Here is a 143,492-nt window from a genome sequence, read left to right on the forward strand (position 1 = left end):
AGAAAAAGAAGCTAAACATCAGAAAAAGATGTAACTACATTTAACTTTTTTTTGTCCATACAGGACAGAAACTAATAATGTACAGGAAATGTGTTTAATTTCAATGTGTGTTGTTTTCTTTTTTAAATTTCAGCATGTACAAGCCAAAAGGAAATTCTACTTATATTTCAATTAATGAAAACAGTCTGGAAATATGTATCTGTCATCGTATCTATTCATTTACACTACAAATCACATTTTGCTTAATTTACATATGTGCATATATAAAGAGATTTTATGCCCTTCTGTGCAGAGAGACTCATGACTTTAATCTCAAAGCTGAACTTTTACCACATATAAAATTCAAAACTCTGTTTCTTATTTGTGTCAATTTAAATCCATACATGAGGGGATTAATAATTGGTGGGATGAGGAGAATTTCCATTGCCATGAAATTCTCAAAACTTTGTGGTATTTCTTTTGAGCCAAATCGCATGTATAACATATCAAAAAGAAAAGACAGAATAACAACTGTTAAAGAGAATAAATGTGGTACACATGTCTGCATAAATTTGTTCCAGTTTTCTTTGGATGACTGACATGTTTTGATCAGATGAACATAAGACCAGAAAATAAAAACGGCATGACCAAAATAAAAGGTGTAATTAAAAGCGGGAATAATAATTGTAGCTACAGAGGCAGAGCAAGCTAGATTAGAAATTAACCAGTTTATACAGTAGATCCTTGGTATGTGTGAGCCACATAACCTCGATGTTGCTGTTGTTATCGTGCTCATTAAGATCAGGGAAAAGGGAATAAGCCAAGCAAAAAATACAAAAATACAAACTTTTTGTGTAGTCATCAAAGAGTGGTACACAAGAGGTCGACATATAGCCACGTATCTGTCATAGGCCATGAGAGCTAGAAGAGAGAAGTCAGCAGCAACTGAGGAGTGCACTACAAAACCCTGTAAAAGGCATCCTGCATAAGAGATGACATGAGTGGTGGACAGAAGATCGTAGAGAAACTTGGGATAAAATGCAGCTGTCCCACAGAGTCCATTGAAACACAGATTGCAGAGGAAGATGTACATGGGTTCATGAAGGCTTTTATCCACAATGACTGTCACAATTATCATCAAATTTACCAGCCAAATCACACAGTAACACAGTAAAGTGAGAACAAAGAGAATGACCTTGTAGTTTGTAATGTCACTTAAACCTGAAAGAGTAAAAACAGTAACCACTGAAACATTATCCATAACAACCTTAGTAGGTGACATTTCAAACTGAGAGCAAATGACATTTTTAGAAGTTAAAGTCAGGGTGAAATGAAGTCTGTGTACTGTCTCCCTGACAGAGTATGTCACTAGAGGTTTATATACTCTTCTTGTCAGCCACAATTACGTGGTTAGTATGATGTAAGTGGTGCTTTCACTTCTTGAGTTGAATATTTTTAAAAAAAAATTAAATTTACTTTTAAGAATAAAGTTCTTTGTATCTTATATAACTACTGAGATCGGGGAAATGACTACAAACAGGTGTGAGCAAATGATGAGCAGTAAGATGAATGAATGCATTTAGTTTAAGAAGAACTTCAGCAGCATCCTGAGGAATTTTGAGGGGTGATTCATGGGTATGGAGTGTCAAGCTTGTTGTTACAATCAATTCAAGCTCTCTATAGAGCTTGAATTGATTGTCTATTAAGACCTTTGTTTTCAGTGTAAAACAGCAGCACAGTGACTAAGGCTATTATATGTTTGATAAGCAACATACTTTTCCCTTAATTCAAAAATACATAATATAGCTGTGTTATAATGAGTCTTCCTTTACTTTTTAGATTGTAAAAGAAAAGAATATTTACAAAGAATATTTACATATTTTGTAAATGAGAATGTATTTCACATTTAACCCTGAAAAGAAGCAGAAAAAACTGACTTACTCCCTGAAATTTTCAACAATAACCTAAAAAAAATGTGCAGGAAATGTCCTTAGTTTCACTCTTTTTTTATTTTAATGTGTAAAAACCAGAAGAACGCACTGATGCATATGCTTATTTAGACTGATGGCTCTATGATTTTAAGTGTTTATAGTTTAACATACGTAACTAATTTATGCAAACTAATGAAAGGTAACACTTTATAACACAACCTGCCACTATGGTGCAAGTACCCTGTATTTAAGTGCAATTTGAGGACATCAAGTCAGGTTTTTGCAAGAAACAACGAAACAAGTACACTGTAAGTAGCCTGTACTTTTCTGGGGTGCAGGTCTTGTTATGGAGTGACTAAGGTGCAGTACCCTGTACTTACACGCAATTTGCAGGCAACAAGTCAGGTTTTTGCAATAAACAATAAAACAGGTGCACTGTAAAGATTTTGTTCAGAAGGTGGAAGAGTGATGTGTGAGCAGCAGTATGACTTCAGTATGGCTTCATGACAAGAAAGAGCACTTTAGATGTGATGTATAGTATGCATATTTATAGAATGTATAGAATACATGTGTGTGAGATAGATATACAGGGTGGGCCATTTATATGGATACACCGTAATAAAATGGGAATGGTTGGTGATATTAAAGTCCTGTTTGTGGCACATTAGTATATGTGAGGGGGCAAACTCCTCAAGATGGCTGGTGACCATGGTGGCCATTTAGAAGTCGGCCATCTTGGATACAACTTTTGTTTTTTCAATAGGAAGAGGGCCATGTGACACATCAAACTTATTGGTAATGTCACAAGAAAACCAATGGTGTGCTTGGTTTCAACATAACTTTATTCTTTCATGAGTTTTTACAAGTTTCTCTTTGTTCACAGCCATTGACATGTCGAAGAGGTTAACACGTGAGGAGCGGATCGAAATTGTGTTGATATCTGGTGAACGCAGTAACCGGGTCATTGCAGCAGATTTCAGTGCAAGACACCCTAGGAGACCACCCATCTCCCATGCTACAGTTAGCAAACTGCTTGCTAAGTTTCGTGAAACTGGTTCAGTGTTGGATTTGCCAAAATGTGGACGCAAGAATGAAGAAACATCAGTGGCTGTCCTAGCTTCATTCAGCAAGAGCCCACAGAGTAGCACTCGCCGCATGTCACTGGAGAGTGGCATTAGTCGAACATCCCTTTGGCGGATAGTAGCTACTCACAAATGGCACCCTTACAAACTCCGGCTACTGCAGCATCATGCTGGCATTTCTCCTGCGGTGTTGCTATCAGTGTGTGAAGAGTGGGAGAAGAGGGTTGCATTGACAATCCAACACAATGGGCAGCACATTGAACACATTTTATAAGTAGTCAGAAACTTGTAAATAACTCATGAAAGAATAAAGTTACGTTGAAACCAAGCACACCATTGTTTTTCTTGTGACATTACCAATAAGTTCGATGTGTCACATGGCCCTCTTCCTATTGAAAAAACAAAAGTTGTATCCAAGATGGCCGACTTCTAAATGGCCACCATGGTCACCACCCATCTTGAGGAGTTTGCCCCCTCACATATACTAATGTGCCACAAACAGGACTTTAATATCACCAACCATTCCCATTTTATTATGGTGTATCCATATAAATGGCCCACCCTGTAGATAGATATGACAGTGAAGATGCAAGGAGTAGAGGTAGTGATGGTAGATCACTTTCAATACATAGAGGGAACCATTCAAAGCAAGAAAGTCCAAAAGAGATGTGAAGTTACAGTATACGTCACAGCTGGGGGGCCAACTCAGGTAAACGGTCTCAATTGCAGACCACACTCGGAGGCTCTGGCGGTAGGTGAAAATGCTTTACTTACAAACAGTGAAATGTGTAACAGAAAGACAAAACCCACATGGCAGACAGGTCTGGCCCAGATCTGGTGTCAAGTCGGCACTGCTGGCTGACTTCTGGCATGTTAAGTGGTATGTCATCCAGATATGGGCCAGGCCTGCCGTAGATCGCACTGTTTATGTGATGGCATGCCATATCTGGCCCGATTGTGGTTTGGTTTATGTGGCCCAGGCTCATAGAAAACAGGCCTTCCCCGGATTCGGCATCAAGCTAGAACTTCTGACTGACTGGTGTCATGTCAGGGTGTATGTCAACCAGATGTGGGCCAGGTCTGACAATGATGGCACTATTTATGTTCCTATTTTCCTATTTTAGTTAGAAGACCCAAATTCCATGTTGCAATACTATACTGCTATGGTAGCCAAAGTTTCAAATGCAGGTTTGACAGGTTTGTGAGTGTACACTTTATCCAAAATCTAGTGAGGGTTTACTCATGTTTACAACTGGGTGGCTGTAGCTCAGGAGGTAGAGCAGGTCACCTATTGATCGGAAGGTTGGTGGTTAGATCCGGAGAAAGACAGACAGACTGTGTGTCTGTCTGGCACACAGTCTGTCTGTGTCACTTTTGTATATAGCACTATTCCCTGCACTGTTTGTACATACACCTGGAACGTATAATAAATTCCACTGTGTTCTTCTTAAATTGGAGAGTCTTGCGTGTGAGTCCTCAGTGAACCGTAACACATAGAGCACGTTGTGCTCTCTGAGCAGTTGTGACACAAGAGCCTGGTTCTGCCAGAGGTCTCCTCTTGTTTAAACAGAGTTTGTCCTTCCACTCACATTCATGTTATACTAAACTTATTGTTTAACACACATCTGAAAATGTGGATTTTCAGTGTTAAATGCGTACAAAAAAAGGATGCTTCATTCATTTTGAGGGAAGTTTTTAATTTTAAGTGTTTTAATTTTTCAAAATGATTAAAGTTATTACATTTTTTAATTAAAAATATATTATATATTGTAGTTTATATTTATAATGAATAGGCCCTTGATGATCTGGTTTGACCTCTGATTTATCTTTGAACCAAACAGTTTGGAAATAGTATAATACAGCAGGTTAGATGCATGGATCATATCAGATCTTTATCCTTGTAGAAGCTTGATTTAGCTTATTAATTGTTTTTAAGGTATTTCCTGGATTATCGCCCTGGTACCTTTCTGATATTTTTAATTTTTACACTTCTTCAAGATCACTGAGGTCTGCAGACCAGATGCTCCTAGATTTCCTGAGGTCCAGATTAAGGCACATAGGAGATCGGGCCTTTGCTGTGGCTGCTCCTAAACTGTGGAACAAAATTCCGTTTCACATCAGGACCACCCCAACATGAGACATTTTTAAAACCCATTTGAAAACCCACTTTTATTTTCTGTCTTTTAAATCAGAAGTTTTGATTACTTTTTTGTGGTATTTCATACTGAGGTTTTCTCTTTTTATGTTTCCTTTCTTAAATTCTGTCATCTTGTCCTGTGTTTTTTTGTCATTTGATTATTATTACATGATAGCACCTTGGTCAACAGCAATTTTTTAAACGTGCTTTAGAAATATATTTTACTTTGAATTTAGAGGGTGTGCCATTAGAAAGAAGATATCATAGAGCTGAGGGTTGGTTGGAAGGATAAGCACAGGAAGGAGTAGAAGAGAAAAGAGTTACTGTTAAAATACTATTATTGCATTGGTTGTTTGTTTGTTTTTTTGGAATTTTATGCTATGGGATTCAAATACTTTAAAAAAAGGAAAAAACACAATTTTATGCTTGATATGCTAAACAAAACTCATATCTTTAAAGTAGTAAATACTACAGTATGTTAAGAAATGAGGGTATGTGATCAGATTTCAAACTTATGGTGTTATTAATTAATGTATAGAGGGAAGTTTACATACAAATTTAAAAACAAAAAATGTCTGAAAAAAGTTCGTAACAATTCAATTCCATTCAGTTTTATTTATATAATGCTGGATCACAACAGCAGTCACCTCAAGGCTTAACAGGAGATGATCTTTCAACAGGATAATAATCCATAACAACTGCATATTGATATTTGCGCCAGTAAAAAGTTTTACTGACAGAAACAATCAGTAATGAAAAAATACAAAAATACAAAAAAGCCCCAAAACTAATAACACTGATCCTTATATTTATACTTTGTCATAAACTAAGGAGTAACACACAGTGAGGCCTGCACTAACCATTTAGAAAAGAACATTTCATACAATATTTTGTTTACTTTAAACCTAAGGCACTTGTTTAATCATCTGTTTAATCAACTTTCACATATATTAGCTAATATACCTTGAATATCAGGACACTGCAAGGCAATGAAATCAAATGTTAATTTGTGATGATTTCTGAATGATGTATAGATGAATTTTACAACACTATTCAAAAAAATCATGCAGAATCCTTTTAACAATGAAATTCTTAGTCAAAAACATGAAAAAAACTACAATTGTCATTCAACATTCATGCTGGATTGAGCAAATATAACATGTATAACATGTACTGCAAAACAAAAAAATATTAGCAAAATTAGTCTAAACCAAATATATGTTTGCCTTAGACAACTGGTTGTCTAAATGTTTCTGAATCAAGTGCCTTCAGAAAGAATTGTATTTATATTGCTGCAACTGTTTTGCATATTTTTGAATTATTTTAAATAAGGAACTCTAACATTAACAGAAATCATTTCCTTTTCAAATAAATTAAACTCAAGATTCTGTTTCGTATTTTGGTGAGTTTAAATCCATACATGAGAGGATTCATAACTGGAGGGATGATGAGAAATTCAAGAGTGATGAAGTTTTGGAGGCTTTGGGGTAAATCTCTGGAGCCATATCGCAAGTACATCGAGTCAAAAGACATTACAGTGAGAAATATGATCAAAGAGATCAGATGTGGCACACAGGTCTGCGTAAACTTTACCCTGTCCTCGCTGGACCTCGCACATGTTTTAATAAGATATATGTAAGTCCAAATTATGAAAAGCGAGTGAGACAGATAAAAGACAACTATTACATATGCACTGATGTTGTTTGAAAGGGTGTCAGCTTCAGGACAAGCAAGTTTAACAATTACCCAGTTTATACATAAGACCCTCTGTATGTTTATACCACATAACTTGATTCTTGATGTTAATATGATATTGATGGAGAACATGCATAAAGGTGTTAGCCAGGAGAAACACACCAGCTGAGAGAGCCTCCTCTTAGTCATGAAAGAGTGGTAGTGCAGAGGTCGACATATAGCCAGATACCTGTCAAAGGCCATGACGGTTAAAATGGACAATTCACAGCAGCCGAATGAGTACATGATAAAAGCTTGTAGTATGCATCCTTCATATGAGATGTTATAAGTAGATGACAGTAAGTCTGAAAGGAATTTGGGGTAGAAACCTGTGGTCCCATAAAGTGCATTAACGCAAAAGCTGCTCAGTAAAATGTACATAGGTTCATGCAGGTTTGCATCGAAGAAAATGAGGAGCACAAGAGAAATATTGACAAATAAAATCACACAATAATAGAGTAAAGTGATTGAGAACAGGGGTACGCTGAAATTCATTGTCTCATTAAATCCTGACAGAACAAAACGTATTACATTAGACACATTATCCATGATCAGAGAACTCAAATGCCTTATTAGAAAAAACATATGCGTGTGTGAGTATATGTGAGTGTACAGAGCTGCATCTACATCTCTAACATTGTCTGCTGTGCCTCTACACCTCCTCTTAATTAATGCCTTTTGTTTAACAACAACTTACAAACACTTGGGAATTCAACCTGTCTTGATCTATTAAACAAACAATCAGCCGAAAAACAACAAAACAAAACTGTGGCACCTGACTATAATAAAAATACCTTGTGAATTTATAGCAACAAATATAATATAATATAATATACTATAATATTATATAATATAATATAATATAATATAATATAATATGATATAATATAATAGATCAGCTCGTGTTTTGAAATTGAAACACCACCTTTTAGAACATTATACATGCCCTCTTCATGATTTCCTTTTTTGTATGTGTTTCTGTGTGTCACATGTTTCAGATCCTCAAACGAATATAAGTGTCATGGTCCTGGGCCACGTTGGCCCAGTATTCTGTGTTTTTGTACTTTTGTTCTTTCATTATGCCATGATTCCTAGGTTCTGTTAAGATGTCCCTTATTTTGGTTACCCCCTGTGTGCTCCTCTGTGTATCTGTGAGCCCTCGTTTCCCCTCCTTGTGTTTCATTCCATGTCTCCCCAGCCCGCTACGCCTGTGCTTTCCCCGTGCTCTCCTGTCTCTCTCTCCTCCCGTCTGCACCTCTGTACTTCCTGTTTTACTTTGACAGCCTCCCGTCAGTGTCGCGTTTTTCCTGCCATGTCTCGTTACGGTTATCTGTGTCAGCTGTGTTCCCCGTGTGTCCCCACTTCCCTCGTTAACCCTCTGTGTATTTATGTGCATGTCTCTCTCAGTTCAGTGTCGCTTCGTCAATGTCTCTTTCCCGAACCTGTGTGCCTTCCCGTGTTCCCTCTGTCTTCTGTTAGCATTCCCAGTTTAGTTCTGTTTCGTTGTAAAGCCTGCAATAAAGCAGTGATTTTGAGTTCAGTTCCTGTCTCCGTGAGTTTTGCGTTTGGGTCCTCATCTGCCTTCACACAGCCGGTTCATGACAATAAGTATTAAAAGAAGGCAACTGAAATAAACTGAAAACACAGTTTCTAAATGAAGGTCTTTATTATTACAGGTTGAAAAAATCCAAACCTTCACAGCCCTGTGTGAAATGTCATTGTCCCCCCTTCCCCCATTAAAAACATAAATTAGCTGTGGTGTATCACATCTTTGGAAAGCTGAGTTCAGTTTTTCTAGCGCCACCCAGGCCTGATTCCTGCCATACCTGTTCTCAATCAAGAAATCACTTAAATAGGACCTGCCTGACAAAGTGGAGTAGACCAAAAGATCTTCAAAAGCCAGACATTATGCCGTGATCCAAGGAAATTCAGGAACAAATGAGAAACAAGAGCAGATCGGGTGGAAGCCCGAGCTAAGTTGCTTCAAAGGCTAGATTGAACAGGTGAGTTTTTAAGCGTGATTTAAATGATTCAGTGGATTCTGACATGTGGATCAAGTAGAAGATTATTCCAAAGTTTGGGTGCGGCAATAGCAAAAGCACGGTTCCCTCTAGTCTTTATTTGAGGCCTAGTTTGCACTAAGAGCAGCTGGTTAGAGGATCTAAGCGGTCTCTTAGGGCTATACAAGTCAAGGTTGACGGTTAGGTAACTAGGCGCCATATTATTTAGAATTTTAAAAGTATACAAACGGATTTTAAAAACGATACAGTATTTGACGAGCAGCCAGTAAAGATTGGCTAGAACCGTTGTGATGTGATCATGCCTTCTGGTACCAGTTAGGAGGCGTGCTGTGGCATTTTGAACCAACTGCAATCGCTGGAGGAGAGAGAGTTGGAGGTCAAGGTCTTTATGGGGAATATGGGGCTTTGCCTTGGAAATTTGGCGCAGCTGGTGAAATCTTGTTTTCATGACTGTGGACACTTGCTTGTCTTAATTTGAGGGAGCTATCCAGAACCACGCCAAAATTTCTAACGGTGTGAGAAAGATGGCTGGTATAAAATCCCTGAGTATTAGTTAGCTGGTTCAGGGGAATTTGACTATCAAAAACAATGATATCCATTTTGTTCTCATTTAGCGTTAGAGAGTTATGTAATAGCCAATCTTTAACTTCCTGCAGACAGTTGAGCAAAGGCAGTAATGGACACTGGAAATTGTGATTCAGAGGGAAGTGATTTGCATATCATCTGCATAGCAATGAATTGAAGCGAAGAATGACGTCAGGTAAGTATGATTTAAACCATGAAAGAGCATTGCCTTTAAGTCCGGCTACATGTTCTAGTCTTGCTAGGAGAATATAGTGATCGACCATATCAAAAGCCAAGGTCAAATCTAATAAGACTAGTACCACTGAGTGCCCTGAATCAGCAGTTAAGCAGAGATCGTTAAAAACTCTTAGTAAGGCTGTCTCGGTACTGTGACGTGGCTTAAACCCAGACTGGAATTTGTCTGTGATTCTGTTAGACTCTAAATAGGTCAGTAATTGCTGGAGAACTATTTTTTCTAGGATTTTAGACATAAAAGGACGTTTAGTGATCGGCTTGTAATTTGTATTTAATTCCTTAATAACAGTTTCCACAACTGCATGTTTCAAGGCAGTCGGTACCAGTGTAGGGACTAACGCGTTATTAAGTAATGCGTTTCAGTAACTACGTTATTATTGTGGTAACGAGCACGGTAACTAGTTATTATGCCAAAATCAGGAACGCGTTAATCGTTACTGGGATTTAGATAGGGTCGTTATTCGTTACTTCATTTGGTGGCTATCGCAGAGCTTCCACAGATTCAGTAACATTAGCAAGTGGTGGAGGCCAGCAGGTGGATGAGGGAAAGGGGAGGCAGGAGGAAGAGAGACCCGAGGCGGCCGCCGGTCCGAGTGTCAGGTGAACTTAACTTCATGTAAGAAGTTATGACCTGCAGTCTATCTGGGTCAGATATAAACCAAGTTTAGGTGGAGTTTATTTTCGTTGTGCTGACTTTTTCATACTGGGTACTAGCTAGCATGACGGTGTTTCTATAAAGCTGGGTGGGTGCTATGATGTTACTGATGTTGAACTTTATTTTGTTCATAAGGTTAATTATTAGAGTTGCCAACCGTCCCCTAAAAAACGGAATCGTCTCGTATTCAGAGAAAATATTATGCGTTTCGTATTGAGGTGAAAAGGAATACAGTTTGTCCCGTACTTCGGCTACAATGAAAAAGACACAAAGCTGGAGTTATTCTGTGTCTTTGCTGCACAACTGCCTGTTCTTCTCTCATTTTTTTCCCCTCCCTCTCATGTTTCTACTTCAATCATGAAACTGATCAATGCTGATCGGCTTTTCTGTCGCAAGTCCCGTCTCTCTTGTTTGTTTATCGCCCACTTTGCGCCAGAGGGAAGAAACCAGCGGAGGTAGCGTTAAACAACAGCAGCACGTTGATCAACTGTTGTTAGAATTTATTTAATATTACCTTCTAATATCAGCTGATGTTTCCTGGAGCCACAGCCGTAAAAGCTGCTGGTCATGATATCGGTTTGGTTATCTGGTGAGAGGGAAACATGAAGATGAAACCAGGAGATGTCCTTACTGAATCATCAGAGCTGAACAAGTGATGGAGAAACAGGTTTACCTTTTAGGTGACATGAATGAGTTGAAGGGAAGTTACGAGCTGTTTCTGAGAGACAACTTAAACCAGGATGCTTTTTTTCAGTAGCTGACAGCTGGTAACTGTGCAGGGGCGGGTCTAGCAATGTTTTGCCAGGGGGGCCAGGTAGGGCATTAACAGAGATAGGGGGGCACAAAGTACTTTTCTTTCTTATTCTCATTTAAAATATCTAGCTTTTAAAAAATAATTATCTAAATCTTGCAAATGCAAATCTCTAGACCATATGACAGTACCAAATCAAGTGTGAGGTACCAACTAGGGCTGGGCCATATTATACCGTTCACGGTAATACCGGTATAATGTTGAGCAACGATAAGAAAATGAAATATCACGATAGAATATGGGTAAAACCCGCATGCGCAATGCCTTTGTTTTCATACGCACATGGCGGAAAAAGCACGACAGCGACAGAGAATGAGAACGGTGTAAGCGAATCGTTGAATGAAACAGATGAATCAGAATTGGTTTGTTAAAATGCTGGTTTAGCTTTCGTCCATCAGATACACAACAAAGCACTATTTTTGGTAGAGCATGCTAGCAGGCCGTCGTTATTACTGTGTTTTTTGGAAAATACAGCACACTTAAAATCAATCCTTTGATTTTTCTGAAAATCAACAGTGCCCCTTATAATCACGTGTGCCTTATGTATGAATTCTGGTTGTGTTTACTGACATCGAAACGATTTTATGTTGTACACGCCGCTCGAAAATCTGTCAAATGTTTTAGTACGACTTTGCTAAGCTACGAACCCGCACCGCTTGGTGGATTGCCTCACGGAGTGATACGTACTGTGCTTCAACGTAATATTACCGTATTGTGTGTGTATAACCTCTTTTTAAGTTTTGTGGATATTATACATGGTTATGCTCAGGATATGTCGGCCAATTTCCACTGGAAATGCCTTTTGGTTAAACCGTCAGCAAGGAATTTGCATTGGCAATGTTATATTTTTGTATAACTTTAATGCAAAAAACAACTGCTTGTTTAAGTGAAAATACACTGATGTGTTTTTTTTTTTTTTTTTTGCACTAATAAAGTTGTGGAGTTGTAAAGTATTTTGTCTAGTGTCAATTATATCGCCAGTTATATTGTTATCGCAACCCCCCCCACAATTTTATCCTTGATATGCTAAACAAAACTCATATCTTTAAAGTAGTAAATACTACAGAATGTTAATAAATGAGGGTATGTGATCAGATTTCAAACAGTGCAAAATTATGGTGTCATTAATTAATGTATAGAGGGAAGTTTACATACAAATTTAAAAACAAAAAATATCTGAAAAAAGTTCGTAACAATTCAATTCCATTCAGTTTGATTTATATAATGCCGGATCACAACAGCAGTCACCTCGAGGCTTAACAGGAGATGATCTTTCAACATTATAATAATCCATAACAACTGCATGTTGACATTTGCGCCAGTAAAAAGTTTTACTGACAGAAACAAATAGTAATGAAAAAATACAAAAGTACAAAAAAGCCCCCAAACTAATAACACTGATCCTTATATTTATACTTTGTCATAAACTGAGGAGTAACACACAGTGAGGCCTGCACTAACTGCATTTACAACATAATATTTCATACACTATTTTGTTTACTTTAAACCTAAGGCACTTGTTTAATCATCTGTTTAATCAACTTTCACATATATTAGCTAATATAACTTGAATATCAGGACACAGCAAGGCAATGAAATCAAATGTGAATTTGTGATGATTTCTGAATGATGTATAGATGAATTTTACAACACTATTCAAAAAATCATGCAGAATCCTTTTTAAAATGAAATTCTTAGTCATGAACATGAAAAAAAATGTTCTTTTCATTTAACTTTCATGCTGGATTGAGCAAATTTGACATGTCATACTGCAAAACAAAAAAATATTAGTAAAATTAGTCTAAACCAAATAAATGTTTGCCTTCGACAACTGCTTGTCTAAATGTTTCTGAATCAAATGCCCTCAGAAAAAGTTGTATTCATATTGTTGCATCTGTTTTGAATATTTTTGAATAATTTTGAATAAAGAACTCTAACCTTAATAGAAATCATTTTCTTTTAAAATAAATTAAGCTCAAGATTCTGTCTCGTATTTTGGTGAGTTTAAATCCATATATGAGAGGATTCATAACTGGAGGGATGATGAGAAATTCAATAGTGATGAAGTTTTGGAGGCTTTGGGGTAAATCTCTGGAGCCAAAGCGCAAGTACATCGAATCAAAAGCCATCACAGTGAGAAATATGATCAAAGAGATCAGATGTGGCACACAGGTCTGCGTAAACTTTACCCTGTCATCGCTGGACCTCGCACATGTTTTAATAAGATATATGTAAGTCCAAATTATGAAAAGCCAATGAGACAGATAAAAGACAACTATTACATATGCACTGATGTTGTTTGAAAGGGTGTCAGCTTCAGGACAAGCAAGTTTAACAATTACCCAGTTTAGACATAAAACTCTCTGAATGTTTATACCACATAACTTGATTCTTGATGTTAGCAGGACATTTATGGTGAAAATGCATAAAGGTGTTAGCCAGGAGAAACTCACCAGCTGAGAGAGCCTCCTCTTAGTCATGAAAGAGTGGTAGTGCAGAGGTCGACATATAGCCAGATACCTGTCAAAGGCCATGACAGCTAAAATGGACAAATCACAGGAGGCAAATGAGTACATGATAAAAGCTTGTAAAAGGCACCCTTCATATGAGATTGTCTGAGAAGACAACAGTAAGTCTGAAAGGAATTTGGGGTAGAAACCTGTGGTCCCATAAAGTGCATTAATGCAAGAGCTGCTCAGTAAAATGTACATAGGTTCATGGAGGTTTGCATCAAGGACAATGAGGAGCACAAGAGAAATATTGAAAAATAAAATTAGACAATAATACAGGAAGGTGCATGAGAAGAGGGGTACTCTGAAAGTCATTGTCTCATTAAATCCTGACAGAACAAAACTTATTACATTAGACACATTATCCATGATCAGAGAACTCAAATGCCTTATTAGTGTAAAAAATATGCGTGTGTGAGTATATGTGAGTGTACAGAGCTGCATCTCTAACATTGTCTGCTGTGCCTCTACACCTCCTCTTAATTATTGCCTTTTGTTTAACAACAAAAAACACTTGGGAATTCAACCTCTATTGATCTATTGAACAATCAGCCGAAAAACAACAAAGCAAAACTGTGGTACTTGACTATAATAAAAGTTATATAATAGAATAGAATAGAATAGAATAGATCAGCTCGTGTTTTGGAATTGAAACACCACCTTTTAGAACATTATACATGCCCTCTTCATTATTTCCTTTTTTTGTATGTGTTTCTGTGTGTCACATGTTTCAGATCCTCAAACAAATATAAATATTAGACAAAGATAACTGAAATAAACTCAAAACACAGTTTCTAAATGAAGGTCTTTATTATTACATTATTGGTTACCTGACCAAAGTAACCAACAAAATGGGCTCTCCTGGAGCTTCAAAATGGCGATGGTGCAGCGTTGCAGCACAACCAGAAGAATCCGAGCAGTGACAAAACTCCTTTCTGGTTAACAACAATTTCCAGATAGTTTATTTCCACCGTACAATCCGACTGAATAAAGCAACCACGCTTTCCACTTGGAAAAACTGACTTTTTTCTTCCTCTCCCTCTTTCCTGATATCCGGAGCTGCTACGCAGTGAACGGCAGGAGGCGGTACTTCCCCCTGTATACTTGAAAGACCATCAGGACATTATAGACATCTTCTATTTTATTAATTCTCAACAAAATAATTTAACTTAATAAAACTTAACAGTGAACTCAAAATACTAACATCACTCATAGCACACTAAAACCCTTAGTAACTCTCCAGGGTTACACCCTCCCCCACTGAAGGGTGGCACGTCCCCGTGCACCTTCTCTGCGGCTGTGTTGTTACTGGGTCGACAGGAGGGATGGTGGTTTGATCGTACCATAACGGTTCTGCAGCATCCATTGACCTTATTATGGCAGCACCCAGACCATGAAAAAGTGACTGAACCACCTCTATTAAAGGGTTTCCAAGTTCAGCATAATGGAGTCTCTTTGGTCGACTTCGCTGCCTGTTTGAATATCTGACGGCCTCATCTAACCCCTCTGATGGCTCTTTTATGTGGGTTAAATTAGCTATGTCATCAGTTTCAGGAACATCTTGTGTACCTTCAATGTCAAGCAGCTGAGATTCCCCAACAGGTGAAATGAGGGGCACTGAAATCTCACTATCCTTCCCAGAAGATTCACTTTCATCACCTCCAGTTCTTCCTGGCTCTTCAAGGTCAAGAAAGCTGACCTGAGGTGAGCATGTGGCTGGGGGCTCCTCCCCTGCTTCTATGGGAATTTCCACCTCAATTTCATCTGAAACTGTTCCGGGAACAACCGCTCTGCTAAGAGGGATCACACTGTCAGTAACGTGCTGCTCTGGTGGAATGTTGGATGACATGCGGTCAACCTCAGGCATTGTGGTGGAGGCAGCTGGATTCAAAAGTACAACCCTTGAAGGATACACTTCTTCATCATCTGACATGACATCATCAAAGCACTCGTTTACATAACCTGGGTTTTGGTGGGTTCTTGGCCTTTGCACTGTTGGCGGTGCTGGGGTTTCAGGAGCACTTATGGGCAGAAACCCACAGGGCAACAAGAGGTCCCTGTGTAAAGTGCGCAAAGGACCATTTGCAGCCTCAGGACACACTGTATACACAGGAAGGTCATTAGCATGTGACACAACTACATACACATCTGCCTCCCATTTGTCTGCTAGCTTGTGCTTTCCCCTCAGTCTCACATTTCGAACTAGCACTCGATCCCCTGGTTCAAGGCTAGACCCTGTAACTCTCTGGTCGAATCTAGTTTTGTTACGCTCTGCAGATTTCTTAGCATTTCTGCTCGAAAGCTCATAACTCTCTTTCAGGCGGTTCTTCAGGCCTTGAACATACTGTGAATGAGACAATGGCAGAGCATCAACAGGAAGCCCGAAAGCTAAGTCCACAGGGAGTCTTGGTTGTCTCCCGAACATAAGCTCATAAGGTGCAAATCCTGTGGCGTCATGCTTTGTGCAGTTGTATGCATGCACAAGAGGCTTAACATAGTCCCTCCAACGGGACTTGTCCTTATTATTTAGAGTGCCTAGCATCTGCAGCAGTGTTCTGTTAAAACGCTCCACAGGGTTACCCCTTGGATGGTATGGGGTTGTCCGTGTCTTCCGAATTCCTGCCATTTCACACAGCTCCTTAATGGTACGGGACTCAAAATCGGGGCCCTGATCACTATGGAGTTTTTCAGGGAACCCATAATGTGATATAAAATGTTCCCACAGACACTTAGCCACGGTAGTCACCTTTTGGTTTGGCGTTGGTATTGCGAGGGCATACTTAGTAAAATGATCCGTTATTACTAATATGTCCTTGGTATTACTTTGATCTGGTTCCACGCTCAGAAAGTCCATGCAGACTAATTCCAATGGTCTGGTGGTCGCTATTGAAACCATTGGGGCTGCTCTCTCTGGTGGAGTTTTTCTTTTTACACAGCAATCACAAGTCTTAATCTTTTCTTCAACCGCTGAGGACATTTTAGGCCAGTAAAATCTAGCTCTCACTAGATCCACGGTGCGTTCAACACCAAGATGGCCCATGTCGTCGTGAAGACTTTCAAGTACCATATCTCTCAGTTCTCTTGGTAAGACAAGTTGATGAGTCACTCCCATCACTCCCTGTCTCTTGCGAAACAAGACTCCATTTTTGAGCTCCAGCCGATTCCATTCTCTCAACAAGAGTCCATACTCAGGGAGCTCTTTTCTCACCTGAGGTGGAGGTGTCTCACCACTTTCCAACTGAGTAATTATTTCTCTGATGCTTGCGTCTGCTTGCTGTTTCTCTGAGATTTCAGCAAATGAGAAAGAGGGGATAACTGGCAACCCATGACTGTCATTCCCCTGGAAGCAAGGTGGCAGGGCTTCAGGACTGAGTGCTATGGACTCAACCAAAGCAACTGAGTGATCAGAGCTTTCAGAACCTTCACCACCAAAATAGATGTCATGCCGCTCACAGATAGCTTTGATCACCTCTGGCTGAATGACCTCTGAGGTTTCCGTTTCTGAGAGGTGGTTGGCAGTGAACTTACAGATCCTTTCCTTCTCTTTCACTGAGATATGATCATCTATGAGTCCACCATGTGGCCTTCGTGATAATGCATCTGCATCCACATTCTGTTTTCCAGCCCTATACTGCAGCTTGAATGAGTAGGTGGAGAGCGCAGACAGCCATTTATAACTAGTCGCATCAAGCTTGGCAGAGGTTAGAATGTATGTAAGGGGGTTGCTATCGGTGACCACAGTGAAACTAGCCCCATAAAGGTAGTCACTAAACTTTTCTGTGACAGCCCACTTAAGGGCTAGGAACTCCAACTTATGTGCTGGATATTTAGCTTCACTTCTAGACAACCCTCTGCTTGCAAATGCTATAGCCTTCAGCTCACCATCTTGCTCTTGGTATAAGGCTGCACCTAACCCAGTCGTACTCGCATCTGTGTGGAGCAGGTAGGGAAGTTTAGGATTAACAAAACCCAAAACAGGTGCTGAAGTGAGTCTCTCGATTATGGTGTCAAAAGCCTGTTGACAAGAAGCAGTCCAGCGCTCACCAAATGGCTCTTTAGGATTGCGGTACTTGACTTTGGCCTTTCTTTCCTTGTTCTTGCAGGTTGGAGGATATCCGGCTGTTAGCTCATTCAGCGGCTTCACAATTCTGGAGAAATCCTGAATAAATCTGCGATAGTAACCGCTGAACCCAAGGAAGGACCTCAGTTCTTTTAGGTTAGATGGCTTTGGCCAGGTTTTCAGGGCACTGGTTTTCTCTGGGTCAGTTTCAACTCCGTTCTGGGAAACAATATGGCCTAGATATCGGACAGAAGACTGAAAGAACTTACACTTCTCTGGTGAAAGTTTGAGACCATATTCCTTCACGCGATTCAGAACATGCAGAAGGCGCCTCTCGTGCTCTTCAACTGTGTCTGAAAAAATGATAAGGTCATCAATAAAAACTAACACCTCTTTCAGGTTCAGATCACCCATGCAACGCTCCATGCAGCGCTGGAAGGTGCTGGGGGCATTTGTGACTCCTTGCGGCATTCTATTAAATTCATAAAATCCCAAGGGACACACGAACACTGTCTTCTCCTTATCGGCCTCCTCCATTTCAATTTGGTAGTAGCCGGATTTCAAGTCTAAAACCGAAAACCACTTTGAGCCTGTGAGAGCTGAAAAAGCCTCTTCAAGATTGGGAAGGGCATAGGCGTCCTTGATTGTCTGTGAGTTCAATTTGCGGTAATCGATGCAGAGACGGATGGAGTCATCACGCTTCCGGACCACCACAATAGGGGATGCAAAAGGAGACTCAGATTCGCGAATCACGCCTGCATCCAACAGCTCCCTTAAATGCTTTCTCACGGCATCAACGTCCTGTGGGTGTATTGGCCGGGCTCTCTGCTTAAAAGGAGTCTGGTCGTGAAGTCTGATGTGATGCTTGACCTGACCTACATGACCAAAGTCGAGGTCATGGTGAGCAAACACTTCTGGCATTGACTTCAATGTTTGTGTTACTCTTTCCTTCCAGTCAGCTGACAAAGGAGAATCTCCAAAGTCAAACTGTAAATCTGGACTAGAATTGTTCTTGTCTTTGACAGAGTCAGGTATATTTATGTCAGACTTATGTGCTACTATTTGTTGAACAGCACTGAGTTCAGCGATCACTGTTTTTGGTGTGATCGTTACATCATGGGCAGTTTCATTTTTGACTATCACTGCCAATGTGCTTGCCCTTTTCTTAGGCAATGTGACTAAACAATTCGCTACCAGTAGGCCACCAGGCATGGAGGGTGTTGTTGGTTGCTCTATCAAGGCCCACTTTTCATTAAAGGAGCTCCCAACAAGGGCTACCCCTTCTAAAGCAACAGTCCGTCCAGCAGGAATCGTCTCCGACTTCCCCCCAGACAGTTTTACTTGGCCCAGCTTGCCATTTGGTTGCTGTCTGTGCCTAAGCTCCAAGGCTTTGAGGACTGCTCGGTAGCCATACTGGATAGGTAGGCCAAATTCATTCATATGACCAGCAACACTTGAGTACAACACATCTAGTGTATTGGTGCCAATGAGAATTTGCTCTTGTTCATTTTCTCTCATGTTTGGAACCACAAGGGCCAAAGTAGGAATCTCAATCTCCTCTCCTACAAACTCTTTGGGAAAAGTGATATCTATTTCTACATAGCCAAAGTATGGAACTTGCTGTCCATTAGCGCCATCAACCTCCAACAAATCATCTAATGATTTAATTTCTTGGTCCTTCAGGTTGCTTTCATAGAAGGACAATGGGATTGTTGTAACTTGAGATCCAGAGTCTAAAAGACAGTTTACTCTTTTCTCTGCAACACACACTTCAGCAGTGCATTTGCTTCCAACTAGCCTCTGTGGCAGCCCACATGGCTGACCTTTTGGCTGTCTTTTGCCTTTCTGCTTGGAGGTAGAGGGACTAGTGTTAGACTGAACTCCTGTCTGTCCCACAACAGGAGTTGCTGTCAGTTTAAATGGTGTGGATCCACAGAGCCATTCTGTATCTCTCACTCCTGCCGTTTTCTTTGAAATTGCTTCCTTTTTGCTGTTACTAGCACGGGGTTAGCCTCATTACTGCATCTCAAGGCTACATGGCCATCCTCTCCACACCGAAAGCAGTACCACGGGCGTGGCCTGTGAGGTGGCTGGTGCTCTGGAACAGGCACTGCCAAGGGCTGCTCAGGAGCAGGATTGGTCTGCACAGTTACCTTTGCATTTGAGTTTACTTTCTTACCCCTGCTTTTCTTGTGGAGGGTCAACTGAGCCATTTGAGCCTGTAACTCAATAACTTGTTTCTTCAGGAGATTGGTTTCTGCTACAGCCTTAGACTCAGAGCAAACACAGGCAGTTTGCAGTTGGGACCAAACATGCTGTTTGGGTGGGGCTGGCTGTTGTCTGGAAGTACCAAGGTGCTTTTTCATACGTACTGCCTTGTTAGCATGCTTGTCTTCCTCAGTACGCAGCAGGAGCAATAATTCAGCAAAACAAGGAGGGTTTTTAATTCTTTGTTCAAGCTGGAGCTCTGCTATTAAGGAGTCATCCCAGCAGCCTCTACAAAACGGCTTCAACAACTGCCTATCAAACTCATCAGCAGAGGCCCCTCCTCTCCTTGTAGCAGTGTTAAGCACAACTTGGAGTCTGTGAAGGTAGTTTGATGGTTTCTCACCAGCATTCTGAAGAGTACCCATAAACTTAGCAAACAGCTCATCTCCATCCTCCACAGCACCGTAAGCTGAGTCAAGAAGCTGCAAATATGCAGAAGGTAAAGCTTGTGAATCAAGATGCCTAATGAAATCTGAAGCAGGGGGCAACAAGCTGTCAACAATCTTCCTGGAGCGACTTAAATCAGACAATGCTGGGTCTGTTAAAAGAAGTTCCACACTAGAGTGCCAGGTCTCATAATCCGTTTCATTATTTGGCCGCGGCAATCGGCCTGAAAAGACTCGAAGGCGTGAGGCAGCATAATGGTGTGGCGGCGCCTCCTCATTTCGCACAATATGCTCCACAACCACCTTTTGTATCTCAGGGGGGTTGAGATCACTGGGGCTTAGATTTGGGCATGAACCCACCGTAGTGCAGCACCTTGAATCGTGGTATCAGGAGCAATTTTAGATTGCATTGTATCTTGTGGTAATGAGGCCGAGCTGAAATTAGGTGCCTGACTTCCCTCATGATGACTCCTGTCCACAGGAGCGTTTTCTACTGTGACTGCAACTGTAGAGCTCAACTTAGTTAGTTCATCTTGCAAAAGAAGCTGAAATGACTTCCCTGTTAACTTAGCAATGGTTTGCAACTCAGACATGTAACTCTCAGTAGCACTATGGCTAACCACAGGTGTATAGACACTAGCAAGCGCACACACGTGAAAAGTCACATCAGGCCGTGTGGGACTTTTGTATTTAAATGGCAACAAAGGAGCAAGCGTTTGCAACGCGGTACCAAAAGTGAACTCAACAATCTGTGGCGTGTCCAGCGGGGTGGCCTGGGGGGGCACAGGCCACCCCCCCAACCAGACTGGCCACCCCAGGTGCCACCCCAAAGCGAAAACAATAAAAGTCAATGAAATATCAAATATACGATTATGTTTTCACAGTGAAGCTCAGATATCCGAGTGTAAGTGAATGCAGCATCGGCTTCTGCGCTATTAGCGTCATGTTAGCAAAGGTAGGAGAGCCAAGCATGAAAGAGAGCATCGCAGAAAACAATTTTTCGGCAAAAGATTAACAGGTTAACATAGCTGGACTGGCCATCGAGCATACCGGGCATTTGCCCAGTGGGCTGATGACTTATGTTTTTTTTTGTAACGGCATGAACAATGAGAGGTGGTGGATTGGCCAGATGCTGGCCGATGAGTAAAAATAACTCAGTTGTTTGGTGGTGGCTATGGTGTAGCTTCCACAGATTCAGTAACATTAGCAAGTGGTGGAGGCCAGCTGGTGCATGACAGAAACGGGAGGCAGGAGGAGAGACCCGAGGCAGCCGCCAGTCCGAGTGTCAGGTGAACTGAACTTCAGGTAAGAAGTTATGACCTGCAGTCTATCTGGGTCAGATATAAACCAAGTTTAGATGTAGTTTATTTTCGTTGTGCTGACTTTTTACAGTCAGTTACAATAACTTGTACTGCGTGCTAGCTAGCATGACGGAGTTTCTATACAGCTGGGTGGGTGCTATGATGTTACTGATAGTGAACTTTATTTTATTCATAAGGTTAGTTAGTAGAGTTGCCAACGGCTCCTTAAAAAATAGAATGGTCCCTCATTCAGAGAAAATATTACACGTTTCGTATTGAGCTGAGAGAGACGCAGTTTGTCCCGTACTTTAGCTAGAATGAAAAAAAGACACAGCTGGAGTTATTCTGTGTCTTTACGCTGTCAGCTGCCTCTTCTCCTCTCATTCTCTCCCCCTCCCTCTCATGTTTCTACTTCAATCATGAAACTGATCAATGATCAGCTGATCGGCTTTTCTCTCTTGTTTGTTTATCGCCCACTTTGCGCCAGAAAGAGGAAACCGGCGGATGTCGCGCTAAACAACAGCAGCACGTTTAAGCTTGATCAGCTGTTGTTAGAATTTATTTAATATTAATTTCTAGTATCAGCTGATGTTTGCTGGAGACACAGCTGTAAAGCTGCTGGTCATGATGTCGGTTTGGATACGTGGTGAGAGGGAAACATGAAGATGAAACCAGGAGATGTCCTTACTGAATCATCAGAGCTGAACAGGTGATGGAGAAACAGGTTTACCTTTTAGGTGACATGAATGAGTTGAAGGGAAGTTATGAACTGTCTCTAAGAGACAAATAACACCAGGATCCTTTTTTACGTAGCTGACAGCTGGTAACTGTGCAGGGGCGGGTCTAGCAAAGTTATGCCAGGGGGCAGGTAGGGCATTAACAGGGAAAGGGGGGCACAAAGAAATACTTTTCTTACTTATTCTCATTTAAAATATCTAGCTTTTATTAAATAATTATCTGAATCTTGCGAACAAAGTTTTTATCTGACGTAAAATTTATAGAAATCATACATATACCAACAAGACTGTGTACATCACTGTCACAACAGCGTTTGTTTTCATTCAAAGGCTTTATGGCTTTAATACCTGGTTGGCCGATCTCTGGTCAAAATGCCTGATTTTTTGTCCCAGTCCAGCCCTGCAGGTTAATACTGGCAGTGTCACCATGCCAGCTGACTGTATTTCATCATCAGCCAGTGTTGTTCTTTATACATCAATATTACCAAAGTTTACCATAAGGCAGCATAGAAAGTATTTACTTGCTTTCAGGTTTTATTCAAATGTTAGTCTTTTCATTTGTTTCCCCACTTTTTTCCTGTTTCAAAATCAAACACCAGTTTGTAAGAAGATTATCTTCTTTTTTTAACAGGCAGATAGAGTTTTGCATTGGCTAATTTGCCAGTTGTATGTTAAAAATGTTCGTATTTTAATATTCAAAAATGTTTTTGCCCAAAACATATGTGCCCTATATGTCAGTAAAAATACTATGCAAATATTGCTGTCCTTGAATGCTGAATAAACACTGACAAAACACTAATTGTATCTCTTGTACTTCATCAACGCAGTATCTAAAAACTTTGCACTGTAGTGGTTAAAATCTCATTCTAATAAGAGTTAAAAGCGCATTCGGTTATTAGGTTTATAGGGTTATTGAATTATGGTTAACGGTTGGTAGAATTTTTTTTTAACATTATCTGCAAATTACATCTGCCACCCTTCTCCAAATCTGTGCCCCTACCTGGCCCCCCCCAAAGAAAATTTCTAGACACGCCACTGTCAACAATTGCATTGTTATGGAACTCTGAGTTGGGTTCATCTATACGCAGGACACGGTTAATAGAACCATGAGTCTCTAGATAGCTCTGTACTTCATTGTCCACCTCAGTCCAGGTTAACCCTTCAACCATGACAGAGTTAGGGATTTTTACCAGCTCACGTGTCACTACTTCCATGTCACCAATTTAGCAAATTACTGTTATAATGACTGAAGATAAGGATTTATTTTTTTTTTTTTGCCCAAAAAGGAGGGAAAAAATGAAAACAAAGCGTCAGTAGTCTGCCACCTGCTCCTGGCTGGCTCGCCAATTTTCTGTAACACCCCTTTCAACACTTGGGATACAGATTTAAATGGTTACCTGTGTGTTGGGCCAATAGCTGAGGTTCAACTACTGGAGCAAAGTGGATGACTAATGAAACGCTCAGAGAACTTGATTTGATCTATTTGTATTCACAATTAAAGAATCTCACATATATACAATGAAAACAATAACAGTAAATGAAAGGAAAAATTGGGCCCAAGTCATGGAAAATAATAAACAAAACACACACACACCCCCAGGGGATTTGAATCAGTCTCTCTCTCGTGTCAGCCGACACCCTTAAGTGTGAGTCCAGCAATGAAGATTCTCCTTGCAGGATGTGCAAAGGAGGAATGAGGTGCAAATCTGTCCTACCACTTAAGTAGAATTTGTACAGTTCACGGCTCGTCCAGAGAATTTAGTTCTCTTCTTAAAACAATCATCTCAAGGATCCTGGAGGGGTGGCTCGCCATCTTTGGACTGGATCATCACCGAACTGTACTCCTCCCAAAAAACCCCTGACCAAAGTAACCAACAAAATGGGCTCTCCTGGAGCTTCAAAATGGCGATGGTGCAGCGTTGCAACACAACCAGAAGAATCCGAACAGTGACAAAACTCCTTTCTGGTTAACAACAATTTCCAGATAGTTTATTTCCACCTTACAATCCGACTGAATAAAGCAACCACGCTTTCCACTTGGAAAAACGGACTTTTTTCTTCCTCTCCCTCTTTCCTGATATCCGTAGCTGCTACGCAGTGAACGGCAGGAGGCGGTACTTCCCCCTGTATACTTCAAAGACCATCAGGACATTATAGACATCTTCTATTTTATTAATTCTCAACAAAATAATTTAACTTAATAAAACTTAACAGTGAACTCAAAATACTAACATCACTCATAGCACACTAAAACCCTTAGTAACTCTCCAGGGTTACAATTAGTTAGCTGGTTCAGGGGAATTTGACTATCAAAAACAATGATATACATTTTGTTCTCATTTAGCGTTAGAGAGTTATGTAATAGCCAATCTTTAACTTCCCACAGACAGTTGAGCAAAGACAGTAATGGACACTGGACATCGTGGTTCAGAGGGAAGTAGATTTGCATATCATGTGCATAGCAATGAAAGAAGATATTATACTTTTCGAAAATGAGTCCCAAGGGCAGCATGTACAGAGAAAATAACATAGGACTTAGCACCGATCCTTGGGGCACACCGCAATGGAAAGGAGCGGAGGAGGACAAAAAATTCCCCTTTGAAGTGAAGAATGACCTCTCAGTATGATTTAAACCATGAAAGAGCATTGCCTTTAAGTCCGGCTATATGTTCTAGTCTTGCTAGGAGAATATTGTGATCGACCATATCAAAAGCTGAGGTCAAATCTAATAAGACTAGTACCACTGAGCGCCCTGAATCAGCAGTTAAGAGGAGATCGTTAAAAACTCTTAGTAAGGCTGTCTCGGTACTGTGACGTGGCTTAAACCCAGACTGGAATTTGTCTGTGATTCTGTTAGACTCTAAATAGGTCAGTAATTGCTGGAGAACTATTTTTTCTAGGATTTTAGACATAAAAGGAAGTTTAGTGATCGGCTTGTAATTTGTAATTTGTTTCTTAATAACAGGTTCCACAACTGCATGTTTCAAGGGAGTTGGTACTCAACCTGATAACAGCGCTGCGTTCATTAGAAGTAAAATACAGGGACCAACAGTGTTGAGGGCATCCTTGATAATATGCAAAGGGGAGAATGTCATGCCGGGAATTAGAGCTTTTCAATTGGTCTATTATTTTTCTTAGGAGTCAGAAGAGTCAAAGGCTCAAACTGTTGAAAGGCCATTGAGCATTCAGAAATAGGAATGTGGTTTACTGCCGGTAGAAATAAAGCCCTTAGTGCTGAGACTTAATCTATAAAATAATTTAGGAATTTTTCACAGAGAGCCGAGGAGGCCTCCGTCTGAGTGGCAGAACATGGATTAATCACTGAATTAAAAATCCTAAACAGAACTTGGGGCTTGTGGCTATTAGTCACAATAATTTCTGACAGGAAGGAAGCTTTTGCGAATTTAACAGCCTTCTGATGTTTCGATCGACAGTTGTGCATGATGTCCAGGGACATCTGTAGTTTGTCTTTTTTCCATTTCCTCTCGGCTCGGTGGCATTCACGGCTGAGAGTGTGCGTAGATTCATTCAGCCAATGTTGGCGAGACAATTAAAAACGTCTAGTCTTTAGGGGAGCCACAGTGTCCAAGATAAAGGTGCATGTAGAGATAAAGGAGTAAGTAAGTTCATTGACTGGTGTAACTGTATTACAACTGGCATCATAAAAGACAAAGTTAGTCAAGGTGGCACGGTGGTTAGCACTGTTGCCGCACAGCAAGAAGGTCCTGAGTTCAATTCCAACATCAGGCCGGGGTCTTTCTGTGTGGAGTTTGCATGTTGTCCCCGTGTTTGCGTGGGTTCCCTCCGGGTACTCCGGCTTCCTCCCACCGTCCAAAGACATGCAGCTTGTGGGGATAGGTTAATTGGATAATCCAAATTGCCACTAGGTGTGAATGTGCGAGTGAATGTGAGTGTGAATGGTTGTCTGTCCCTGTGTGTTGGCCCTGCGTCAGACTGGCGACCTGTCCAGGGTGTACCCCGCCTCTCGCCCTATGACAGCGCTCCCCTGACTACTTCCCAAAGTCTGTGCTCCGTGTTCTCCGCTCCCTTGTGTCCATGCACCCCGTGCTCACTGCCCTCTTGTTTTCCACACTTCTCCTGGGGGAAATAACAGAGACAGATGTCGGGACACTCAACTGCAGCAGGCATACACTCACTGAACTTAGCTCAACTAGAAAACTGACGTGGAGTCTCACACATCCAGCATTGGTGGGAGCTCAATCACATATTAAATAGCTCCCCCAATGAGGCTGATCAGCTGCAGGTGCGTGGCATCATCTTCAGGTGTGGCCAGCCACAAACAATGAAAACTACAAAAATGTAATATTCCTAGTCCTTATAATCACATCTTTAACATATCGCCCCAACAAGATGAAAAATTGTTACTTCTTTTAAACTTACTTTTATTTATCATGTGCAAAAGAATAATATACATTTGACATCTATTTTTATCTGTCAGTAAGAAACTATAACATATTCATTTTCTTTTTAAATAAAATAAACCCAAAATTCTGCTTCATATTTTTGTGAGTTTAAATCTGTAAATAAGAGGATTCATAACTGGAGGAATAACAAGGAACAACAAGGAATAACAAATTCAATAGCGATAACGTTTTGGAGACTTTGAGATAAACGTGTGGAGCTAAGTTGCATGTACATCGAGTCAAAGACCAGTCCAAACAGAAAAGTGATCAAAGACCTCAGATGGGGAATACAGCAGTGACGAAAAAAACATACGTAAAACACACAAACCCTTCACCATAGTAAGGTGGAAATTCCCAAAGAGGATAGATTTTTTATTTTTAAATTTGAAAAAAAAGTACAATGTCAAAAATATACATTAATCTGTTGTACATGAGTGATAAGAGCAGGCCTCATGAGATTAACTAATAATGCAGCATCTTATGGCTTTTTATTAGCATGTTGTATGTGTAAATATGCTACCTTAGATAATCTACGCTATATGCTTTGTATGTTTCATTCATTTTATTTTTCATTTTTTACTTTTTAAAATGCCATTTTTGGTCCATTTCCAGTTTGCTTTCTCCAGTTTTTTTTTTATCATGGAATTAAAAGCTTGGGTCTATTATTAATGTTAGTTTAGTTATTATAATGTAGTGGTGTTTCTCAAGGGGAAAATGTTCACAATATATGCAACAATAAAAATACAACTCTTTCTAAAGACACAGAATCTCAGTCAACAGCAATAATTTTAATTTTAATTAAATTCGACAATATTGTCAGTTATTTCAGTTCATAGTTTATTTTTTAACTATCAACAATAAACAAATATGAACATCAATACACCGTTTATGTGTCTAATGCATTTATTATAGTATTATAATCCAGGGATTTGTACATGCATAAGTTTAGTAATAAGAAAAGAAAAATCACATTTTCATTTTATATAAAATGAGAGCAATAAAACCCACACAGACACATATTATATATAGGAATATATAGATAAACCCTAGAGTAACTCTATAAACCCTGGTTTATAATACTATAAGTAATGCATTACACACATACAGAGGAAGTATGCACATGCCAGTTATTGTAATTAGTTAAAAATAACTATATGCTCAAACCAAATGTGAAAACTTATTTTGGATTATGCTAAAAAACATTATATCACCTGTCTTTACATCTTTGACAATTTGATCAAAATTGAATAAGAAACAGTCTCTGAGACTGGGTTGTCTACATGAGTGTGAATAAAGTGCCTTTAGAACGAGTTGTATTTCTATTGTTGCATCTCTCCTCTTGAAAAAACCTTTACATAATATTATTAATACAAAAGCTAACACTGAAAGTATTAACCACACTAAACCTAAGCTTTTAATATACATAACAAGTAAATTTAAACAAGCAAAGTAGAAATGCACCAAAATTTGAAATCTGAAAAAGCAAAAAGTAAAAAAACATATAACATGTTAAAAAATTCTATAAGCTGCTGCATTGTTAGCTGGTCTTGCGAGGCCCGCTCTTATCAGTCATATTCAACAAAATAATGTACATTTTGTGATTTTACCTAATTTTTATTTTTAAAACTCTTAACTTTGAAGGTGTTTCATTTTCTTTTAAAATAAACTAAACCCAAAATCTTGTTTCGTATTTTACTGAGTTTGAATCCATATATGAGAGGATTCATTGTCATGGTCCCCGTGTCTACCCAGCCGACTCCGCAAGGCTACATGTGTTTTGTGTTCTCTCTCTCTCTCTCTTTCCTTCACCGCTCTGCCTGGGCAGAGCTCACTGCGGGCTCCCGCCCTTGGCCCACACACCTGTTCGCGATCAGTGTCATTACCTGTCCACTATTTAAGGCCAGGACGCAGACCTTCTCATCGCTGGATGATTGTGTGAGACACGTTAGTGATCCTCTCAGCTCCTGTGAATCTATGCTTGAGTATTTTGTTACTTTTGAGTAATTTCCCTCTCCTGTGTGATAGGTTTCCTCCCTGGTTTCCTCCCTGGACCTGTGACCTTCCTGCTGCGTGAAGGTGTGTGAGCTTGGACATGGAGAAGAGAATGAGTGTGACAGAGCTTCCCCTTTGACCCTTGGAACCCTGCATTTCCCCCCTCATTGTATATATTCTCCATTGGTGTTGTAAATAAACTGTGTTTGGAAATGTCAGCCTGCTCTGCGCTTGAGTCCCTGCTATGGACCGTGACATTCATAATTGGAGGGATGATCACAAATTCCATAGCGATGAAGTTGTGGAGGCTTTGAGGCAAATCTGTGGAGTCGAATCGCATGCACACGAATTGAAAAAAATCTACAGACAGGAATGTGATCAAAGAGGTCAGATGTGGCACACATAAACTTTACCCTGTCCTCTCTGGACCTCACACAGGTTTTAATAAGATGCGTGTAAGTCCAAATGATAAAAAAGCCATGAGACACATAAATGATAACTGTTGCATATGCTGTGATGTTGTTTGAAAAGGTGTCAGCTTCAGGACAAGCAAGTTTAACAATTAACCAGTTTAGACACAAGACTCTCTGTATGTTTATACCACATAACTTGATTCTTGTTGTTAGCAGGACATTGATGGAGAAAACGCATAAAGGTGTTAGCCAGGAGAAACACACCAGCTGAGAGAGCCTCCTCTTAGTCATGAAAGAGTGGTAGTGCAGAGGTCGACATATAGCCAGATACCTGTCAAAGGCTATGACAGCTAAAATGGACAAATCACTACAGACAAATGAGTACATGATAAAAGCTTGTAAAAGGCACCCTTCATAGGAGATTCTGTGAGAAGACGACAGTAAATCTGAAAGGAATTTTGGGTAGAAACCTGTGGTCCCATAAAGTGCATTAATGCAGAAGCTGCTCAGGAAAATGTACATAGGTTCATGCAGGTTTTCATCCAAGACAATGAGCAGCACAAGAGAGATATTGAAAAACAAAACCACACAGTAACACAGTAAAGTCACTGAGAAGAGGGGTACTCTGAAATTGATTGTCTCATTAAATCCTGACAGAATGAAACTTCTTACATTGCACATGCACATTATCCATGATCAGAAAAAACATGTACTTTTTTAGAGTAACAACTTGTGAGTGTACAAGAGCTGCTGTAGCTACATCCTGTTAAGGGTTCGAAATTGAGGGAAGATACAAAACCAAAATAGTCCAGAAGGGTTAGGTCAGAATAATAGTTTTATTTAAACACACGTGCGGGAAGACAGTTACTGCACACATCAGCAAGCATCTTCACCCAAAATACATTTCAGATTGCTTTTATCATATCAGGGTATTATGACGCCCCCTCATGCGTTTACAAGCACATAATTTGCATCTTAAGAACATTATTTGCCTCTTTTACAGACAATGATCAATTTTAAGAGATAAATGCAGACACAGAAGTCCCCTTTCTGGCATCCATCCAAATGTGGTGATGATCTCAGGCCTTTGAGGTCTCCAGGGGCTGGTCCTTTCCACGTGTCACCTGTTGTCAAGAAAACTCTAGTGCAGCATGTTAGCTGAATACATTCAGGCCTCTGCTCAGATCTGTGTCTGGGTTATATGTGATATATATATGTGTTTTGTAAGCATGTGTGCAATCTTTCTTAAGCTCCCGGCTTCTTAACCAATGGGTCACCCAGACATCACACTGAATGAAGCTTGAGACCTTTAACTACCTGGGAAAGCTTCAACTCTTTTTATGAGCACAAAACTGCAATGTGTGTATAAAGATATAACAATGTAAAAATGATTATGACTGCACCTGTAATAAAGGTTAATATGGTGTCAGTGTGTTAAATGTCTCCATGCCATCTTAAAGCTATATGTGATATTATTAATGCGATGCTAATGCTATGAGATATATTGTAGCAGTAAAACAATTTCTTTAATTCCACACCAGATACCTGTCAAAGGCCATAACAGCTAAAATGGACAAATCAAAGGAGGCAAATGAGTACATGATAAAAGCTTGTAGCAAGCATGCTTCATATGAGATGTGATGAAAAGATGACAGTAAGTCTGAAAGGAATTTTGGGTAGAAACCTGTGGTCCCATAAAGTGCATTAATGCAGAAGATACTAAGAATAATGTACATAGGTTCATGCAGGTTTTCATCCAAGAAAATGAGCAGCACAAGAGAGATATTGAAAAACAAAATCACACAATAATGCAGTAAAGTTATTATGAAGAGGGGTACACTGAAAAAAAGGCCCTGTTGGATTTACTTGATTCAATAGTGGACATCGGTTGCACACAAATGTTTTGCTTTGGCAGAAACTTAAACAATTGAGTTCAATCAACACAACTTTTTCATATTCAATAAACCTGTGCATTTTGTGTTCATAAAACGCGATTGAAACATGTTAAGATGAAGTAAGTTGAGCTCTTGGAATATTTTAATCATTCACAATTTTGTCATTTTATTTCAACACTATTCAATAACTTTTACCCCAATACTACTTGGTCACTTAAATACTACATGTTCTCTTCATATTATATAATGTTCAACAAAGTCTAGATCCTGGTTACCATAAAAACTGAATGGATGTACAACATCTACCATCCTCCTATCTTTATCCTGGTTGCAGGGGGGCTGGGAAATAACCCTGAAGTGATAGGTTACAAGGCAGGGTACACCCTGGACAACTCATAAGTCTATCACAAACAACCATTTGCACTTACATTGACAGGTAATTTAGAATCACCAATTAACCTAACTCTAACAACTGCATGACTTTTAACTGTGGGAAGAAACCAGAACACCCAGAGAGAAACCAGTGCAAACTAGCCAGACTGTGGATTTGAACCCAGAATCTTCTTACTGTGAAGCAACAGCACTAACCACCATGCCAACAATCTAGACTTAACAGAAGTAGGAAAGCTATGATTTCAAGGCTTGATGCAGAATTTTTTTGTACGTTTTTGTCCTTGACAGGTTAAACCACAATAAATAGCAATAGCATACATGTGGTGTGTGTGTAATTGTCTGCCTCTTATAACTCCAGTGATTTTCCTGCAGTTTGACATCTCGTGCGATCTTGTGAATTTCATGAGTTCAGCAACTAACCACTCTTACTAGATTGTATCATGTCATCTCAACAAGAACAAATTAAATTGTTGGATTTCATACAGATCCTTCATGATTTAATTACGTTTATAGAAACATGATATTATTGTGTTTAAATTACAAGTTAGACTTTTTTAATGTAACAACCACCCAATTTGCTCGATTTGACTGAGATGGAGGCCTTCCTGAAACCACGATCCAAAGCGTTCCAGATTGAAAGTTATTGACTTACTTCACTCGAACATGATATGAACAATTTAATCTAGCCTCTCTGCATATCATGTAGTTTCTACACTATATAGTTACACTTAACTTTAAAGCATGAGGCACTTATGTTAAATACAAGCAAGATGCTTAAGTAAATCCAAGAGTTGGCCAATCCCTTTTTTTCAGTGTACATCTCTACCATTGTCTGCTGTGCCTCTATACCTCCTCTTAATTATCGCCTGTTGTTTAACAACAAAACACACCTGGGAATTCAACCTCTCTTGATCTATTAAAAAAATCCCCTGAAAATCAACAAAGCAAAACTCTGGTAAGTGACTATAGTAAAAGTACCTTTTGAATTTACAGAAATAAATAATAATAAATGTGTTTTGGGTGTTGTAAAGGAAAATGTAAACAGAAGGCAAGGTCCATTACAGTTTACAGGGATAGGGTACAGCTGATGCTATAAATAGCATGACATTTTTATTTTTAAATTACTTCGAAGACCCACAACTTATGCTTGGCTTGTTTTTGTTGATTTTTCTCTGTGTTTAGGACTATCCACTCTTTTTCTTTTCATTTATTTGTTTATTTTTATTCAAAAGCAAATGAAATTGAATGGAGATGTTTCAAATAAATGGTATCATTTTTACAAACAGAACTCATTGCTATTAGCTGGAACAGTATCATTAATTTTAATTGATTGAGTACCAGTGCTCCTTAAGGTCATGCCAAGCACAGGTCATGTTACTCCTTTTCACAATTTGCTTCACAAGGAAGAGGACATAACCATTTACTTTTTTAAAAAAGTGGTTTGTAGCCTGGTTAATGACAGCCACTTAATTTAGGATTTAAAGAAAACCCAAAAGCCTGTTTTCAAAGTAGAGGTGTGCAGAGGCCTAGGCCAGGGAGTTTTTCAACTCCCACCTCTCGCAGAGCTTTACTAGCATTTTGATAATTACTTGAGAATAAAATTTAAGACCCAAGGGTATTATAGTTAAGTGTAAAAAAAACTAGGTGAGAAAAAACATTTTAGTCAACCAGAAAAAAGAAGGTAGACATCAGAAAAAGATGTAACAAAATTAAACCCTTTTTAAAATATATGACAAATATGAATAATATACAGGAAATGTGTTTAATTTCAATGTGTGTGTGTGTGTGTGTGTGTGTGTGTGTGTGTGTGTGTGTTTTAAATTTCGAAACCAAAAGAAAATTCGACTAATAATTCAATGAATGAAGATGTATATTGATTAACACTGTACTGTACATATATGAACAAATTTTTTGCCCCTCTGTGCAGACACACTCATGACTTTAATCTCAAAGCTGACCTTTTACCACACATAAAATTCAAAACTCTGTTTCTTATTTGTGTCAATTTAAATCCATACATGAGGGGATTAATAATTGGTGGGATGAGGAGAATTTCCATTGCCATAAAATTCTCAAAACTTTGTGGTATTTCTTTTGAGCCAAATCGCATGTATAACATATCAAAAAGAAAAGACACAACAACGACTGCTAAAGAGAATAAATGTGGTACACATGTCTGCATGAATTTGTTCCAGTTTTCTTTGGATGACTGACATGTTTTGATCAGATGTACATAAGACCAGAAAATAAAAAGAGCATGACCAAAATAAAAGGTGTAATTAAAAGCGGGAATAATAATTGTAGCTACAGAGGCAGAGCAAGCTAGATTAGAAATTAACCAGTTTATACAGTAGATTCTTGGTATGTGTGAGCCACATAACCTCGATGTTGCTGTTGTTATCGTGCTCATGAAGAGAAGGTAAAAGGCAATAATCCAAGCAAAAAATATCAAGATACAAACTCTTTGTTTAGTCATCAGAGAGTGGTACACAAGAGGTCGGCATATAGCCACGTATCTGTCATAGGCCATGAGAGCTAGGAGAGAGAAGTCAGCAGAAACTGAAGAGTGCACTACAAAACCCTGTAAAAGGCATCCTGCATAAGAGATGACATGAGTGGTGGACAGAAGATCGTAGAGAAACTTGGGATAAAATGCAGCTGTCCCATAGAGTCCATTGAAGCACAGATTGCAGAGGAAGATGTACATGGGCTCATGAAGTTTTTTATCCACAATGACTGTCACAATTATCGTCAAATTTACCAGCCAAATCACACAGTAACACAGTAAAGTAAAAATAAAGACAGTGATCTTGTAGTTTGCTATACCACTTAAACCTGAAAGAGTAAAAACAGTAATTATTGAAACATTATCCATAATAAAATATTAGTTTACCTTACTAGGTGTCATTTTAAACTGAGAGAAAATAACATTTTTACAAGTTAAAGTCAGGGTGTAATGAAGTCTGTCTGCGTACTGTCTCCCTGACAAAGTATGTTACCAGAGGTTTATATACACTCCTTGTCAGACACATTTACGTAGTTAGTATGATGTAAGTGGTGCTTTCACTCCTTGAGTTGAGTTAAAAATTAAGTTCTTTGTATTTTATGTAACTACTGAGATCTAGGAAATGACTTCAAACAGGTTTGAGCAAATGATGTGCAGTAAGATAAATTAATGCATTTAGTTTAAGAAGAAGAGCTTGCAAGAAGAGCTTCAGCAGCACACTGAGGAATTTTGGGGGGTGATTCATGGGTTTCAAGCTTGTTGTTACAATCTATTCGAGTTCTCTATAGATGCAACAAGACCTTCGTTTTCAGTGCAAAACAGCAACACAGTGGTTATTATACATTTGATAAGCAACGCATTCTTCCCTTCCCTCAAAAATACATAAAACAGCTGTGTTATATTGAGTCTTGCTTTTCTTTTTAGTATGTAAAAGAAAAGAATCCAGTGAAACATATTTCGTAAATGAGAATGTTTTTTACCCTAACAACCAGGCCTCTTTATAATGTTTAACCCTGAAAAGAAGCAGAAAAAAAACATACTTACTGTCTGAAATTTTCAACAATACTTTTGAATACTGTTTACAAGGTGTAAAACAGCGACTTTGGACTAAGGGTATTATAGGTAACTACAAGTAAACTAGATGCAACAAAACATTTCAGTTAATCAAAAGGAGATATTAAACTACATGAAATGTTTGCATTTACAAAACAAACAAACAAACAAAAAATAATAATAATGTGCAGGAAATGTGCTTAGTTTCACTCTTTTTTTTTAAATTTAAATGTGTAAAAACCAGAAGAACGCTTTGATGCATATACTTATAGGGCTTTGGAGTTGACGTCACTGGAGGTGGGCCACGCCCCCTTTCCGCCATGACAGTAGGCCAGACACAGGATACAGCTTCAGCTATGGTTCGTACGTGTTGTGTTATCAGTTGCAACGTTTGATCACACGATCGTGAAGGCAAGAAGCTGGATAATGGGCTCTCTTTTCATCGTTTTTCAACCTGGAGGCAATGTGAGGGATCCCATGTATCCGATATTACTAAACAAAGACATCAGGCTTGCATTGCAGCGGTGAGACGAGCGGATCGAGTTCTGTGCAGTCCCAGCTTTTTGTTGGTTTGGTCTCCGCATCTTCTTTCCGGTGAGTTCTAAATTAATTCATATCACTATTAAAATGCTTTTAGTGTTATTTTCAATGTGCTGAGGTCATAGATAATGAGATAAAACATGCTAATGTGTGATGCTGCAGAACCACGTCATGTCATCATGTCGACTGAGTAGCTTATGATTTAGCATTATTGCAGGCAAACCAGCATATGAAATGGATGTAACAAATCCAGACTGGGCACCAACACTGCTCATGGGCCTCTAAAAACATACTAAATTGCTCTCATTGTACACTAATCCGCACATAACTTCCAGATGAATCACACACCTGTTAAAACTGTTAGTGTTTGGCTTTTTTTTAGTGTTTTGTTCCTGAGTAAATCGGTTTAGCTGAGATTAAAGTTACAGTTTTCACACAGCTGAATAAGCGTCAAACAGAAAACTGATTAAACAGAAGTGTGAGATGGTCGAGAATATACTCCAGTTTCCTGTTATATTTTAGATAGCAAGGAGCAGACGGCTGAGTTTATTAAACTTCACCGAGACAATCTGCAAATTTTATTAAAAATTTAATAATCTATCATCTTGTCTGTATTTTTAGTTAGCACATACCTTAAACACTTCAAGCTGTAAGCTAATGATAGTTATATAAGAGCAGACGCATGCTGATGCAATGAGCTGTACCTTTTACGTCCAATGGATGCATGATCTGATTAGTCAACTAATCGCAAAAATAATCGGTGACTAGTCGACTATCAAAATAATCGTTTGTGGCAGCCCTACTCCCTGGAGCCTCCAACAGGGAAGGATGGCTGAACGGGCCCCTCGGACCCTCCAGCCGAAGGCAGACGATGGCTGGGGCGGCTCCTTGGACCCTCCAGCGAAGACGGAAAATGGCTGGCGCAGTTCTCCAGAACCCCCAGTGGGAACAGAAGCAGAACCAGCAGCCAAGGAGTCCTCTGGAAGACACGAAGCAGAACCAGCATGTGTGGAGTCCTCTTTCAGACACGAAGCAAAACCAGCAGGTGCTGAGATCTCTGGCAGAGACAAAACAGACGCAGCGGGCACGGAGTCCTCTGGCAGAGATGAAGCAGATGACTGGAATGGTTCTCCTGAACCACCAGCAGAGACGAGGAATGGCTGGAGCGGTTCTCCTGAACTCGCAGCAGAGAAGAGAAACGGCTGGAGCAGTTCTCCAGAACCCCCAGTTGATGAGACACTCCGTGGCGTGGGAGCCGTGGAGTGCTGGAATTGCTCACCCGAGCCTCCAGCAGGAGCAGATGCAGGGCCAGGAGGTGCGGAGACCCCTGGCTGAACTGGTAGCTGACCAGGTGGTAGAGCAGATGACAAAACTAACGGCTGAGCTACAGGAAGAGCTGGTAACTGAGCTAGAGATGGAGCTAGAGACTGAACAGGAGACAAAACAGATAGCTGAGCTGGTGACCAAACAGATGGCTGAGCCGAAGACTGAACTGGCAACTGAACAGATGCTTGAGCTACGAACTGAGCTAGTGAATGAAGTATTGGTTGTAGTAGTGATTGTGGTGGTTCTCCTGAGCCTCCAGAAGATGAGGAGAATGGCCAGATGTGCTCACCTGAGCCTCCAGCGAGGACAGGAACGGGTGCAAGCACCCGCCGGACACTAGCCATTAGGGCTGCCACAAACGATTATTTTGATAGTCGACTAGTCACCGATTATTTTTGCGATTAGTCGACTAATCAGATCATGCATCGATTGGACGTAAAACTTACAGCTTGAAAATATGTTAAACGTTTATTTTGTGACCCAGAAAGAATAATAAGAGTAATATTAAAACTAACTAGCTGCCGCCATTGTTGACAACTGCGCTGGGCCGCACTATGAATTCTGGGACACAGCTTCTTCTTCTTCGGGGTTTAACGGCAGCTGGCATCCTTTACATGCACTGCTGCCATCTTCTGTTTCAGTCCGTTATTACACTTTTAAATCCTACTACTTATTCCTGCGTCTTTTGTGATCTTACAAAGCTTCAAACGACGCGTCGACTATTAAATCAGTCGTCGACGATTTTGATAGTCGACGTAATCGTGACTAGTCGACTAATCGTGGCAGCTCTACTAGCCATTGCCAACCGAGGAGTAGGTACAGGTGCGGAGGTTGGCTGGGTCCTGGCAGGCCTCACCTCAGGGACCAGCATGGGGGCCAGGACAGACCAGACACCAGTCACTCCCACCCGAGGAGTGGGTACGGGTGCAGGAGTGAGCTGGTTCAAGGCCGCACTCACCCTAGGAGCCAGGACAGGCAACGGCTGGGCAGCTGCTGTCCCCACCCGAGGAGCTGGTACGGTGTAGGAACTGGCAGAGCCTCAGCCAGCTTGGAAAATGGAGCAGGGACAAACTGGGCCCCAGCCCCCCTCACCCGGGCGCACTTTAAACTGATTTATTGTAAACACTGACATGTAACTAAACTGAAACTGAAAATACAAAATAATTAAATAAGGAAGCAGGCTGGCAAACAGAACACACAGTGAGGTATGATGGTACGATGCGACGCTTAACTACGAAGCCCCTCTGATGACATGGTCCAAAAAATAAATAAATTGTGGCCACAAAATACTACTTCGTGGGCACGAAATGGGTATAACGTGTCCACGAAATACTTATTTGTGGGCACGAAACACTTGACCGATAATTGTGATCCTTCCCAGGCCCTTGCAGTTGGTTGACAATAAAATCTGTCCCGGCATCCAGGTCGTACTTACGTCTGTAAAGCAACTGTCACGGACCCGGTTCCAGGGACTCGGGGTCCGTGAGCAGTATGGACTGTGATGATGATGATGATTATTATTATTATATTATATGGGTGTGTTCTGCTCTGCTGCTTTTCCTGCGCTCTATGTTTGTGTTTTGTCAGGTGTGTGTGTGTGTGTTTGTGGGCGCGGTCGTGACAGGCACCTTCAGGCCTGGTGGGTGTGGCCCTGCCAGTTGACCGGTCACACCCAAGGATCTCCACACACACCTGGCGCCGATCAAGCCTCGTCAGAGGAGCTACAAAACAGTGTGACTGAGAGCTCCTCGACGCTGGATCGTTGAGTACCCGTCAGTGTTTCCAGCAAAGTCAGTTCCTGCTAAGTCTATCGCTGTTGAGTTGTGGGTTAACGGCTGCCTTTGTGGTTTTCCAGCAGGAGTGCAGGAACAGGAGAGCAGCGAGCACAAGTTTCATGGGAGCGGAGACACGGAGCACGGGCACTGAGAAGGAGACACGGCACGGGAGTTGGAGACGCACGGGGAATTTATGGTGTACTGTTTACTCCACTGTAAATAAACGCACTGTTTGCATCGCAGACACACCCACGGTCTGCCACACAGACCGTGACAGCAACTGGGCTCTCAATATCCTGTTTAAATGTCTCTCCGTAATAATGGTTCCTTGCATTGCCAGGCTTTTCAAAATGCATTTGTAGCTCATTCCCAGCCTAAAATAATACCCAATTATACCCAATTCGTGCCCACAAATTAGCATTTCGTGTGCACGTTATACCTATTTCGTGCCCTCGAAATAGTATTTCGTGGCCACAAATAAGTATTTTGTGGGCACGTTATACTATTTCGAGGGCACGAAGTAGTATTTTGTGGCCACAATTTATTTATTTTTTGGACCATGTCATCAGAGGGGCTCCGTACTTAACAGATGAAAACACAGACAATAAATACAACAGGAGGGAATGAGGGAAAGAGGACCATACAGGGAACACAGGTGACATTAATTAACAGACAGGACCAGGGAGACGCAAAACTAGAAACACTAACGTAGGGCACAAACTGTCAAAGTAAAGCAGGAAGTAACGAGAAGACATACACAGATGAGACCAAGAATAACAGATTCGAAAACATAACAGAGACACGAGACACTGAAAACTTCCATCATCAGTTTTGTCTGTACAGGTGGACATCACTTGAGAAGGTGAAAGCTTTGGTGTGCTTTTCTACTAGTTGGGATGACTCTGCGAAAATATGCTGACAGTCTGAGGTTTTTGGACATTTGCTCACAAAGTAAAAAATATTTTCCAAATTGAAAAGAAAAAAAACTTGTGAATTCCATGGTGGTTCTGAGTGTAACATTTTTAAGGGTTACCCATTAAGCCACCTCCATTTTCATATGCTCCGATGATGCCTATGCTCTCCAGAGTTTGAGTGTACATATAAATATATAATTTTCAATAAGAAATGGACAAGTGGTTATCACTGTATTCATTTTATAGGTAATATATAAAGACAGCTGAATAGTGAAACTTCCATTATGCAGATTTATATAGCGCTTTTCAAGGCACCCAAAGCGCTTTACAATGCCATTATTCATTCATACACTGGTGGAGGCAAGCTACGATTGTAGCCACAGCTCCCCTGGGGCAGACTGACAGAGATAAAGAAACAATTACACTGTAAGTACCCTGCAGTTTATGGGGTGCGGGCCGTACTATGGAGTCACTCAATCTTGTCCAACTTCCTGGTATTTTTTACAGGGAAAGAGACACAAATTGTACTGTAAATAATTTTATGTATCATAGCAGCCTAAGTAATTACTAAGTAAGTACAGCTATGACTTAAGCCCCAGGGCAGCTGTGGCTACAATCGTAGCTTGCCTCCACCAGTGTATGAATGTGAGCGTGAATGAATAATGGCATTGTAAAGCGCTTTGGGTGCCTTGAAAAGCGCTATATAAATCCAATCCATTATTATTATAATTATTATTATTATTATTACTATTATTTGTTCCCTGCATCTGACTTTTTGCCTACAAATTGCAGGTAAAAACAGGGTACTTGCACCTTGTTGCCCACAAATTGTATGCATGTACAGGGTACTTTTGCCAAAGGGGCAGGTTTTACAGTGAAAATTGTTTAATTGTTTCCTGCAAGAGCCTGACTTGTTGCCCACAAAATGCGGGTAAATACAGGGTACGTGCACCTTAGTTGCTTGAAAACTTGACCCGTGCCCCAGAAAGTACAAGGTACTTACAGTGTACTTGTTGTATTGTTTCTTGCAAAAACCTTACTGATTGCCTGCAAATTGTAGGTAAGTACAGGGTGCTAGAGCCTTATTCACATGTCATGTTATAAAGTGTTACCTAATGAAAAGTATATAAAACTATTAATCCACTATAAACTAGTTTTGACTGTGCTATGATAGATGGTGAGCATCTGGTCTTGTATGCTCATGTTCTCCTGAATCTCCTCACAGAGATTCAGATCTTTTAAGATAAAAGTATAACAAATAAAGAAATAAACTTGATAAATATGTTTTGAGAAACCAAGTATAATGTGTAGTATAGAAGTCTGAAAGGCCACAAGTATGAAAATACTAGAAGTCTGATTTTAACTAAGAAACTTACTTAAAATCAGATTTAGAAATTTTAACTACGAAAAACACAAAATATTATTGTAAATTGTCTTTATTTGTGTTCCAAGTTACATAATGCATCATCTATCTAGAAAGTATAGAGGTTATGTACATGTTACTCTGTCTATTGATTAACAATGTAATTCAAATTTCTCTTAAATTACATATGTACACATATGAACAGTTTTTTTCCCTCTGTGCAGACATACCTATGACTTTAATCTAAAAGTTGAACTTTTACCACATATAAAATTCAAAACTCTTTTTCTTATTTTTGTTAGTTTCAGTCCATACATTAGGGGATTCATGATTGGTGGGATAAGGAGAAACTCCATTGCCATGAAATTCTCAACATTTTGTGGTATTTCTTTTGAGCCAAATCGCATGTATAACATATCAAAAAGCAAAGACACAACAACAACTGTTAAAGAAAATAAATGTGGTACACATGTCTGCATGAATTTGTTCCAGTTTTCATTGGATGACTGACATGTTTTGATCAGATGTACATAAGACCAGAAAACAAAAAGGACATGGCCGATATAAAAGGTGTAATTAAAAGCAGGAATAACAGTTTTAGCTACAGAGGGAGAGCAAGCTAGATTAGAAATTAACCAGTTTACACAGTAGATCCTTTGTATGTGTGAGCCACATAACCTCAACACTGCTGTTGATATCGTGCTCATGAAGAGAAGATAAAAGGGAATAAGCCAAGCAAAAAATACAAAAATACAAACTTTTTGTTTAGTCATCAGAGAGTGGTACACAAGAGGTCGACATATAGCCACGTATCTGTCATAGGCCATGAGAGCTAGAAGAGAGAAGTCAGCAGCAACTGAAGAGTGCAATGCAAAACCCTGTAAAAGGCATCCTGCATAAGAGATGACATGAATGGTGGACAGAAGATCGTAGAGAAACTTGGGATAAAATGCAGCTGTCCCATAGAGTGCATTGAAGCACAGATTGCAGAGGAAGATGTACATGGGTTCATGAAGGCTTTTATCCACAATGACTGTCAAAATTATTGTCAAATTTACCAGCCAAATCACACAGTAACACAGTAAAGTGAGAACAAAGAGAATGACCCTGTAGTTCGCAATGTCACGTAAACCTGAGAGAGTAAAAACAGTAATTACTGAAACATTATCCATAATAAAATTTTTAGTTTACCTTACTAGATGTCATTTCAGACTGAGAGCAAATGACATTTTTACAAGTTAAAGCCAGGGTGAAATGAAGTCTGTCTGTGTACTGTCTCCCTGACAAAGTATGTCACCAGAGGTTTATATACACTCCTTGTCAGCCACAATTACGTGGTTAGCATGATGTCAGCTGTGGTTTCACTCCTTGAGTCGAATAACGTATTTTTACTTTTAAAGATACAAGCTCTTTGTAGTCATTTCCCAGATCTCAGCAGTTGCATAAAATACAAACAGGTGTGAGGAAATGATGAGGAGTAAGATAAATTAATAAATTTAGTTTAAGAAGAAGGGCTTGCAAGAAGAGCTTCAGCAGCATCCCGAGGAATTTTGCGGGGTGATTCATGGGGTATTGAGCTTGTTGGTACAGTCTATTCAAACTCTCTACACATGCATAAAGACATTTTCGGTGCAAAACAGCAACACAGTGGCTAAGGTTGTTACAGTTAAGTATAAGTAAACTTTGTAGTTAAACATATGAAGGTAAGCTTCAGCAAAAAAAACTAACCGAAAACTTTTTTTCACTTACAAAACAAAATCAAGTAAAATAATATAATCGTAATGTGTTTGGTTTTAGTCTTTTTTATTCACAAATGTAAAAACCAAAAGGAAGCTCTGATACTTGTATTTCAATCAGTGCAATATCTGCAAACTAATGAAGAGCATCTAGCCATATAACATACAGGTCACAGTGTTTGTTTATCAACAACATTCTTCATATTTCTCTGTAATGAGATATGCACATACACAAAAACATTTTTTGTGTGCAGAGAAATTCATTACTTTAATCTAAAAGCTGGTTTGTCATGGTTTGGGGTCTGGTACCCAGTGTTTTTGTATTTCTGGGTTTTGTATATTCTTTGATTGAGTGTTTTCTTAGGTTCTCTTGCATTTAGTGTTTTGTTATTCCCAGGTTTTATTCATGTGCCTCCTCTTGTGTTCCATGTGTCATGTCTAGTTAAGTTTTCATGTCTGCTCTTCCCCAGTTTCAGCGTCTAAGTTAATTTGATAGTTCCCCGTCTTGTGTTCAGTTTTGCTTCCTCCTGGTATCATGTGTGTGTTTGTGTAATTAGCCCCAGCTGTGCTTCCTTCCTGGTTCTCATCCCCTTTTTATCCTTTGAGTATTTAGTCCTTTGTTTTCCGTTACCTGTTGTCATTTATCTGCGTTTCCTCCATGTTTTTCCTAAAGTTCCAAGGTTTTTCAAGTGTTCCAGGTTTTGTTTTTATTTGCTTGGTTTCCCCAGTTTAGGGATTCTCATGTTTAGTTTGAGAGCTCTTCAGTTGGAGTGGTGGTAGTTCGTAAGAGATTAAAGGATGACCCCAACCTCAGCAACAGGACCAGTCTCGGCACCGACCAAGTGTGTTTGCTTTTGTAACTGTGTCTTAATTCCACCTATTTCACATACAAGGGTCAGTACTACAGGCAGAAAGATGGGTGTGCCATGGGTTCCCCAGTTTCTCCCATTGTGGCCAATTAGATGGAAGAAGTGGAAAAGAGGGCTTTGTTATCCTACCCCGGAACACCACCAAGTCATTGGTTCAGATATGTGGATGACACCTGGGTGAAAATAAAATCTCAGGACGCACTGTGGCGGACCACCAGGTGGCTCCACTCACACCTAGGGTTAGGGGAAGTAAGGGGATGAAGGTTTTGGCGCTTTCTATGTTCAGTTGTGTAAAGCAGTGATTAAAGTTGGAATGAAATATTGGGATATCTTGTGTCGTCCTTACCTACCTCCACATTGGTGACCTCTGAGGCGAACATGCAAAAGTTCGCACACGGAGCCAGCTCCAGCCTGGAAACATCGGCGGCTGCCAGACTTCCACTTCCACCTATAGTTGCGTTTATAGTGGTGGTTAAGCTGCTGGATTTTTGGCTTTACAACCTTCCTTCATGGTCCGTGCACATCGAAGCTCAGTTAGCTCTTCGTGGCGTTTCAGCCAACGACACGAAATACCATCATGTGGTGGCCTCGCTGGATCCGCTGTCCACCCACCGCGTTATGACCCTCCTCCGGGATCCCCTCACCCAAGGGAAATACACTGCTCTCAAGGCACTGCTGCTGCGGCGCTACTCCCTCTCAGATGCAGAGCGGGTCGAGAAACTCCTCTCTCTCTCTGGCCTGGGTGATGATACTGCTCTCAAGCTCATGGAGAGCATGCTGCTAGGAACGGATGATTGAGGATTCTTCTTCACTCACCTCTTCCTCTGACAGCTGCAAGCTCCAGTGCGAGCTGCCTTTGCCAACTCCCCACTGTTGGCCATGAAGGATTACTGCTCACTCGCAGAAGAAGCAGATCGTATCCTCCTGGCTACCAGGAGCTTTGGCATCCAGGCGATTGTTCGCGACTCACTGGCGGCATCCCCTGCACCCCTACCGATTCTCCCAGGGTCCTCTGACTCTGCCAGAGCACAGCGCTGTCTGCTGCCTTGCAGTTTTAAGGCCCAGGGAAATGAGCCCGCCAGCGTTCTGTGGTGGCTGCGACCACTGGCGAACAGGAAAGGCTGCTCTTCATAGAGGACTCATGCAAAAACTTCGGTGAAAGATTAGTGACTGTTTGTTTTCATGATCGGGACTTCCAGTGGAACTTTGTAGACGCTGCTAGCTCTGTGCCTGTAATAGGCACTGATTTTCTTTGTGCTCACATACTACTGCTTAATATCGCCAACAGACGTTTGATTGATGGTGTCTTTTTCTTTATTACCCTGTTTTATTTGGGGTGCTGAGCCCATGTTGCATGCTAACTTTGTAGCTTCGGGGAATTACTTCAGTGTTTGTGTTCAGAGTTTCCTTCACTGTCCCCACCTTCTCGAACCATGTGACAAAGCACAGGGTGGAATATTACATCACTACACTAGGAGTATTACCACATTCCCGTGTGCGCTGAGGATGCCCCCCAAACTGCCGTAAATACTCTGTAAAGTAAGTAAGTAAAATTTTATTTATATAGCACCTTTCAAGATAAAAATCACAAAGTGCTTTACAGAGGCAGAAAACAGACATTAAAATCCAAAACAAAACAAAATTAACCAAAAGCGAGTTTAAACAGATAGATTTTTAACTGCTTTTTAAAAGACAAGACTGAGTCCACAGATCTCAAACTCAAAGGGAGCGAGTTCCAGAGTCTGGGAGCCACTGATACAAACGCTCTGTCACCTTTTGTTTTTAACCTTGTATGCGGGACAACCAGCAACCCCTGGTCACAGGACCTCAGGGACCTGCTGGGGTGATAAGAAAGAAGAAGATCACTTAAGTAAGTTGGAGCTACACTGTGCAGGGCCCTATAAGTCATGATTATGATCTTAAATTGGACCCTGAACTTGACAGGGAGCCAATGCAGCTGAATCAGGAGGGGAGTGGCATGGGAGTGTTTGTGATGCTTTGTCAGAAGCCTAGCAGCAGCATTCTGAACGCCCTGCAGCCGTTCCAGGGAGGCATTACTTAAGCAAGTAAACAAGGAATTACAATAGTCTAAGCGGGATGAAACAAAAGCATGAATAATCATTTCCAATTCGGAACGTGACACAATGGGACTCAGCTTAGCGATATTTTAACTATCGTAAAAACAAGAGCGAACCAAAGATTTAACATGTGTGTCCAGCGTCAGAGCTGTATCAAATGTAACACCAAGGTTCCTAATGGATGATTTAATATAAGAAGCAAGAGGGCCTAGATTTTTAACCACGTGGGGAACAAATTTCTCAGGAGCAAAGACAATGATTTCCGTTTTATCAGCATTTAGTTCAATCAATCAATCAATCAATCAAAGCTTTATTCGTCACATGCAGGTTGCCCTGCAGTGAAATGGGACTCCCCCGACCTTACACATACAACTCAGACATTACATGGGGATACAGGTCGGAGATTGGTAGCATGAGAGAAAAAACATTGAAATGTACATTACAATGGGAAAGTACAAGAGGAAAAAAAGAGACCCCTACTCATGCTGTGCTTCCATGGTAGGACAGCATGAGAACAGGAAACAAAAAAACTCCTCTGCACAAAAAAGCACATGGATGTCCACAGCACAACATTATGAAGGACATGACAAGCCACGGGGTTGGGTGGGGGGTGAGGAGTCATCCGAAGTGAACACAGCAGCCGCCCTGCACAGCGCTATCATTCCAGCGCGGCACATAGACCCGCCGTGTTCCCCCGCAGGAAACAAGCATCGAAGGCGTTTGGAAAGGGAGGGGGATCAGTGTATGCTTATCAGTGTAAGTGTATGTGTGTGCATGTCCATAGTTCAGCGGAGACAGTGTCCTTCGCCCTGCCAGGCTAAGTAAACAGTCTACCAGCCAACCCAGGTGGCCTTGCATGGGATGGGAAGGAACAGTCTCAACATAGTCGTTATCAGGGATTGTTTTGATCGGCTCCAGCCTTGAGCCCGCAGCTGGCGCCGGAGGGGTAGCCACATTATGATTGCGATTTTCTTCCAACAACTCATGAGAATTTCGAGCTGTTTCTTTTAGCACTCCGACACTGGTCCCTCCATCACCCGTTGGATAGCTGCGAGTTTTTCCATGATGTTATTTACCTTCAATTCCGTGATCTTGTCACTCTTTTGCTCACAGATCAGATTAGTTGAAGGTAGTTACCAGCCAGCCAATCTCTAACGGAATCTAATCGTTAGAGATCGTTAGAGACGGAATCTAGGATGCCCCCCAAACTGCCGTAAATACTCTGTTTGGCCTTTTCGAGTTTTTGCACATGCCTTTCAGCCTGAAAGGTGCCACCCAAACCTTGCAGCGTTTGATTAACTCGGTCTTACGCGGGCTGCCCTTTCTTTTTTTATAGCTTGATTATATACTGGTGGCCAGCAGCACACTTCCCATCTGCGTCAGGTTTTTCAGCTCTTGGCGGCGCATGGCCTGATCATTAACCCGTCTAAATGACAGTTTGGGTTGCCAGTTCTCGATTTCCTGGAGCACAGTTTTTCTGCTGAGGGAGCGGTTCCATTGCCAGACAAAGTCTGGGCTGTTTCAGATTTTCCGCGTATGACATCTGTTAAGGCACTGCAGGAATTTTGGGGGATAGTGAACTTTTACAACCGCTTTCTCCCCAGAGCAGCGCACCTACTGCACCCACTGTACAGCACATTGAAGGGTAAAAAGGCTAAAGACTCTGTTGACTGGCTCCTGGAACGTGTCCAGGCATTTTCCGATGCTAAGTATGCATTAGCTAATATTGCCCTACTGGCCCACCCATCCCCATCGGCGCAGATTGCGTTGACCACCGATGCGCCGGACATAGTGGTGGGTGCTGTGCTAGAACAGCGAATCTCAGGTTGCTGGCAACCGCTTGCCTTTTTCAGCCGCACGCTACGCGACAACAAATCAAATCAAATCAAATCACTTTTATTGTCACGTCACATGTGCAGGTACACTGGTACAGTACATGCGAGTGAAATTCTTGTGTGCGAGCTTCTCAAGCAACAGAGTTGTGCAAAAATACAACAAGCGCAAATACAGCGTTTTCGACAGGGAGCTACTTGCTCTCCACCTGGCGATGCGTCATTTTTGTTTTTTTCTCTAGGGTCATAACTTTACCACACACATTTGGCAGCCATTTCTGAGTTTACCACTGACATTCAGTATGTGGCTGGTAAGTCCAACCACGTGGTTCACTTTTTGTCCCATGCGCTGGTTTCTCCAGTTTATGCATACACTACTCCGCCATGGCTGCTGATCAGAGTGGTGACCCAGACATCCCTGCACTTAAATCTGCACAGACAGGCCTCATGCTGGAGGACAGATCCGTGCAGGATGGCGGTCCTCTCTTGGTCTGTGACGTTCCCACCAGCCACCCACGCCTGGTGTTTCCATTTTCATGGCGTTGTCGCGTTTTTGACTCGATGCATGCTCTATCTCATCCGGGGATCCGGGCCTCTGTTAAACTGGTCAGGTCCAACTTTGTTTGGCCAGGCCTTCACAAATCTGTGAAGGAATGGGCAGCAGCGTGTGTTCCATGCCAGCATGCGAAGGTCCATAGACACACTAAGGCGCCCCTTGAGCAGTTCCTCATCCCCGGCAAATGTTTTGATCATGTGCATGTATATCTGGTGGGTTCCCCTGCTGCACTCACAAGGTTTCACGCATCTTTTGACCATTGTTGACTGCACCCCACCCAGTGGCCAGAGGCGATCCCTCTGGTGTTCACGACCGCAGCAGTGGTGGCCAGAGCATTTTTGTCAATTTGGGTTTTGCATTTCGGTCCCCTGAGTTCGTTTCGGCGCTTTGGTCAACCATAGCTGATGGACTGGGGGTCAGGGTGCATTGCACCACTGCATACAAACCGCAAGCCAATGGGATGTGTGAGCTGTTCCACAGGTCGCTTAAAGCTGCACTTCATGCTTCCTCAAAGGATGACAACTGGGTTGACCGCCTCCCGTGGGTTTTGCTTGGGCTGCGCTCTGCATTTAAGAAGGATCGTGTGTCTCCAGCTGAAGTGGTCCTTGGTCAGCTCCTCCGCGTTCCCAGTGAATTGATTGATTGACTGATTGATCATACTTTATTCATCCCGAGGGAAATTGGGTTAAGGCTGCCAGCCGTGCCAGCGCCATCTTACCCTTCCGACCATACATACATTACATAAACATCACATGGGGAAGACAGGTCAGAGAGGTATAACAATGGAAAATAGACAACATGAGGAAAGACGAGGAGAAAAAAGAACTCCCCCAGACTGAGCTCCAACAGGGAGATCAGTTTGAGAACAGAAAAAAAAAATCACCTCAGTCATGAGCTTTTTGTATGCACTATCAATACACCATAAAAACACAAGACAAGCAACAGGGGCGGGTAAAGGGTAATAGAGAGCCGGTGTAGACAGCGCATCCGGTCCTGCAGCATGTCTGCGTTGGTCCAGTCGACCGCCATCTTCCCCGCTAGGGGACAAGCATCGAAGGCGTTTGGAAAGGGAGGGGGAATGAGTGTGTATCAGTGTATGTGTATGTGTGTCCAGAGTTCAGCTGAGACAGTGTCCTTCGCCCTGCCAGGCTAAGTAAGGAGTCTTCCAGCCAACCCAGGTGGCCTTGCATAGGGGAGGAACAGTCTAAGCACAGTCTGTTATCAGGGTGTTTTTGTTCAGCTCGTTAATTCTTGCTCGAGAGCCCCTCCCCTGTGCTTTGATCCATCTGTGCTGTCTCTTAACCCTCAATTGCGCTCGCTTCACGTTCCTGGTCATGTGCACCATTGCCTGCCTGACACCTTTGTCCCAAAGACTTTACAGATTGCTAAGTTTGTTTTTGTCAGGCACGATGCCCACAGGACACCACTGCATGACGGCCCGTTTATCGAACTGGTCCGGAAGCATTTTGTTTTGGACTTTAGGGGTCGTAGGGAGACTGTGTGTGTTGACAGACTTAAATACATAAAAAATGTGTAGAAAATGTGCGTAGTTTCACTCCTTTATTGTTATTAAATGTTTAAAATCCAGAAGAACGATCTGATGCATATACTTATGGAGACTGCAATGTCTATATGATCTTAAGTGGTGGCAGTTTAATATATGTTATTAATTCATGCAATATATGCAAGCTAGGGCTGACACGATTAGTCGACTAGTCACGACTACGTCGACTATCAAAATCATCGACGACTAATTTAACAGTCGACGCGTCGTTTGAAGCTTTGTAAGATCACAAAAGACGCAGGAATAAGTAGTAGGATTTAAGAGTTTAATAACGGACTGAAACAGAAGATGGCAGCACTGCATGTACAAGGATGCCAGCTGCCGTTAAACTCTGAAGAAGGAGAAGCTGTGTCCCAGAATTCATAGCGCGGCCCAGCGCAGCCCTGCTCAGTTTCCAACAATGACGGCAGCTAGTTAGTTTTAATATTACGATCGTGGCTCAAGAGTTGGGAGTTGGGAGTTCGCCTTGTAATCGGAAGGTTACCGGTTCGAGCCCCGGCTCGGACAGTCTTGGTCGTTGTGTCCTTGGGCAAGACACTCCACCCATTGCCTACTGGTGGTGGTCAGAGGGCCCGGTGGCACCAGTGTCCGGCAGCCTCGCCTCTGTCAGTGCACCCCAGGGTGGCTGTGGCTACAACGTAGCTTGCCATCACCAGTGTGTGAATGTGTGTGTGAATGGGTGAATGACTGGATATGTAAAGCGCTTTGGGGTCCTTAGGGACCATAAAAGCGCTATATAAATACAGACCATTTACCATTTACCATTACTCTTATTATTCTTTCTGGGTCACAAAATAAACGTTTAACATGTTTTCAGGCGAGAATGTAGCTGTGTAAACTTCAAGTATCTGTTCAGTTTATCAAGACACCACATATTTTCAAAAGCGCTCCAACGTTTTCGGAGACATTTGTTACCCACCAGCTCGATAGTGAGCCGGGATTCAAGGCTCACTAGAGCCGTTGAGAACACCGGACTCCGGGCAAACCATTTTCAAATCAACACCGTCTTTCGCTACTCAGGTTAAACATGATATACAAGTCATTTAGATAACTCAAAAATGTTATTGTTTGGCTTTTTTTTAGTATTGTATTTGTTCCCGAGTAAATCGGTTTGGCTGAGATTAAAGTTATAGTTTTTACACAGCTGAATAAACGTCAAGCAGACAACTGATTATCAGAAGTGTGAGATGCTCGAGAATATACTCCGGTGTCCTGTTATATTTTAAATAGGAAGGAGCAGACGGCTGCGTTTATTAAACTCCACCGAAACAATCTGCAAATTTCATTAAAATTTAATAAACTATAAACTTGTCTTTATTTTTAGTTATCACATACCTTAAACACTTAAAGCTGTAAGCTAATGATAGTTATATAAGAGCAGATGCATGCTGGTGCGATAAGCTGTATGTTTTACGTCCAATGGATGCATGATCTGATTAGTCAACTAATCGCAAAAATAATCGGTGACTAGTTGACTATCAAAATAATCGTTTGTGGCAGCCATAATGCAAGCTAATGAAAAAGATATAAAAAACTATAAATCCACTGGTAAAACAGTTTTGACACTGCTGTGACAGTTGGTGTGCATCTACCTATCAGGCATCTAGCCTTGTGTGCTCATGTTCTTCTTTATAACTCACAGAGATTCAGATCCTAAAATATAAAAAGAAATAAACTTTTGATAAATATAAGACACCAAATATAATGCATAGCATAGATGTGTGAAAGGCTACAGGTATGAAAATAGTTGAAGTCTGATTTTAACTAAGAAACGTAGTTAAAGCTAGACTTTAATTTAAACTATGAAACAAACAAATTATTATTGTAAATTTTAATTTGTTGTGTTCCAAGTTGCTTAACACATCTTCTATCTTGAGCCTAGAAATATACTTAACATTTCTCTTAAATTACATATGTACATGTATATAAAAAAGTTTCCTCTGTGCAGAAACACTTATGACTTTAGTCTCAAAGCTTTACTTTTACCACATATAAAATTCAAAACTCTGTTTCTTATTTTTGTTAATTTAAATCCATAAATAAGGGGGTTGATGATTGGTGGGATGAGGACAATTTCCATTGCCATAAAATTCTCAAAACTTTGTGGAAATTCTTTTGAGCCAAATCGCACATATAACATATCAAACAAAAAAGACACAACAACAACTATTATACAAAATAAATGTGGTACACATGTCTGCATGAATTTGTTCCAGTTTTCTTTGGATGACTGACATGTTTTGATCAGATGTACATACGTCCAGAAAACAAAAAGGATATGGCCGATATAAAAGGTGTAATTAAAAGCAGGAATAACAATTCTAGCTACAGAGGCAGTGCAAGCTAGATTATTAATTAACCAGTTTATACAGTAGATTCTTGGTATGTGTGAGCCACATAACCTCAACACTGCTGTTGTTATCGTGCTCAAGAAGAGAAGATAAAAGGGAAAAAACCAAGCAAAAAATAAAAAGATACAAACTCTTTGTTTAGTCATCAAAGAGTGGTACACAAGAGGTCGACATATAGCCACGTATCTGTCATAGGCCATGAGAGCTAGGAGAGAGAAGTCAGCACAAATTGTGGAGTGCAATGCAAAACCCTGTAAAAGGCATCCTGCATAAGAGATGACATGAGCGGTGGATAGAAGATCGTAGAGAAACTTGGGATAAAATGCAGCTGTCCCATAGAGTCCATTGAAACACAGATTGCAGAGGAAGATGTACATGGGTTCATGAAGACTTTTATCCACAATGACTGTCACAATTATTGTCAAATTTACCAGCCAAATCACACTGTAACACAGTAAAGTGAGAAAAAAGAGAATGACCCTGTAGTTTGCAATATCACTTAAACCTGAAAGAGTAAAAACAGTAATTACTGAAACATTATCCATAACAACATTTGTAGTTTGCTCTCAGTTTGGAATGACATCTAGTAAGGTAAATGACATTTTCACAAGTTAAAGTCAGTGTGAAATGAAGTCTCTCTGTATACTGTCTCCCTGACAAAGTATGTCACCAGAGGTTTATATACTCTTCTTGTCAGCAACGATTATGTGGTTAGTATGATGTAAGTGTTGCTTTCACTCCTTGAGTTGAATAACTTAAAAAAAAATTTTAAATACCAGTTCTACAAACAAGTCTGAGCAAATGATGAGGAGTAAGATAAATTAATGCATTTAGTTTAAGAAGAAGAGCTTGCAAGAAGAGCTTCAGCAGCATCCCGAGTAATTTTGGGGGGTGTTTCATGGGTATCAAGCTTGTTGTTATGTAGTCAAGCTCTCTATTGATGCATTAAGACAGTGTAAAACAGCAACACAGTGGCTAAGGTTATTACAGTTAACTATAACAAAATATTGTACTTAAACATAAAAAAGGTAAATTTCAGGAAAAAAAACTAAAGTAATTGAAACCTAATTATGTCACTTAAAAAACAAAGTCAAGTAAACTAATATAATGGAGATGGGTTTAGTTTTAGTCTTTTTTTATTCAGACATGTAAACACCAAAAGGAAGCTCTGATACTTGTATTTCAATCAGTGTAATATATGCAAACTAGTGAAAAGCACCAAGCTATCTAACGTACATGTCACACTGTTAGTAATGGCATTTCCGGCTCTTTTTAGAGAACCGGCTCTTTCAGCTCCCAACCAGCTCTTCAGGTTGTTTTGTTGCTTTAATTTATTATTAACAACAACATAAAATTATGCACAAAAGGAATTACTTATGTAAAAAAAACTAACGTGGTTTTATTTATATATGTTTATATATAAATATATACGGTGGCCCCTAGAGACAAAGCATGTACAAACTTCAAAACACTTTACTAGCGTTAACTCAACTTCCAAAACAGAGCTACCTAGATCACTTAAATTACACAATTGAAAGCATATGTGTATTGTTTGTGTTTATACACAAGCACTCATATATATTCAAATAATTTTAAAAGATGTTTATTTACCTGTTACTACCACACATCAAATCCGGTCGTTGGTACTTCCTGGCTTGTGTAGCCACTAGGTAACAAAAGCTCAACACTGCCCCTAGCATCCTGGAGTACTTCTGTTGTGTGTTGTACGTGTTTTGGAGTTCGTACGTGTTTTGGAGTTTATACGTGCTTTGTCTCTAGGGGCCACCGTTAATATACTTTTATTTATTCACTGCACATAAAATGTAATAAATAAATCATATAATACAAAAACCAACTATTTTGACTTTTAACTATTTACATCTTCAGCTTTTTCCTTTTAAACAAATTTAAAGTGAAACAAAACACTGCACAATTAAATATAAATATGAAAAAATATGAAAACAAAAAGAAGATGCACATTCTCTGTCATATGGGCCTGCATGAATAAACTTTCTGAATCGTTTATCATCTGCAACTGAAAATAGTTGTGGATGATTACTATAACTTTCTAATGTGATGTTGTTGTCCCTGGCTCTCTTTCTCTCTTTCCCTCCGGCTCTGTTCCTGTGCTACTGCGAGTGTAACTACCGCCCCTCCCCCCTCTTCCCAGCGCAAAGTACAAGGCTTGCGTGCGGAGTGAAGCGAAAAAAGTGCGAGAGAGAGGGTGAGAGAAAGAAATAAACCCCACGGCTCCCAATAAGCAGCCGGCTCGCGTCGTTCGCTTCAAACAGTCGGCTCTAAGAGCCGTTTCGTTCGCGACCAACACATCACTACACACTGTTTGTTCATCAACAACATTCTTCACATTTCTCTTTAATGAGAATGCACATACACAAAAAAAAAATTTGTGTGCAGAGAAATTCATGACCTAAATGTAAAAGCTGAACTTTTACTACATATAAGATTCAAAATTCTGTTTTGTCATCACATTGGTTCGTTATGGTACGGGGTCTGGGACCCAGTGTTTTTGTTTTTCTGGGCTTTGTATATTTTTTCATGGTTCTCATGGTGTTTTCTATGGAGCCCCGCAAGTCTTGCGAGATTTCGCAAAAGTAACTTGGGATCTTGCAAAACTTTTGCGAGAGCTCGCAAAAGTTCATTTTCATTTTTTTTCTCCCATGTCCTTTGCGGGACTCCGTCATGTCTACATAAGTTTTATGTCTGCTTTTCCCTGGTTCCAGCGTCTAGTCCTTGTTTCTGTCTTTTATCTCAGGTTCTCTTTTTTTTATTTTGATAGTTCCTCGTTTTGTGTTGAGTGTGTTCAGTTTTGCTTCCTCCCGATCTTGTGTTTGTATGTGTGTGTGTGGTGTATGTGTATGTGTCATTAGCCCCAGCTGTGTTTTCCCCCGGTTCCCATGGCATGCCTTCAATTTAAAGTCAGATTCTGTTTCCATCGTCTGCTCTTTGGTCCACATCCTCTCTCCATGCCATCTGCATCAGTAGTTGTGACAGAACACTGGTGTCACAGCGGAGGCCGCACAAGACAGGTGGATTCAGAGCAGGACTCACACAGAAACGCGGGGTAGCAAAGCTTTATTTATAAAGTGACACAATAAAGTAAGAGTAAAATTAAGTAAGACATCAAAACCATGAGCTAAGAACTAATAAAGAACCACCAGAAAAGCAGGAACTTCAGAACTATGAACTGAAAACTTAGATGGTCTATGATTTTAAACAAGAATCCACAACTACCCCCCAAAAAACCCTTCACAAGAGTATGTGCAATCATTGAGGGCTTTGGGCCAGAGACTGGGGGGGTGGGCACGAATACCAGGAAATATAGTCAGGAGTCTCGGTGCACTGCAAGGAAAAGAAAAGTGTTTTGATGACAAAATCCCAGAGGTCCAGTAAGAAGGAAAACGAGCAAGACAGAGGGTTCACAAGCTTACAGTCTTTGCAGGTGGAGGACTGACCAGAGGGGGGGCAGAGGGGTCCGTTTAGCAGCCAGAATGCCGAATGCAAAAACCGTGAAATACCGAGGTAGTGGTCGGGGGCAGGAAGGTGAGGGGTAAATAAAGCGACAGCAATAACCTGAGCCACCGCGGTAAGCCAAGCGACGAGATGATGGTGAGAATTGTCTCAGGTACTGTGTGGCAGCAAACTGGCGGCTGTGAGGAACAAAACACAAGGTCGAAAGCTTCTCCTGAATGAACTTTGATTAGGACCAAACCTGTGATGGCCAAACACTAATTAGGGTTAGCAGATCACTTGGGAAGGAGCGGTGTAGTGATGCGCGAATCATGAACGAATCGTTCAATACTCGAGAATCACTTTACTGACTCGTGAATCATGATTCACAAGCGCAACTGACTCACTGACTCATCCCTGTTGCTGTTAGCAAACTAATTTCATTAGTAGAAATATATCTAGCTTATAATTCAAATTGTGAAGAAAAACACAACATCCAGTATCTTAACAAAAACATTTCTGCTCTGAACTGGAAGAAAAAACCCTGAGTAGAAGCTCACATCAAGACAATAGCTCCTCGGTTCACAGTAGCATCGCTCTGCTAACATGCTAACAGCACATTTGAGCTACTCACCCCCTCCCTTCCTGCGCTGAATCGTAGGGGAAGCAAATCACTCATGACTCACTAACCCTCTCCCTCCTGTGCTGAATCGTAGCGTAAGCAAATCACTCAGGACTCACTAACCCCCTCCCTCCTGTGCTGAATCGTAGTGTAAGCAAATCACTCAGGACTCACTAACCCCCTCCCTCCTGTGCTGAATCATAAAGCGCGCGAATCACTCATGACTCGCTCACCCCCTCCCTCCTGTGCTGAATCATAAAGCGCGCGAATCACTCATGACTCGCTAACCCCCTCCCTCCTGTGCTGAATCATAGAGCGAACGAATCACTCACTCACTCACTCACCCCCTCCCTCCTGGATCGCAGCTACTTCTTCTTCTTCTTGGTTGGCAACCAATGTTAAGGCGCACTACCGCCCCCTGGCTCACAGCTCAGTGGACATTTAGATGAGAAAATATATATTTGACACATGTAAGGACAATACTAATAAAATAAAAATAAACAAAATAAATGTTCCCTTTAGAAATTCTTTTGCTCTTTTTTGCTATATAAAATAGTTGTTTTCTTTAAGAATCACTCATCTTAGCAGTAGGATTTACATTAAAAGAGAAACAAATTAAGTTTGAGTGAAAATGTACATTTTTTGCACTCTCTGGTCAACTGACTCAGTGACTCAAATGACTCAAAAAACCCGATTCACTTTGGTGAGTGACTCATTAAAACTCGATTCAGTAAAAAGAATCGAATTTACCATCACTAGAGCGGTGGTGAATGCTGGTCTTAAATGCAGGAGACTCAATTGCTCATAGGTGTGGAAACACAGAGCGCGATGACTCCGCCCAGGCGTGGAGACGGCAAAAAGAAAAAATGCATATTGCAGCAACCACCTGGACCATGACAGGTGGGCTTATCTAGGGTCTGGCAGAGATGCCGTGCTCCTCCACCTGCTGCCCTGCCAGCACCCATGTTTTCACAGCTTCAAGTGGAATACTCTGTATTCTTCAATCACAAACAAATTATCTCATGCAATATATGAAAGCTAATGAAAGATATAAAACTATAAATCTACTGGTAAAACAGTTTTGACACTGCTGTGATAGGATAGGTGTGGGCATCTAGCCTTGTGTGCTCATATTGTTTTTTATAACTCGCAGAGATTCAGATCTTTAAAGATAAAAAGAATAAAAAGAAACAAACTGTTTATAAATATAAGACACCAAATATAATGCATAGTATAGATGTTTGAAAGGCCACACGTGTAAAAAATATTTGAAGTCTGATTTTAAGTGAGACAGTTAAAGTTAGAATTTTGAATTTAAACTAAGAAACCACCAAATTATTATTGTAAATATTCTTTTATTGTTTTCCAAGTTACATAGTGTATCTTCTATCTTGAGCCTAGAAATATCCTTAGCATAACTCTTTAAGTCTTAAATTACATATGTACATATATATTAAAAAAAGTTTCCTCTTTGCAGACACACTTATGACTTTAATCTAAAAGTTGAACTTTTACCACATATAAAATTCAAAACTGTGTTTCTTATTTTTGTTAATTTAAATCCATACATGAGGGGATGCATGATTGGTGGGATGAGAAGAATTTCCATTGCCATGAAATTCTGAACACTTTGTGGTATTTCTTTTGAGCCAAATCGCAAATATAACATATCAAACAAAAAAGACACAACAACAACTATTATACAAAATAAATGTGGTACACATGTCTGCATGAATTTGTTCCAGTTTTCTTTGGATGACTGACATGTTTTGATCAGATGTACATAAGACCAGAAAATAAAAAGGACATGACCAACACAAAAGGTGTAATTAAAAGCAGGAATAATAATTTTAGCTACAGAGGCAGAGCAAGCTAGATTATTAATTAACCAGTTTATACAGTAGATTCTTGGTATGTGTGAGCCACATAACCTCAACACTGCTGTTGTTATCGTGCTCATGAAGAGAAGGTAAAAGGCAATAATCCAAGCAAAAAATATCAAGATACAAACTCTTTGTTTAGTCATCAGAGAGTGGTACACAAGAGGTCGACATATAGCCACGTATCTGTCATAGGCCATGAGAGCTAGAAGAGAGCAGTCAGCACAAACTGAAGAGTGCAATACAAAACCCTGTAAAAGGCATCCTGCATAAGAGATGACATGAGTAGTGGACAGAAGATCGTAGAGAAACTTGGGATAAAATGCAGCTGTCCCATAGAGTCCATTGAAGCACAGATTGCAGAGGAAGATGTACATGGGTTCATGAAGACTTTTATCCACAATGACTGTCACAATTATTGTCAAATTTACCAGCCAAATCACACAGTAACACAGTAAAGTGAGAAAAAAGAGAATGACCCTGTAGTTTGCAATGTTACTTAAACCTGAGAGAGTAAAAACAGTAATTATTGAAACATTATCCATAATAACATTTTTAGTTTACCTTATTAGGTGTCATTTCAAACTGAGAGCAAATGACATTTTTACAAGTTAAAGTCAGGGTGTAATGAAGTCTGTCTGCGTACTGTCTCCCTGACAAAGTATGTCACCAGAGGTTTATATACACTCCTTGTCAGACACATTTACATAGTTAGTATGATGTAAGTGGTGCTTTCACTCCTTGAGTTGAGTTAAAAATTAAGCAGTAAGATAAATTAATACATTTAGTTTAAGAAGAAGAGCTTGCAAGAAGAGCTTCAGCAGCACACTGAGGAATTTTGGGGGGTGATTCATGGGTTTCAAGCTTGTTGTTACAATCTATTCGAGTTCTCTATAGATGCAACAAGACCTTCGTTTTCAGTGCAAAAGAGAACACAGTGATTAAGGTTATTATACATTTGATAAGCAACGCATTCTTTCCTTCCCTCAAAAATACATAATACAGCTGTGTTATATTGAGTCTTGCTTTTCTTTTTAGATTGTAAAAGAAAAGAATCCAGTGAAACATATTTTGTAAATGAGAATGTTATTTGCCCTAACAACCAGGCCTCTTTATAATGTTTAACCCTGAAAAGGTGTTTAGAATGATGTAAGTGGTGCTTTCACCAGGTCGAATTACTTAAAAAAAAAAAAAAAGAATTACTTTTAAAAATAACAGTTCTTTGTGTTTTATGCAGTTGCTGAGTCTGGGAAATGACTACAAACAAGTCTGATCAAATGATGAGGAGTAAGATAAGTTAATGCATTTAGTTTAAGAAGAAGAGCTTGCAAGAAGAGCTTCAGCAGCATCCCGAGTAATTTTGGGGGGTGATTCATGGGTATGGGGTATCAAGCTTGTTGTTACAGTTTATTCAATCTGTCTATTGATACATTAAGACTTTTGTTTTCAGTGTAAAACAATAACATGGTAACATGTTTTCCATGGTTTAGTGTCTTGTAATTCTAGCTTCCTAAGTTCTTTTGCATTTAGTGTTTTTTTTTTTTATTCCAAGATTTTATTCCTGTGCCTCCTCCTGTGTTCAGTGTGTCATGTCTAGTTAAGTTTTCATGTCTGCTCTTCACTGGTTACAGCGTCTAGTCCACGTTTCAGTCTTTGTCTCATGTTTTCTGTTTTATTTTGATAGTTCCTCGTTTTGTGTATACAGTGGTCCCTCGTTTATCGCAGGAGTTACATTGTAAAAATAGCCCGCGATAGGTGACATCCGTATCCAACTTTATTTTTTTTACAATTATTATAGATGTTTTAAGGCTGTAAAACTCCTCATTACACACTTTATACAGTTTTATTAGACAGGCATTAACATTTTCACACTTTCACTCTTATGTTTAAACACCCTCAAAGTTCAAACCTTCGTAGAAAAATAAGCCCAGTATTATAGAATGAAACCAAAGATCAAAGCCTGTTTTCAGGTTCAGAACATGAGAATAGAGCAGCTGCCAGAGAATTCAACATTAATGAATCAATGGCACGGAAGTGGAGGAAGCAAGAAGAATGAGTTGAGTAAAGTTTGACTTATCTGACTGTTTTGTTTCGCTTAATGCACCTCATAATCTGGTGTGCCTTATGGTCCGAAAAATACGGTAACGTCTACCTTCCTTTAGCATGTCTAGAAGTCCAACTTTTTGTGCAATGGTTAGCATCTTCCTCTGCCTTTTGGGTGCTACCGCAGGTGACTTTGACAGTGCAAAACGTTCTGTTGTGTTTGTTGGGGAGAAAACTTACAAAAATACAGTGCAGCACTTCAGAGTCACACTGTTAGCAATTGAAGATTTATGTAAATTTGACAAGCTGAACACATTCTGGACTGTACAGGAGACACGGCACGGAGGAGGTTGATTGACAATGGTCTACAGCCGAGCAGGATGAAGAACACAATGCGCTGTAACCCCCCCCCCAAAAAAAATCACGAAACAGTGAGGCCACGAAAAGTGAACCGCGTTATAGCAAGGGACCACTGTAGCGTGTTCAGTTTTGCTTCCTCAAGATCTTGTGTTTGATTAGCCCCAGCTGTGTATTTAATCCTTTGTCTTCCTTTTCTTGTTGTCATCACATCTGTGTTTCCTCCGTGTTTTCCCCGATACTCCAAGGTTTTTCTAGTGTTCCGGGTTTTGTGTTTATATGCTTAGTTTAGTATCTTGTAGTTCTAGCTTCCTTAGTTCTTTTGTATTTAGTGATTTCTTGTTCCCAGGTTTTATTCCTATCCCTCCTCCTGTGTTACATGTATCATGTGTAGTTAAGTTTTCATGTCTGCTTTTACCCGGTTCCAGCATCTAGTCCAAGTTTCTGTCTTTCTCTCATCTTTACTGTTTTATTTTGATAGTTCCTTGTCTTGTATATAGTGCATTCAGTTTTTCCTCCTGGTCTCATGTGTGGATGTGTGTGTGTAAGATTAGCCCCAGCCGTGTTTCCATCCTAGTTGCCATCCCCTCGTTATCCTTTGTGTATTTAGTCCTTTATCTTCCTTTACCTGTTGTTATTGTGTTTGTAATTCCTCCATGTTTTTTCCCGAGGTTCCAAGGTTTTTCTAGTGTTCTGATTTTGGGTGTATTTCCCCAGTTCAGGCATTGCTCTGTTTAGTTTCAGATCCATGTTTTTCCCTGTTTTGTTTTTCTGCCTAAATAAATGGCATGCCTTTAGTTTAAATTCAGAAAAAATTCAGCTTCTCCTCTCTCCACACTTTGACATTGTTACCTCTCTCTCTCTCTATACACACACACACACGTATAGATCTATCTATATATATCATATACATATGTATAGATATATATATATATATATGATATACATAATAATACGTCAGTTTTTTCTGCGGTATAATAGTTGTGTTATACTGAGTCTTTTCTTTTTAGATTGCAAAAGAAAAGAATCCAGTAAAATGCATTTTGTAAATGTATTTTACTCTAACAACTTGGCCTCTGTATAAACTTTAACCCTGAAAAGAAGCGGTAAAAACTGACTCACTGCCTGAAATTTCCAACAACCTCAGGGTACATTTGAATACTGTTTACACACTGTAAAACACCAACTTTGGACTAAGGGTATTATAGGTAAATACAGGTAAACTAGTTGCAACAAAATATTTCAGTTAATCAAAGAAATTAAACTTAGATGTTTTAAATAAAATTGAAAATTGTTTTTGTATTTGCAAATCAAAAAATAAATTCATTTAAAAAATGTTCACCTTTTTTTTTATTAAATGTGGAAAAACCAGACGAACACTCTGATCCATATGCTTATTGAGAAAGTGTTATCTATATGATATGAGTGGTTGTAGTCAATATTATGTAACAAATTTATATTTTTTTTAAATTTTTTTGGCAAGATATGCAAACTAATAAGAAATGTATAAAACTATAAATCCACTGGTTAACTAGTTTTGACACTGCTGTAATAGATGGTGGACATCTGGTCTTGTATAGCTGATGGACTCGGGGTCAGGGTCCATTGCACTGCTGCATACAAACCGCAAGCCAACGGGATGTGTGAGCGGTTCCACAGGTCGCTTAAAGCTGCGCTTCGTGCTTCCTTAAAGGATGACAACTGGGTTGACTGCCTCCCGTGGATTTTGCTTGGGCTGCGCTCTGCAGTTAAGGAGGATTGCGTGTCTCCAGCTGAAGTGGTTCTTGGTCAGCTCCTCCGCGTTCCCAGTGAATTCTTGCTCGAGAGCCCCTCCCCCGTGCTTCGATCCATCTGTGCTGTCTCTTAACCCTTGTCACGAGTTCAAAATATTGGGGATGGATACAGGAGGAAAACCAAAATAACAACACTGGTCCGGCCAGGTCAATTCAAACGATGATTTTAATGCACACGTGTGGGAGATGGGACACTGTACACAGACAGCACCAGATCTCTCTCCGAAAACCACACAACAATAGTTTTTATGAAAATCAGGGTATTGGAACGCCCCCTCATGCGTAGAGTAGGTACAATACAATCAATGTTGACAACTTTTAACACGTTAAAAGAACATCTTCTTCTTCCCGAGGCCAGATCCTTCCCAGTAATCTTCTAACTCTGCTTATCCCCTGGAACAAACAGTCTCTCCTGCAAGCATAATCAAACAGCTACAAGGCCTTGCAAACTATTATTTAAATGTTTGAACTCTCCCCTCTACATGAGTTTAACTACTGCTTGTGTGTGTGCGCGTGTGTGCCTCGACCTCAGCATTCACTCTGTCTATAAGGACAGAGGCCAACTCAGCATGTGTGCTATAACCTAACTGAAACCATACATGTAATATGTTGAATAAATGTTCTAATCAAATGCCACTACTCAAAGCTTAATAAAAAGAATATAAATGAATAAAGGATAATGATGAATAACATGATATATGTGTTTTGTAAGCGTGTTCTTTCTATAGCTCAAGATCCTTAACACAATAGATTGTTCAGTCCTCGCGCCGAACAAAGTTTCCGACCCTCCACTAGTTGACCGAGCCCCCCTCATTGGCAAGCACAAAAAATACAATGCATGTATATACAAAAGAATCATCACTGCATCTGTAATAGAAAATGTTAATATGGAATCATGACAATACCTGTAATACAAGTTGTAACATAAGGCCGACAGCCTAAAGAAATTCTCTAATGAAGTAACAATTAATAATGATGGTGATACATAAATGAACTAATGAGTAATTATTGCCAATACACACTACTTAAAGGTTAACAAAAGATATATCTAAATAAAGGATCATAAAATAACATGATGTAAGTGTCTTGTAAGCATGTGCGGCCTTCTACGCTCTACGTCACTTCCCTCAATAGATCAGCCAGACATCCCGCTGACTGTAGCTTTTAACCCTTACTGACATGAGCACAACTCCATAATAAGCACCAAGCGGCAATACGTATAAAGATGATCATGGTTACACCTGTAATGAAAGATTATATGATTATAGCAACACCTGTAAATAGAAGATTAACATGAGGTTATAACAATCACTGTAATACAAACGTTAATGGAATGTCAATAGCTTCAATAAATGCTTTAATGCAATGCTTATTATATGATTCTGATGTAATGATAAAATAACAGTAAAATATCCCTTCTCACCCTCAATTACACTCGCTTCGCATTCCTGGTCATGTGCACTATTGCCTGCCTGACACCTTTGTCCCAAAGACTTTAGAGATTGCTAAGTTTGTTTTTGTCAGGCACGATGCCCACAGTACACCACTGCATCCACTGTATGACGGCCCGTTTATCGAACTGGGCCAGAAGCATTTTGTTTTGGACTTAGGGGTCGTAGGGAGACTGTGTGTGTTGACAGACTTAAATACATAAAAATTGTGTAGAAAATGTGCGTAGTTTCACTCCTTTATTGTTATTAAATGTTTAAAATCCAGAAGAACGATCTGATGCATATGCTTATGGAGACTGCAATGTCTATATGATCTTAAGTGGTTGTAGTTTAATATATGTAATTAATTCATGCAATATATGCAAGCTAATGAAAAAGATATAAAAAACTATAAATCCACTGGTAAAACAGTTTTGACACTGCTGTGACAGTTGGTGGGCATCTAGCTATCAGGCATCTAGCCTTGTGTGCTCATGTTCTTCTTTATAACTCACAGAGATTCAGATCTTAAAAGATAAAACGAAATAAACTCTTGATAAATATAAGACACCAAATATAATGCATAGCATAGATGTGTGAAAGGCTACAGGTATGAAAATAGTTGTCTGATTTTAACTAAGAAACTTAGTTAAAGTTAGACTTTCATTTAAACTATGAAACAAACAAATTATTATTGTAAATTTTATTTTATTGTGTTCCAAGTTACATAACACTTCTTCTATCTTGAGCCTAGAAATATAAACATTTCTCTTAAATTACATATATACATGTATATAAAAAAGTTTCCTCTGTGCAGAAACAGTTATGATTTTAGTCTCAAAGCTGAACTTTTACCACATATAAAATTCAAAACTCTGTTTCTTATTTTTGTTAATTTAAATCCATACATGAGGGGATTAATAATTGGTGGGATGAGGAGAATTTCCATTGCCATAAAATTCTCAAAACTTTGTGGAAATTCTTTTGAACCAAATCGCACATATAACATATCAAACAAAAAAGACACAGCAACAACTATTAAAGAGAATAAATGTGGTACACATGTCTGCATGAATTTGTTCCAGTTTTCTTTCGACGACTGACATGTTTTGATCAGATATACATAAGTCCAGAAAACAAAAAGGATATGGCCGATATAAAAGGTGTAATTAAAAGCGGGAATAACAATTCTAGCTACAGAGGCAGAGCAAGCTAGATTATTAATTAACCAGTTTATACAGTAGATTCTTGGTATGTGTGAGCCACATAACCTCAACACTGCTGTTGTTATCGTGCTCAAGAAGAGAAGAAAAATGGGAAAAAACCAAGCAAAAAATACAAAGATACAAACTCTTTGTTTAGTCATCAGAGAGTGGTACACAAGGGGTCGACATATAGCCACGTATCTGTCATAGGCCATGAGAGCTAGAAGAGAGAAGTCAGCAGAAATTGTGGAGTGCAATGCAAAACCCTGTAAAAGGCATCCAGCATAAGAGATGACATGAGTGGTGGATAGAAGATCGTAGAGAAACTTGGGATAAAATGCAGCTGTTCCATAGAGTCCATTGACACACAGATTGCAGAGGAAGATGTACATGGGTTCATGAAGACTTTTATCCACAATGACTGTCACAATTATTGTCAAATTTACCAGCCAAATCACACAGTAACACAGTAAAGTGAGAACAAAGAGAATGACCCTGTAGTTTGCAATATCACTTAAACCTGAAAGAGTAAAAACAGTAATTACTGAAACATTATCCATAACAACATTTGTAGTTTACCTTACTAGATGTCATTCCAAACTGAGTGCAAATGACATTTTCACAAGTTAAAGTCAGGGTGAAATGAAGTCTATCTGTATACTGTCTAACTGACAAAGTATGTCACCAGAGGTCTATATACTCTTCTTGTCAGCAACAATTACGTAGTTAGTATGATGTAAGTGGTGCTTTCACTCCTTGAGTTGAGTTAAAAATTAAGTTCTTTGTATTTTATGTAACTATTGAGATCTGGGAAATGACTACAAACAGGTTTGAACAAATGATGAGCAGTAAGATAAATTAATACATTTAGTTTAAGAAGAAGAGCTTGCAAGAAGAGCTTCAGCAGCACACTGAGGAATTTTGGGGGGTGATTCATGGGTTTCAAGCTTGTTGTTACAATCTATTTGAGTTCTCTATAGATGCAACAAGACCTTAATTTTCAGTGCAAAAGAGAACACAGTGATTAAGGTTATTATACATTTGATAAGCAACGCATTCTTTCCTTCCCTCATAAATACATAATACAGCTGTGTTATATTGAGTCTTGCTTTTCTTTTTACATTGTAAAAGAAAAGAATCCAGTGAAACATATTTCGTAAATGAGAATGTTTTTTACCCTAACAACCAGGCCTCTTTATAATGTTTAACCCTGAAAAGGTGTTTAGAATGATGTAAGTGGTGCTTTCACCAGGTCGAATTACTTTTTAAAAAAAAATTACTTTTAAAAATAACAGTTTTTTGTGTTTTATGCAGTTGCTGAGTCTGGGAAATGACTACAAACAAGTCTGATCAAATGATGAGGAGTAAGATAAGTTAATGCATTTAGTTTAAGAAGAAGAGCTTGCAAGAAGAGCTTCAGCAGCATCCCGAGTAATTTTGGGGGGTGATTCATGGGTATGGGGTATCAAGCTTGTTGTTACAGTTTATTCAGTCTGTCTATTGATTCAATTCAATTCAATTCAATTTTATTTATATAGCGCCAAATCACAACAAAAGTCACCTCAAGGCGCTTTATATTGTACAATAGATCGCACAATAATAAATACAGAGAAAACCCCAACAATCATATCATATGACCCCCTATGAGCAAGCACTTTGGCGACAGTGGGAAGGAAAAACTCCCTTTTAACAGGAAGAAACCTCCGGCAGAACCAGGCTCAGGGAGGGGCGGCCATCTGCTGCGACCGGTTGGGGTGAAGAAGGAAAACAGGATGAAAGACATGCTGTGGAAGAGAGACAGAGATTAATAACAGATATGATTCGATGCAGAGAGGTCTGTTAACACATAGTGAGTGGCTGGAAAGGAAAAACTCAATGCATCATGGGAATCCCCGGCAGCCTACGTCTATTGCAGCATAACTAAGGGAGGATTCAGGGTGACCTGGTCCAGCCCTAACTATATGCTTTAGCAAAAAGGAAAGTTTTAAGCCTAATCTTGAAAGTAGAGATAGTGTCTGTCTCCCGAATCCAAACTGGAAGCTGGTTCCACAGAAGAGGGGCCTGAAAACTGAAGGCTCTGCCTCCCATTCTACTTTTAAATACTCTAGGAACAACAAGTAGGCCTGCAGAGCGAGAGCGAAGTGCTCTAATAGGGTGATATGGTACCACAAGGTCATTAAGATAAGATGGGGCCTGATTATTTAAGACCTTGTATGTGAGGAGCAGGATTTTGAATTCAATTCTGGATTTAACAGGAAGCCAATGAAGGGAAGCCAAAACAGGAGAAATATGCTCTCTCTTTCTAGTCCCTGTCAGGACTCTTGCTGCAGCATTTTGGATTAGCTGAAGACTTTTCAGGGAGTTTTTAGGACATCCTGATAATAAAGAATTACAGTAGTCCAGCCTGGAAGTAATGAAGGCATGAACTAGTTTTTCAGCATCACTCTGAGACAGGATATTTCTAATTTTAGAGATGTTGCGCAAATGGAAGAAAGCAGTCTTACATATTTGTTTAATATGTGCGTTAAAGGACATGTCCTGGTCAAAAATGACTCCAAGGTTCCTCACAGTGTTACTGGAGGCCAAGGTAATGCCATCCAGAGTAAGAATCTGCTTAGATACCATATTTCTAAGATTTTCAGGGCCGAGTACAATAACCTCAGTTTTATCTGAATTAAGAAGCAGAAAGTTAGCGGCCATCCAGGACTTTATGCCTTTAAGACATTCCTGCAGTTTAACTAATTGGTGTGTGTTACCTGGCTTCATGGATAGATAGAGCTGCGTGTCATCTGCATAGCAGTGAAAATTTATGCTATGTCTTCTAATGATGCTGCCTAGGGGAAGCATGTATAATGTAAATAGAATTGGTCCTAGCACTGAACCCTGTGGAACACCATAATTGACCTTAGTGTGTGAAGAGGACTCTCCATTTACTTGAACAAATTGGAGTCTATTAGATAGATATGATACAAACCACTGCAGCGCAGTACCTGTAATACCTACCTATATCGCTCTAATAGGATATTATGATCAACAGTATCAAACGCAGCACTAAGGTCTAGCAGGACAAGCACAGAGATGAGTCCACTGTCAGAGGCCATAAGAAGATCATTTGTAACCTTCACTAAAGCTGTTTCTGTGCTGTGATGAGCTCTGAAACCTGACTGAAACTCTTCAAATAAGCCATTCCTCTGCAGATGATCTGTTAGCTGTTTGACAACTACTCTTTCAAGGATTTTTGATATAAAAGGAAGGTTGGAGATTGGCCTATAATTAGCTAAGACAGCTGGGTCTAGAGATGGCTTTTTGAGTAAAGGTTTAACTACAGCCAGCTTGAAGGCCTGTGGTACATAGCCGATTATTAGAGATAGGTTGATCATACTTAAGATCGAAGAATTAATTAATGGCAGGACTTCTTTGAGCAGTTTTGTAGGAATGGGGTCTAAAAGACACGTTGATGGTTTGGAGGAATTAATTATTGAAGTTAACTCAGAAAGATCAATTGGAGAAAAAGAGTCTAACTTAACATCGATGGTACTAAAAGTAGCTGTAGATAATATTACATCTGTGGGATGATTATTGGTAATTTTTTCTCTAATGATAAAAATTTTATTTGTGAAGAAGTTCATGAAGTCATTACTAGTTAACGTTAAAGGGATTGTTGGCTCAGTAGAGCTCTGACTTTTTGTCAGCCTGGCTACAGTGCTGAAGAGAAACCTGGGGTTGTTCTTATTTTCTTCAATCAGTGACGAATAGTAAGATGTTCTGGCTTTGCGGAGGGCTTTCTTATAAAGCAGCAAACTATTTCTCCAGGCTAAATGATGATCCTCTAAATTTGTGACACGCCATTTCCTCTCCAGCTTACGGGTTATCTGCTTTAGGCTACGTGTTTGAGAATTATACCACGGAGTCAGGTACTTCGGATTTGAGGCTTTAGTTTTCACAGGAGCTACAGTATCCAGAGTCGTACGTAGTGAGAAGGTAAAATTATTAACAAGATAATCAACCTCTGTTGGAGTAGCGTTCAGATAGCTGCTCTGCTCTATGTTGGTACAGGGCATTGAAGATGATAACAGTGGGTGGATTATATTCTTAAACTTAGTTACAGCACTTTCAGAAAGACATCTACTTTGATAAAGTCTACTCTCCATTGTAAATGTAAATGTTATCAGGAAATGATCAGACAGCAGAGGGTTTTCAGGAAACACTGTTAAATGTTCAGTTTCTATGCCATATGTTAAAATGAGATCTAGAGTGTGATTAAAGTGGTGGGTGGGTTCTTTTACATTTTGAGAGAAGCCAATTGAATCTAATAACAGATTAAATGCGATGTTGAGGCTGTCATTTTTAGCATCTACATGGATGTTAAAATCACCCACAATAATTATTTTATCTGAGCTGAGCACTAAATCAGATAAAAAGTCTGAGAAATCAGAGAGAAACTCTGTGTAAGGCCCAGGTGGACGATAGATGATAACAAGTAAGACTGGTTTCTGAGTTTTACAGCTGGGGTGGACAAGGCTAAGCATCAGGCTTTCAAATGAATTAAAAGTCTGTCTTGGTCTTTCGTTAATTAATAGGCTGGTGTGAAAATTGCTGCCACATCGCCCCCTCGGCCTGTGCTTCGAGGTTTCTGGTAGTTAGAATGACTCGGGGGTGTTGATTCATTTAAACTAACATAATCATCCTGCTGCAACCAGGTTTCTGTAAGGCAGAGTAAATCGATTTGTTGATCAATTATTAAGTCATGTACTAACAGAGACTTGGAGGAGAGAGACCTAATATTTAATAATCCACATTTCATTGTTTTACTCTTTGGTTCAGATGTGGATTCTGTATTGTTCTTTCTTTGTGATTTTCTATGTTTAAGTTGTTTGTTGCTGGTTTTTGGTTTGTTTTTTGTCATTTTGGGAGCTGACACAGTCTCAATGGAGATGGGTTTTTGGGGGGGTAGCAGGAGGAGAGAAGCTGCAGAGAGGCGTGTAAGACTGCAACTCTGCTTCCTGGTCCCAACTCTGGATAGTCATATTTTGGGGAGTTTAATAAATTGGTCCATATTTCTAGAAATGAGAGCTGCTCCATCCAAAGTGGGATGGATGCCGTCTCTCCTAACAAGACCAGGTTTCCTCCAGAAGGTTTGCCAATTATCTATGAAGCCCACATCGTTTCTGGGACACCACTCAGACAGCCAGCAATTTAAGGAGAACATGCGGCTAAACATGTCACTCCTGGTCTGATTGGGGAGGGGACCAGAGAAAACTACAGAGTCCGACATTGTTTTGGCAAAGTTACACACCGATTCAATATTGATTTTAGTGACCTCCGATTGGCGTAACCGGGTGTCATTACTGCCGACGTGAATTATGATCTTACTGTATTTACGTTTACCCTTAGCCAGCAGTTTTAAATTTATTTCAATGTCGCCTGCTCTGGCCCCTGGAAGGCAATTGACTATGGTTGTCGGTGTCTCTAGCTTCACATGTCTGAGAACAGAATCACCAATTACCAGAGTTTGACCCCTGGCGGGTGTGTCGCCGAGTGGGGAAAAACGGTTAGACACATGAACAGGTTGGTGGTGTACCTGGGGCTTCAGTTTAAGACTATGCTTCCTCCTCACCGTCACCCAGCCGCCCTCTTTCCCAGCTGCTTGGGGTCTGCCGGGGAACAGCTAGCGGGGCCTACGCTATCTTTGGCTGCACCAGCTACAGGGGCCTGGCTAGCTACGGGTGAATGAAGGGTGCGAAGCCGAGTCTCCAATTCAGTAATCCTGGCCTCCAGAGCTGCAAATATGCTACATTTGTTACAGGTATCATTACTGCTAAAGGAGGCTGAGGAGTAACTAAACATCTGACACAATGAGCAGGAAAGTGCAGGAGGGACAGGTGAAGTAGCCATGGTGCTAACGAGTCGGCTACGAGCTAAGCTAAGCTAGCGAAACAGTACAGAGACAGTGAGTGAATACTTTGGCTATAAATTAGGCAGTGAGCACACAGAAAGGGTGATTCAGATGAAGCACGTTAAGATTATACTATGAAAAAGGGATGTATCAAAAGATTTAAATTAAATTGCTAAGCAGAAAAGCTACTCAGAAACACCACTGTGTTTGAGCAGGAACAGGAAGTGATACTATACCGCAGACTTTAAGACATTAAGACTTTTGTTTTCAGTGTAAAACAGTAACTTTGGGCCAAGGTTACAAAATCAAATCAAGTAAAATAATATAATGGAAATGCTGCAACAGATTGGCTACCTGTCCAGGGTGTACCCCGCCTCTCGACTTATGACAGCTGGGATAGGCTCCACTCCAGCGCCCCCCGCAGAAGTGAATGGATGGAAATCTGTTTAGTTTTAGTCTTTTTTATTCAGACATGTAAACACCAAAAGGAAGCTCTGAAACTTGTATTTCAATTAGTGCAATATATGCAAACTATTGAAGAACACCTGATTTCTAAAATCGATTTGATTCCAATTCACAAGGTCCCGATTCGATTCGATCAACCATTTCGATTCGATTTGTTTCAATTTGAATCAGGGAAATTATGCCTTAGACAGTCAGAAATATTATAATTTTGATCATTTATCAGTACTGACACTTGTGAGACATCAGAAGTGTAAGCATCACAGCAGATTCCTTTGTGTCAAAGTAACTGAGGTGTCATTGTCGAGGTGAGTGGCTGTAAGATTCCATTTGGTGACTAAGGTTCCTGGTGTCCGCCCATGGGCTGGACCATCACCCACCTGGAGCTGATTGAGGCAATTAGGCTGGCGATTTAACCTCCTCGCTGACATTTCTTCCTCGCCAGTTTGTCAAAAACTCTAAGTTTGTAACCAGGCCTCATGTTTCATGTTTTCTCTCTCAAATGTGTTACCTACTTTGTTACTCCACGGCTCTGAACTAACTCATCTTTTGGATTCTGGTTCACCTCCTTGCTCTCCGGAAAGCTCCCTGTGCCTCACCTTCCTGACCTCCGCCGCCTCTCCTTCAACGTTTCTGTTTTCCACCACCAAAGTAAGACAAAGGAATTATTTACATACACCTCCTCTGGGACACCTTACTCGCTATTACTTGTAGAATTATAGGAATTATTTTAGGGTTACTGTTCATAACCATCATCTTTATCATTGCATTAATTATGATTTCATCCAAGCATTTATTGAAGTGCTGGCATTATGTTATAATTTGTATTACAGGGGTTATCATAATCAAATATTAACATGTTTATTACAGGTTGTTATAACCACTTCAAACTGTGGAGTTGGATCTATAATTTAAAGGTTTTCGAATGTTTTTATATTCTTACACTGAAGTCTTCAGTGGGGGAGAAGCTGACTGCAGGGACAGGAAGTTACATGCTTTTGCAGAAGTGAAACTGAAAGCAAAGAGAGCATTTAAGGGCGAGACATACACATCCAGACACGTACGCAGTACACAGCATGCACGCGCCCCTGCACGTGCACACACACACAGATATAAACTCTTACCTACTAAATGAGTTTTAGACTGCAAAGTTGTGCCTGTATGAGTGACATTTTGTACAGGAAGTGCACCTGATGTCCTAGGAGATAAGCGACAGCGAGGATGGAGACAGGAAGCATCAGCCGTCGACACGAAGATGATGTTCTATGTTAAAAGTCATTGTGGTTTAGGCTGACGTATGCTTTGTTTAAATCTGCCTAGTAACAGGAAAGGGGGCTGTACTATCTTAACCCCATAAAACAGTTGTCTGAATATGATAAAGACAGTTCAACACTGATTGGGTTGTTGAACTCACACATGTGTAATTCATTAAAATGCCGTCTAATACCACGCTGGACCGGATCTGTGGTTATTTATGGATTCTTCTCTCAACATTGAACCCTAACATTTGGGGGCTCGTCCGGTGAGAGAGGGGAATTTTGGTGTAGATGGAGAGATCCAGGGTCTGTGGTGATTGGATGGGCAGATACGAGTCAGTGGTCTGAAGTGAGAGACAAGCCGGCTTAAACAAAGGTAAGGCACATACCTGTTGAATTTTCCAAAATGTGCTAGATTGGACATGTCAAGTTAAAGTCTACTCACTGAAAATTACTGGTGAATGTCTGTTTTTAATTTTGGTGAAGTTTTCATGAAGTTTACCGGTTGAAGTAATGATAAGGAAGTATAAGTGACAGTACTGAGTAATGAGAATAAAGGAATGAAAAGAGAATTAAAGCAGTTGGACTGCTGAGTGAACTCTTAGAATGATAGGGAATTTGGTCATTGTGTGGGTTCAAGTCCCATTGGTTATGCAACCCTTAAGAACTTTCTCGGAGGTGACGCTCCCTGCTGGATAGAGAAATCTATCCTTCACCTAGCGGCGACTAGGGATAGTTTCGGGCAACATTCGAGGAGGACTCGGGAATCTCCAAAACTGTTGAGGGTTGTCCTTAATCTTAATCCTGTTTTGGGTGTAGATTGTTGTTTCAAATTATTCTAAAATTACTTTAGGACGAGGAGTCTGGGACCCTTAAGAAGCGCATTTTTCTCCTTGGTAACGCTTGCACCTGGGCAGGACGCTGACCCTTGGCCTACCCTGAAGAGCAGGGATAGTACCGTCGACAGCGGGGGAGAACTTGGGAACCTCCGAAATTGCTAGGAGTTAGAGTCTCCTATTTGCGCTTTTTGGCTACGATAAATTTGGTTAGGGTATTAGCAATCGGGCCACCGTCAGGGACGGAATACTGGCTAAAATTGGTCGCAAAAAAGTCAGGGACTTTATCGGTCGGACCGTTATGGATAAATTTGTCTAAACTTCATAGGATTTAAGAGGCCTAAAATCTGTGCAGTTGTAATTAAAGACGTCTGTAATATAAAATATGAGATCTATGAGTAGGATCAGTCTCTGTGTCAGTAATGCACAGCCGGATGTGCACTGATGGTGTGTGTAAATGCAAATGAGCAGCGGAGACGCGCAGAGAGGGTGGTTTCAGTTTTCGAGAGGACTGAGCGCTTTGCTAAATGCCTGTATATAAGGGGTTGGTTTTGCTTATTATGAGAGTATGAATACAGTTTGAATATATTAGTGTGGATGTATAGAAAATGATTAGAAAATGACTGAATTTTGATAGATGTATATTTCGTGAGCCATAAATGTTGGTGTGTTTTATTTTCAGTTATGTGTGTGTGGGGAGAAGCGGGGTGTGAGACGATGAGAGGTTTCAGTTTTCTTTTTCTTTTTTCTTTTGACTTGCTCTTTCTGATCATGGAAGGCATGTCCAAAATACTCGTATGAAAGCGTATTTTGTGTGATTTTAACTGCGTGAATGCTGCCAGTATTTGATTTGAGTGACTCTGCGTGATTTGTCTGAGTAAGTGAAAAGGGGGGAGTTTGAAAGAAAAGGCAGTGTGTGAGACGATTACTGAATGACTAAAGAGGTTAGAACCTTTAAACGTGTGTATGGAATAAAGGAGTGTGAAATATATTTCTTGTGTGATGAAAAGTAGGATGTGCTAAAGTTTGAAAGTGCTTTTAATTCAAGAAATGCATGAGTGATGGTATGAGAGGTTGAGTGTCTTTTTCTCTCAGTTCAAAAACACATAAGCATATACACTTGGTTAATTGTTTGGATGTGTGAAAGAGCTCGGTTTAAATGTGTGTGAGTGAAATGAAGGTGTATTGTTTTTAGACTAAGATTTAGTAGAATAAAAGAGGGCCTGTAGACTATAAATACAAAGAAAAAAACAAAGGAGTTAGATTAGTTTGAAGAACAGGAAATATGGCTCTGTGTACCGGGGCTGCAGCGACAGGAAATAGTGAACAGGAACTTTGCATGCCCATATATGGGAACTGAGTGTGTACAGGAAGAACACAGAGAGACAGATGAGGCCCATGAAGCAAATGAAGCCTTTAAGAAAAATTGAATATAATACTAATTATATGGTTTAGTGTGTCAATACAGGTGGGTGTCTTTCAACTTTGCAACCTTGAGTTCAGCAGCAGAAGAGCAGATTAACAGAATTGGGAGAAAATAAGCCAGTTTTTGGCTCGAAATTGTGCAGCTTGATCTCACTTTGTCCCTGAAACTGAGAAGAAACTCAAGGGACAGTCAAGGACAGTTAATCGCCTGATGAAGACTGACAGAACATCGTGGACTTGAATACAGCAGGCAAACGACAGTGCCACTGATCCATTAACACTGATGACGACTGACGACCAGCAGCAGCATGTAAGAGTAATGCAACATGTACTGTGAAAATACAGGCTGGGCAGTTGAACAGTGGGATAAAGAATTGTGGAAGAGCACTGGACATTGAGTGATATTTTGCCATGCTGGGACTTAACTTAAAAGAAAGACTGTAAAGAAAAAGAGAAGAAATAGACTGTGTTTGCTGGAGCTTTGAAGCCCGAACAGGACATTGTGCAGAGAGGACCAGTGAGAGATGAAGCTGGACGAGTTTGACTGCGAGAATATAGGATATAATTGGATTGAAAATTGAAACCTGAACTCATGAATTGTTTAGGGATGTCCACCACAGCATAACAAAGAGGTAAACATTAGAAAAGGTGAGAATAATGAAAGAAAATAATTGTTATTACCTTAATGAATAGAAAGCACACATACAAATTGTTACATGTGAGATTATTGTTGAAATGAATCAGAAGTGAGATAGTTTGAATCTAAAGCTCAGTGGTGAAATGCATAAATTAAATATGAATATATAGGATGCAATGAAGAAACAGCTGACACGTAGTGTACATTAACATGAATACATCGCAAGGCAACGAAGAACTCAATGAATTAATTCAATGAAGAAGCAGTTTACACTCAATTAACATAAAATGCAAGGAAGAACACGCTTACATACATGGCATAATTGGTATTTTTGACGAGAGAAAAGAGAAATGGGTGGTTTAGTGGGTCGTTTAGGCACCCGTGATAATAATGAAAATGTTTTAGTTTGTTATTTTCAGGAGTAAAGCAGAACCGGACCAATTCTCCACAGCAGCAGTCGGAAGAAAGTTAGAGGGTAACATCAATGGATAAGTTAAGGCAAGTTTCTGGTTGAATTGTTCACAGAATCATGTGCCCATGAACCTGGAAAAGCAAGCCCTAGCTCCTGGCTGAAGACCAGGAGGGATTTTATTTAAGGTGGGAAATCAAAAGTTTCGGTTAGTAATTCGGGGAAAAAGAAAACTGACTGTTTAACTGGAGAATTGGAAAGGTGTCTGACAGACTGCGAAGCCATAGATGCAAAATAACACATACCCATACACACACAAACAGAAAATGCATTAACCTTATAAAGACAAGCTCTTGAAGCTTAATGCATAGAGACATTGATTAAAACCTGGCTAAGAACATAAGCATATGCAATGAAGATCTGCTTGCTGCTTGTATGAGTGAGAGAATGGTGTGAATGGTTAATACAATTGATGGAAAGATTTAAAATAGATGGAAAAAACAAAAGAAAAGTGTCTATAAGGGTGACTTAGGAGTGCTCTTGCACTGATTGATCAAAGTAAGTGATTAGTATAGGAAGAAAATGAAAATAATTGAATAATGTGATAAAGTTTAAACATGTATTTCTTTTGCCAAGTTAAATTGTTGAGATATGGCTGAGTAGGGAAAAAGTTTGAGAGCTCGTGTGAATGTGGACAGAGGAGCTTGCTGTGTGTGTGTGTTTGAGGCCTTAAAGGAGGGGTAGATTGTTCAGAGGTGCAAATTTGATTAGGAGGTTTATAAATTAGTGTTGACACATTGTTGTAGGGTGTTAGGCTGAATCTGAGTATGGTAAAGTGCTTAACCGGGGTTATTGTTGTGTGCGAAACGGTGTAGCTTTTGGCGAGGTTTTTAGTGTGTTGAACGGGTGAAATTTAAGATTGTTTCAGATTTTGGAGGCTGTTGTTTTATTTCCAGAGAGGGTGTTTGATTAAGACATGGATATGTCTGAGAGGGCCCCAAAAATTTTTTGTAGTAGTAAGTGCACTCAGGAAAAAACCTGTCAGGTGATTTTGTTTTGTACTTTGATGAGCTAATAATCAGCTCTCTTTTTTCATTTTTGTTCTAAGCAGGCCTGGAAGAGAGTGAACGGACGGCGCTGACAAAATTACCAAGTACGAAAATCAGGTGGGCTTTACAGAATTATAATTGATTACAATCAGAGACTGAGTGGCGGCAAGTCTCTGTCTAAAAATGACTGCAGCGTGTCAATCCAGTCAAAAATATAGAGAACTATTCTCCTAAAAAGGAAAACGAAATAAAACAAATGATTGAGCTCATTTTGCTGATGTGGAGCATCTGATGACGTGCGCGGAAGGCTGCAGATCAGCAAAAATATCATGTGTGAATGCATGGGAGTGAATGTGAGTGATGGGACCAAGAGGGGAAATAAATAAAAGGTTGACAAACAGGACAAGTGGGAGACTTAAATCTGGGGATGCTGATTTTGGGATATTGATGTGTGCTTTGAGAAAATTATTTACTGGGGTTGGATTATGTTATTACATTATAGAATGCTAAATGCTAAAAGGGAAACATTGATGTAACTCAAGTTACCATGAACTGAGGTGACACATGATTAATAACTGTTCTGGGTAAGTTTATTTTGGGTTATAACACAGGTTGGATCATAAGTGGGGAAATTGAGTATGAAATGTGAAGTTCTGGTTAACACACAGGTTTTGTTTCCAGGAAGTTCCAAGGATCCAGACTTTCCATGGAGCAACGATTTGGAGAAGATTTGACATGATGATTAAATTGATTTTGTTCCTTAAACACAGGTTTTCAGGGCTGGAGCAAAACACCGGAGAGGAGAATTGCTGAGCTGTTCTGAGAAATGAAATGACTAACCTTTTTTCCTTTTAATTGGTTAAGCTTGGGTGAAGCATGTTGAGTTTTTTGCCACATGAGATGTGTCAAAAAAGAGAGGGATTTAAGATTTAATTTGTTTAATTTGAAATGGGTTTTAGTATGATTTTATAACTATTGGGGTTGTTTGATAATTTAGATATGGTAAAACTGAGGCAGAGATTGTTAATTCTAAAGAAAGGAGTAAAATGAACTGAATTCTGTTTAGAAGATAAATTGCTGGTGTTAATAAGAAGTTGTACACCAAATTTAGAGGGAAATTGTGGGAATAAAGGATATGCTTTGGGGAAAATAGTGAACATTTGATGAGTAGAAAATGTGGGATTTCTTTTTGATTTTTAGGATAAGTTGTCACAGTGACATAAGGTTAGAATGTTGTTAGAATGTAGGCTTTAGAAACAGATAGTAAATAGATTTATTTCTAGGGTAGAGGAGAGCTTTTATGAGGATGTTAAAAGTCTCGCTGACTCAAATGAATAATATTGGAGATTATATATGTAGAAATGATTTTTCATACACATTGCATTTTGGTGCCTTTAACGGAGTTGTGGTTCAGAGAGTCGTCTCTTGAGGGTCATAAACTTTTGGTTAACGTTATGATTAGCCAATCTACTGTGAGAAGGACCTGAGTTTTGAAGGATTGCACACGCTTACAGACATATGGAGCTCATTAAGACACATGACAGTATTGATTCCAGGCAAAAGGCCCGAAATCCATTTAGCATTTAACTGAATAGGAGTTTCGCTGGTGACTAAACTGTGTGACATGTAAAATATTGAGATAACACAGGCAGCTCTAAATTAGTCCTCTTATATAAAATGCAGCTACAGAATAACGAACGCTTGTCGAAGTGACCGAGGTTTCTTTTTTGCTTTAAACCAGGTCCAAAGGGGGGAAAGCTTATGTACTTTGGTTAAGACTGATAAAATATAATGACTGATAAAATATAATTAGAATGTACCATTACATTAAGAGCAGTAAAATGAAATAAAATGATATATTAAAACAGGTTATAACACAGGAACTGTGAGCTTTAAAATGAAGTTAGTGTCAACACACAGAAGTTGTTCCTAGGGAGCTTTTAGCTATGATGAAAGTTATTTAGGAGTAATTGATTATATGCTTAAACTTAGTTGATTAAAATGGTTGTTTTTCTTTGATGCTTTAGTAGAATAAGCTGATATAACGATTTTCTTGATACATTTTCTGGTGATAGGTGACTTTAGATGAGAGGTAGGCCCTTGCAGCAGTGACAGTTTGTGCACAGGATGCTGATAATCAGATAAGGAACCAACAGGAAGCCTGCAGAGACGTGCAAGCAGTGCTTTTAAGAGTTTTACAAATGCTGAGTATGGTTGATTAAGATATAAAAATAAAAGTCAAAACATAATTAGGTTCAGGCTTTTGAAAGCAGAGAACAATTGAGGGACATAAGGTAGGAGAGCCGTAGTAGGGAGAAAGTGTTTTCTATCCTTTACAGGAGAAGATTTCCACAAGAGAAGGACCCAGAAAAGGGACAGACCACTAGAGATTCACAAGTGTAAGGGGTCTCTCACCGGGTATGATTGGGTTCAGGGGTGAGGGAGGAGTGCTGATTGAGCTCTGCTCGCACTCTTATTCTCTCCTGCCCCTGATCAACTTTAGGCTCACTGATACTTTGGTGTGATTAACCTCAAGCATGAGTGTTCTCAAGTGGGAGCTGGCGTTTTATTACTGGACCACCTAGATGACGGGAGGTTATTGTCTGGTTTGCTGAGTCAGGGGATGGCTAGAGAGGGTCAGAGCAAAGGCAGTAGACCTGGGAATGGTGGTTTCGGGGCCCATGATGCCATTAATGGATCTAGAGGTGACAGAGTGGGTCAAGGAGTGACGTCTCTGGAGGAGACGTCAAGAGAGGGAATTGTAGAATTATAGGAATTATTTTAGGGTTACTGTTCATAACCATCATCTTTATCATTGCATTAATTATGATTTCATCCAAGCATTTATTGAAGTGCTGGCATTATGTTATAATTTGTATTACAGGGGTTATCATAATCAAATATTAACATGTTTATTACAGGTTGTTATAACCACTTCAAACTGTGGAGTTGGATCTATAATTTAAAGGTTTTCGAATGTTTTTATATTCTTACACTGAAGTCTTCAGTGGGGGAGAAGCTGACTGCAGGGACAGGAAGTTACATGCTTTTGCAGAAGTGAAACTGAAAGCAAAGAGAGCATTTAAGGGCGAGACATACACATCCAGACACGTACGCAGTACACAGCATGCACGCGCCCCTGCACGTGCACACACACACAGATATAAACTCTTACCTACTAAATGAGTTTTAGACTGCAAAGTTGTGCCTGTATGAGTGACATTTTGTACAGGAAGTGCACCTGATGTCCTAGGAGATAAGCGACAGCGAGGATGGAGACAGGAAGCATCAGCCGTCGACACGAAGATGATGTTCTATGTTAAAAGTCATTGTGGTTTAGGCTGACGTATGCTTTGTTTAAATCTGCCTAGTAACAGGAAAGGGGGCTGTACTATCTTAACCCCATAAAACAGTTGTCTGAATATGATAAAGACAGTTCAACACTGATTGGGTTGTTGAACTCACACATGTGTAATTCATTAAAATGCCGTCTAATTCCACGCTGGACCGGATCTGTGGTTATTTATGGATTCTTCTCTCAACATTGAACCCTAACATACTCTAACTCCACTCTTCTCTCTTCCCAGTACGTTCCTACTTACCAGTCCAGCTCCAGTTACCTCCTCGGTCCTGTCTCTCTGATTCCCCCTCCCAAGCCAATTTCCCATGCCCGCCCTGATATAATCCTTGTGTTAATAATAAACCTTTTCTATGCCTCCACACTGGGTTCACTGCTTTAATGAGATATGCACATACCCACAAAAACATTTTTTGTGTGCAGACAAATTCATGACTTTAATCTAAAAGCTGAACTTTTACTACATATAAGATTCAAAATTCTGTTTGGTTATTACATGGTCCTCGGTCAGGGACCCAGTGTTTGTGTTTTTCTGGGTTTTGTATATTCTTTGATTTAGTGTTTTCCATGGTTTAGTGTCTTGTAATTCTAGCTTCCTAAGTTCTTTTGCATTTAGTGTTGTTTTTTTTTTAATTCCAAGGTTTTATTCCTGTGCCTCCTCCTGTGTTCAGTGTGTCATGTCTAGTTAAGTTTTCATGTCTGCTCTTCCCCGGTTACAACGTCTAGTCCACGTTTCAGTCTTTGTCTCATGTTTCCTGTTTTATTTTGATAGTTTCTCATCTTGTGTATACAGTGGTCCCTCGTTTATCGCGGGAGTTACGTTCTAAAAATAACCCGCGATAGGTGAAATCCGCGAAGTAGCCAACTTTATTTTTTACAATTATTATAGATGTTTTAAGGCTTTAGAACCCCTCACTACACACTTTATACAGTTTTCTCAGACAGGCATTAACATTTTCACACTTTTCTCTCTTGTTTAAACAACCTCAAAGTTCAAACCTTTGTAGAAAAATAAGTCCAGTATTATAGAATGAAACCAAAGATCAAACCATGTTTTCAGGTCCAGAACATGAGAATAGAGTAGCTGCCAGAGAATTCAACATTAATGAATCAATGGCACGGAAGTGGAGGAAGCAAGAAGAATGAGTTGAGTAAAGTTTGACTCATCTGACTGTTTTGTTTCGCTTAATGCGCCTCATAATCTGGTGTGCCTTATGGTCCGAAAAATACGGTAACGTCTACCTTCCTTTAGCATGTCTAGAAGTCCAACTTTTTGTGCAATGGTTAGCATCTTCCTCTGCCCTTTGGGTGCTACCGCAGGTGACTTTGACAGTGCAAAACGTTCTGTTGTGTTTGTTGGGGAGAAAACTTACAAAAATACAGTGCAGCACTTCAGAGTCACACTGTTAGTGTCAGCTGGTGATCAGCTGATCACGGGGCCGGGTTTAAAAGAGAGACGCCACCCACCTGTTCGCCGCTCAGACATCGTTCTCTTCATGTCAGGAGCTCCGAAACCTTGCCGACGTCAGTCTCCGCCTGATTCAGCAACTGTGACTGTTTTTCCTCTCGATTCTTTTTCTCATCCCGGCTCCGCTCGCTCTCCGTCTGTAACGCCAGTTCCGAAGCCACGCTTCGTGCACTGATCGTTACTAGAATAACTGCGTGTCTGTTCCAACTCACTGCTAGCCTTCGCCGCGTTTGGGTCTAGCCAGCACGCCACACGGGCACGCCGAATTACTGTGTGTAATTCGCCCGATCGTGACAGGATGTCTGAGCCGCGTATAGACCCAGCGGAATTCGAACGGCTGAAAGCCAAAGTACTATATCTTCGCGGTGTGGTAGATCGGATGAGCACAAAAATGGAGTCTCTCGCCGAAACTGTCCTCCAACTTTCCACTTCCGTCACCTCGCTGCAACGTCAGCCGGCGCCGGTGAGCGCGGAGCCCCGGATCGGACTACCAGATAAGTGGAACGGAGTTGATGGCCGGCCTGATGGTTTGCTCGCCACTTTAGACATGCTGTTTGAATGTCAGCCCACTAAATACGCCACCGCCCGTACAAAAGTTGCAATGCTAACCTCTCTCCTGTCTGGCCAGGCTCAGGAATGGGCCGCGGCTCTCTATAACAATAAATCTGCAGCTTGCAATGACTATGCCCCGTTTGTGGAGGAATTAAAAAAGACATTTGTTCCCCCGAGCAGTGAAGTTGAGGTGGAGTCACAGCTGCTTCATTTACGCCAGGGCAGTCGACCCGTCTGTCACTTTGCCTCCCAATTCCGTACCCTGGCCGCTAAGCTAAAGTGGGGAGATGCTTCTCTACGCTCCATTTTTCTGGAGGACTGGCTGATTACATCCGAGATGAGATGACCGGCCGTGAGGCCCCTAAAACCCTGGATGAGGCCGTGGATCTCGCCCTGAAGATCGACCAACGAGTGATGTCGCGGCCTCGCCACACCCCTCGGGCCTTCAAACCCTTCCAGCCTCAGAGGGCCATGTCTTCGCAGCCTCCTGCCCCCTCTGAAGGAGCCGCTGCTAGCCCAAGCAGTACATCCAGCGAGGAGCCCACGCAGCTGGGCAGACTCTCCAAAGAGGAGAGAGAGAGACGCTGGCGTGAGGTCTCTGCGCCTACTGTGGATCAGCTCGACACCGTCGTCCCCAGTGCCCGCTACGTCCGGGAAACGACGATGCCAAGTAGACTGCGGGGGTGTCCCACCTGGCCTTTCGCACTCCTCTGACCCCTCTCGCTTTCTGTTACCAGTAATATTTCACCTGAAACGCCAACAGTTCTCATCTGAAGCCCTCCTGGACACCGGAGCCGCTGAGAACTTCATCGACCAAAGACTAGCCTCCCAACTTCGCATTCCGTTAACTCCTGTGGATCGATTCCTCCCGGTGACCTCAGTAGATGGGCGACCCCTCCAACCCTACCCGATCCAGTTCCAGACCCAGCCGGTTCGCGTGTCTATCGGGGATCATCAGGAGGAGATCCGGTTTCTAGTAGTCTCGGCCACTTCCTCGCCTCTCATCCTTGGATACCCCTGGTTCCGTCAACATGACCCCCACATCTCCTGGTCTTCCTGCCAAATCCTGGGTTGGGGTCCCCAGTGTCCACGCCGCTGCCTTCTCTCTCGGACCCAAAAGAACTCAAAGTCAGAAGAGGCCTCTCCCCCGGAGCCCATTGATCTGGATAAGATCCCTCCGGCTTACCACGACCTATCTGAGGTCTTTAGTAAGAGGCGAGCCTCTACTCTACCTCCTCATCGCTCCTACAACATGGCCATTGAGCTCCTCCCGGGAGCGGTCCCTCCTCGTGGTCGCCTGTTCTCTCTGTCTCCCGCAGAGAATAAGGCCATGGAGGAGTACGTTGCTGAGGCTCTCCAACAGGGCTTTATTCGCCCTTCTACCTCTCCTGCTGCTGCTGGATTCTTCTTTGTCAAGAAGAAAGACGGCGGGCTCCGCCCCTGTATAGACTATCGGGGCTTGAATAAAGTCACTATCAAGAACCGCCATCCTCTTCCTCTGCTATCCACCGCACTCGATTCCCTCTCCCAGGCCTGCATCTTCACCAAACTAGACCTACGCAGCGCCTACAATTTGGTGCGCATTAGGGAAGGGGATGAATGGAAGACGGCCTTCATCACCCCTAACGGGCACTGGGAGTACCTGGTGATGCCCTTCGGCCTCTGCAACAGCCCTGCTGTCTTCCAACATCTGATCAACGATGTCTTGATTGATTGATATACCTTTATTAGTCCCACAAGGGGGAAATTTCATAAGGCTGCCGACCTATTGCACGCAATGGCGGCGCCATCTTACCCTCCGACCATACATTACACAAACATCACATGGGGAAGACAGGTCAAAGAGGTATAACAGGGAAAAAGCACCACACGAGGAAAGATAAGGAGAAAAAAATAACTCCCCCCAGACTGAGCTCCAACAGGGAGATCAGTTTGAGAACAGAAAAAAAAAAAACACCTCTGCACATAGCACATGAAAAAAACTCTTAATACACCAAAGAAACACATGACAAGCAACAGGGGTGGGTAAGGGGTGAGAGACAGCCGATGTAGACAGTACATCCGGGCCTGCAGCCTGTGCGCTGGTCTCCGTGATCCACCGTCAGCATCGGAAGGGAATAAGCGTCGAAGGTGTTTGGAAAGGGAGGGGGGATGAGTGTGTGCATATCAGTGTATATGTATGTGTGGGCGTGTCCAGAGTTCAGCTGAGACAGTGTCCTTCGCCCTGCCAGGCTAAGTAAACAGTCTTCCAGCCAGCCCAGGTGGCCTTGCATGGAATGGGAAGGAACAGACTAAACACAGTCTGTAATCAGGGTGTTGTTGTTCAGCTCCAGCCTTGCGACCACAGCTGGCGCCGAGAAGGTATCCGCATGAAGTGATGGTGCTTTTTACTTTAGTGCGAACAGCTTATATGAATTTCAAAGCAGTTCTACAGTCCAACACTGGTCTCTCAATCTCCCGTTGGAGAGCCGCGAGCTTCGCCATACTTGCGTTCTGTGATGTTATCATTCTTGTGCTCAAGGAGCCGATTCTGAAAAACTCACGACAGTGTGCCTCCCCGAGATGTCATCCAATTTGCGCTCAGAGATGTTATTCCGAGCTAGTCCTTCCGAGATGTAATCCAGTCTGCACTCAGAGATCTTATTCTGAGTATTCACAGCAGCCGTAGCCTTTCCAAGATCTTATCCGTGCTGCACTCAATGAGCCCATTTTGAGAAACTCACGCCTCGTCCCATCGTTTCAATTCCAGCGGGCAGCCTTGTGGAGGTTTGAACAGCCGGTTCCGCTTTCTTAATTCTTCGATAAGCCAGGGCCAAGCCAGCTCCGATCAGCCAGAACCCTGTTACCATGGTTCCGAATAGGTAGAAATCTTCAGCACTCAGGCTCACCCAAGCCCAGACTTCTCGTTGAGAAAGGGGTGTCAATTGCATTCAGAGACCAGTTGATCAAATCCATAATTCCTCTTTTAGGTTTTAGAAAACAGACTGTGAGAGATTGTTCCAGGGAAAAGTAATACAAAAAACACGAGACTAGACAAGGACATAAGAGGCTAAGCAGGGAAGCTAAGGGAGAGGAGGAGGAGAGGAGAAAAATGCGACCGTCTTCATCAAGAGCGGCCTTGCGGGATATGCTAGGCCGGTGGGTGTTTGCTTATCTCGACGACATCTTGATCTACTCCCGCACCGAAGTGGACCATGTTCACCATGTGAGGGTCGTGCTGAGCAGGCTGCTCGAGTACCAGCTGTTCTGCAAACTGGAGAAGTGTGCTTTCCATCAGCGGTCCACCACCTTCCTGGGCTTCACCATCTCCTCCGATGGCCTGACCATGGACCTGCAAAAGGTCCAAGCGGTGACCCAGTGGCCTCAGCCCTCCAGCCTTAAGCAGCTACAGAGCTTCCTGGGCTTTGCCAATTTCTATCGGCGTTTTATCCGTAATTTCAGCACTGTTGTCGCCCCACTGACATCCCTCACCAAACCAGCTAACCTGCCTAAGCCCTTCTGCCTCTCCCCGGGTGCAAAACAGGCATTCCGAGACCTTATCCACCGGTTCACTACGGCCCCCGTCCTGCTCCACCCTGATCCTGCCAGAGACTTTGTGGTGGAGGTGGATGCCTCCGATGTTGGCGCTGGCGCCGTCCTTTCTCAACACGGCCCGGATGGAAAACTTCACCCATGCTGCTATTTCTCAAGGAAATTTTCTCCCACGCAGCAACGGTACGGTGTCGGAGACCGAGAACTCCTGGCCATTAAGTGGGCCTTAGAAGAGTGGCGGCATTGGCTCCTGGGAGCGAAAGACCCTTTTCTGATCTGGACTGATCATCAGAACCTGATCCATATTCGTTCTGCCAAGCAGCTCAACCCAAGGCAGGCCCGTTGGGCCTTATTCTTTGAGCCTTACAACTTCCACCTCGCCTACCGCCCTGGTTCCAAGAACGCTAAGGCAGACGCTCTCTCCAGACAGTTCGCCCAGGACGACCTCACGTCAGACGCTGGACCTATCCTACCTTCTCATTGCTTCGCTGCCCCCCTTCGGTGGCCCCTGGAGGACTCTATCCGGGATGCCCTGACCGCCGAACCACCTCCGCCTGACACCCCTGCTGGGAGACTATGTACCATCCCGGTGCCGTCAGGAGGCCTTGCTCTGGGCTCACTCCTCCCCGCTCTCTGGCCACCCGGGGTCTGACAGGACCCTCCAGCTCCTCCGTCGTGCCTTCTGGTGGCCCTCCATGACTCGGGACGTCCGTGAATTCGTTTCCGCCTGTGACACCTGTGCTCGGGCTAAGTCCTCCACTCAGCCTCCCGCTGGCGACCTTCGCCCTCTCCCTGTGCCGGGACGTCCCTGGTCCCATGTCGGCCTTGACTTTGTTACCGGCCTCCCATCCGTGGACGGTCTTGACACCATCCTCACCTTTGTAGACCGGTTTTCAAAGGCGGTGCATCTGGTCGCCCTGGCCGGCCTCCCTTCCGCCAAACGGACAGCTGAGCTCTTCTTAGACCATGTCGTCGGGCTTCACGGGTTCCCCAAGGACATAGTCTCCGACAGGGGGCCCCAGTTCACCGCCAGGTTCTGGAAAGCCTTTTGCCGCTTGATTGGAACATCTCCCAGCCTCTCGTCCGGCTATCACCCTCAGACCAATGGGCAGGTTGAACGGACCAATCAACGACTGGGGCGCTTCTTGAGGTGCTTTGTCTCCGCCCAACCATCGCTTTGGCCTCGTTACCTGTTGTGGGCTGAGCTGTCTCATAACCTTCACGTCTCTTCTGCCACCGGTCTCTCGCCCTTTGAAGTCTGTCATGGCTTTCATCCTCCTATCTTCAGCCACCAGGAGGCGGAGGTCGACGTGCCTGCTGCTGAACGGATGGTCCGCCGCTGACGTCAGGCCTGGATCAAGGCGCGGGCTGCCATTTCCCAAGCCAACGCTCTGTACGCCAAGCAGCATCGTCGCCGCCACCGCCCGGGTCATCCTCTTCAGCCGGGGGATCGCGTCTGGCTCTCCACAAGGCACCTGCGGCTCCACACCGAGTCCAAGAAGCTCACTCCCAGGTTCGTTGGCCCATACGAGGTCGCTGCCCGGCTCAACCCCGTGACTTATCGTCTCCGGCTTCCGCCCGCCATGAAGGTCCATCCGGTTTTCCACGTCTCGCAGCTTAAACGGCGCGTTACTTCCTCGCTGGCGCCCCCCTCCCCGCCAGCGGGTTTAAAAGAGAGACGCCACCCACCTGTTCGCCGCTCAGACATCGTTCTCTTCATGTCAGGAGCTCCGAAACCTTGCCGACGTCAGTCTCCGCCTGATTCAGCAACTGTGACTGTTTTTCCTCTCGATTCTTTTTCTCCGCTCGCTCTCCGTCTGTAACGCCAGTTCCGAAGCCACGCTTCGTGCACTGATCGTTACTAGAATAACTGCGTGTCTGTTCCAACCCACCGCTAGCCTTCGCCGCGTTTGGGTCTAGCCAGCACGCCACACGGGCACGCCGAATTACTGTGTGTAATTCGCCCGATCGTGACAGTTAGCAATTGAAGATTTATGTAAATTTGACAAGCTGAACACATTCTGGACTGTACAGGAGACACGGCACGGAGGAGATTGATTGACAATGGTCTACAGCCGAGCAGGATGAAGAACACAATGCGCTGTAAACCCCCCCCCCAAAAAAACTGCGAAACAGTGAGGCCACGAAAAGTGAACCGCGTTATAGCAAGGGACCACTGTAGCGTGTTCAGTTTTGCTTCCTCAAGATCTTGTGTTTGATTAGCCCCAGCTGTGTATTTAATCCTTTGTCTTCCTTTTCTTGTTGTCATCACATCTGTGTTTCCTCCGTGTTTTCCCCGGAACTCCAAGGTTTTTCTAGTGTTCCGGGTTTTGTGTTTATATGCTTAGTTTAGTATCTTGTAGTTCTAGCTTCCTTAGTTCTTTTGTATTTAGTGATTTCTTGTTCCCAGGTTTTATTCCTGTCCCTCCTCCTGTGTTACATGTATCATGTGTAGTTAAGTTTTCATGTCTGCTTTTACCCGGTTCCAGCATCTAGTCCAAGTTTCTGTCTTTCTCTCATCTTTACTGTTTTATTTTGATAGTTCCTTGTCTTGTAAATAGTGCATTCAGTTTTTCCTCCTGGTCTCATGTGTGGATGTGTGTGTGTAAGATTACCCCCAGCCGTGTTTCCCTCCTAGTTGCCATCCCCTCGTTATCCTTTGTGTATTTAGTCCTTTATCTTCCTTTACCTGTTGTTATTGTGTTTGTAATTCCTCCATGTTTTTTCCCGAGGTTCCAAGGTTTATCTAGTGTTCTGATTTTGGGTGTATTTCCCCAGTTCAGGCATTGCTCTGTTTAGTTTCAGATCCATGTTTTTCCCTGTTTTGTTTTTCTGCCTAAATAAATGGCATGCCTTTAGTTTAAATTCAGAAAAAATTCAGCTTCTCCTCTCTCCACACTTTGACATTGTTACCTCTCTCTCTCTCTCTCGCTCTCTCTACACACACACACACACACACACACACACACACACACACACATATATATCTATCTATAAATATCATATATATATATATGATATACATAATAATACGTCAGTTTTTTCTGCGGTGTAATAGTTGTGTTATACTGAGTCTTTTCTTTTTAGATTGCAAATCTAAATCTTTTTTTTATTAAATGTGGAAAAACCAGACGAACACTCTGATCCATATGCTTATTGAGAAAGTGTTATCTATATGATATGAGTGGTTGTAGTCAATATTATGTAACAAATTTATATTTTTTTAAATCTTTTTTGGCAAGATATGCAAACTAATAAGAAATGTATAAAACTATAAATCCACTGGTTAACTAGTTTTGACACTGCTGTAATAGATGGTGGACATCTGGTCTTGTATGCTCATGGTTTCCTGAATCTCTTCACAGAGATTCAGATCTTTTAAGATAAAAGCATAACAAGAAATAAACTGTTTATGAATATAGTTTTAGATACATTTGAAGAAACTAAATGTAATGTATAGTACTGATATGTGGAAAGTCACAGTTGTGACAATACTTGAAGTCTGATTTTAACTAAGAAACTTAGATAAAATTAGCATTAAAATGCAAACTAAGAAAAGCACGAAATATTATTTTAAATTGCCTTTATTTGTGTTCCAAGTTAAATAATGCATCCTATATCTCGAGACTAGAAAGATTATGTACATGTTACACTGTCTATTGATTAACAATATTGTTCACATTTCTCTTGAATTACATATATAAACAGATTTTTCCCCCTCCGTGCAGAAACACTCATGATTTAAATCTCAAAGCTGAAGTTTTACCACATATAAAATTCAAAACTCTGTTTCTTATTTTTGTTAATTTAAATCCATACATGAGGGGATTCATGATTGGTGGGATGAGGAGAAACTCCATTGCCATAAAATTCTGAACACTTTGTGGTATTTCTTTTGAGCCAAATCGCATGTATAACAAATCAAAAAGCAAAGACACAACAACAACTGTTAAAGAGAATATATGTGGTACACATGTCTGCATGAATTTGCCCATGTTTTCTTTGGATGACTGACATGTTTTGATCAGATATACATAAGACCAGAAAACAAAACAGATATTGCCAATGCAAAAGGTGTAACTAAAAGCAGGAATAACAATTTTAGCTACAGAGGCTGAGCAAGCCAGATTAGCAATTAACAAGTTTATACAGTAGATTCTTGGTATGTGTGAGCCACATAACCTCAATATTGCTGTTGTTATTGTGCTCATGAAGAGAAGATAAAAGGCAATAATCCAAGCAAAAAATATCAAGCTACAAACTCTTTCTTTAGTCATCAAAGAGTGGTACACAAGAGGTCGACATATAGCCACGTATCTGTCATAGGCCATGAGAGCTAGAAGAGAGAAGTCAGCACCAACTGAGGAGTGCAATACAAAACCCTGCAAAAAGCATCCTGCATAAGAGATGACATGAGTGGTGGACAGAAGATCGTAGAGAAACTTGGGATAAAATGCAGCTGTCCCATAGAGTCCATTGAAACACAGACTGCAGAGGAAGATGTACATGGGTTCATGAAGGCTTTTATCCAAAATGACTGTCACAATTATTGTCACATTTACCAGCCAAATCACACAGTAACACAGTAAAGTGAGAACAAAGAGAATGACCCTGTAGTTTGCAATATCTCTTAAACCTGAGAGAGTAAAAACAGTAATTATTGACACGTTATCCATAGTAAAATATTAGTTTACCTTACTAGGTGTCATTTCAGACCTGCATAAGTAAATTTAATTTTTACAAATTAATGTTAGATGGGAAAAGAAGACTGTCTTGCACATACCTTGCAGGGTATGGCACCAGGGTTGATATACTGTTTGCGGCAGGAACAGTTGCATAGTTTAACATGACGTAAGTGCTGTTTTAACTCCTTGAGTGAAATAATTAATGAGTCTAGGGGACCCTAGGGTCTAAGGTCCTCGGACTCAGTGTCACAACCCTCCTGCTGAATGCTATTGAAGCTCTGACAAAGGTGGGAATAGAAGATCTCTTGAACCAAGGACTACGGCAGATATGTCCAGTGAAGTTAAGAACATAAGAACAACCTTAGGTTTCTTGTCAGCACTGTAGCCAGGATGACAAAAAAGTCATAGCATAATATTAATTAGCAATGACTTCATGGATTTCTTCACAAATCTTTACCTTTAGAGAAAAAAATAACTGAAAGACTTATCATTATTATTATATTTCATAATATAAACATATTATATAATTATTATTTCAATGCTATTGATATTTATTTAGTCTTTCTGTCCAATTGATTTTTCCGAGTTAATGTCAGTGATTACTTCCTCCAAACCATCAACTACAAGACTACTCCAAGAAGTCCTACCAATTATTAATGCTTCAATCTTAAATACGATCAGCCTATCTTTATTAATCAGTTATGCATTAGTTATTATTAATATTATTATTTGTCTTTGACTTGTCTTACTCCCATCACCCCCAATCGGTCACAACAGTTGGCTACCCCTCCTTTAGCCTTTTCTTGGCATTTCTTCCTGTTAAAAGTTTCTCCTTCCAACTGTCACCAACTGCTTGCTCATAGGGGGTTATCTGAATGTTTGAGTTTAGTGTAGGGTTTTTACCTTACAATAAAGCACCTTGAGGGAACTGTTCTTTTAATTTGGCAGTATATACATAAAATTGAACTGAATTGAAAATTGAACTTACACTACATGTTTTAGTACATCAGGTCTGCCCACCATATGATATAATTCACCACTGGGTGGGTAATCAGGTAACAATTTAGCTCTTCTCTTCACCCAAATGTCCAGACATTCAGCCACAGATATAATAATATAATTGCAAAATCAATCATCAGCCTACAAGTTACGGTGTCCTGGTGCCACAAGCACATAACAACGCCCCTATGCTTGAACATGATTTTTGTCATGGACAACATATGGCTAGGACAGATGTCCAACAAAAGAAAACCACTCTGGTTCAGACTGGGCAAGCCATTCCTGCCAGTCACATCCCTCCAGGTCACACAATCATTGCCCAAATGAGTGTTGACATCACCCAGCAGAACAATGGAGTACCCACATGGAAGTCACCACTACCAGTACTCTGAACTATTGTTTGGTGCACTGGCACAAACAAAAGTCAGGACCTGTTCCTTGACTCGAATGCACAAGGAATTATCTGTCTTGTCCATCAAAGTAAAACCCCAATATGCAGGTAGCAAGCATGGGGGATATACTACCCCCTGACTGCTGCCTCTCAACTTGGGCCACTCTAAAGTGGAACAGACTCTCCTGTCTCCAACCAACCGGTTCCAAGGTCCGAGCTGTGAGTTGAGGTAATTCCAAATATATCTAGTTAGTATCTCTCAACCTCAGTCACCAGCTTGTGCTTCTTCTCCACCAGAGAAGTAATGTTCCATGTACCACAAGCCAATTTTAAAAGCTCAGGATCAGAGTGCCAGGACATTCAGTCCTTGACTGCTGCCTGTTCCATAAAGCATAATCCACAATGGCAAAGCCAAGCTGGGCCCCATGGATGAAGGCCTGCTGCCAGATGCTCACCCTGGGCCGTTCTTCAGGATGGGACCATAGTGGCCCTGTCCTGGGCAGGGTAGACTTGACCCTTTATCCAGCACCTGGTTGCCTTGGGAGACCCTACCATCCAGTCTAACTCCTGGGATCGCTGCAAGACACAAACCCCTCCAACACAATGAGTTGCCAAATCACAGATGGGGTTTCTGTTTTCTACCAGAAGTTCCTGAAAGGGAATATTTAGCAATCAGTTATGCAAGTGAAGAATGATCTGAAATGGCTAACATGGATTAAAAAAGAAGGAAATAAAGGCCTAAAATTAAGGTTTTGGAGTAACCTAGTCAAACTTAAATCTTGAGTTCTCTGGCATGTTCTTAAACATGCCATTTATGCTAAAAAAAAATCTCAGTTATGGCTGAATTAAGACAATTCTGCCAAGGCAAGCCGGCCCACATTCCTCCAGAGTAAAGGACTCATTTCCAGTTATTCGAAATGCTTGATTGCAGTTCTCACTGCCAAGGGTCACGCAATTAGTTATTAGGTATATAGGGCAATTACTTTTTCCACGTAGGGCCAGGAAGGTTTTGAAAGCTTTATTATCCATATTAAATTAAGGAAAAAATCGTCATTTCAAAGCTGCATTTTATATTTACTCAGGTTTTATTTATCTAATATAAAAAATCTGAAACATATAAATAAATACACATAAATAAATGCAAAAAAGAAACAAACACAGGAAGGTGGCAAACACTTTATGTTACAAAAACTGTATGTTATCATTTCTGTTCCAAACACAGCTTATCCAGCTGAAAGTAAAGACTGGTACCATCAGTACCACCATTTGTAATAAAATGTTTTCAGAAGTGTGTTTTGGGTGTCTTAAGGGAAATGTAAATAGAAGACAAGTTTCATTATACACTGAATAAAAATATAAATGAAACACTTGTTTTTACTCCCATTTTTCATGAGCTGAACTCAAAGATCTGAAACATTTTCTACATGCACAAAAGACCCATTACTCTCAAATATTGTTCACAAATATGTCTAAATCTTTGTGAGCAATATTTGTAGTTTGCAAGGATAAGGTTCAGTTGATGCTATAAATAGTACAATATTTGGTTTTAATACCCCCACAACGTATGCTTAGCTGCTTTATTTTGATTTTTATCTTGGTGTTTCATACTATCTAGCCTTTTTATTTTAATTCAAAAGCTAAAGCAAGTCTGTACACTCCTCGAATAAAGTGTGTCATTCTGTTTTAATAAAGACAACTCACTGAGTTAAAAATCAATAACACTCGGTTCCAGTTAGTTGCTTTCAACTGGTTGTGCCAGTTCATTAATCCTTTTCACAATTCATACAAATGATTGATCAACTAACTAGTCACAGACCTATATTGTTACATACTCTGATTATACTGCTATTTTAAACTGTCTTCACATGAAAGGGGATATAATCGTTTAGCATTTTGAAATACAAGGGTTTGTGGTATGGTGTGATGACAACCACTTAATTTTATATGTAAAGAAAAAGATTATTTTCAAACTTAAGGTATGGAGAGGCCTAGTTCAGGGAGTTTTTTTTTTTTTAACTTGACAGAGCTTCAGCAGCATCACAAGGGTGGCTGGGGCCATTAAGCCTGAATGGATTGTGTTTCTCACCTCTGTTGCTGAGGTAAGGAACATGTACTGATCTGTGGCCTGTGCAGTTGCAAGGCCCTGTTGTGGTGGCAACCCTGAACAGTGAACCCCAGGTGTGAAGTGAACATTTAAGCTCAAAAAGAGACTGTGTAAGAAAAAACAACACTATTAATTTAGTAAATAGATTAGTGGCGAGGATTTCAGGTAATTACCCGACAATGCAATTCTGGACCAAAGGTAGGTATGTATAACTAAAATAGGTGAAAGAAAACATCTCAGTCGACCAGAAAAAGAAGCTGGACTTCAAAGTAAGATGTAACTAAATAAAACTCATTTTTTATTAGAAAAGGAAAAAATATAACTAAATGAATGTACAGAAACAATGTACAGGAAATGTGTTTAGTTTATATGTTCAAACCAAAAGGAAGCTCTGATGCTTATATTTCAATTATGAAGACAACCTAGAAATAATATGTAGATGTCACAGTGTCTATTGATTAACAATATAGTTCACATTTCTCTTGAATTAAATATGTACAAATATAAACAGACAAACTCATGACTTTAATATAAAAGCTGAACTTTTACCACATATAAAATTCAAAACTCTGTTTCTAATTTGTGTCAGTTTGAATCCATATATGAGGGGATTAATAATTGGTGGAATGAAGAGAATCTCCATTGCCATGAAATTCTCAAAACTTTGTGGTATTTCCTTTGAGCCAAATCGCATGTATAACATATCAAAAAGAAAAGACACCACAACGACTGCTAAAGAGAATAAATGTGGTACACATGTCTGCATGAATTTGTTCCAGTTTTCTTTGGATGACTGACATGTTTTGATCAGATGTACATAAGACCAGAAAATAAAAACGGCATGGCCAAAATAAAAGGTGTAATTAAAAGCGGGAATAACAATTTTAGCTACAGAGGCAGAGCAAGCTAGATTAGCAATTAACCAGTTTATACAGTAAATTCTTTGTATGTGTGAGCCACATAACCTTGATGTTGCTGTTGTTATCGTGCTCATTAAGATCAGGGAAAAGGGAGTAAGCCAAGCAAAACATACAAAGATACAAACTCTTTGTGTAGTCATCAGAGAGTGGTACACAAGAGGTCGACATATAGCCACGTATCTGTCATAGGCCATGAGAGCTAGAAGAGAGCAGTCAGCAGAAACTGAAGAGTGCAATACAAAACCCTGTAAAAGGCATCCTGCATAAGAGATGACATGAGTAGTGGACAGAAGATCGTAGAGAAACTTGGGATAAAATGCAGCTGTCCCATAGAGTCCATTGAAACACAGATTGCAGAGGAAGATGTACATGGGTTCATGAAGGCTTTTATCCAGAATGACTGTCACAATTATCGTCAAATTTACCAGCCAAATCACACAGTAACACAGTAAAGTGAGAACAAAGAGAATGACCCTGTAGTTTGCTATACCACTTAAACCTGAAAGAGTAAAAACAGTAACCACTGACACATTATCCATAATAAAATATTAGTTTACCTTTTTAAGGTGTCATTTCACACTTGCAACAAGAGAACATTACATTTGTAGAAATTAGTGTCACAGTAAAATGAAGACTGTCTGTCGACTGTCTCCCTCAAAGAGTATGTCACCAGAGGTTTATATACGCTTTGTGTTAACGGCATTACGTAGTTAGCTTGAAGTGGTGCTTCAAGCTAGAGATGCTTTCATTTCTTGTTTTTTTAAATTTACTTTTGAAAATACAGTTTCTGCACTTTTTTCACACATACAACAGAAATTGTTTTGCCATATATGTTTCATTTTATAATATGAATGGATGGATGAGAATTTTTTTGAGGGGGCGTTCTTGCATCTTTTGCGGATTTGCACGTGCAACGACTAGCGTTCAGCGTTGGGTTACACCGCCAAACCCCGTTAGTATGTACTGTGGTTACATTTCTTTACAGAAAACAAATGTAGCCTAAACAGTAACAAGTTATCTTTAAGGTTCTTATGTTTGGCTCTCACAATTTCTAAAAGGAAGTCAGCCGGTACATCAGCCCCCTCATCAGTAACATCAAGTCACTGTTGTCACGTCTGCTTTATTTATAGCTTAGAGCACATCTGAACAACAGAAATTGTCCCAAAGTGCTATCGAAACAGGCACATTTAGATGCCAGCTCTCCATAACATACAGTTTCAAAATACACGAAAAGCTGAAAGGTGTGTTTTGTGATTTAGTGATCACAGAGATTTAGTCATCATTAAAATTTGTTCAGAACTTGCATGTTGATGATAATTCATCTCATAAATCATGAAACACTCCTTTTCACTATATAAGCCGATTTATAGGTTAAAAGTATTGGTATCTCTATTGGTATTGCCAATGCCCTCCCTCTATTTACTTGATATTGGATCAATACCAATATTTGCAGTATAGAACACCACTGGTCACCAGTTGGTGCAGAACAAACCACCAAGAATCTAACCAGGACTCAAATATCACACCTGTTGTTGCATCCCTTCACTGGCTCCCAGTGAAATTCAGAATCCACTTTAAACCCTGTTAGTAACATATAAAGCTCTACATGAACAGGCCCATACTTATATAGATGAGCTTATAAGACCTTATCACTGCAGCAGGCCTTTCCAATCCACTAACCAGATTCTCCTAACTGTCCCACACTCTAATTTTAAACCCCGAGCTGACAGTGCTTTTTCATCTTTGGCATCCCCCCAAAAAACCTGGAACAGCATTCCTTAGCTGTATTTGGGAATGTCAGACCGCATGGTTGATTATGTGTCTTTATATCTGTATGCTAAAACATGTATCTGTGGCTTTTATTCAAAATGTGAAGCACTTTGTAATTCTGTTTTGAAAATTGCTGTATAAGTAAATTCACTATTATTAATAGTTACTTACTTAACCTCTGGTTTTATTGTTGCATGTTCATATAGAATGAGTATCTAGTTAGATACCCAATTTCTAACATTTTATGGCCAAGTATAATAAGCTCAGTTTCATATCAATTTAAAATCACTAAAATATGGTGTGTGGCATTCATTGATAGATAGAGCTAGTTATAATCTTCATAGCACTGATAGTGTATGATATGCCTAAGAGAAACGTGGAATATAAAAAGAATTCGTCGTACCACAGAACCATGTGGAACTCTATAATTACCCTTAGAGTGTGAATAGGACTCCACATTTTCATGATCAAATTCCAGTCTGGTAGATAGATATGATTTAAAGCACTGCAGCCTAGTACTTGTAATACCTATGGTACTCTCAAATTGCTGTGATAAAATATTATGGTCAACATTATCAAACACTGCACTGACATCTAGAAGAACAAGCACAGAGATGATTGTCAGAGGCCATAAGAACATAATTTTCAGTCTTTACTAATGCTGTTTTTTGTACTGTGATGTTCTGAAGCTTGATTGAAACTCTTCAAAAACCATTACTCTGCAGATGATCAGTTAGCTTTCATCATCATTTACTACTACTAAACTGCTATTTCAAGAATTTTTCCGATAAAAGAAAGGTTGAAGGTTATAATTAGCTATTACCTATAATTAGCTAAGACAGGTGGGTCAAGTGATGGCTTTTTAAGTAACAGTTTAACTACTGCTAACCTGTGGTAAGCAGCCCACTAACAGAGACAGATTGAGCATATTTCAGGTTGTTTCATATATAAAGAAAACAGTGTAGGTAGGTATGATAAACACAAGTCTTTCTGTTTAAAATATAATGGGGTCATAAATCATTTATGTATGTAGAATCATAGTTTTCCAAATGATCATCATTCATACTAGAACAACCTTAAAATGTGTTTTCTAATTTCTGGTAATTTAAGGCCATACACAAGAGGATTTAAAGCTGGAGGAATCACAACAAACACCAGTGATAAAATGACAGCTATAAATGGATTAATCACTTCAAGATTATTCCGGCTCAAGGCAACATCACAAAATCCAGCGATAGAATAAATCACAAATGAAATTGTGTGTGGCAGACAGCTCTCTAATACCTTACCCTTAAATTCTGCTGAGCTTTTCCAGCAAATAACCACAATTCGTAAATAGGTGTAGAGGATATAAAAGAGGGGAAGGAATATTGTGACTGTCAAAAGCATACCTACAACATTGTTGACAGCAGTGTTAACACAAGACAATTTGACTACATTCCAGTTAGCACAGAACACTTTGTGGATCTCATTACCACATAAAGGAAGTGTGGCAGACAAACAAAGACATGCTGCAAGAGAAAATGCAGGAAGAATCCAAGCCAGTGCTGTCAACTTCACAACAGTTTTAAGAGTCATCTTTGTGTGATAGTGTAAAGGAAGGCAAACAGCTATATATCTGTCATAAGCCATAATACTGAGAACAGTCAGTTCACAGGATGCATATGAGTAAATTACATAGATCTGAGTGAAACAAGCAGGACGTGAGATCAAATGTGTGTCAGACAGAAGGTCCATGAGAAATCTGGGGAAGAAACCTGAAGACCCATACAAAGCATTAACAGATAAACATGCAATGAAATATACATGGGCTCATGTAATGTTGTTTGTTGGGATATTACCACTATCATGAGAAGATTAGTAAAGATGGTAAAGATGAAAAGCAGAAGACAAAAAATAAAGGCCATAAAGCGGTAATGTCCAATGTTTGCAAACATGGTGAAGCGAAAGTAAAATGACAGAGTGCTGTTTTCCATTTCACTTCATAGAGTCAGTGACACGGAAATCGTTTCTTAGTTTGGTATGGTCTGAGAAACAATGGTCTTAAAGACAGCATCTGTGGGAAGGAACATGGAAACAGCTGTGTTATAAAATACGATCAATATATTAATCATAACTGGTATCTCCATACCTACCAGACTATGGTTCATTCACTACTTCAGTCACTACACTACTTTCAGCTTTGTTTTGCTCATAAATTAGGTTGTTGTTCACATATGTAGACACCACACAACAACATTAGGTAATGGGAGGAGTTTTGTAACGTTGTTGACCATAACTCATCGTTGACTCCATAAATCAATATCATCTGGAGATTTCTGACACAAAAACATAGCAACCCTGTTAATGCTGATGGTGCTGCGCAAAAAAAACAAAACAATTATAGTTATATGGCATTGTTCTCTTGAGTATGCTAAAGTTTAGCATACATTTCTGTAGAGAAACTGTCATTTGAATCTTCTTCGATTCAACAATTGTGTTGAAGTCACTTCCTGAATCTCTGTTGACAGCCAGAGAGGTGTTACTGTGGAGTCTCGGCTCTCACATAACTAAATGTGAAAAAGTCACAAAATCTGTTTTTGTTCACAAACTCTCACATAAATTGTGGCCTTGTTCATCACAGTCAGCACATTTGTAAGTTATGTATTTTAATTGGGAGTATATTTGTGCCTGAAACATGTATGTTGTCCAGACAAAATGAGGAAACATCAACATGGCAACCAAGAAAACAGAACTTAAAAAAAACTGTTGCACTTTAACTAAAGTGTGATTATTTTCTAAACCTATGTACTGTATCAGTGCCAGTCCAGCATAGTACAATACTGAAATTTTCACCACACTACTGCAAACTAATGAGTTTAGTCTACACTAATGCTACCAGTATTTTCATGCATGCTCTGAATAACACAAAATTAGTATACTTTATACTAACTGTACTATACTATACTATACTATATACTTTTATAATTAATATAGCAAAACGTTTCAAAAAATATAACTCGGCAACTCATCATGTATAGATTCAATATCTGAACTAAAAAATGAATTATGACATTACATGTAAGATTTAAGTTTAGATGGACCCAGTTTTGCTCTGGGTGCGAAGCTTGGCTTTGTGTAGCTGTGAGCCACAGCAGGTGGTACTGCAGACCATCGTTGAAGTAGATAGTGTGGGGGCAGGGAGTTGGAGCGAGAGCTAACTTCAGCGCCGCTTTTCTTTAAGAGCCACCACCATTTCCAGTTGGATTAAGCTGAGTTTGGCCATTAAGTGAATGTTCATTAGCTCCCACCACGGCTAGCTACCTCGCTGGGAGCTAACGAGTCTCCGGGAGAGTTTTAGCGACCTCACTTAATGTTGCCCGTTGGTAGCCTATGTGACCCGTGGTAGGTACCTATTTAAAATAGGACAGAGCCGTAGGCGCACAGTCAGTTAAAAAGAATTTAATTTTTAATACCAAATAAAAGTAACAATGTAACAGCGGCACTTAAAAACAATTAAAAACTTTACCTTGTTTAAAAACGATAAAACTGTATGATTGCCCGTGAGACAGGACAAGCGCTGCGGGGAGCCGTTTAAGAACAAATCAACATAGCACACAGGTTAAAAAGGGACGGCAACTCACACATAACCCCCAAATGGGCAAAACACTATAGAAAAAGGCAACTCTTCAGTGCCGTCTTCACTCAGGCCACCACCGCTGTGCATGCAAAAGCGGCGAGACAAAAAAAGGATTTGTTTTCCCTGCAGCGCCTTCACCGTTCGCGACAATATATATATACAAAAGGGGTTAAAATACTAAAAGAATCAATATCTGTGGTGCCTACTGATACAGAAAAAATTAAAACAAAAAACAAAACAATAATCGACAGCCGCAGCAGTCAGTCCGTCGAATTACACCAGTTTAAAACAAATTAAAACACACTGATGTGTCGGGTCCTTTGCCCGCAGCCAGAAATCCACCTGGCAAAGCAGCAGCTCGGTACTCTGTGAATAAAAGGCAGGAGATCACTTATGCTGGACAATAAAACACAGGAATATTCCTCAACTGAATTGTTTTGTTACCTGTCCACAACTTCGTGTCACACCCTAATAAATGTGGGTCAGTGGCGATGAAGTCCACTATACCGTTCTCACGGGAGCAATGTTTCCCGTGAGAACACAAATCTGTCTAAATCTTTGTGAACAATATTTGAGAGTAATGGGTCTTTTGTGTATGTAGAAAATGTTTCAGATCTTGTAGTTCAGCTCATGAAAATGGGAGCAAAAACAAAAGTATTGCGTTTATATTTTTGTTCCGTGTAGTTTGCAAGGATAAGGTTCAGTTGATGCTATAAATAGTATAATGTTTGGTTTTAATACCGTATGCTTAGCTGCTTTATATTGATTTTATCTTGGTGTTTCATACTATCTAGCCTTTTTATTTTAATTCGAAAGCTAAAGCAAGTCTGTACACTCCTCGAATAAAGTGTGTCATTCTGTTTTAATAAAGACAACTCACTGGGTTAAAAATCCAGTTAGTTGCTTTCAACTGGTTGTGCCAGTTCATTAATCCTTTTCACAATTCATACAAATGATTGATCAACTAGTCACAGACCTATATTGTTACATACTCTGATTATACTGCTATTTAAAACTTTCTTCACCTGAAAGGGGATATAATCGTTTAGTATTTTGAAATACAAGGGTTTGTGGTATGGTGTGATGACAACCACTTAATTTTATATGTAAAGAAAAAGACTATTTTCAAACTTAAGGTATGGAGAGGCCTAGTTCAGGGAGTTTTTTTTTAACTTGACAGAGCTTCAGCAGCATCACAAGGGTGGCTGGGGCCATTAAGCCTGAATGGATTGTGTTTCTCACCTCTGTTGCTGAGGTAAGGAACATGTAGTGATCTGTGGCCTGTGCAGTTGTAAGGGCCTGTTGTGGTGGCAACCCTGAACAGTGAACCCCAGGTGTGAAGTGAACATTTAAGCTCAAAAGAGACTGTGTAAGAAAAAACAACACTATTAATTTAGTAAATAGATTAGTGGCGAGGATTTCAGGTAATTACCCGACAATGCAATTCTGGACCAAAGGTAGGTATGTATAACTAAAATAGGTGAGAGAAAACATCTCAGTCGACCAGAAAAAGAAGCTGGACTTCAAAGTAAGATGTAACTAAATAAAACTCATTTTTTATTAGAAAAGGAAAAAATATAACTAAATGAATGTACAGAAACAATGTACAGGAAATGTGTTTAGTTTATATGTTCAAACCAAAAGGAAGCTCTGATACTTATATTTCAATTATGAAGACAACCTAGAAATAATATGTAGATGTCACAGTGTCTATTGATTAACAATATAGTTCACATTTCTCTTGAATTAAATATGTACAAATATAAACAGACAAACTCATGACTTTAATATAAAAGCTGAACTTTTACCACATATAAAATTCAAAACTCTGTTTCTAATTTGTGTCAGTTTGAATCCATATATGAGGGGATTAATAATTGGTGGAATGAAGAGAATCTCCATTGCCATGAAATTCTCAAAACTTTGTGGTATTTCCTTTGAGCCAAATCGCATGTATAACATATCAAAAAGAAAAGACACAACAACGACTGCTAAAGAGAATAAATGTGGTACACATGTCTGCATGAATTTGTTCCAGTTTTCTTTGGATGACTGACATGTTTTGATCAGATGTACATAAGACCAGAAAATAAAAACGGCATGGCCAAAATAAAAGGTGTAATTAAAAGCGGGAATAATAATTGTAGCTACAGAGGCAGAGCAAGCTAGATTAGCAATTAACCAGTTTATACAGTAAATTCTTTGTATGTGTGAGCCACATAACCTCGATGTTGCTGTTGTTATCGTGCTCATTAAGATCAGGGAAAAGGGAGTAAGCCAAGCAAAACATACAAAGATACAAACTCTTTGTGTAGTCATCAGAGAGTGGTACACAAGAGGTCGACATATAGCCACGTATCTGTCATAGGCCATGAGAGCTAGAAGAGAGAAGTCTGTACCAATTGAAGAGTGCACCATTAAACCCTGTAAAAGGCATCCTGCATAAGAGATGACATGAGTGGTGGATAGAAGATCGCAGAGAAACTTGGGATAAAATGCAGCTGTCCCATAGAGTCCATTGACACACAGATTGCAGAGGAAGATGTACATGGGTTCATGAAGGCTTTTATCCACAATGACTGTCACAATTATCGTCAAATTTACCAGCCAAATCACACAGTAACACAGTAAAGTGAGAACAAAGAGAATGACCCTGTAGTTTGCTATACCACTTAAACCTGAGAGAGTAAAAACAGTAACCACTGACACATTATCCATAATAAAATATTAGTTTACCTTTTTAAGGTGTCATTTCACACTTGCAACAAGAGAACATTACATTTGTAGAAATTAGTGTCACAGTAAAATGAAGACTGTCTGTCGACTGTCTCCCTCAAAGAGTATGTCACCAGAGGTTTATATACGCTTTGTGTTAACGGCATTACGTAGTTAGCTTGAAGTGGTGCTTCAAGCTAGAGATGCTTTCATTTCTTGTTTTTTTAAATTTACTTTTGAAAATACAATTTCTGCACTTTTTTCACACATACAACAGAAATTGTTTTGCCATATATGTTTCATTTTATAATATGAATGGATGGATGAGAATTTTTTTGAGGGGGCGTTCTTGCATCTTTTGCGGATTTGCACGTGCAACGACTAGCGTTCAGCATTGGGTTACGCCGCCAAACCCCGTTAGTATGTAGTGTGTTTACATTTCTTTACAGAAAACAAATGTAGCCTAAACAGTAACAAGTTATCTTTAAGGTTCTTATGTTTGGCTCTCACAATTTCTAAAAGGAAGTCAGCCGGTACATCAGTCCCCTCATCAGTAACATCAAGTCACTGTTGTCACGTCTGCTTTATTTATAGCTTAGAGCACATCTGAACAACAGAAATTGTCCCAAAGTGCTATCGAAACAGGCACATTTAGATGCCAGCTCTCCATAACATACAGTTTCAAAATACACGAAAAGCTGAAAGGTGTGTTTTGTGATTTAGTGATCACAGAGATTTAGTCATCATTAAAATTTGTTCAGAACTTGCATGTTGATGATAATTCATCTCATAAATCATGAAACACTCCTTTTCACTATATAAGCCGATTTATAGGTTAAAAGTATTGGTATCTCTATTGGTATTGCCAATGCCCTCCCTCTATTTACTTGATATTGGATCAATACCAATATTTGCAGTATAGAACACCACTGGTCACCAGTTGGTGCAGAACAAACCACCAAGAATCTAACCAGGACTCAAATATCACACCTGTTGTTGCATCCCTTCACTGGCTCCCAGTGAAATTCAGAATCCACTTTAAACCCTGTTAGTAACATATAAAGCTCTACATGAACAGGCCCATACTTATATAGATGAGCTTATAAAACCTTATCACTGCAGCAGGCCTTTCCAATCCACTAACCAGAGTCTCCTAACTGTCCCACACTCTAATTTTAAACCCCGAGCTGACAGTGCTTTTTCATCTTTGGCATCCCCCCCAAAAAAACCTGGAACAGCATTCCTTAGCTGTATTTGGGAATGTCTGACCGCATGGTTGATTATGTGTCTTTATATCTGTATGCTAAAACATGTATCTGTGGCTTTTATTCAAAATGTGAAGCACTTTGTAATTCTGTTTTGAAAATTGCTGTATAAGTAAATTCACTATTATTAATAGTTACTTACTTAACCTCTGGTTTTATTGTTGCATCTTCGTATAGAATGAGTATCTAGTTAGATACCCAATTTCTAACATTTATGGTCAAGTATAATAAGCTCAGTTTCATATCAATTTAAAATCACTAAAATATGGTGTGTGGCATTCATTGATAGATAGAGCTAGTTATAATCTTCATAGCACTGATAGTGTATGATATGCCTAAGAGAATCGTGGAATATAAAAAGAATTCGTCGTACCACAGAACCATGTGGAACTCTATAATTACCCTTAGAGTGTGAATAGGACTCCACATTTTCATGATCAAATTCCAGTCTGGTAGATAGATATGATTTAAAGCACTGCAGCCTAGTACTTGTAATACCTATGGTACTCTCAAATTGCTGTGATAAAATATTATGGTCAACATTATCAAACACTGCACTGACATCTAGAAGAACAAGCACAGAGATGATTGTCAGAGGCCATAAGAACATAATTTTCGGTCTTTACTAATGCTGTTTTTTGTACTGTGATGTTCTGAAGCTTGATTGAAACTCTTCAAAAACCATTACTCTGCAGATGATCAGTTAGCTTTCATCATCATTACTACTACTAAACTGCTATTTCAAGAATTTTTCCGATAAAAGAAAGGTTGAAGGTTATAATTAGCTATTACCTATAATTAGCTAAGACAGGTGGGTCAAGTGATGGCTTTTTAAGTAACAGTTTAACTACTGCTAACCTGTGGTAAGCAGCCCACTAACAGAGACAGATTGAGCATATTTCAGGTAGTTTCATATATAAAGAAACAGTGTAGGTATGATAAACACAAGTCTTTCTGTTTAAAATATAATGGGGTCATAAATCATTTATGTATGTAGAATCATAGTTTTCCAAATGATCATCATTCATACTAGAACAACCTTAAAATGTGTTTTCTAATTTCTGGTAATTTAAGGCCATACACAAGAGGATTTAAAGCTGGAGGAATCACAACAAACACCAGTGATAAAATGACAGCTATAAATGGATTAATCACTTCAAGATTATTCCGGCTCAAGGCAACATCACAAAATCCAGCGATAGAATAAATCACAAATGAAATTGTGTGTGGCAGACAGCTCTCTAATACCTTACCCTTAAATTCTGCTGAGCTTTTCCAGCAAATAGCCACAATTCGTAAATAGGTGTAGAGGATATAAAAGAGGGGAAGGAATATTGTGGCTACTGTCAAAAGCATACCTACAACATTGTTGACAGCAGTGTTAACACAAGACAATTTGACTACATTCCAGTTAGCACAGAACACTTTGTGGATCTCATTACCACATAAAGGAAGTGTGGCAGACAAACAAAGACATGCTGCAAGAGAAAATGCAGGAAGAATCCAAGCCAGTGCTGTCAACTTCACAACAGTTTTAAGAGTCATCTTTGTGTGATAGTGTAAAGGAAGGCAAACAGCTATATATCTGTCATAAGCCATAATACTGAGAACAGTTAGTTCACAGGATGCATATGAGTAAATTACATAGATCTGAGTGAAACAAGCAGGACGTGAGATCAAATGTGTGTCAGACAGAAGGTCCATGAGAAATCTGGGGAAGAAACCTGAAGACCCATACAAAGCATTAACAGATAAACATGCAATGAAAATATACATGGGCTCATGTAATGTTGTTTGTTGGGATATTACCACTATCATGAGAAGATTAGTAAAGATGGTAAAGATGAAAAGCAGAAGACAAAAAATAAAGGCCATAAAGCGGTAATGTCCAATGTTTGCAAACATGGTGAAGCGAAAGTAAAATGACAGAGTGCTGTTTTCCATTTCACTTCATAGAGTCAGTGACACGGAAATCGTTTCTTAGTTTGGTATGGTCTGAGAAACAATGGTCTTAAAGACAGCATCTGTGGGAAGGAACATGGAAACAGCTGTGTTATAAAATACGATCAATATATTAATCATAACTGGTATCTCCATACCTACCAGACTATGGTTCATTCACTACTTCAGTCACTACACTACTTTCAGCTTTGTTTTGCTCATAAATTAGGTTGTTGTTCACATATGTAGACACCACACAACAACATTAGGTAATGGGAGGAGTTTTGTAACGTTGTTGACCATAACTCATCGTTGACTCCATAAATCAATATCATCTGGAGATTTCTGACACAAAAACATAGCAACCCTGTTAATGCTGATGGTGCTGCGCAAAAAAAACAAAACAATTATAGTTATATGGCATTGTTCTCTTGAGTATGCTAAAGTTTAGCATACATTTCTGTAGAGAAACTGTCATTTGAATCTTCTTGGATTCAACAATTGTGTTGAAGTCACTTCCTGAAATCTCTGTTGACAGCCAGAGAGGTGTTACTGTGGAGTCTCGGCTCTCACATAACTAAATGTGAAAAAGTCACAAAATCTGTTTTTGTTCACAAACTCTCACATAAATTGTGGCCTTGTTCATCACAGTCAGCACATTTGTTAGTTATGTATTTTAATTGGGAGTATATTTGTGCCTGAAACATGTATGTTGTCCAGACAAAATGAGGAAACATCAACATGGCAACCAAGAAAACAGAACTTAAAAAAAACTGTTGCACTTTAACTAAAGTGTGATTATTTTCTAAACCTATGTACTGTATTAGTACCAGTCCAGCATAGTACAATACTGAAATTTTCACCACACTACTGCAAACTAACGAGTTTAGTCTACACTAATGCTACCAGTATTTTCATGCATGCTCTGAATAACACAAAATTAGTATACTTTATACTAACTATACTATACTATATACTTTTATAATTAATATAGCAAAACGTTTCAAAAAATATAACTCGGCAACTCATCATGTATAGATTCAATATCTGAACTAAAAAATGAATTATGACATTACATGTAAGATTTAAGTTTAGATGGACCCAGTTTTGCTCTGGGTGCGAAGCTTGGCTTTGTGTAGCCGTGAGCCACAGCAGGTGGTACTGCAGAACATCGTTGAAGTAGATAGTGTGGGGGCAGGGAGTTGGAGCGAGAGCTAACTTCAGCGCCGCTTTTCTTTAAGAGCCACCACCATTTCCAGTTGGATTAAGCTGAGTTTGGCCATTAAGTGAATGTTCATTAGCTCCCACCACGGCTAGCTACCTCGCTGGGAGCTAACGAGTCTCCGGGAGAGTTTTAGCGACCTCACTTAATGTTGCCCGTTGGTAGCCTATGTGACCCGTGGTAGGTACCTATTTAAAATAGGACAGAGCCGTAGGCGCACAGTCAGTTAAAAAGAATTTAATTTTTAATACCAAATAAAAGTAACAATGTAACAGCGGCACTTAAAAACAATTAAAAACTTTACCTTGTTTAAAAACGATAAAACTGTATGATTGCCCGTGAGACAGGACAAGCGCTGCGGGGAGCCGTTTAAGAACAAATCAACATAGCACACAGGTTAAAAAGGGACGGCAACTCACACATAACCCCCAAATGGGCAAAACACTATAGAAAAAGGCAACTCTTCAGTGCCGTCTTCACTCAGGCCACCACCGCTGTGCATGCAAAAGCGGCGAGACAAAAAAGGATTTGTTTTCCCTGCAGCGCCTTCACCGTTCGCGACAATATATATATACAAAAGGGGTTAAAATACTAAAAGAATCAATATCTGTGGTGCCTACTGATACAGAAAAAATTAAAACAAAAAACAAAACAATAATCGACAGCCGCAGCAGTCAGTCCGTCGAATTACACCAGTTTAAAACAAATTAAAACACACTGATGTGTCGGGTCCTTTGCCCGCAGCCAGAAATCCACCTGGCAAAGCAGCAGCTCGGTACTCTGTGAATAAAAGGCAGGAGATCACTTATGCTGGACAATAAAACACAGGAATATTCCTCAACTGAATTGTTTTGTTACCTGTCCACAACTTCGTGTCACACCCTAATAAATGTGGGTCAGTGGCGATGAAGTCCACTATACCGTTCTCACGGGAGCAATGTTTCCCGTGAGAACACAAATCTGTCTAAATCTTTGTGAACAATATTTGAGAGTAATGGGTCTTTTGTGTATGTAGAAAATGTTTCAGATCTTGTAGTTCAGCTCATGAAAATGGGAGCAAAAACAAAAGTATTGCGTTTATATTTTTGTTCCGTGTAGTTTGCAAGGATAAGGTTCAGTTGATGCTATAAATAGTATAATGTTTGGTTTTAATACCGTATGCTTAGCTGCTTTATATTGATTTTATCTTGGTGTTTCATACTATCTAGCCTTTTATTTTAATTCGAAAGCTAAAGCAAGTCTGTACACTCCTCGAATAAAGTGTGTCATTCTGTTTTAATAAAGACAACTCACTGGGTTAAAAATCCAGTTAGTTGCTTTCAACTGGTTGTGCCAGTTCATTAATCCTTTTCACAATTCATACAAATGATTGATCAACTAGTCACAGACCTATATTGTTACATACTCTGATTATACTGCTATTTAAAACTTTCTTCACCTGAAAGGGGATATAATCGTTTAGTATTTTGAAATACAAGGGTTTGTGGTATGGTGTGATGACAACCACTTAATTTTATATGTAAAGAAAAAGACTATTTTCAAACTTAAGGTATGGAGAGGCCTAGTTCAGGGAGTTTTTTTTTAACTTGACAGAGCTTCAGCAGCATCACAAGGGTGGCTGGGGCCATTAAGCCTGAATGGATTGTGTTTCTCACCTCTGTTGCTGAGGTAAGGAACATGTAGTGATCTGTGGCCTGTGCAGTTGTAAGGGCCTGTTGTGGTGGCAACCCTGAACAGTGAACCCCAGGTGTGAAGTGAACATTTAAGCTCAAAAAGAGACTGTGTAAGAAAAAACAACACTATTAATTTAGTAAATAGATTAGTGGCGAGGATTTCAGGTAATTACCCGACAATGCAATTCTGGACCAAAGGTAGGTATGTATAACTAAAATAGGTGAGAGAAAACATCTCAGTCGACCAGAAAAAGAAGCTGGACTTCAAAGTAAGATGTAACTAAATAAAACTCATTTTTTATTAGAAAAGGAAAAAATATAACTAAATGAATGTACAGAAACAATGTACAGGAAATGTGTTTAGTTTATATGTTCAAACCAAAAGGAAGCTCTGATGCTTATATTTCAATTATGAAGACAACCTAGAAATAATATGTAGATGTCACAGTGTCTATTGATTAACAATATAGTTCACATTTCTCTTGAATTAAATATGTACAAATATAAACAGACAAACTCATGACTTTAATATAAAAGCTGAACTTTTACCACATATAAAATTCAAAACTCTGTTTCTTATTTGTGTCAGTTTGAATCCATACATGAGGGGATTAATAATTGGTGGAATGAAGAGAATCTCCATTGCCATGAAATTCTCAAAACTTTGTGGTATTTCCTTTGAGCCAAATCGCATGTATAACATATCAAAAAGAAAAGACACAACAACGACTGCTAAAGAGAATAAATGTGGTACACATGTCTGCATGAATTTGTTCCAGTTTTCTTTGGATGACTGACATGTTTTGATCAGATGTACATAAGACCAGAAAACAAAAACGGCATGGCCAAAATAAAAGGTGTAATTAAAAGCGGGAATAATAATTGTAGCTACAGAGGCAGAGCAAGCTAGATTAGCAATTAACCAGTTTATACAGTAAATTCTTTGTATGTGTGAGCCACATAACCTCGATGTTGCTGTTGTTATCGTGCTCATTAAGATCAGGGAAAAGGGAGTAAGCCAAGCAAAACATACAAAGATACAAACTCTTTGTGTAGTCATCAGAGAGTGGTACACAAGAGGTCGACATATAGCCACGTATCTGTCATAGGCCATGAGAGCTAGAAGAGAGAAGTCTGTACAAATTGAAGAGTGCACCATTAAACCCTGTAAAAGGCATCCTGCATAAGAGATGACATGAGTAGTGGACAGAAGATCATAGAGAAACTTGGGATAAAATGCAGCTGTCCCATAGAGTCCATTGACACACAGATTGCAGAGGAAGATGTACATGGGTTCATGAAGGCTTTTATCCACAATGACTGTCACAATTATTGTCAAATTTACCAGCCAAATCACACAGTAACACAGTAAAGTAAAAATAAAGATAGTGATCTTGTAGTTTGCTATACCACTTATACCTGAGAGAGTAAAAACAGTAACCACTGACACATTATCCATAATAAAATATTAGTTTACCTTTTTAAGGTGTCATTTCACACTTGCAACAAGAGAACATTACATTTGTAGAAATTAGTGTCACAGTAAAATGAAGACTGTCTGTCGACTGTCTCCCTCAAAGAGTATGTCACCAGAGGTTTATATACGCTTTGTGTTAATGGCATTACGTAGTTAGCTTGAAGTGGTGCTTCAAGCTAGAGATGCTTTCATTTCTTGTTTTTTTAAATTCACTTTTGAAAATACAATTTCTGCACTTTTTTCACACATACAACAGAAATTGTTTTGCCATATATGTTTCATTTTATAATATGAATGGATGGATGAGAATTTTTTTGAGGGGGCGTTCTTGCATCTTTTGCGGATTTGCACGTGCAACGACTAGCGTTCAGCATTGGGTTACGCCGCCAAACCCCGTTAGTATGTAGTGTGTTTACATTTCTTTACAGAAAACAAATGTAGCCTAAACAGTAACAAGTTATCTTTAAGGTTCTTATGTTTGGCTCTCACAATTTCTAAAAGGAAGTCAGCCGGTACATCAGCCCCCTCATCAGTAACATCAAGTCACTGTTGTCACGTCTGCTTTATTTATAGCTTAGAGCACATCTGAACAACAGAAATTGTCCCAAAGTGCTATCGAAACAGGCACATTTAGATGCCAGCTCTCCATAACATACAGTTTCAAAATACACGAAAAGCTGAAAGGTGTGTTTTGTGATTTAGTGATCACAGAGATTTAGTCATCATTAAAATTTGTTCAGAACTTGCATGTTGATGATAATTCATCTCATAAATCATGAAACACTCCTTTTCACTATATAAGCCGATTTATAGGTTAAAAGTATTGGTATCTCTATTGGTATTGCCAATGCCCTCCCTCTATTTACTTGATATTGGATCAATACCAATATTTGCAGTATAGAACACCACTGGTCACCAGTTGGTGCAGAACAAACCACCAAGAATCTAACCAGGACTCAAATATCACACCTGTTGTTGCATCCCTTCACTGGCTCCCAGTGAAATTCAGAATCCACTTTAAACCCTGTTAGTAACATATAAAGCTCTACATGAACAGGCCCATACTTATATAGATGAGCTTATAAAACCTTATCACTGCAGCAGGCCTTTCCAATCCACTAACCAGAGTCTCCTAACTGTCCCACACTCTAATTTTAAACCCCGAGCTGACAGTGCTTTTTCATCTTTGGCATCCCCCCCAAAAAAACCTGGAACAGCATTCCTTAGCTGTATTTGGGAATGTCTGACCGCATGGTTGATTATGTGTCTTTATATCTGTATGCTAAAACATGTATCTGTGGCTTTTATTCAAAATGTGAAGCACTTTGTAATTCTGTTTTGAAAATTGCTGTATAAGTAAATTCACTATTATTAATAGTTACTTACTTAACCTCTGGTTTTATTGTTGCATCTTCGTATAGAATGAGTATCTAGTTAGATACCCAATTTCTAACATTTTATGGTCAAGTATAATAAGCTCAATTTCATATCAATTTAAAATCACTAAAATATGGTGTGTGGCATTCATTGATAGATAGAGCTAGTTATAATCTTCATAGCACTGATAGTGTATGATATGCCTAAGAGAATCGTGGAATATAAAAAGAATTCGTCGTACCACAGAACCATGTGGAACTCTATAATTACCCTTAGAGTGTGAATAGGACTCCACATTTTCATGATCAAATTCCAGTCTGGTAGATAGATATGATTTAAAGCACTGCAGCCTAGTACTTGTAATACCTATGGTACTCTCAAATTGCTGTGATAAAATATTATGGTCAACATTATCAAACACTGCACTGACATCTAGAAGAACAAGCACAGAGATGATTGTCAGAGGCCATAAGAACATAATTTTCGGTCTTTACTAATGCTGTTTTTTGTACTGTGATGTCCTGAAGCTTGATTGAAACTCTTCAAAAACCATTACTCTGCAGATGATCAGTTAGCTTTCATCATCATTTACTACTACTAAACTGCTATTTCAAGAATTTTTCCGATAAAAGAAAGGTTGAAGGTTATAATTAGCTATTACCTATAATTAGCTAAGACAGGTGGGTCAAGTGATGGCTTTTTAAGTAACAGTTTAACTACTGCTAACCTGTGGTAAGCAGCCCACTAACAGAGACAGATTGAGCATATTTCAGGTAGTTTCATATATAAAGAAAACAGTGTAGGTATGATAAACACAAGTCTTTCTGTTTAAAATATAATGGGGTCATAAATCATTTATGTATGTAGAATCATAGTTTTCCAAATGATCATCATTCATACTAGAACAACCTTAAAATGTGTTTTCTAATTTCTGGTAATTTAAGGCCATACACAAGAGGATTTAAAGCTGGAGGAATCACAACAAACACCAGTGATAAAATGACAGCTATAAATGGATTAATCACTTCAAGATTATTCCGGCTCAAGGCAACATCACAAAATCCAGCGATAGAATAAATCACAAATGAAATTGTGTGTGGCAGACAGCTCTCTAATACCTTACCCTTAAATTCTGCTGAGCTTTTCCAGCAAATAGCCACAATTCGTAAATAGGTGTAGAGGATATAAAAGAGGGGAAGGAATATTGTGGCTACTGTCAAAAGCATACCTACAACATTGTTGACAGCAGTGTTAACACAAGACAATTTGACTACATTCCAGTTAGCACAGAACACTTTGTGGATCTCATTACCACATAAAGGAAGTGTGGCAGACAAACAAAGACATGCTGCAAGAGAAAATGCAGGAAGAATCCAAGCCAGTGCTGTCAACTTCACAACAGTTTTAAGAGTCATCTTTGTGTGATAGTGTAAAGGAAGGCAAACAGCTATATATCTGTCATAAGCCATAATACTGAGAACAGTTAGTTCACAGGATGCATATGAGTAAATTACATAGATCTGAGTGAAACAAGCAGGACGTGAGATCAAATGTGTGTCAGACAGAAGGTCCATGAGAAATCTGGGGAAGAAACCTGAAGACCCATACAAAGCATTAACAGATAAACATGCAATGAAAATATACATGGGCTCATGTAATGTTGTTTGTTGGGATATTACCACTATCATGAGAAGATTAGTAAAGATGGTAAAGATGAAAAGCAGAAGACAAAAAATAAAGGCCATAAAGCGGTAATGTCCAATGTTTGCAAACATGGTGAAGCGAAAGTAAAATGACAGAGTGCTGTTTTCCATTTCACTTCATAGAGTCAGTGACACGGAAATCGTTTCTTAGTTTGGTATGGTCTGAGAAACAATGGTCTTAAAGACAGCATCTGTGGGAAGGAACATGGAAACAGCTGTGTTATAAAATACGATCAATATATTAATCATAACTGGTATCTCCATACCTACCAGACTATGGTTCATTCACTACTTCAGTCACTACACTACTTTCAGCTTTGTTTTGCTCATAAATTAGGTTGTTGTTCACATATGTAGACACCACACAACAACATTAGGTAATGGGAGGAGTTTTGTAACGTTGTTGACCATAACTCATCGTTGACTCCATAAATCAATATCATCTGGAGATTTCTGACACAAAAACATAGCAACCCTGTTAATGCTGATGGTGCTGCGCAAAAAAAACAAAACAATTATAGTTATATGGCATTGTTCTCTTGAGTATGCTAAAGTTTAGCATACATTTCTGTAGAGAAACTGTCATTTGAATCTTCTTGGATTCAACAATTGTGTTGAAGTCACTTCCTGAAATCTCTGTTGACAGCCAGAGAGGTGTTACTGTGGAGTCTCGGCTCTCACATAACTAAATGTGAAAAAGTCACAAAATCTGTTTTTGTTCACAAACTCTCACATAAATTGTGGCCTTGTTCATCACAGTCAGCACATTTGTTAGTTATGTATTTTAATTGGGAGTATATTTGTGCCTGAAACATGTATGTTGTCCAGACAAAATGAGGAAACATCAACATGGCAACCAAGAAAACAGAACTTAAAAAAAACTGTTGCACTTTAACTAAAGTGTGATTATTTTCTAAACCTATGTACTGTATTAGTACCAGTCCAGCATAGTACAATACTGAAATTTTCACCACACTACTGCAAACTAACGAGTTTAGTCTACACTAATGCTACCAGTATTTTCATGCATGCTCTGAATAACACAAAATTAGTATACTTTATACTAACTATACTATACTATACTATACTATATACTTTTATAATTAATATAGCAAAACGTTTCAAAAAATATAACTCGGCAACTCATCATGTATAGATTCAATATCTGAACTAAAAAATGAATTATGACATTACATGTAAGATTTAAGTTTAGATGGACCCAGTTTTGCTCTGGGTGCGAAGCTTGGCTTTGTGTAGCCGTGAGCCACAGCAGGTGGTACTGCAGACCATCGTTGAAGTAGATAGTGTGGGGGCAGGGAGTTGGAGCGAGAGCTAACTTCAGCGCCGCTTTTCTTTAAGAGCCACCACCATTTCCAGTTGGATTAAGCTGAGTTTGGCCATTAAGTGAATGTTCATTAGCTCCCACCACGGCTAGCCACCTCGCTGGGAGCTAACGAGTCTCCGGGAGAGTTTTAGCGACCTCACTTAATGTTGCCCGTTGGTAGCCTATGTGACCCGTGGTAGGTACCTATTTAAAATAGGACAGAGCCGTAGGCGCACAGTCAGTTAAAAAGAATTTAATTTTTAATACCAAATAAAAGTAACAATGTAACAGCGGCACTTAAAAACAATTAAAAACTTTACCTTGTTTAAAAACGATAAAACTGTATGATTGCCTGTGAGACAGGACAAGCGCTGCGGGGAGCCGTTTAAGAACAAATCAACATAGCACACAGGTTAAAAAGGGACGGCAACTCACACATAACCCCCAAATGGGCAAAACACTATAGAAAAAGGCAACTCTTCAGTGCCGTCTTCACTCAGGCCACCGCTGTGCATGCAAAAGCGGCGAGACAAAAAAAGGATTTGTTTTCCCTGCAGCGCCTTCACCGTTCGCGACAATATATATATATACAAAAGGGGTTAAAATACTAAAAGAATCAATATCTGTGGTGCCTACTGATACAGAAAAAATTAAAACAAAAAACAAAACAATAATCGACAGCCGCAGCAGTCAGTCCGTCGAATTACACCAGTTTAAAACAAATTAAAACACACTGATGTGTCGGGTCCTTTGCCCGCAGCCAGAAATCCACCTGACAAAGCAGCAGCTCGGTACTCTGTGAATAAAAGGCAGGAGATCACTTATGCTGGACAATAAAACACAGGAATATTCCTCAACTGAATTGTTTTGTTACCTGTCCACAACTTCGTGTCACACCCTAATAAATGTGGGTCAGTGGCGATGAAGTCCACTATACCGTTCTCACGGGAGCAATGTTTCCCGTGAGAACACAAATCTGTCTAAATCTTTGTGAACAATATTTGAGAGTAATGGGTCTTTTGTGTATGTAGAAAATGTTTCAGATCTTGTAGTTCAGCTCATGAAAATGGGAGCAAAAACAAAAGTATTGCGTTTATATTTTTGTTCCGTGTAGTTTGCAAGGATAAGGTTCAGTTGACGCTATAAATAGTATAATGTTTGGTTTTAATACCCCCACAACGTATGCTTAGCTGCTTTATATTGATTTTATCTTGGTGTTTCATACTATCTAGCCTTTTTATTTTAATTCGAAAGCTAAAGCAAGTCTGTACACTCCTCGAATAAAGTGTGTCATTCTGTTTTAATAAAGACAACTCACTGGGTTAAAAATCCAGTTAGTTGCTTTCAACTGGTTGTGCCAGGTAATTAATCCTTTTCACAATTCATACAAATGATTGATCAAATAGTCACAGACCTATATTGTTACATACTCTGATTATACTGCTATTTAAAACTTTCTTCACATGAAAGGGGATATAATCGTTTAGTATTTTGAAATACAAGGGTTTGTGGTATGGTGTGATGACAACCACTTAATTTTATATGTAAAGAAAAAGACTATTTTCAAACTTAAGGTATGGAGAGGCCTAGTTCAGGGAGTTTTTTTTTAACTTGACAGAGCTTCAGCAGCATCACAAGGGTGGCTGGGGCCATTAAGCTTGAATGGATTGTGTTTCTCACCTCTGTTGCTGAGGTAAGGAACATGTAGTGATCTGTGGCCTGTGCAGTTGTAAGGGCCTGTTGTGGTGGCAACCCTGAACAGTGAACCCCAGGTGTGAAGTGAACATTTAAGCTCAAAAAGAGACTGTGTAAGAAAAAACAACACTATTAATTTAGTAAATAGATTAGTGGCGAGGATTTCCGGTAATTACCCGACAATGCAATTCTAGACCAAAGGTAGGTATGTATAACTAAAATAGGTGAGAGAAAACATCTCAGTCGACCAGAAAAAGAAGCTGGACTTCAAAGTAAGATGTAACTAAATAAAACTCATTTTTTATTAGAAAAGGAAAAAATATAACTAAATGAATGTACAGAAACAATGTACAGGAAATGTGTTTAGTTTATATGTTCAAACCAAAAGGAAGCTCTGATGCTTATATTTCAATTATGAAGACAACCTAGAAATAATATGTAGATGTCACAGTGTCTATTGATTAACAATATAGTTCACATTTCTCTTGAATTAAATATGTACAAATATAAACAGACAAACTCATGACTTTAATATAAAAGCTGAACTTTTACCACATATAAAATTCAAAACTCTGTTTCTTATTTGTGTCAGTTTGAATCCATACATGAGGGGATTAATAATTGGTGGAATGAAGAGAATCTCCATTGCCATGAAATTCTCAAAACTTTGTGGTATTTCCTTTGAGCCAAATCGCATGTATAACATATCAAAAAGAAAAGACACAACAACGACTGCTAAAGAGAATAAATGTGGTACACATGTCTGCATGAATTTGTTCCAGTTTTCTTTGGATGACTGACATGTTTTGATCAGATGTACATAAGACCAGAAAACAAAAACGGCATGGCCAAAATAAAAGGTGTAATTAAAAGCGGGAATAATAATTGTAGCTACAGAGGCAGAGCAAGCTAGATTAGCAATTAACCAGTTTATACAGTAAATTCTTTGTATGTGTGAGCCACATAACCTCGATGTTGCTGTTGTTATCGTGCTCATTAAGATCAGGGAAAAGGGAGTAAGCCAAGCAAAACATACAAAGATACAAACTCTTTGTGTAGTCATCAGAGAGTGGTACACAAGAGGTCGACATATAGCCACGTATCTGTCATAGGCCATGAGAGCTAGAAGAGAGAAGTCTGTACAAATTGAAGAGTGCACCATTAAACCCTGTAAAAGGCATCCTGCATAAGAGATGACATGAGTAGTGGACAGAAGATCGTAGAGAAACTTGGGATAAAATGCAGCTGTCCCATAGAGTCCATTGACACACAGATTGCAGAGGAAGATGTACATGGGTTCATGAAGGCTTTTATCCACAATGACTGTCACAATTATTGTCAAATTTACCAGCCAAATCACACAGTAACACAGTAAAGTAAAAATAAAGATAGTGATCTTGTAGTTTGCTATACCACTTAAACCTGAGAGAGTAAAAACAGTAACCACTGACACATTATCCATAATAAAATATTAGTTTACCTTTTTAAGGTGTCATTTCACACTTGCAACAAGAGAACATTACATTTGTAGAAATTAGTGTCACAGTAAAATGAAGACTGTCTGTCGACTGTCTCCCTCAAAGAGTATGTCACCAGAGGTTTATATACGCTTTGTGTTAACGGCATTACGTAGTTAGCTTGAAGTGGTGCTTCAAGCTAGAGATGCTTTCATTTCTTGTCTTTTTAAATTTACTTTTGAAAATACAATTTCTGCACTTTTTTCACACATACAACAGAAATTGTTTTGCCATATATGTTTCATTTTATAATATGAATGGATGGATGAGAATTTTTTTGAGGGGGCGTTCTTGCATCTTTTGCGGATTTGCACGTGCAACGACTAGCGTTCAGCATTGGGTTACGCCGCCAAACCCCGTTAGTATGTAGTGTGTTTACATTTCTTTACAGAAAACAAATGTAGCCTAAACAGTAACAAGTTATCTTTAAGGTTCTTATGTTTGGCTCTCACAATTTCTAAAAGGAAGTCAGCCGGTACATCAGCCCCCTCATCAGTAACATCAAGTCACTGTTGTCACGTCTGCTTTATTTATAGCTTAGAGCACATCTGAACAACAGAAATTGTCCCAAAGTGCTATCGAAACAGGCACATTTAGATGCCAGCTCTCCATAACATACAGTTTCAAAATACACGAAAAGCTGAAAGGTGTGTTTTGTGATTTAGTGATCACAGAGATTTAGTCATCATTAAAATTTGTTCAGAACTTGCATGTTGATGATAATTCATCTCATAAATCATGAAACACTCCTTTTCACTATATAAGCCGATTTATAGGTTAAAAGTATTGGTATCTCTATTGGTATTGCCAATGCCCTCCCTCTATTTACTTGATATTGGATCAATACCAATATTTGCAGTATAGAACACCACTGGTCACCAGTTGGTGCAGAACAAACCACCAAGAATCTAACCAGGACTCAAATATCACACCTGTTGTTGCATCCCTTCACTGGCTCCCAGTGAAATTCAGAATCCACTTTAAACCCTGTTAGTAACATATAAAGCTCTACATGAACAGGCCCATACTTATATAGATGAGCTTATAAAACCTTATCACTGCAGCAGGCCTTTCCAATCCACTAACCAGAGTCTCCTAACTGTCCCACACTCTAATTTTAAACCCCGAGCTGACAGTGCTTTTTCATCTTTGGCATCCCCCCAAAAAAAACCTGGAACAGCATTCCTTAGCTGTATTTGGGAATGTCTGACCGCATGGTTGATTATGTGTCTTTATATCTGTATGCTAAAACATGTATCTGTGGCTTTTATTCAAAATGTGAAGCACTTTGTAATTCTGTTTTGAAAATTGCTGTATAAGTAAATTCACTATTATTAATAGTTACTTACTTAACCTCTGGTTTTATTGTTGCATGTTCATATAGAATGAGTATCTAGTTAGATACCCAATTTCTAACATTTTATGGCCAAGTATAATAAGCTCAGTTTCATATCAATTTAAAATCACTAAAATATGGTGTGTGGCATTCATTGATAGATAGGCATATCATACACTATCAGTGCTATGAAGATTATAACTAGCTCTAAGAGAAACGTGGAATATAAAAAGAATTCGTCGTACCACAGAACCATGTGGAACTCTATAATTACCCTGTGTGAATAAGACTCCACATTTTCATGATCAAATTCCAGTCTGGTAGATAGATATGATTTAAAGCACTGCAGTGTAGTACTTGTAATACCTATGGTACTCTCAAATTGCTGTGATAAAATATTATGGTCAACATTATCAAACACTGCACTGACATCTAGAAGAACAAGCACAGAGATGATTGTCAGAGGCCATAAGAACATAATTTTCAATCTTTACTAATGCTGTTTTTTGTACTGTGATGTTCTGAAGCTTGATTGAAACTCTTCAAAAACCATTACTCTGCAGATGATCAGTTAGCTTTCATCATCATTTACTACTACTAAACTGCTATTTCAAGAATTTTTCCGATAAAAGAAAGGTTGAAGGTTATAATTAGCTATTACCTATAATTAGCTAAGACAGGTGGGTCAAGTGATGGCTTTTTAAGTAACAGTTTAACTACTGCTAACCTGTGGTAAGCAGCCCACTAACAGAGACAGATTGAGCATATTTCAGGTTGTTTCATATATAAAGAAAACAGTGTAGGTATGATAAACACAAGTCTTTCTGTTTAAAATATAATGGGGTCATAAATCATTTATGTATGTAGAATCATAGTTTTCCAAATGATCATCATTCATACTAGAACAACCTTAAAATGTGTTTTCTAATTTCTGGTAATTTAAGGCCATACACAAGAGGATTTAAAGCTGGAGGAATCACAACAAACACCAGTGATAAAATGACAGCTATAAATGGATTAATCACTTCAAGATTATTCCGGCTCAAGGCAACATCACAAAATCCAGCGATAGAATAAATCACAAATGAAATTGTGTGTGGCAGACAGCTCTCTAATACCTTACCCTTAAATTCTGCTGAGCTTTTCCAGCAAATAGCCACAATTCGTAAATAGGTGTAGAGGATATAAAAGAGGGGAAGGAATATTGTGACTGTCAAAAGCATACTGTTACGGGTTCGAAATTGAGGATGAGAGTAAAACAATGATAGTCCAGAAGAGGTCGTTCAAACAATTGATTTTAATGCACGCAGCGTGGAGAGGTGCAAACTGCAAAACAGTTGTACATCTCTGCCCAAAATACACTCTAGATTGCTTTTATAACATCAGGGTATTGTAACGCCCCTTCTTGCGTTTACAAGCACATAATTTGCATGTACAGAACATTCATGTATTTAAAGAATTAAATGCAAACACAGAAGTTCCTCCTTGTGGCATACTCTTAAGAATATGGTGATGATCTAAGGCCTTTGAGGTCACCATGGGCTGGACATCCTTCCGTCACCTGTAACTAAGCAAACTCAAATACCACAGGAAGCTGAATACATTCAGGCCTTTGCTCAGCTACTATTTTACTATACCAATATACTCAGCATATGAGTTATGATACATATATATTTAACTCAATCATTTTAAAGTAGTTATAACTGCACCTGTAATAAAAATGTTAATATTTGATTATGATAACCCCTATAATATAAATTATAACATAATGCCAGCAGCTTCAATAAACACTTTGATGAAATGATAATTAATGCAATGATAAGATGATGGTTATGTAAAATAATCCCTGTAATTCCACAATTCCTACAACATTGTTGACAGCAGTGTTAACACAAGACAATTTGACTACATTCCAGTTAGCACAGAACACTTTGTGGATCTCATTACCACATAAAGGAAGTGTGGCAGACAAACAAAGACATGCTGCAAGAGAAAATGCAGGAAGAATCCAAGCCAGTGCTGTCAACTTCACAACAGTTTTAAGAGTCATCTTTGTGTGATAGTGTAAAGGAAGGCAAACAGCTATATATCTGTCATAAGCCATAATACTGAGAACAGTTAGTTCACAGGATGCATATGAGTAAATTACATAGATCTGAGTGAAACAAGCAGGACGTGAGATCAAATGTGTGTCAGACAGAAGGTCCATGAGAAATCTGGGGAAGAAACCTGAAGACCCATACAAAGCATTAACAGATAAACATGCAATGAAAATATACATGGGCTCATGTAATGTTGTTTGTTGGGATATTACCACTATCATGAGAAGATTAGTAAAGATGGTAAAGATGAAAAGCAGAAGACAAAAAATAAAGGCCATAAAGCGGTAATGTCCAATGTTTGCAAACATGGTGAAGCGAAAGTAAAATGACAGAGTGCTGTTTTCCATTTCACTTCATAGAGTCAGTGACACGGAAATCGTTTCTTAGTTTGGTATGGTCTGAGAAACAATGGTCTTAAAGACAGCATCTGTGGGAAGGAACATGGAAACAGCTGTGTTATAAAATACGATCAATATATTAATCATAACTGGTATCTCCATACCTACCAGACTATGGTTCATTCACTACTTCAGTCACTACACTACTTTCAGCTTTGTTTTGCTCATAAATTAGGTTGTTGTTCACATATGTAGACACCACACAACAACATTAGGTAATGGGAGGAGTTTTGTAACGTTGTTGACCATAACTCATCGTTGACTCCATAAATCAATATCATCTGGAGATTTCTGACACAAAAACATAGCAACCCTGTTAATGCTGATGGTGCTGCGCAAAAAAAACAAAACAATTATAGTTATATGGCATTGTTCTCTTGAGTATGCTAAAGTTTAGCATACATTTCTGTAGAGAAACTGTCATTTGAATCTTCTTGGATTCAACAATTGTGTTGAAGTCACTTCCTGAAATCTCTGTTGACAGCCACAGAGGTGTTACTGTGGAGTCTCGGCTCTCACATAACTAAATGTGAAAAAGTCGCAAAATCTGTTTTTGTTCACAAACTCTCACATAAATTGTGGCCTTGTTCATCACAGTCAGCACATTTGTAAGTGATGTATTTTAATTGGGAGTATATTTGTGCCTGAAACATGTATGTTGTCCAGACAAAATGAGGAAACATCAACATGGCAACCAAGAAAACAGAACTCAAAAAAAACTGTTGCACTTTAACTAAAGTGTGATTATTTTCTAAACCTATGTACTGTATTAGTACCAGTCCAGCATAGTACAATACTGAAATTTTCACCACACTACTGCAAACTAACGAGTTTAGTCTACACTAATGCTACCAGTATTTTCATGCATGCTCTGAATAACACAAAATTAGTATACTTTATACTAACTATACTATACTATACTATACTATACTATATACTTTTATAATTAATATAGCAAAACGTTTCAAAAAATATAACTCGGCAACTCATCATGTATAGATTCAATATCTGAACTAAAAAATGAATTATGACATTACATGTAAGATTTAAGTTTAGATGGACCCAGTTTTGCTCTGGGTGCGAAGCTTGGCTTTGTGTAGCCGTGAGCCACAGCAGGTGGTACTGCAGACCATCGTTGAAGTAGATAGTGTGGGGGCAGGGAGTTGGAGCGAGAGCTAACTTCAGCGCCACTTTTCTTTAAGAGCCACCACCATTTCCAGTTGGATTAAGCTGAGTTTGGCCATTAAGTGAATGTTCATTAGCTCCCACCACGGCTAGCCACCTCGCTGGGAGCTAACGAGTCTCCGGGAGAGTTTTAGCGACCTCACTTAATGTTGCCCGTTGGTAGCGTAGTTTGGACGCATTCTACAGACCTGATATCAAGGACAAAGTGAGTCAGCAATGAATAGGTTACCCTGCCATCCAGATGATGTCCTGGTTGTTCATCCTGCTTCATTTGGCTGTATGTAAAAGTATCGCCTTTTCATAGCTGATGCTTTTCCCACGCACTGTCGCCGAGAGACAAAGGTACGGTTTCTATTTTCTTTGCTTTTGTGAACCTGAGACTGGATTGCTCACTCTGGCTGCTGTACGTTTGGTCAGCTTAACGGACTGGGACCCTGCAGGGAGCTCCTGTTCACTACAGTTACACCTTCAGAGAAGACACTGTATATGGTTTCGTATCCAAAGGACATCTTGTTGGAAATAACGGGTAGAAACTGGGACTATTTCCTTTTGAACATTGTAAATTGTGTTATGTTTGTGATCCAGTGTTAATCATTCTAGAGAGGAGGATTTCTTCGTTTTATTTTATTATTTTATTTGTGTTGTGATTTTTGGACCCCTTCTGTGGCTAGTGTAAACCAAGAGTTTTATAACAGTGGGGTCACCGTTGCCTGTTTCATCTCCTTTTATTTCTTTTGTATTTTTATTTCTTGCCATCCATGATTTTCAGGGCCCATTGTAACTGATGGATGGTTAACTGATGGATGGATGGTTGTACTAGGGGGGTGACGAACCCAGATCTTATCACCCCTCAGTGGTTCAGGGCTACTTGTACATTCTTACACCCCTACATAGTGGGGCTGATAGTCCCTACACATGCTTAATTCATTTAGTTCTAGCTAATTGTTGAGCTGTAACCTAAAAAAGCCTGACCTTTAATTATGTTTACTTCTCTTCTGTAGTGCTAGCTAGATGCTCAAATACCATGACCACAACTCAGTTTACATTTGCACCATAAAGATATCATAGGGATGGAAGGAAAAATTGATGTGTTGAAAGTGTAAGCAGGCCATGGGATTTAATTATTTTGTTATTATAGCACAAGTATGTTCCACTGGATGCAACACCGGGCTGCAACAGCTCATTCTACAGTACAATGCATAAACTACAGTAAACTGCTAATTAGATTTAATTGTTGATTTACTGAATGAGCTTAAATGTAACCAAGTATTGTATTTAAAAAATAAATTACTCTGGCTCTCTTTAGGTACTGAATCTTTATTCCACAGATGTAAGACATACACTCTAGGTTAACTAGTGAGTCTAAATTTGCTCTAGGTGCGAATTTGGATGTGTCTGTGTGTTTTCTGTATTTGAACAGAAAAGACTACAGCTCCCACCCAGACCCTGAGCTAGATAAGCAGAAAGAGTTGGATGGATGGACAAATTATGTGTGAAAATCTGTGACGCATATGACTCAAACTTAGGTCTCTGATGTGAACAGTAAAATATCAATTTCACTCCATGAAACAACTTCCACAAGTTTTGCTTTTTAAAATTCAATTCACTTTTATTTATACAGCGTCAAATCACAACAACAGTCACCTCAAGGCACTTTATATTGTAAGGTAGACCCTACAATAATACAATAGAGAAAACCCCAACAATTATATGACCCCCGATGAGCAAGCGCTTTGGCAACAGTGGAAAGGAAAAATTCCTTTTTAACAGGAAGAAACCTCCAGCAGAACCAGGCTCAGGGAGGGAGGCCATCTGCTGCAACCGGTTGGGGTGAGGGGAGGAAAATACTGATTATGTGCACGTGAATGTGAATCCATAGTTATATGGCTGGACAGGTCAAGAATTGTTTTCAGGAGCATGAAGAAATCGTTAAATTTACGTCCAAAAAGACAAATCAACAGATGAAAAGGCCATGAGTATTTCACAAACTGATGTGAGAGTGCATTGCACCATGGTAACACAGGCTCATTCTAGATGACCAAATAATGACTACCAAGTTCAAATAATATATTTTCCCTAGCACAGTCAAACCTTATATTTAAAGACTACTGACGGGTTATTAAATTCTTCATTTAAAATACATGATTAATTATTTAAAACAATTTGGTTTGGTTTGGGGAAAGTCAGAGTTCATATACAATAGTTGTCACTTTTTTCAAAAACTCTGGATAACATATATGCCACTGACATGAAATAGAAAATACCTTATTGAAAAGTTTAAGGTTTCAGTTGATGCTGTGGTATAGTGGCTAAAGGGCTTGTTTGTGTGGCTCTCCAGAGTGGTGTTGCTCTCTTAATTGCTCTCTAAGGGGAATGAAGTTAATGACCTGTTGACCTCTTATAACATAATTGCTGTTATTCCTTGGGAAGAACAACACTAGAATCCTCTGAAGAGCTCATTAATAAAGTTAAATTCTTTTCCAACATTTGGTTTCAACAGGTAAAAGTTACTGTTTGTGTTTTGACAGCTATCCCATGAGGCCAACAGACCTTGACCACTGAATCATAATTAGCTGGCTCTAACCATTTTCCCTGAGGCCTGCTGTTTTCCAGCAAGGGACCCAATGGAGGTCGTGCTGGAAATTTGTAATTACGCCACTTGTATTTCATCATTGTGACTGTAAGTTCCTAAACTTTAATTTCACAAAGATGTCACATACACACAAGCACACACACATCTTTGACACATTTGCTATGTACTTTCATTTCACAGAAAAACAATAGCTTGTGGTCAGGAGACTTATTTTCAGAATAAAAATATTACTTGTTACTTGTTACATTATATGACCTTAAATGAATTATCTCATAATTACCAGTTAAAATATAAAACTTAGGTTAAATGCCCGCACATTCAAGCTGTGTACACACTGTAAGCAATCTCTTCCAGTACAGAGGGTTAAAGCTGAAAACCGGTTCAAAAAGCACTCCACTGAAAAATGAAAATGAAACAGGTGCAGATTGAAATGAATACTAAAAGTCTGACTCCTTATCACTGATTGCTGTTACCTGCTGAAAATAAAGCTCAGGCTGGACTGAGGTCAGCATATATTCATTTTTTACATCATGCCGCTGTTGTGTTAGCATGTTGTCTTTGCAGATACTTAGTAAAGTGCAAATTGACCAAAATAACTACTGACTACACAAAATCAACCCACATGCGGCTCTTAGGCCTATCTCTAGTGACCCCGAGGGACTTTGACAAAAAAAAAAAAAAAACTAGAAGAATGCAAATACTCTTGTTCTACTGGAACAAGAAGGCATAAGTGGGCAAGAGATGAGAGGATGTAGAACCTATGAAATCTTCAATACCCAAAGGAGCACTACAGACAATCCCTACGCTGACCATCACCGAAGCCAACCAGCTGAGCTACAGCATGGCAGCAGTGTTCAGTCAGATGCTTAGCTACAAGATGAAAAGCCACAAGGAGCAGTACCCTCCATGGAAAAGGAGACTAGAGGCCAAGATCAAGGTGGCACAGAGGGAAGTTAGCCAACTACCAGAGTTACAGAAAGGTGTGATAAAAAAGGTGCCTAAGAAGTACAGCAAGTTGCCCATACCTGAGGTTTTGGAAACTGCAAAGCAAAGACTCACAGCTTTGGTCAGTATACTATATATATGGAACAGCATATGGGAGAAGGACGCAACCTATAACGGCAATGCTCAGTGGATATTGGACCTAAGAGCAGACCATGTCAACCTCCCTGAACAGGGTCCAGTAGCCATCACAGTGGCAGACATCCAAGAAAGGGTTTCCAGCATAAAGAGTTGGACAGCTCCAGGCCCCGACATGATTCACGCCTACTGGGTGAAGAAGCTCACTACACTCCATGAACGTTTGGCAGCACAAATGAACCAGCTGCCAATCGACGAGCGAGACCCAACATGGCTAACTGAAGACAGTCCTGATCAGGACTGGGAGCAATCCCATCCAAATACTGGCCAATAACCTGCCTCAGTACCATATGGAAGTTCCTGTCATAGCGGCTAAGATGAAGAGGCACATGGCTCAATACATGAGTGGAGCACAGAAAGGAATAGGAATAGGCAGGAATATCACAGCAGCAAATCACCAGCTGCTGGTGGAAAGAGCAGTCACGCAATCTGCATGACCAGACTGACCACCCTGTGCACTGTCTGGATTGACTACAATAAGGCCTAATAGTCAATGCCTTACACCTGGATCCTGGAATGCCTAGAACTATACAAGATCAACAGGACCCTAAGAGTTTTCATCAGGAACTTAATGGGGATGTGACAAATAACACTGGAGACAAACTTCAAGCCAATTGCACAAGTTGCGATCAAGTGTGGGATCTACCAAGGAGATGGCCTGTCCCCACTGCTGCAATGCATAGGCCTGAACCTCCTCTGTGAGATCATGGACAACACTGGCTATGGATACTGACTACAGAATGGAGCAATTACCAGCTACTCCCTCAAAATGGATAACATCAAGCGGTGTGCCAGGAGTGAACGAGACATTGATTTAATGATTCATACAACTAGGATCTAAAGAAATGACTGTCACGGAATGCCAAGCATTCCGTGGGGATATGGGGAATGAGGACCCAAGATGCAGGACTTTGTGATGAAGGCAGTGCGTTTATTTACAGTGGTGTAAATAGTCACAGAATCAACCCCGTGTTTTCCCCTTGACCTCCGTGTCGTGTCTTCACCCACAAGTCCGTGCTCCGTGCTCTTCTGCTCCGCTGTGTCCCCGCACCCCGTGCTCGTTGCTCTTGTCTTCCCTGCTCCTTCCTGGAGAAACTAACAAAGAAGCAACTGTTCAGGACACTCGATTACCGCAGGCATGCACTCACTGGACTATACATTAATCGACACTAACGTGGAGTTTCACACAACGATCCCACGCTGAGGAGCGCTCAGCCACAGTCTTAAGAAGCTCCCCAACGACGCTCCATTAGCTGCAGGTGTGTGAGTCATCATCTGCTTCAGGTGTGGCCATCCTCTAGGTAGGACACGCCCACCAGGCCTACCTGAACCCAGTACTCAGCCACACTCACAGACACACCCACTTGCCTATACATACAAGGACGGGAATACAAGAACAGCAGCAGTGCAGACAACACACAAACATCACATAATAACAGCAATGATTATAATAGTAGTCCACACTGCCCACGGACCCCAAATCCCTGGAGCTGGGTCCGTGACAATGACAATGGAATTACGTTTGAAATGGAGAAGTGTAGTCGGATGGCAACAAAGAGAGGGAAGGTAGTGAGAACTGAGGGGATAACACTACCAGAACGCAACATTGCAGACATTGAGGACAGCTGCAAATACCTGGGAATTCCACAGGCAAATGGTAACCACAAAGAGTCTGCTAGGAAAGCTGCAACCACGAAATACCCGCAGAGCGTCAGGCAAGTCCTGCAGAGTCAGCTGAATGTTAAGAACAATATCAAGGCTATCAACATCAGGTACACCGCTGGGATAATAAGCTGAGCAAAAGAGGAGATAGAAGCCACTGACATCAAGACAAGGAAGCTACTCACCATGCATGAAGGGTTTTACCCCAAATCCAACACCCTGATACTGTATGCTAAGTTGAAGGAAGCAGCCCAGGGACTAGTGAGTGTCAGAACCACTGTCCAGGATGAGACAAAGAACAACCGCAAGTACATCAGGAAGATGGCCACAACTGACTGTGTGCTCAGTGAGTACCATTCATCATTTCAAATGTTAATAACTAAAGACAATATTTTGGCTGTTGTGTAGACTCACAACTTAGGAATAAACAAAATGCATACAGCATACATACATTTATTTTTTCTTTTAAATTAAATTTATTCAAAACCGACCTCGGGATTTGGGTTGTGAGAGAGTCTGTGTTGAATGTAGAAGCCACGTCCGAAGTTCACTCTGACGCCTCTGTCTTTCTAAATGTAGGGACAGTAACTGTGTGTTTATATGTAAGCGTGTAAAAACTGCCGGTAGTAAGATTAACAGCAACAGTATTTTGTCGCTATCCGCCATTGTTGAAATTCATCTCATGTAAACAATAACGTGGCTCACAGTGTGACGTCAAAAACGGCTGAGAGACCCTTCAGCTGACCCATTTGTTGTTGACAAAAGCCTCATCAGAAATGATTTCAGTGGAAAGGTGGCTTTCGAAAAAGCCATTCGTGAGCAATAGACACAGGAAGAAAAGGCTAAGGCAACAAGTCTTGGAGTGATGGATCCACATTTGAAACTTGTGGTTCAAATCATCGTACCCTACAGAGGAGGTGAGGAGAGAGGTACAACAGTAAGTGTCTGCAGCCTGCTGCGTTCCCCTAAAAAGGTCCAGGTGATGAGGGAAGAAAACAAAAGGTGTCCAGGTTGAAAAAAAGAAGAGAGGGAGGCAAAATGGTTAAGTTAACGGGTGTTATTAATGTTTCTAATAATAACCAAGCTAAAAGAGACACACAAGCCGCTATCACCTTTTAAAGGAAGAAAACAAGAAAATGTGGGTGTTGGTCAATAAACTGAAAAATAAGTAAAAAAGGGTTAATCACCAAACACATGCGCCTCTCCACAGAGCAGGAGCAATCAATCACCATACACACAGCTCACTAGCTGCAAACCAACAAGGCTCTCTGGCACTAGAGCACTTCTTTTTCTGGCCTTAAGTATTCTTAATTGCTGATGGGAGTCAGCTGTCCAAAAAAGGTGGCACCTAAGGCAGGAGATATAAAAGGACACACCCATACAAGGTCAATTTCAGGAGGAGACCCTGCTAGGGTCGTAACAAACCATTTATAAAACATGGTGAAAGCTCTGTTATAGTCTGGGGCTGCATTTCAGTCAGTGGTAACAGGGCTCTTGCCAATTACCTCTTGGAATTAGGAATTTAGAAAAGTATCATAGGATTTTGATCCACTGTACAGTACCAACTGGAAAGTCTCTCAGTGGCAAGAGCTCCATCTTTCAGCATAACAAGAATTCCAAATACACGGTCAATGTAGTAAAAGCATACGTGGATAGAAAAAAAAACAATCGAATCAGTAATGGACTGGGCCTAATAATTATTGAAGTGTTGTGGGATCATCTTCACAGAGAACAGAACAAAAGACAGCTAGCATCCAAAGAAGAGCTCTGAATGTCTACACTCAAAAAAATGAAATTGGGTGGTTGTTACATGTACAAGATTCAACTTGCAATTTGAACTAAATAATTTCATGTTTCTATGGTGAACGTAATTAAATCATGTAGCATCTGCATGAAATTCAGCAACTTAATTTGTTCTTGTTGAGATGACGTGATACAATCTAGTAAGAGTGGTTAGTTGCCTGGACTCACGAAATTCACAAGATCACATTAGATGTCAAACTGCAGGAAAATCGCTGGAGTTTTAAGAGGCCGACAACTACACCCACACCACGTGTATACTCTCGTTATTTATTGTGGTTTACCTGTCAAGGACAAAAACGTACAGAAAATTCTGCATCAGGCCTTGGAATCATAGCTTTCCTAGTTTTGTTAAGCCTGACTTGACAGCTTGGTGGCGTGATGGTTAGTGCTGTTGCCTCACAGCAAGAAGGGCCCACGTTCAAATCCACAATCTGGTTATTTTGCAGTGTGTTATTAGAGTTAGGTTAATTGGTGATCCTAAGTTACCCATGAATGTAAGTGCAAATGGTTGTTTGTCTCTATGAAATCATCAACCCCCATATTGGTTCATTAAGCAAGACTAGCAGTAATTGCCTTGATTAACAAAGTAGTTGTTCAAACAACAAGATTTCATTGTGTTTTCCTAAAGTTTTTAACTTGTGTAGAATCAATTAAAACAAATTTCACTCTACATACTTCAATAAATCACTTCAAGTCCATGCAAGTATACTACGTTGATCCAACGTAATCTGATTACATTAAACCACCAAATGCCAAATGTGTTGGTTTGACATGGTCAAAAATGGGTTATTGTACTTGGTTAAATCATGTGGAAAAAGGTGCCATGATTAAATTGTGGTCATCCAACAACAGATTTTTTTGAGTGTATCAAGAAGCCTGGAGAGGTATTCCTGCTACTACTTTGAATACTTTAAAAAATACTTAGCTCAGAGTGTGCTGAAGAATAAATGTGATCATAAAACAGAGCTCGGTAGAATTTTCGGAACAAAATCTAAAGAAATGAGGGGGGTTACTCTAGACTAGTACTGCAACTGGTCCTTAATCATTTGTCACAGGAACACTTTTCAAACAACGATGCGATAACTTTGTTTAAAAATGAATGTAACTAATTTATCAAACTGTTATTTGGTTTCCTTGTGCATTAACATTACAGTAATAATAAAATGACACAAAATGGCACTTTTTTTCCAAAAGAGACTTTTTACTTAATAAATGTTCATTTTCTTTCTTAGAGAAACTTGTTAAGTTGGTCCCTGCAAAAATATTGTGGACTAAAAACAGGATGAGATTGTTTTTTCTTTCATCATGGTAGAAAAGACAGATATAGAAATATAGAATTCCTAAAATATATTAAATTCAAACATTTGAACTGTCAGCAAATAACACGGCAGCAATGTAGAAGGAGGAGTCTTCTCCAACATCCTGCCTTAAATTTTGCAGCTTTCTAAAACAAGAGCACTTACAGTAAAGGTGCCAATATTATAGTTAATTATGTTTTTACATATCAAGATAGCAAAATGAATACATCTAGTACAGTTGTCTTTTCTCTGACTGGCTTCAGTGCAACAGTGAACTACAGAGTCACACTTTTCTCTCTCACCTTGTTGTGTTATTTTCTCATTTTGATGGTAAACATATCTCTTATTTTAACTATAATATCAGATCAAAACCTACATGAACCCATGTATATATTTTTGTGTTCCTTGTGTATTAATGGACTTTATGGGACTGCTGGGTTTTTTCCCAGATTTGCCTTTGATCTGTTGTCTGACACACATCTAATCTCATATGTTGGATGCCTTTTGCAAGTGTTTGTTATATATTCAAATGCAAAGGTTGACTACTCTACTTTAGTCCTAATGGCTTATGACAGATATGTGGCCATATGTAGACCACTGGAGTATCACTCTGTAATGTCTGTACGAAGGACTGCGGTGTTAGTCACTCTGTCCTGGCTTGTTCCTCTCTGCTTTGAGACTCTTGTTATAAGCTTAACGTCAACACTTAAATTATGTGGCTCCAACATAAACAAGCTTTACTGTGAGAACTGGTCAATTGTCAAACTTGCTTGTGGTTCAACAAAAGTGAATGACATTGTCGGGCTGATTCTCATCACCTTTTATTTTTGTCATGCTGTCTGCATTGCATCTTCATATGTGCAGCTTGTAAATGCAGCTTTAAAATCTAGAGCAGGCAGGAAAAAGTTTACACAGACCTGTGTGCCACATTTATTTTGTCTGCTTAATGTCTCGACTGCTTTGCTTTTTGATCTCATGTACTCGAGGTATGGATCAGCATCTCTGCCACAGCATTTAAAGAACTTCATGGCCATTGAATTCCTCATCATCCCACCTATTTTAAATCCAGTTTGTTACGGTTTGGTCCTGACTAAAATTCGAAGGCGAATGATATTTTTGTGTAGGCAAGCATATCAAAGATTTGGTGTAAAAAGCCAATAGCATTAAAAGATTGACACTAATAGTCAGATAAAAAAGGAAAGTATGATACACGTATGATAACATTTAACGATGGATGAATGATTGATTTGATTAATGGCCACATAATGGCTCATGTTTCCATTTCATTATAATTTGAGTTCTAAAGGTTCAGTATGGAGTTATGTGATGTAAAATTATCAGATGTAAATTTATGAAAAGCCATGTCTTAGTTTTAGCTATGATTTGAGCATTGTGATGAGAGACAGATGCTTAATTTCTTGGATTTTGGTGAATTCTTAACACTACTTTATTATGTATGTGTCAATGTAAAGTACAATATGCACATAATTATTATTATTATTATTTAAAAGTAAAGCAATTATTCTCAACTTTTCTCATTTAATATTATTCCCGCAGAGTCAGAACACATACAGACATTCTGTTTAGACACGAAAGTAAGTAAGTAAGTAAGTAAGTAAAATTTTATTTATATAGCACATTTCTAGATAGAAATCACGAAGTGCTTTACAAGATATAGCAGATTAAAAAGACAAGATACAAACAAAGTTAGCAAAAAGCAATTTTAAAAAGATGTGTTTTCAGCTGTTTTTTAAAAGTAATCAATGAATCAGCGGATCGTAAGTCCTGAGGAAGGGAATTCCACAGTCTGGCGGCCACAGTAGCAAAAGCTCTATCACCCCTAGTTTTCAGTCTCATATACGGAATGACAAGTAGGCCCTGACTACTCGACCTCAGAGACCTACTAGGGGCATAGGGCTGTAAAAGCTCAATAATATATGATGGTGCTTGTTGTTGAAGAGCCTTAAAAGTTAAAACCAAAATCTTAAAATGGACTCTAAATTCGACGGGAAGCCAATGTAACTGCATAAGCAACGGTGTTATATGTGAATATTTTGAAGCTTTCGTCAAAAGTCTTGCTGCAGCATTCTGAACGATCTGCAGGCGCTCCAAAGAACCTTTGTTTAGACAAGTAAACAGGGAATTGCAATAGTCCAGTCGTGAAGAGATAAAAGCATGAATAACAATCTCCAGTTCGGTATAGGATATTATAGAGCTCAATTTAGAAATATTTCTTAAATGATAAAAGCAAGACCGAACAAGAGATTTAACATGACTATCTAACGTAAGAGCAGGATCAAGGATAATCCCTAAGTTCCTGACAGATGGTTTTACAAACGTTGAAAGAGGACCAAGAGCATTTATTATACTGGGTATATGTCTATCTGGGGCACATAAGAGGACTTCGGTTTTATTTTCATTTAGTTGGAGGAAGTTTTCAGCCATCCAGCCTTTAATGGTTTCCAAGCACACATTTAAAAGCTGCAGCTTAGAAGCCTCTTCCGGTTTAAAAGATATATAGAGTTGGATATCGTCTGCATAACAATGGTAACAGATATCCTCAAAAGGGCTCAAAATGTGCTGGAGAGGAAGTAAATAAACTAGAAACAGTAATGGCCCTAGCACAGAGCCTTGTGGCACACCAAAAGACAGGGACGCAGAAGATGATCTATACTTAGAAACTGCCACAGTAGAATATCGTTCAGAGATATACGAGGAGAACCATTTCAATGCAGTCCCAGAGACACCGACCCAGTATTTCAGCCTGTTAAGCAAAATATAGTGGTCAACAGTATCAAAGGCCGACGTAAGATCCAACATTAAGAGAACAGAACATTTACCTGCATCGCTTTGTAACAAAATGTCATTAGAAACTCTAAGAAGGGCTGTTTCAGTGGAATGAACTTTACGAAAGCCAGATTGAAATTTGTCAAAAATACTATATTTATCTAAAACTGCTGTAAGCTGCTTAGCCACAATCTTCTCTAGAATCTTAGCAATTAACGGAATTTTTGAGATCGGTCTATAATTGCTAGTGAGAGATGGGTCCAGCATAGGCTTTTTTAACAAGGGATGTATAACAGCAGTTTTAAAATAGGCAGGGACTATGCCCGAGGCCAAGGAGGTATTAATTATAGTAAGAATACAGGGACCAGTAGAGTAAAAAACATTTTTGAATAATGATGCGGGTAAAAAATCAAGAGAGCAAGAGGATAATTTTGTTGCACTAACTATTTTTCCCAGCTCTGGTAGTGAGACAGGTGAAAAACCTTCTAAAACAACAGGCCGAGCTGGCGTGGGAACTGACAGCGCAGACGCTGAAAAAGACAGGTTTTTCCTTATGTTGCTAATTTTTTCTAAAAAGAAAGCAAGAAAAGTTTCACAATCTTCGACGGAAGAAATAATAGCAGCAGGTGGAGCAGGAGTAATAATATTAGTAATAGTATCAAATAAAACTTTAGGATTACCTCTGCTCTTTGCAACCAACTGAGAAAAGTAAGCAGCCCTCGCAACTCTAATAGCATTGTTAAAAGAGGCTAAAAGATCCTTTAAATAAAGGAGATGAACATTCAAATGGGTTTTCCTCCATAACCGCTCAGCTTTACGACAGTTACGTTTTATAAGACGAATGCTGTCATTTAACCAGGGTACAGACTTAGAAGCAGACACAGGTCTCATTTTACAAGTTGTCACAGTCTGGCTGGGGCAGACTGTATGTGTTTGCAAAAGAGGACTCAAACGCAGACCAAAAACTGAACGTGGCGTGGATATAACAAAAGACAAGCCATTTATTGAGGCTAGCAAAAAAGGTACAAACAAAAGGGCATTGGTGAAACTAAACAATAACCTAAACTGGGTGAACTAAAACTAAACATGAAAAACCTTAAACATGGTGAACTGACATGGATACCTGAGATTGTGATGTGGATGAGCAGACGACCTGACAAGGAATGACTGAAGACACATGGACTAAATACACAGGAGGATAATGAAGGAAAATGGAAACACGGGGGAACAGCTGACACACATGAACATAACGAAGTCACAAGAGGAGAGTAAAATTAAAAACATTGAACATAGGAACACAGGACCCCTTCAAAATAAAACAGGAAACAATGAGACGCAGACATGACAACATGAACTTGACAACATAAGACTCACAGGCATGAAACACATGAAGGGCAAGGGAGACTTCACAGGGGTTGAAAACACAAGTGGGAACTAATAAGCAAATGAACATAGGAACCCTAATGAGCTTAAACATACTATAAACATCAAAATGAACTAAAACTCAAAACACTGGGTCATAAGACCCAGGATCGTGACACAAGTTGATTATGTTTGATATCGGAGGGGATAACCTACCTAAATATGCATGTGTCATCTATTCATGAATTCATTTATTAAATGCTGGACATTAGCTCACATGTGCATCAGCAACATTTGTTCAAAAATATCTGTCTGTGTTTTGGGCTGACTTTAAAGAATCAAGCACATCTCAGCTACTGTACTTTCTCAGCTACAGTCACACTGTAGAAAACAGTAGCTGGAGACAGTGACACAACCGAAACAATGTACAAATAGTTTGTAATGTCTCCACTTTTTAAGTGGTCGGCTTGAACAGTCGTAACAATAGGGACCAGGTCTGAAACCAATCCCAGTCAGTTTCTGTCTTTAAAGCACTTTGATGAATAAAGGCGGTGATGAAATGAGGATTAAACAGCAAAAACAGAGAGTCTGCTGTCGGTTTCACATTTAACATGTCAAGATGGCACTTGTGATAAAGATATAATATGTTGCCTTTCTTGAAAATCCGTTGCTAACTGCATCAGATATGTAGTGCTATAGGGCTGGACTCACAATGTTGGACAACACAGAATTCACATAACACACAACTCTTTTGGACACAACTGGGTCAAATCTAAACAAGGACCATTTATAATTTGTAGATTTATAACCAAACAGATGCAAATAATTTATTTTAGCTTTCTACTGACAACAGCATGAATCTGTCACTGAAAGGGCATGAGTAATGTAGTCACAAAAAAATGCAGATTACAGTACTTTTGCTTTTTCTCAGTCTCTCTGAATCTCAGGTGGAGGTTTGCAGGAGAAAAATTGCTGAGTAACAATCAAGCTCCCTCGTGCTCCTGAAAACGGCTCATGTGCTCCTTCTGCTAATGTTGCTTTTCTCTCTGCCTTGAAGTCACCTTGGTAGTTATCTGAAGACTTCCTTACATGTTCAGTACCTCAAGAATCTCCTGGATTCATGGAACATTCCTACCATTGCAACCTCCCCACTGCTGCCTTCATGTAAAAGTTAGATGCAGCTTCTGGGTCTGAATAGTTAAGTGCTTTAAATCTGCATTATTTTTAATAATGGCCACCAGGAGGTGATACCTGTGGTTGCAAAAAGACATCTACATGCATGTGGGAAAAAAAGCTCCTCAGACTTGACTCTAAACACTTCCCTGCTTAGTTTAGGGTCATTCATTTTTGGGTCATGTTGAATAAAAATTAAATAAACTTTGCATATCCCCTGTTTCAGAAAGAAGGGATATTTGGGCTATTCTCAGTCAGAGTCAAGCCTGTTCCTATCTTATCACATCTGGTTTCAAAACCAAGGTAGTGATTGGACTGGTGTTAATCCCAAGGCTTTAAAATGGGACTTGAGTGGCTGACGAGTGGTAAATGGTAGCTGTATCCATCTTTTATTCTGCTTGTTGAAAAAACAGATTATCACTTAGCAAAATAAAAGAACACTGGTATTTTTAAATTTTAATTTGGTCATTATCAGTAATTTGGTTCATAACTGTAGCCATTTTGTCACATCTCATTAGTGATTTCTAAGTAAATTGCAGCCAGTTTCAGTACAGTGGGAGTGAACGCTGGTCTGTAGGTAGGCCCTAGTGTGGCTGTAGCTGGTGAAATGAAACTGTACTCCTAAGGTTGTCTATTTAATGTTTTTTCTCTATGCTGGCCTCACTGTTTCTCTCATGTAATACACAAAACCTATTTAGAAGATTAATTTGTTATATTGTATTCAGTGGTAACGACCAGGTTATGTATTTGAGCCCATTATTCTTTAACAATGGGACTGTGTGTGCAGTCTGAGTCCATTCTGTGCAACTAACATGGTGGTAAGTAGACAAGTAGAGGCTGCCCACCTAGTCAGAAGTTGTTTTTTGTGTTGATTTTGCATTAACTCAATAAAATCCTTTAAATATCTAAATTTTTGTTGCTCTTTAGTTTCTTTATCAGGGAAACCTCACCTGTCCTTTTTGATTTTTGGCCCAGTTTATTCTGTACTAGAGAAAGGTTACATGAGACTGGGATGCATTTTTTTTCAGTCCTCCACTAAGGAGATATTTCTCCATTAAATACTATTACCGCTCTCTTGCTTCCTCAAAGGAAAACACTGTAAGGTCTTGTAATTAGTCAGTGACAAACATTTGTCTATTTCAGTGTTACTGGCTGTTCACAAGCAGAGATTATTTTCATTTATGTAATAAACTCTAGTAAACATTATTTTTTACTGTTGTTTTCAGTAAAGATGATTCTTGTACATACTGGCCTGAGGTTTATTTAAATAAAAATACATTTACAAATAAGAAAATATTTTTCTTTGTTCCTTGGTGGTAAATAATACTGGACTTGTAGCAGAGAGTTTGGCCCACAGCTACATCAGCCTGGAGACTGCTGCTCCCTGAGCATCACACACACTTCATGTGTGTATGAAGTGTGTGAAGTGTGTCTGGACTAATGACCCTGAGGCCATTAGTCCAGAAATCATTATGTTTACTTGATAATCTTTTATTATATTATTATCTTCTGTTAGTAATAACATGCTAATCATTTGTGCAGGGAGTTGTCTCAAAAGAAAGGTCTCCAGAGAAGTTCTTTTTCTTTCAACAAAAACACACAACTCAGTTATGCATGATGTTTGCTTTACTTTTATTATGTACTTGCTATTATCTTCATTTTAATAGTACAGTCATTTGAGATAATTTCACTGAAAAAAAGAATATTAGTGTGAAACTGCATTTTCCAAAACATTCATAGATTCTCATAAGCTCTGAATTGATACATTAAAAATATATAGGAGTGGCCACAAAATGGCCAGATGGAGTTCGCCACAAAATCAAATTTTATGTATGTGGCTAAAAACCAACCACATATGTAGTAGACTAAAGATGGAGCAGATGTCATAGGTTCCTGAGGTGATTTTATTTCATGTTTGCACCTACAGACTTAAGATGTGGAGGATCATACCTATGTTTGAGGAGGGTTCCCCTTCACCAAAGAAGCAAAAACATGCAGGAAAGATGCCACACTACAGTCATCTTAATAAAATGTCTTCCTCGTCTACTTCACCTCAGTCATCATCTCATGAATAGAATTAGGGCTCTGACACACAAAAATGTGAATAAATGTGCTAATTTATTCCTGATATTGTCATTATTATTGATTCTCAGCCAATTAAACATGGAACCCTTCAGAATTCTGGCAACAAGCCAGATAAACAACAATAACTGGGCTTTTCTTGAGTGGGCAAAAGGTGTCCCACAGGGTTCCATTTTGGGATCTGCTTTATTTTCTGTTTTATACATGATTTGGGTAAAAGCTTTCCAGAAAAAATAAATCTTTATGCCTATGACACTGTCATATACACATTTGCACCCTCTTTAGAGAAGGGAGTGAATGCATTTCACTTATTACAATCCATTTTTCTGCATTTAAAATTGGTTTTAAATGTTCATAAAACAGAATTTATCGTGTTCTCACAAGCTCACCCACGGATGTTTGATGGTCTTAGCGTTGGCACAGATGTTGGCAAAACCATTGAAATGGTACATGGCTACAAATATTTGGGTAAAAAGTTCGATGACAAGTTTCTCTCTAATATACACATTGCTAGTCTTATTACGAAAATTAAAGGGAAAATTGTTTTTTACTTTAGAAATAAATCCTGATTTACTTTTTACCCTTTTGCCTGTAATTGATTATGGTGACACACTGTATGTTTCCTCTTCAGTTCTCAGGAGTCTACAAAGCATCACTATGTTTTATCATAATGTCTCTGACTTACCACTGCGTTCTTTATAATTTGGTGGGTTAGCCATCACTGACCATTCGAAGAAAACAGCACTGGTATTTTTCTTCATTAAGCTGTTATAGGTAATCTTACAGTTTCCCTGTCCCAGTACCAAACGTTACCAGCTATAATCTTCAAAAGGGTTGCTTCTTGATGTACCTAGAGTTCTGACAGATATGTCAGACATTCTATTCACCTTAGACAAGGAATATAGAGAAAAATCCAAAATGACTTTAATTATTATGCTTTAAAAAATTTAAAAGCATAATAATAAAGTGAAGGAGACTTATTGATGTTTCCTTTGAGAAGCCACTCTGTGTTTTAATGTTTTATATCAGCAGTCCCAACCCCCGGGCCATGGTACCGTGCCGCGAGAGTTGAGGCTCGAGTGCGAAATTCATCGTTTTCAGGGTTTTTAAATCTGTTTTTAGTGTTATTTTTTAAAATTGTTTTTATCATTAACTCTGTGTCTCTGGGTCTTTTCCCATGTGTTATGAATAAATCTTCTCGTTTTGGTACTGGGACTGGTTTTATTTTGTTGTATTTATCCGTGAAACCTTAAAGGCCGGTCCGTGAAAATATTGTTGTGGATAAACTTGTCTGTTGGGAATAAAAAAAGTTGGGGACCGCTGTTTTATATCATTGTTTTTTGTTTTGTTTTGTATTTTTAAACTGTGTTTGTGGTGGTTTTATACTTATACTTGTAGTATTTTTTAGATGTTTTGTATGGCTGCTAACTTGACCAGGTCTGGCTTATAAAAGAGAAGTTGGGCAATAAAGTCTTTCTCATGATCAGTATTATTCCAAGTAATCCAAGTGTTTGAAGTGGAACTGGGGTGAGCTTAGTGCAGGCTTTTAGATAACAAAATTTGCTAGCACCACAGCGCTTTTCATTTAAACCAGGAGTCATTTTACATTATTGACCACATACAACAATTCCATCTTAAGTGAGCAGAATCAGTTCTTATTTCTCAATAACCTATAAAAACCACAAAATTGTTCCCCTTTTATAAAGCTATAAAACATAAATTACACATTTACACAAACGACACTAGGACTTCCTCTTAACACATTTAAGCAGCTTGTCTGCTCCCTTTTTCATAAGGGAGATAAGAAAAGGTGTCCTGCCCACAGTGGTAGGTCCACATATTTGATTTAGCAGATGTATGCTGGATGTCTTTTCTGATGCAAACTTCAAGAGATTTGTGTCTCCTGCTGGGGTCAAACTGATTAGGCAGATGTGTAAACCACTACACAACAGAGCCACTAAACAAAGGGCCCAAATCATTTTGCATGTTATTGCATTTTTTAAATTTACAATTTAGAGTGGATCCCAACTTTATTTTTAAACACAGTATAGATTATACCACTCAAAAGATTCTTTGCAGAAAACCAACCAATCCATCCATCCATTTTCTTCTGCTTAACCTGTTAAAGCTATACTGTGTTGTGTTGACTTTATGAATTTAGAATGCATGATTTAAAAAAAAGTCAGAAATATCTGTTAAAGAAGAAGAATGCCAGTTTCCATTGCCATTATTGTCATTGGCCCTCAAGTACACTCCCACTTTATCGCTCCTCCTCTGTGCTGCAGCTATAAATGTTAGCACATTCTTTGGTCTCATTGTTGGGAGGAAAGGAGGTGATTTCTGAGCTTTGGTCTTGTAAAGTATAAAACTACTGTTTGTTCTTTGATTACTGATGTGCACATTGTGTAACAGGTATAACAGCTGTTGAGAAGGAACATATCATAATGAGGTAGTATGCATGTCTAAAACAGATTTGAACAGAATAATAGAAACATTGCTAAACCATCGGGATTGGGTACTCTTATTCATATCGAAAAGAATCAGAATCAAAATACTTTCATAATCCCTAAGGAAATTGGACCATTCGTATCATTATTACTGATCAAACTTGTTCACTGTGCAAATTACACAGAAAATGGGAAACTCAAGTGAGACTGTATCATTTGTGCTGGCTGCTTATGGAAATGTTGGAGCTTTAAAATACATGTATTTTAGTATAATATTGTTCTGGTATGTCTCTATATGTGTGGCCAACACAGTTCTTATTGTGGTCATACATGTGGACAGAAGGCTGCATGAGCCAATGTATATACTGCTTAGCAATTTATGTGTGAATGAAATAAATGGCAGCACATCGATGTATCCTCTTTTGCTCTCACAGATGTTTTCAGACAGTCATGAAGTGACCCTGCCGTGGTGTTTTCTGCAGATGTGTTGTATGTACACAACTGCTTCTGCTGAATTTTGCAGTTTAGCAGCCATGGCCTATGACAGATATATCTCAATCTGTCATCCATTACGCTATAATGTGATTATGAAGACAGAGAGAGTGTTTATTCTAATTCTACTTGTATGGATGTATTCATTTCTTATTTTTATATTCTCATTTTCATTCATCTTCAGTTTGAAGTTTTGTGGAAATGTTGTTAATAATGTGTATTGTGACCACCAATTAATAATTAGACTTTCATGTTCAGTTTCAGTCCACAGCTTTATATCTGACATATTCTTTCTGTTACTGAGTATTTTCATACCATTCACTCTCATTTCAGTTTCTTACATGAAGATTTTGGCAGTTTGTCGAAAAACATCCACAGAAAACAAGCAGAAAGCTGTGACTACTTGCACCCCTCAGATCGTCTCTGTGTCAAACCTGTTTGTCGGGTGCATTTTTCACGCTATCGATTCCAGTGTTTTAGTTGCTCAGGTGCCAGGCGAAGTCCGTGTAATTTTATCCATATACCTCCTTATTTGTCAACCAATGCTCACCCCATTTATGTATGGATTTAATTTGCCAAAGATAAGGCAATCATGTACAATGCTTCTGTTTAAGAAAAAATCAATATCTTTGTTTGGCAAGAGAGAGTTTTAGAGCATCTGTGGTGGAATAGCATTCATCAAACATATTATGGTTTGTACACATGAAGAAAATAAAATCTGATTATGTCAGGTATTTACCTTTATAAAAGGCCCATTTCATTAATTCAGTTCATTTTTTAAAATTGTTTTGTAAAAGCTACTGTGCAACCTCTAATTTCCACTGAATTCCTGACATAATCTGCAATGCATGATGTTACCCTCAGACAGGAAATCAAAATTTTGTTTATTACATTGTCCTTAGAATAGTTTTAGGTGCTTCTCTGCTACAACAAAAAAAACCCAATCATATAGTTATCAGGAAGTTGCAGCAGTAAATGCTGAGTTGCTCATTTGAATCAGTGAATCTGTGTTGACCCCATGCGCTACCATAAAATTATACCAATTTACAGGAAATGGGTAGAAGAATTTCTTACTGGAGGAAAGAGTGTGATTGTACTGTTTGGGTCATCCCCTCAGAAATGTAACCAGAGAGAAGATCAAATCAGGAAGAAAATAACTACATCATTTTAAGCTCACTCATTAGATAGGAATTAAGAAGTGCACTTCTTAATTCCTATCTAATACTCATGTTAATCTGAGTATTGTTGAATCTGAGAAATAATGAGTGAGACATTTAGTGGATTCATTTGTATCTGATTGCTGATGGGGACTGTATACAGAAATCATTACACTGGTTCAGTTCATCAGAATCAGAACACTTTCTTAATCTCAGGAGAATTTAGGCGGTCACAGTTGCTCCGAGAGAATACGAACAGTAACTAACTAAACTAAATGAAATGATACGATACGATATAATACAAGTTACAAAATAACAAAGTCACAAAATAGCTCCAGAAATACAAACAGCGCTAATTATAAATATCCTGGGATAGTAGACAAAATTACA

At 39.6% G+C, this 143,492-nt stretch overlaps 17 protein-coding genes, 1 long non-coding RNA gene and 1 pseudogene across 18 annotated transcripts; 1 reads left to right on the plus strand and 18 right to left on the minus strand.

The window, feature by feature from the left end:
- Positions 1-298: 298 nt before the first annotated feature.
- LOC100700905 (olfactory receptor 11A1-like) lies at positions 299-1,240 on the minus strand. The gene has a single exon (XM_003445390.1). It carries the CDS (start codon positions 1,238-1,240, stop codon positions 299-301), a length of 942 nt encoding a protein of 313 aa, XP_003445438.1.
- A 5,242-nt stretch (positions 1,241-6,482) lies between these two features.
- Positions 6,483-7,412, minus strand: LOC100701365 (olfactory receptor 11H6-like). The gene has a single exon (XM_003445318.2). It carries the CDS (start codon positions 7,410-7,412, stop codon positions 6,483-6,485), a length of 930 nt encoding a protein of 309 aa, XP_003445366.1.
- Positions 7,413-13,089: 5,677 nt separating this feature from the next.
- Positions 13,090-14,048, minus strand: LOC100701091 (olfactory receptor 2G6-like). Its single transcript, XM_003445317.4, has one exon. The coding sequence runs from the start codon at positions 14,046-14,048 to the stop codon at positions 13,119-13,121; it is 930 nt and encodes a 309-aa protein (XP_003445365.1). The 3' UTR covers positions 13,090-13,118.
- Positions 14,049-33,481: 19,433 nt separating this feature from the next.
- Positions 33,482-34,423, minus strand: LOC100700367 (olfactory receptor 11A1-like). The gene has a single exon (XM_003445389.1). The coding sequence runs from the start codon at positions 34,421-34,423 to the stop codon at positions 33,482-33,484; it is 942 nt and encodes a 313-aa protein (XP_003445437.1).
- Positions 34,424-41,255: 6,832 nt separating this feature from the next.
- On the minus strand, positions 41,256-42,301 carry LOC100700095 (olfactory receptor 5F1-like). Its single transcript, XM_013271396.1, has one exon. It carries the CDS (start codon positions 42,195-42,197, stop codon positions 41,256-41,258), a length of 942 nt encoding a protein of 313 aa, XP_013126850.1. The 5' UTR covers positions 42,198-42,301.
- A 9,313-nt stretch (positions 42,302-51,614) lies between these two features.
- On the minus strand, positions 51,615-52,556 carry LOC100699829 (olfactory receptor 11A1-like). The gene has a single exon (XM_003445387.3). It carries the CDS (start codon positions 52,554-52,556, stop codon positions 51,615-51,617), a length of 942 nt encoding a protein of 313 aa, XP_003445435.1.
- A 2,545-nt stretch (positions 52,557-55,101) lies between these two features.
- Positions 55,102-56,171, minus strand: LOC112844126 (uncharacterized). The gene is made up of 3 exons (XR_003216728.1): positions 56,114-56,171; positions 55,461-55,679; positions 55,102-55,371 (listed from the first exon to the last, which is right to left on the minus strand). It is a non-coding gene; the product is annotated as an uncharacterized LOC112844126 (long non-coding RNA).
- Positions 56,172-57,011: 840 nt separating this feature from the next.
- On the minus strand, positions 57,012-58,630 carry LOC109197452 (olfactory receptor 11A1-like). The gene is made up of 2 exons (XM_019352450.1): positions 57,617-58,630; positions 57,012-57,052 (listed from the first exon to the last, which is right to left on the minus strand). The coding sequence occupies exons 1-2, from the start codon at positions 58,524-58,526 to the stop codon at positions 57,012-57,014; spliced, it is 951 nt and encodes a 316-aa protein (XP_019207995.1). The 5' UTR covers positions 58,527-58,630.
- A 5,797-nt stretch (positions 58,631-64,427) lies between these two features.
- Positions 64,428-65,521, minus strand: LOC100699564 (olfactory receptor 5F1-like). The gene has a single exon (XM_013271395.3). The coding sequence runs from the start codon at positions 65,367-65,369 to the stop codon at positions 64,428-64,430; it is 942 nt and encodes a 313-aa protein (XP_013126849.2). The 5' UTR covers positions 65,370-65,521.
- A 23,901-nt stretch (positions 65,522-89,422) lies between these two features.
- Positions 89,423-90,364, minus strand: LOC100700821 (olfactory receptor 8H1-like). Its single transcript, XM_019352449.1, has one exon. It carries the CDS (start codon positions 90,362-90,364, stop codon positions 89,423-89,425), a length of 942 nt encoding a protein of 313 aa, XP_019207994.1.
- A 1,850-nt stretch (positions 90,365-92,214) lies between these two features.
- On the minus strand, positions 92,215-95,326 carry LOC102080357 (olfactory receptor 11A1-like). The gene is made up of 2 exons (XM_019352448.1): positions 94,417-95,326; positions 92,215-92,339 (listed from the first exon to the last, which is right to left on the minus strand). The coding sequence occupies exons 1-2, from the start codon at positions 95,324-95,326 to the stop codon at positions 92,215-92,217; spliced, it is 1,035 nt and encodes a 344-aa protein (XP_019207993.1).
- Positions 95,327-97,622: 2,296 nt separating this feature from the next.
- Positions 97,623-98,407, minus strand: LOC109197548 (olfactory receptor 51E1-like; annotated as a pseudogene).
- Positions 98,408-101,952: 3,545 nt separating this feature from the next.
- On the minus strand, positions 101,953-102,894 carry LOC109197451 (olfactory receptor 3A1-like). Its single transcript, XM_019352447.1, has one exon. It carries the CDS (start codon positions 102,892-102,894, stop codon positions 101,953-101,955), a length of 942 nt encoding a protein of 313 aa, XP_019207992.1.
- A 2,276-nt stretch (positions 102,895-105,170) lies between these two features.
- LOC109197547 (olfactory receptor 6N2-like) lies at positions 105,171-106,100 on the minus strand. The gene has a single exon (XM_019352750.2). It carries the CDS (start codon positions 106,098-106,100, stop codon positions 105,186-105,188), a length of 915 nt encoding a protein of 304 aa, XP_019208295.1. The 3' UTR covers positions 105,171-105,185.
- Positions 106,101-109,509: 3,409 nt separating this feature from the next.
- Positions 109,510-110,451, minus strand: LOC109197450 (olfactory receptor 6C4-like). Its single transcript, XM_019352446.1, has one exon. It carries the CDS (start codon positions 110,449-110,451, stop codon positions 109,510-109,512), a length of 942 nt encoding a protein of 313 aa, XP_019207991.1.
- A 2,279-nt stretch (positions 110,452-112,730) lies between these two features.
- LOC100692324 (olfactory receptor 6N2-like) lies at positions 112,731-113,660 on the minus strand. Its single transcript, XM_003460574.5, has one exon. The coding sequence runs from the start codon at positions 113,658-113,660 to the stop codon at positions 112,746-112,748; it is 915 nt and encodes a 304-aa protein (XP_003460622.1). The 3' UTR covers positions 112,731-112,745.
- Positions 113,661-117,088: 3,428 nt separating this feature from the next.
- LOC109197449 (olfactory receptor 6C4-like) lies at positions 117,089-118,030 on the minus strand. Its single transcript, XM_019352445.1, has one exon. It carries the CDS (start codon positions 118,028-118,030, stop codon positions 117,089-117,091), a length of 942 nt encoding a protein of 313 aa, XP_019207990.1.
- Positions 118,031-120,305: 2,275 nt separating this feature from the next.
- Positions 120,306-121,772, minus strand: LOC109197545 (olfactory receptor 51E1-like). Its single transcript, XM_019352741.2, has 3 exons — positions 121,289-121,772; positions 120,990-120,997; positions 120,306-120,645 (listed from the first exon to the last, which is right to left on the minus strand). Exons 1-3 carry the CDS (start codon positions 121,742-121,744, stop codon positions 120,321-120,323), a joined length of 789 nt encoding a protein of 262 aa, XP_019208286.1. The 5' UTR covers positions 121,745-121,772; the 3' UTR covers positions 120,306-120,320.
- A 10,049-nt stretch (positions 121,773-131,821) lies between these two features.
- LOC102080248 (olfactory receptor 10H1-like) lies at positions 131,822-132,763 on the plus strand. Its single transcript, XM_019352444.1, has one exon. The coding sequence runs from the start codon at positions 131,822-131,824 to the stop codon at positions 132,761-132,763; it is 942 nt and encodes a 313-aa protein (XP_019207989.1).
- The last annotated feature ends 10,729 nt before the right edge of the window (positions 132,764-143,492 follow it).

This window comes from Oreochromis niloticus, linkage group LG16 (assembly GCF_001858045.2).
Source record: "Oreochromis niloticus isolate F11D_XX linkage group LG16, O_niloticus_UMD_NMBU, whole genome shotgun sequence".
In the NCBI taxonomy this organism is placed as follows: domain Eukaryota; kingdom Metazoa; phylum Chordata; class Actinopteri; order Cichliformes; family Cichlidae; genus Oreochromis; species Oreochromis niloticus.

Excerpts from the sequence above, each read along its gene's own strand:
- LOC100700905 (XM_003445390.1), bottom strand. The coding sequence starts at position 1,240 with ATGGATAATGTTTCAGTGGTTACTGTTTTTACTCTTTCAGGTTTAAGT.
- LOC100701365 (XM_003445318.2), bottom strand. The coding sequence starts at position 7,412 with ATGGATAATGTGTCTAATGTAATACGTTTTGTTCTGTCAGGATTTAAT.
- LOC100701091 (XM_003445317.4), bottom strand. The coding sequence starts at position 14,048 with ATGGATAATGTGTCTAATGTAATAAGTTTTGTTCTGTCAGGATTTAAT.
- LOC100700367 (XM_003445389.1), bottom strand. The coding sequence starts at position 34,423 with ATGGATAATGTTTCAATAATTACTGTTTTTACTCTTTCAGGTTTAAGT.
- LOC100700095 (XM_013271396.1), bottom strand. The coding sequence starts at position 42,197 with ATGGATAATGTTTCAGTAATTACTGTTTTTACTCTCTCAGGTTTACGT.
- LOC100699829 (XM_003445387.3), bottom strand. The coding sequence starts at position 52,556 with ATGGATAATGTTTCAGTAATTACTGTTTTTACTCTTTCAGGTTTAAGT.
- LOC109197452 (XM_019352450.1), bottom strand. The coding sequence starts at position 58,526 with ATGGATAATGTTTCAATAATTACTGTTTTTACTCTCTCAGGTTTAAGT. Across the intron at positions 57,053-57,616 it reads AGTTTTGAATTTTATATGTG|GGCAGCAGGTGGAGGAGCAC; the intron begins GTAAAAGTTCAA and ends GGGTGCTGGCAG.
- LOC100699564 (XM_013271395.3), bottom strand. The coding sequence starts at position 65,369 with ATGGATAATGTTTCAGTAATTACTGTTTTTACTCTTTCAGGTTTAAGT.
- LOC100700821 (XM_019352449.1), bottom strand. The coding sequence starts at position 90,364 with ATGGATAACGTGTCAATAATTACTGTTTTTACTCTCTCAGGTTTAAGA.
- LOC102080357 (XM_019352448.1), bottom strand. The coding sequence starts at position 95,326 with ATGGATAATGTGTCAGTGGTTACTGTTTTTACTCTTTCAGGTTTAAGT. Across the intron at positions 92,340-94,416 it reads AGTTTTGAATTTTATATGTG|CGATCCCAGGAGTTAGACTG; the intron begins GTAAAAGTTCAG and ends TGTGTCTTGCAG.
- LOC109197451 (XM_019352447.1), bottom strand. The coding sequence starts at position 102,894 with ATGGATAATGTGTCAGTGGTTACTGTTTTTACTCTCTCAGGTTTAAGT.
- LOC109197547 (XM_019352750.2), bottom strand. The coding sequence starts at position 106,100 with ATGGAAAACAGCACTCTGTCATTTTACTTTCGCTTCACCATGTTTGCA.
- LOC109197450 (XM_019352446.1), bottom strand. The coding sequence starts at position 110,451 with ATGGATAATGTGTCAGTGGTTACTGTTTTTACTCTCTCAGGTATAAGT.
- LOC100692324 (XM_003460574.5), bottom strand. The coding sequence starts at position 113,660 with ATGGAAAACAGCACTCTGTCATTTTACTTTCGCTTCACCATGTTTGCA.
- LOC109197449 (XM_019352445.1), bottom strand. The coding sequence starts at position 118,030 with ATGGATAATGTGTCAGTGGTTACTGTTTTTACTCTCTCAGGTTTAAGT.
- LOC109197545 (XM_019352741.2), bottom strand. The coding sequence starts at position 121,744 with ATGATAGTGGTAATATCCCAACAAACAACATTACATGAGCCCATGTAT.
- LOC102080248 (XM_019352444.1), top strand. The coding sequence starts at position 131,822 with ATGAATACATCTAGTACAGTTGTCTTTTCTCTGACTGGCTTCAGTGCA.